This window comes from Narcine bancroftii, chromosome 6 (assembly GCF_036971445.1).
Source record: "Narcine bancroftii isolate sNarBan1 chromosome 6, sNarBan1.hap1, whole genome shotgun sequence".
NCBI classification, from domain to species: Eukaryota; Metazoa; Chordata; class Chondrichthyes; order Torpediniformes; family Narcinidae; genus Narcine; species Narcine bancroftii.
The window spans coordinates 157,294,673-157,438,851 of record NC_091474.1 but is presented as its reverse complement, the minus strand read 5'-3'; the positions used below and the strand labels follow the sequence as shown (position 1 = coordinate 157,438,851).

Genomic DNA, 144,179 nt, shown 5'->3' with positions numbered 1-144,179 from the left:
ACTAAACTCTTGAAAGAATAGCATCTTATCACTGTCGAGCTCAAGTGGGACACTGAGTTATTTAGAATGATCAAATGCTGCTCCAAAAATCATTTCCCGATCCTGGTAACTCAAAAGTCTTATCAGGTCTGGCGCTGTCGCTGCTCCTCAGACCTTCTGGGACCACGGTCCAATAAGCCCTTTCTATTTGTAACCTCATTAAATTTATTTTCTCCAACACTTGTGGGATCCATGATTCAAAGAACCTCACTGGATCATTCCCTTCATCCCTTCCTTCAGTCCAATAATTCAAAGGTTGTTGTGCCTGCTAAGATTTTCCAAGTGGTCGATCTTGTCCAGCAACATTTGCCTGACAAAGTCCCACTTTTATGTGTCACCTTCTAAAGCTTTCAGCTTTTCTTGTGTTGTCACCAGATCAATTTCCACTTGGCCCATTCGATTCATTGAGTCATCAATTGCCTCTAAGAGTTCACCCATCTTTATTGCATTTTCCACCCATCTTCCCCAGGATTTTACTTAAATTTTGCATCACTGCTGGGTTCAGCTGCTCTCAAGGCAGCTTTTGTGTGGCTCCTTTTCAGGATTTCACTTGACAGTCCAGGCACTGGGTGCCTCTTCATATTTTTTTTCTGCAATCTTGGTTTCTTGCTAGTCATTTTGTATATTCATAGCATAAAAATTCTTGAATTTAATCTTTTAAATCATCTTTTTATCACTTTGCGGAGAGCTCAGTCAAGACACGTCCACCTAGATCCTTCACATGGCCACACCCCTCTCTCAGTCACTATTTTAATCCCCACCATCTATTGTGCAATCAGCCATCTTCCGCACCACTCAAACTCATGACACCCACCGGCAAATGGGCAACAGCAGTTTCCCGTCCTGCCACACAGTATGCTGACCTGAAAATACATCAGTGTTCCTTCATGGACATTGTAACTAAACCCTGGGCCTCACTATCCAACAACATTGTGGAAGTACCTTCACCAGAAGGATTGCAGTCTTTCAAGATCATCATCATCATATTTTCAAAGGCTCGAAATTAAATGCTGCCCTTGTCAGCAACTTCCTGATTTCAATTCTTAATTGTGTAAAATGTACATTGACCTTTGTACTTCCAATAATCCTGTCATCATTGAATTGATCCATTATATCTAAACTTTGCTTTGTAACCCTTATTTTTATTTGTGTTCAGACTTAATCCAATTCTTTTTGTATAATTTTAGTACCTTATTAACTGATTTAGCTGTGAATTGCTTTTCTCTTTGTGGGGAAAAATATGTTAATACTTTGCTTGAGGATTGTTCATTTTATATGCATGCCTTGTAGTTCAACATTTTTTTAAAAACAAGTTTTGTCTGTAGTCTTGTAACACTTCCAACATTTGAGAAACCTAAGATGAACCATGAACAATGAAATATTGGTCATGCAACGTTTGCTGAGCAGGGTACCAGGAACAAACCTGCAGCTGAAAACAGTTTTATTTCCCATCTGCACCCAAGTTATCAGATGGAACTTAAAAACTTGCAGTAAACCAAATCAAAATAAAGAGGTGATTTCAGATATTTCTATTTAGTATGTTTTAATTTTTGAATTTCCACTTGCATTTTGATTTTTACATTCGCATATCAACCTTTTCTTAGCTGCCACCAGATTTACTTCAATTAAAGTTGGTTTGTGATGTTTAGCCTAGTGTTGGCGAGTAGGTCACAGAGGAATAGAGAGAGGCCTGGGAACAATTCACAGCAGAGAAAAACAACTACTTGAAGATCTGGGAACAGAGATAAACAGGTCTTGGAGCAAGTCACATTAAGGGACTAAGGAGCAAGAGAAACAAAGTGCTTTTATTTTGTGTCATTTACAATGTCCTTTATAGTAAATTAAACATTATTGATATCCAGTCACTGGTGTAATTCAGTAAATGCAGGTTCCAAATTATACACAGCAATTTTAACTAACATCAGTGTGATCATTTCCAGTTCAGGATATTAACCAGAATAACTCACTGACTGTTCTCTGACATTTTACTATGGGATTTTAGTCCCACCTTAGAAAGCAGAAAAAGTTTTGGTTTGGCAGTTCTGAAAAGCAGCCCCCTTCAACAGTGTAGCTCTTCCTCAGTAATGGAGAATCAACCCAGTTTTTCCCTAAGTTGGAATTCAGTCTATAACCTTTAACTACTTGCAGTGAACTGGAATTCACAGTCTGTGTGTAGATTAGACAGCCGACCACCCCATTTGTCTCCGCCCCCGTTGGTCCCGATATAAACCCTATTTTCCTGGCTTACCTCAGAATTATCTGAAGATCTCTGTAAATACTGGCCGTTAGTTGTAAGCTAATAAAAGTGTGTTAGAGCTCCTCACAAGTCTCCGATTACTATCGATCAAGTTACAATTTCATTAGCTTACTTTTGAAGACGAGATGGAAGCCCTATTGAAGCCAGGCAAACTCCAAGTCGACCCTCTGTCCCCAAAGGCTCCAGAGGAACTTGCCTATTGGTCGGAGTACTTCCAGTCCTACATAGTGGCCACCCAAGACATCTTCCACTCCATTGGCCTCCAGAGATTGGCCCTCCTCTCTCAAGTCAGCCCCAAGGAATATGCGATCATTAGGGGTTGCGCAACATACGGACCACATGAGGTCCTAGAATGTTGTGCTGGCGAGACAGAAACTCTCACAACATCAGCAACAACCGGATGAATCACTGGATGACTACATCATGGAACTATGGATGCTAACGAGAAAGTGTCACTATGAGGCAGGTGAGGAAAGTCCAGGATACTCTCATCATTGAAGTGAGTTCGAGGTACATGAGGCAGCAACTATTGGAATTGGTGAAGAAGGACCTTGCCAGTACCCTTGATCTGGCGAAATCCCTTGAACAGGTTCAACTGGGAGTGGACCACCTCGCTAAAGAATGTGGTGCCTTCTCGGAAAGCCAAGCCTATGGAGCACAGCTGTCCCAGGTACCGACTACTACGGCCACACATGACTGGGAGTGCTACTTCCCCACAAAAGACTGTGTGTTCCTGATGCAGTAAGAGGGAACACTGGGCAAAAGTCTGTCGGACAAAGGGGAACCCAAGGAAGGCTACCACATGCACGGCCCCCAAACAGTCGTACACCCCGTGCCCAAGCCTAGAGGTGTGGACCCCCACCTCCTCATGCTGTTTGCTGCCGCCATCTTGCTGTGCCTCATGGCAGGAACCACTACTGGAAGAGAAGCAATGATGGCCATCACCGCTATTGGAAGAAAAACAACGGCGGGAAGAGTGGCCATTTTTCCACTCCTCATGGTCAATACCACATTTCTGGCCTTTGGATATTGATGACATCGGCAGTGGGAGCGATGCAGCCTCTGCAGCGACCAAGCAAAACCCCACCAGCTGAGTAACTCAACGATGGAGGCGAGGGTAAATGGACATCTGATGAATTGTTTAATAGACATTGGCTCGACGGAGAACTTTATAAACTCTACAACTGCTCGGCGGTACAACTTAAAGGTTTACCCCACAGACTACCATATCTATCTAGCATCACAATCGTATTCGGTGACTATTCAGGGGTATTGTACAGTACACTTAACTGTAAAGTGGGGGAATTTTGCAAGTTTCGACTGTATGTATTGAAAAGGTTGTGTGCTTCTATGTTGTTGGGCCTAGACTTCCTGTGTCACCTTAAAAGCGTGACCATGCTCAGGCCCACTCTCCCAATCATGGTGATTGGTCCCAAAAGCCAGATACTACATGTGGTCTCTCCACGCTGAATATCGAACCCCCCACCCCCCTCGCTTCAGAACCTAACTCTCGACTGTCAGCTGATAGCCACAAAGAGCAGGGAATACAGTGCAGGGGACTGAGAATTTATTAGAGCCAAAACGCAGCAACTGCTTACGGAAATAAATCATTGAACCCAGCCACAGCCTGTGGAGAGCCCAGGTGGTAGTCGTGAGAGGGGAAAAAAAGCCCAGGCTAGTGATTGACTATAGCCAAACTATTAATCGCTTCACACTCCTGGACACATACACCCCTCCACCTGAATCTCAGACATGGTGAATGAAATTGTGCAGTACCGGGTCTATTCGATCATTGACTTGAAAGCTGCATATCACCAGCTACTGATCCATTCTGAGGACTGTCCCTACACGGTATTCAAGGCAGATGGATGGCTTTATCAGTTCCTGAGGGTCCCTTTCGGTATAGCAATCGGGATCTCGGTCTTCCAGAGGCAGATGGGTGAAATGGTAGATAAGTACGAGTTAAGGACTACCTTCCCTTATCTCGACAACGTCACCATTTGCGGACATAACCTGGAGGACCACGACGCCAATCTCCAGAAGTTTATCCATATAGCCAAATCCCTGAACCTCTCATCCAATTCCAGAAAGTGCGCGTTCAGGATTAAACGCCTAGCGATCCCAGGCTATGTAGTGGACAATGATGTCATTGGCCCAGACCCTGAGCATAAGTGCCCCCTCTTAGACCTCCCAATCCCATGGACCATATAGGTGCAAAGGAGGAGCCTGGGCTTCTTCTCATACTACACCCAGTGGGTACCTCATTATGCTGACAAGGTCCCCACCCCTCTTAAAATCCACCTCCTTCCCATTGTCGGCCAAAACCTAGGTGGCTTTTAACTACATCAGGAGCTATGTTGCAAAAGCCACCATGCATGCGGTGGATGAAAATGCACCATTCCAGGTGGAGAGCGATGCCTCCAATGTAGCTCTGGCCGCGACACTTAACCAGGCGGGCAGGCCAGTAGCTTTCTTTTCTCACACCCTGCAAGGCCATGAGCTCCAAAACCCGTCTGTGGAGAAGGAGACTCAAGCCATTGTGGAGGCCATCAGGCACTGGAGGCACTACCTGGCCAGCAGGAAATTTACACTGCTCACTGATCAGTGATCTGCAGCATTCATGTTCAATAATACGATCAAGGGCAAAATAAAGAATGACAAGATCACGAGGTAGAGGATCAAACTCTCCTCCTATAACTATTAGATAGTGCATTGGCCAGGAACGCTCAATGAACCTCCAGATGCTCTATCCCGAGGAAGCTGTGACCAGCCAGATGCAGTAATTTCACGACGAGCTCCGCCACCTTGGCATCACCCGCATGGCCCATTTTGTCAAGTCACGCAACCTGCCCTCCTCTATTGAAGACATCAGGGAGATGACTGGGTCATGCCAGGTCTGCACTGAGTGCAAACCCCACTTCTACTGCCCCGACAAAACACACCTGATAAAAGCTTCCCGCCCTTTAGAATGACTCAGCATCAATTTCAAGGGGCTCCTTCCCTCCACTAACAGAAACGTGCACTTCCTTAACGTTATCAATGAGTACTTGCATTTTCCGTTTGCTATCCCCTGCCCAGACAACTTCACCCCCAGTGTCATCAGAGCTCTGCACCCCATTTTCACCATGTTCAGATATCCCAGCTATATTCATAGTGACTGGGGCTCATCGTTTATGAGTGAAGAGCTACACCAGTACTTGCTCGCAAGAGCATTCCCCGGGGGAATGGACAAGTTGAAAAGGAGAATGCACCGTTTTGGAAGGCTGTAAAACTGGCCTTCCGGTCTAAAGGCCTTTCAGACTCACGCTGGCAAAAGGTTCTGTTCATCACACTCCACTCCATAAGGTTGCTTCTCTTCATCGCCACCAATGCGACTCCTCACAAACTTTCACATCCCCGATTAAATCCCCATCGGGGATCACTCTTCCCGTATGGCTAACAACATCAGGACCGGTCCTGCTGAAAAAAGCACGTGAGGGGAAGCAAAACAGACCCACTGGTCGAGAAAGTGCATCTACTGCACGCAAATCCAATGTATGCCTATGTGGCATACCCGGATGGCAGGGGGGTTACAGTCTTGATCAGAGATCTGGCACCTTCAGGAACTGAGGTTCCGATGCCCTCAATAGGCCTGGAACCTCCAAACACCCCGCACACGGTTCCAGACGATGTGCTTCCAACAGAGCTACCATTGGACCCAGGACCCCAGAGCCACCTCCTGAGCCCCACAACCCAAGGAAGCACAGGAAGTTCTGGAATAGCAAAGCCCACCAGTACTAAAGCACTCAACCTGAATAACCAGGCCCCCTGATGGACTCAACTTGTAAATAATTGTTTTTATTTTGCTGAATGTGGTCTCTGTTTTCCCCCAAAGGTTCTTTTCTGAAGGAACTGGAACTGGAATTCACTGTCTGTGTGTAAATTAGATGGCCAACCCCTCCTCTTGGCCCTGCCCTTGTTGGTCCCAATATAAACCCTGTTTTCCCACCTTACTCCTGTTTCACCTGAAGACCTCTGTAAATAAGCTAATAGAAATGTGTTTGTGACCCTCAAGTCTCTGAGTACGATCGATCATGGTACACTACTAAATTAACCATTACAGAAGAATGATATATCTCAGAAATGAGCACATGAGTGGGTTAGAAAAAGAGGACACTTTGAAGATGTGGCAATAAACTTGGTGACTGAAGCTTGACATAACATTCATCAAATTAAAACAATTGGAATGGCAAGAAATGTACTCTTCTACTGTAAAAATTTTAGGGACACTTACAGATTTCCAATTAGGACATGCAGGTAGAGGGCTGAGAGTGGAATATTTTTACCAGAATCGATTAAATCTTTAGAATGTTGATTAAAGGTGGCTGTGGAGACTCAGTTACTGGGTAATTTTAATTTTTTTTTTTAAATTTAATTTCGTCATACAGCATGGTAACAGGCCATTTTAGCTCACAGGTCTGGCCACCCAATTAACCTATACCACCAGTACGTTTCAGATGGTGGTAGGAAACCAGAATCCCCAGGGAAAACCCACACAGACATGGGGAGAATATACAAACTCCTTACAGAGATCACAGGATTTGAACCCTGGTCCTAATCACTGATGCTGTAAAGGCATTGCGCTAACAGCTACACCAACTATGCTGCCCAGTTAAGGAGATCAAAAATATGTGATTAGAACATTGAGGTAAAAGATCAGCTGTGGTCATATTGAATGGTGGACCAAGTAGGAGGGCTGAATGGTTTTCAGCTCCTTTTAATTCTAATGCTCTATTGTTCCTACTTTAATTGAGCTAACAGTAGAAGAAAGCTGCCCAAACTGGGATACAATAAAATCACTGTTATCTGGAATTCAATCAACTGGCAAAAAAAAATGCATAAAATAAATGGCTAAAATATATGAGAGTTCAAAATTAGCAGCATAATTATTTGCACAGAAACAAAACGAAATGTGTTTAGAAATGTGTTCATTAAGGTGTGGCGACCCGCTTACCAGCAAGCAAACTGGCTCGTAAAATGATGGATGTGCTATGAAAAATGCGGGAAATTGACCTGCATTCAACACAGGTTTTTATCTGGGCTGATGAAATCTTTGATGAGTCTTGCACTAGACTCCACAGTGTCTACTTCAACTTGACAATGTGCACACTGATCTCTATAGTAGCTCAGTATAGAATACTTTGCTACATAGGTGACCCTGATGGTCCAAACTATATTTGGATCCCAACATGGAAAATTTTTCTTCACTGCGTTCTGTGGCTCTGAAACTGCCAATGTTTGGGACTTCACAACCACGTTTATGGTTTGACCAAGCAGAAGCTCAATTCCAGTTGAGGCAGATAACATCTGATTCCATGCGGTATTACTATGTAGTGAGTGCCCTGGATCAAGAGATGACATGCCGAGTTTCTGATTTTCTTCAGCAGCCTCCAGAGGAGGGCAAGTATATGGCGCTCAAGAGTCTGCTCATTCATACCTTTGGCCTCTCTTGACGTAAGCAAGCAGCCTGTATGCTTCTCTTGGATGGTTTGGGACCCCTTCTGCATTCATGAATGAAATGCTGACACCAGCAGAAGGGCACATCTCCTGCCCTATGTTTGAAAAGGATTTCTTGGAGCAGTTCCCAGAAGATATCTGTTGTGTTGGGTTCAGACACACTCATTGTAAAAATTACCTTGAGCCTGGAGTCACGTTCATAGCTGGTTTTATTTTACCATACACTTAGTGAATATCTACATTCACAGGCTTTTCCCTGCTAGTCCCGAGCCTCTCTTTCCAAGATGTGGAAGTCCTGGCCCATGATGTCATCAGCCTGCTCGATATCCCACCAATAGTGTTACACCATATTCCCACTTTCCTTGCGTTTGAAGCCCCCTTTTCGCCCGCTACAGTTACATTTACTCATTATTCCAATACACATACAACATTTACAATCAACAAGTCTTTCTCGGCTCTGGGTGTTTTACAGTCTCAACAAATTCAGTCTCTGAAATCTCTTTACTTCTCATTCTTATTATGCCAGGTGATCTCCATTTCAGTTGGCAGAGTCTCTGGACCTGCCTTTGTAGGAGCATCATTTCTGGCCCATGCTCTTGTTGCTTTTCACCTGGAGACTCTGGTGTGGGAACTAGATGTTGATGATTCCATATCCGTGCCCCTTATGGTCCGCTAACCATGTACGACTGTGGGCTGTGGTGCACAGAAGTTACTGTACCTTACTGTCTTGCATTGGAGTTCCACACCTCATCTCCTGGTGCCAGGTTTTCCAGGTCGCTCGTTCTGTGTCACTTGTTAGACCACTTCGCATTCTTACACCTCTTCTCCTTCTCTTCGTTCTGGAGTTGCAGTAGATCTGGGAATTCTGGCTGCAACTTCTCTGGAAGGGTTGGTAGAGTTGTGTTAAGGCGATGTCCTATTAGCAATTGGACTGGACTGTAGCCATTGCTCAGCGGTGTGGCTCTGTACATCAACAGTGCATGATAAGGGTCTTTTGCCTTCTTGAGCAGGTTCTTCACTGTTTGTACTGCTCACTCTGCCTCTCCATTGCTTTGTGGATACTTTGGGCTACTGGTCACATGCTTGAACCTGTAATCGGCTGTGAAGGCTTTCATGTTTTGTTCAGAGAATTGTGGACCGTTGTCGCTTACTAATGTTTCTGGAATGCCATGCCGTGCAAACATGGATTTTAAATGAACAATTATATCGGTAGTTCGTGTCAGGTTAAGTTGTGCCATTTCTATTGATCTGGAGAAATAGTCCACCACTAATAAGTATGTGTTCTCTCCAAGAGTGAATAAGTCCATACCAAGTTTTTGCCATGGATTGTCAGGGAATTTACTCAGCATCAGCGATTCTCTTATGTTTGTCCTTTCCCGAATGCACTCTCTGTACCTCAGGACAATCTCACTTATTTGATTACTCAGACTTGGCCACCACACTGTTTGATTGGCAAGTTCCCAGCACTTTACAAACCCCTGGTGGCCCTTGTGTATTTTCTCGAGTACTTTATTCCGCATGTTAGCCAGAACAACTAATCTCATACCATGCAGGAGTAATCCATTGTGCACACTCAGTAGGGCCCTCTCTTGCCAGTAGTGTTTGACTGGTCCTTGTTTCTGGTTTCTGTCTGGCCAGCCTCCAATGCAGAATTCCATGACCTGTGCACACACTGTCAGTGCATAGTTGCTCATGGAGCTCTTTGAGGTACCTGTCACTTGTTGGGAGGTTTTCCATCCCTGTCTCTACATAAATATTGGTGTCCTTCATAAGGTCTTTGTCAGCACATGGTTCCATCTTGTAGTGGGGAGCGAGAAAGTGTATCCGTAGTTGTGATGTTCTTCCCAGATGTGTGTGAGATCATGTATGAGTATCTCTTCAGCCTCATTCTGTACCTCTGTATCCATGGTGACAGTAAATCCAGCGCTTGCCCACCTTGCGGACACACAAGTGGTTTGTGGTCCATCTCCAACTCGAACTGAAGTCCCAAAATAAAATTGTTGAATCTCTCGCAAGCCCAAGTCAGAGCCAATGTCCCTTTTCCCAGCTGCTGTACTGTTACTCCGTTTCTGTTAGCGATCTGGAAACATAAGCAACCGGTGACCAATTGTCTCCATCCTTCTGTAGTAACAGTGCTCCCAGTCCATCTGATGAAGTGTCAGCTAATATTCTCAGTTGCCTATTTGGATCATACAACTGAAGTACCGGTGTGGATGATAGCTCTCACTTGAGGTTACTAAATGTCCTCTGTGGTTCATGTCCTCAGCTCCACTGGTTTTTCTTGGGCAACAGATCTCAGTGATTTGTCCTTTTCAGCCAGGTTTGGCATGAACTTCCCTACTTCCAATACCGAGGAAACTTCTGAGCTCACTAATATTTGTTGGCTCCTTCATGTCCTGTGCAGCTCTTGTCTTGACTGGGTCTGGTCTCATGTTGTCTGCTGAGATTATGTACCCCAGAAATTTCACCTGCCTCCTTTCAAACTCACACTTTGCCATGTTGATAGTGACCCCTGCCTTTTCTACTCATTCTAGGACTGCATGGACCCTCGCGTTGTATTGGACTTTTGTGGTCCCCCAAATGAGGATATCGTCCATGTGGCAGACAACTCCTTCCAAGCCTGAGATGACCTCAGTCACCATTCTGTTCAGGGGAAGAGGAGATACCAAAGGGTAGGTGGTTGAAATAGTAATGCTTGAATGGAGTGATAAATGTCATGTAGAGAGCTGATTCTGTGGACAAAGTAATTTTCCAAAATCCCATGTTCGTTTCCAACTTGGTAAAATATTGTGCACCATTGAGAGTGCTGAGGGTTTGATCCACCAAAAGAAGTATAAACTTTTCTCTGCACACTGATACATTCAAGGGTGTCAAGTCCACACGAATACAAACATCTTCTTTATTCTTTTTCAGTGCTACCACCATGCTGCAACACCATTCTGTAGGCTCCTCTATGCGGCTGATAACTCCAAGCTTCTCCATTCTTTCAAGCTCTCTCTTCACTTTGCCCATGAGCAGCAATGGGACCCTTCAAGGTACTTTCAGTGACAATGGTTTCACTTCAGGCTTGAGTTTAATGATGTACGGCTTCTGTGATTACTGCAGGTTGATCCACACTGGATCACTACCCAGTACTGCATTTACAGGACTTTATGTCCAACCTGCAGGGAGCCACATCTTTTCCAAGGTGGACCTGGTCCATGGGGTATCATCAGATCCCAGTCCACCCAGATGACATTCCAAAAATGGTTATTATCACACTCTTTTGCCCTTTTGAATTCAGAAGGATGCCTTTCGGCCGCAAGAATGCCGTGTAGACTTTCCAACGTTTAATAGACAGAGTGTGATGCGATCTGGATTTTACCTTCATTTACCTAGATGACAAACATATCTCTAACCACAGTTGTCAGGAATATCTGTCCCACCTGTGCAAGTTTTTCACTCATTTGAATGAGTTTAGGCTGAGCATCAACCAGGCCAAGTGTCAATCCGGGTTAGTAACCATTGACTTTCTGGACCATAGATTCGACAAACATGGAGCAAAGCCACTACTGACAAAGGTCGAGGTGGTCTGGGCCTTCGCTAAGTCGAGCAGAGTTAAAGGCTTCTACGTGTTTGATGGAATGGTGAACTTTTATTGCCAGTTTCTACCATCAATGGGTCGCATCATGCGGCCCCTCTTTGCCCAGGTGTCAGGCAAGGCAAAGATGTCACTTGGGATGAAGAATCATCAACAGTATTCAAGAATGACAAGGAAGTACTGGCTAATGCTACTTTGCTGGTCCACCCAAGAAAGGATGTTCCAACAGCCTGACGGTGGATGCGTCCAGAACAGCAGTAGGAAGGGTGCATGAACAGTACATCGATGGGCATTGGAAACCACTGGCTTTCTTTAGCAAGCACCTAAGACCACCAGAACTCGAGTACAGTGCTTTTGATCAAGAATTGTTGGCACTGTACCAAGCTATCAGACATTTCAGAAGGCAGGCATTTCATGGCTTTTACAGATCTCAAGCTAATTACGAAGGTATCAGATCCATGGTCAGCTCATCAACAGAGACATTTATCATATATTTGAGTTCATGATGGCCATTGAACACATCACTGGAAAGGGCAACATAGTGGCAGATGCACTGTCTCACCCAGCCACACAATCCGTGCAGATCTTAGCCCAAGGGGTGGACTTTGTTGTGCCCGTGAAAGCGCAGCAGGCAGATGAAGAAATTCCATGTTATGGAACAGCAGACTCAAACCTGCAGCTGGAAGGAATTTCAGTAGGCTCGGGGGAGCTCAAACTCCTGTGTAATGTATCTACAGGTCATCCTCATCCAATCGTTCCGGTGGTCTGGAGGGTTGCAGCTATTTGATGCAGTACACAGGTTGGCACATCAATTGATCAGAGTGACTGTCCGGATGGTAGCCAACAGATTTGTGTGGCATGGCCTTCGAAAACTGGTCAGTAATTGGGTGAAGACGTGCACTCATTGTCAGATGTCCACAGTCCAGCAACATACGAAAGACCCACTGCAATCTTTTGAGCTGATGTATCAGAGGTTTGACCTCGTAAAAGTGGATATTGTAGGCCCCCTGCCAGTGTAACATGGTTCCTGTTTTCTTCTCACTATAGTGGATTGGGCCACCTGGTAGCCAAAGGTGGTTCCACTGGCAGACATAACTACCGACACCTGTACCAGGGCTCTCATTTCTGCTTGGATAGATAGCATGTTTCGGTTTGCCAGCCCACATCATGTCTGACAAGGGTGTCCAATTCACATAAAGCCTGTGGTCAGCAATAACCACCCTGCTTGGAACCAAGTTACACCACCCACAATCCAATGGACTAGTAGAAATGTTCCACAGGCATTTGAAATTGACACTTATGGCATGTCTGCAGAGACCTAACTGGGTTGACAAATTGCCATGGATACTCTTGGGCATACAAACGGCATCCAAGGACAATACAGGTGCCTCATCAGCCGAGCTGGTCTATAGTGAACTCCTGATATTTCTAGGAGAATTTATATCAGACTCACGAGAACAGGAGGTGATGCCCAGAGCAGTCCTAAGCAGGCTCCACAATAAGCTAGGCTCTTTAGTGCCCATACCAACATCTCAACATGATCAGGCCAGGTCCTATATAGTTGAACTTGCATGTCTGCAAGTTCTTTTTCATACAGAGAGGAGCACACCAAGCACCATTCCAACATCTGTATGAGGGTCCCTTTGAGGTACTAAAATGCAATGTTTCGACTTACATTTTGGACATCAGAGGTAAAGAGGAAGCTTTTGCAATTGACCACCTCAAACCTGCCCATCTGGATCTGGACTGACCAGTCATGGTTCTGGCACCTTGGCAGAGAGGAAGGCCACTCAAACCAAAAAAATATACAGACTTTGGGGGTCTGCAGCAGGATTGCTGATTCTGGGTGGGGGGGGGGGGTCATGTGGCAACCCACTTACCAGCAAGTGAACCGGCTCCCAAATGGTGGACATGCTGTGGAAAGTGTGGGAAATTGACCTGCAACCAACACAGGTTTTTATCTGGGCTGATAACATCACTGATGACATCACTTCCTGTCCATGTGACAGAAATAGTGATGTATATAAGCCTAGCAATGCAAGCCTGGAGGTGTCAGTCTTACAGTCGACTCCACAGCATGTACATCAACTTCCTATCATATGCATCAACTCGACAACATATCCCACTATTCCACAATGTGTACACTGTTGTCTATAGTAGCTCAGTATAGAATGCTTCGCTACAAAGGGACATTATCATTCCCATACAATGAGCACCTTGCCCATATTTTTATCATTTAGATCAGAAGAAAGCAATCCTTACTGCTGCCACAACTACGAAAATACTTAGTCACAGGTTAGACCAATGGTTCCCAACCTTTTTCATTCCACTCACATACCACCTTAAGTAATCCCTGATCACAGAACACCTACACCATCCTCTGCCATAGGTGCTATGTGGTTAGTAAGGGATTACTTAAGATGGTATGCGAGTGGGGAAAAAAGCTGAGGACCACTGGGGTAGACCAATAAAAAGGCCATATATCAAAGGAAGTCAGAGATGCTGATTTAAAGAAGACACCACAAAGAATCAGTTAATGACCATTAAACCTACGCTTGTCATTCCCTTCCCAGTCAGAAAATGATGAGACCTAAAACAGAAGTCAATGTGAATCCTTATCCTCTGGTAATGCTTTACCAGAAACCAATCACTCCATGGAGACATGCCTGTGAGGGCTGGTGTTAAGCAGGCCAGGGTGAATAAGGCAGACACTCACCACTGAGCCATTGCTGGGAACTGATAGTACCTGTTTCATGTGTTGTCAACCTGCCTGAATGCTATCATTTCTCTCATCACCTCTGTTGGATAAGAGTTTCCATCTTTTCCCAACCCAGACATGGTAGTAAGCTCAAGGGAGGTTATTGACCATTAGATTTTTTTCCCCCCAAACAGACATTGCCAGGCTGGGGAGAACTGTGCATCAAAGTAAAAAAGAGAGAAGAGTGAGCAGTTTCCATCACATCCAATAGAAAGTGATAAGAGAGTATCTGGGATCCAGGAAGTCTCCAATGATGGCCACACTCGTTGTACTGACCAGAGGGCATCATTGTGCCTGAGGTCTCCTCACTGGGTGATTGCACCATTCACTCCAGCCACCACACAATAGTAGCATCCCCACAGCAAACCATGGCATAATTCATTACTAGATTTAAACTACATTCCTGGCACAGAAGCAGCGGAGGGAGTCTGGGGAAGGAGGTGGGTAGAAGTTTGCGCCTGATTCCCAGTACAAAGCAGTTGTAAAGAATGTGTCGTTCTCTCGATATAATGCTGACTTTTGACACCGACTCTTTTAATGCTTTCCTTCCTGGGAAAGTATTCTGCATGCCAAACCAGGTACCAATCCATATTTCTTCCTGGTCTCACTTGTTGCTATTTGTGATCCAGTCAAATAACAATAAGGAATACTGGGCTGGCAATGCATTAGAGCAGTTAAAGAGGAAGGCTTACTTTTCCTTCTTCGGAGGGGATGTGTAATTTTATTTTCATCTACTTAACCATATGATCAATCATTAATTTTAAATTTTGCCCAATGATTTTAGGCATAATCACTTTAACACCCCATTGATATGAAGAAATGAGTGTTTTCTCTGAAGGGATGTGATATTGCATGGACTTTTTGCTTTTAATTGGACTTGAAGATAAACATAAAAATCCCTGATGATTTTGATGCTCTGGAAGAAAAAAATAAAAGTGAATTGTGTTAAAGAATGCAGCCTACACTTCACACATAAATGCTGGGGGAACCTAGCAGGTTTCATAGGCGGCAAAAGTATATTACCAATGTTTCAGGCCTGAGCCCTTCTTCAATGTAGGAGTCAAAAGGTTGAGGAGAAGGAAAGAAAGGGCAGAGGGAGGAACACAGACCAACAGACAAAGGATAATACTTGGATATGATAGGAGACCAAGAGAGAGGAAAGATAAAAACTGATTGTTGGAGGGGGATGGGAGTGCAGAGTTGGGGGAAAGGAGACAGAGGGGAAAGGGAAAGGGAGAGAGACAGAGCTAGAGAGGAGACATAGGGATGGATTGGTGTGGTGGGGGGGGGGGGAAGCTAACAGAAACTGGAGAAATCGATGTTAATGCCATCCAGTTGGAGGGGGCCCAGATGGAATGTGAGGGGCTGTTCTTCCAATTTGCTGATGTCTCAGTCTGGAAGTGCATGAGACCATGGACAGACATGTTGGCAAGGAAGTGAGGCAGGAAATTGAAATGGGTGGCCACTGGGAGATAACCCATCCCCATCTATCCCCATGTCTCCTTTCATCTAGCTCAGTTTCTCTCTCTTTGCCCCAGCTGTGCACTCATAAAGCCAACCCTTCCTCCAATTCTGCCTTTCCTCTCTCCTGTCTTCCAATCCATATCCAATTAACACCTTTTGTCTGTTGGTCTGTGCTCTTCCCCACACCCTTTCTTTTCTTCTCCCAAGTCTTTTAATTCAGGCCCATGCCTGCTTTATACTCATACCTTAAACAAAGGTTCAGGCCCAAAATGTCGATAATATTTCATTACATCCAATGGATGCTGCGAGACCTGTTGAATTCCTCCAGTATTTCTGTTTTTTTCTTTCACTACAATCACAACATCTGCAGACTTTTACGTTTCACAGCCTACACTTCAGATTCAGGCAAAATGGCAACCTCAAAGCGGGTTGAATGTCTCATGTAAAATAGTTTGACTTAAATATTCAAGAATTCTCGTAAACATGAACGCTGCTGTTTGGGAGTTAGTCTAATGATAGGGAGTGGTCGCAGGAACAAATTAGCATTGTTAAACAGGAATAAAAAATTGCAGCATGTTAAGAAGAAACCACCTTAGAAGACAATGTGGTGACAAAGAAAATGTTTGTGAATAATAATCTGTAAGATCTGCAAGGGGGAACAGAGTTCACATGATTACATCTGTAATATTGCAAGGCAAAAGGTGTTTTCTGTTCTTTGGAACAGTAATTTCTTTCTCAAATATTGGCAGCAGATGATGTTGGCCCAAGTCACCAAGATTAGGTTAACATCTTGCAAAAATAGAAGAGTCACCCAGCTGCGGGATCTCATCTCTTCATGGTGATTAACATCTGCCCAGTAGAATTAACTGTCAGTGGGCCTTTCGATGAATGACTAGAACAACAATGGTCTGTTATTGAGAATATTTACTGTTTAGCACCAGTGTTGCAATCAACTATCTTCTCACCTATTATTTATTGCTGCACTCATCATTAAGGTAGAAACCATTTCCCTGGCATGTTAGAATAGAGGGAGGTAGGGAAGATAAATTACTACTTAATAACAGGGTATCAAAGGTTATGGGTAGAAAGCAGGGAAATGGTGCTGAGTGGAGAATGGATCAGCTCATGGCCGAGTGGACTCAGCAGGCTGAATGATGATCTGCTCTTACATCTTATGGTCTTAATTGTCTTTGTAGCGAAATGCAATCAATATCAGTAAGGCATGCACAATGATATTTCAATTCAATATTTTTATGGAAGCAACTTTAATAATAGCATTTTTATAAATCAAGTATTTTCCACCCATTATTTGAGAACTGCTGGAATCTCAAGACAAAAACAGTACATGTCAAAAACTAAAGTTTTCACATTGAGTTCTAGGATCACGTGCGTCTGTTAAATATTTTTCCCCTTTTATGATAGTGGATTTTTTTTTAAATACACCTCGAAACAACTGAAACATTTTGCTTGAAACATTTAAAAACTTGCATGGAGAACTTGTATTAAAATATTTTAAATATCATGAAAAGCAGTTGGTGCATTGGTGGAGATTTACTTCCATCTCTAATCACTTTACACATCGGACTGTGTAGCTCGGTATGACAATAACACCATCTACTAATTTGCCGACTATACCACGGTAATGGGTTGTATAAAGGAGGGGGATGAGTCAGCATAGAGGATGGAGATTGAAAACTTGGCTGAATGGTGCACGAACAACCTGGCACTCAATGCCACCAAAACAAAGGAGCTGATTGTTGACTTCAGGAAAAGAAAGCCAGAGGTATATGGTCCAGTGATCATTGGGGGATCAGAGGTGAAGAGGATAAGCACATTTAGGTTTGTGGGAGCCTCTAGCCCCTTTCACACTTACAATTTATCCCAGGAATTAATCACCAATCGGCCTTTAAAGTGGCAAGTGTGAAAGCAAAACCAGCTCAATGTCGGCATCAGTTGACGTCATCTCACACCAGTCATTGACGCCCTCGATTCCTAGTACAATCTCCAGAGTCTGCAGATACCAGCGTTGCATTTGGGCAAGTGTGAAATTGTGGGATTGAAATGACCCAAGGTTTTGTGTGAATGCAGGAACGTGAAGGAAGAAAAGATTTAAATGAAGGTATAAACTTTGCTGTGGTAAGTTGCAGTGGAGGGAGAGAGAGAGAGAGAGAGAGAGAGAGGAAATAAATAGCAATGGCAGACAATTTTAAAACAGGGTGGAAAGTTGGTAGTGCTATAGCGCACAATTTATAAAGACCGTGGGAAAAAGCATTGACAGACCTCACTTCCCAGAATGCTGTGCGGCAGAGTACAGCTATTTTTCTGCTGCACGGCATTCTGGGAGGGTAGGTCCACTATCGCTTTTTTCCCATGATATTTATAAATTGTACGCGATAGTGTTACCAACTTTCTCACACTATATAAATTGTGTGCTATACCGCTACAAACTTTCCCATGCTATATAAATTGATCACTAAAGCATTACCAACTTTCCCACACTTTAAAAATTGTCTACTATTGCTATTTATTGCTAGCACTTTTCCACGGTCTCTTATAAAGGTTTACATAGGTTGACACAACAACAGGAGCTGAAGAGATCATATGTAATAATTAGGCACAATTAATCTTGTTCAAATATAAAATCATAATATGTTGATCAGGATTTAGGGCAGGTTCACCATCACTTGGTGTGTCATGACATCACCAGTAGAAGGGAGAACAGTCCTAACCCCGGTGATAGTTCCTTGCAAGTGTAAAAATGTTCAGTCCCAGTTAGGAGTGGTCAAGTGTGAAAAGCCAAACCCCCATTCCTATCCCAGGACATTGAATGGTCAATTTAGTGGGGTGCAATTATGAAAGGGGCTACTATCTCAGAGGATCTTTCCTGGACCCAACACACTAATGGCATCATGAAGAAAGCAAGTCAGCGCCTCTACTTCCTCAGGGGTTTTTTGAGGTTTGATATGACATCAGAAACCCTGGCAAATTTCTACAGAGGTGTGGTATGCTGACTGGCTGGAGCATGGTCTGGTATGGGAACACACATACCCCTGAGCGAAAAGCCCACCAAAAGGTAGTGAACACAGCCCAGGACATTACTGGCAAAACCCTCCCCACTATTGAGTACATCTATAGGGAACACTGCCATCAAAGAGCAGCAGCTATTATCAAAGACCACACCACCTAACACCCACTCTGTTCTCGCTGCTGCTATCAGGAAAGAGGTGTAGGCACCACAAGACTCACACCAACCGGTTCAGAAACAGCTGCTACCCCTCCACCATCAGACTCCTCAACAACAAACTCAATCAGGGACATATTTAAGGAGTCTTACTTGTGCTCTTTATTGATTTTCTTTGCTCTCCTTGTATTGCAGTTTGTTTACATTTGTTATCTGTTTACAGTTCTTTTGATTGTTTACATGTTTATGATGTGTGCAGTTTATTTTTTACACAACCAATTAGTGGTAATTCTGCCGTGCCTACAGGAAAAGGAATTTCAGGGTTGTATGTGATGTCATGTATGTACTCTGACAATAAATCTGTAATCTAAAATTTATTACCAATAGCATCTACTTTATTTTTAATATTGTGCTATACCCCATAATAGAACAGAGAACATGGAACAATACAGCACAGTCGAGGCCCTTCAGCCCTCAATGTTGTGCTGACCCATATATATAATGATTAAGTCAACATTGCATACAGCAGATGAAATACTTGATCAAAATAATTTATCTTAAATGATAGTTTATTTAATTTTTGTAATTTCTGTATTACTTATTCTTGTGAAAACAATTGTACACATTTATGAATACATCATGGGAGAGAAGACTAGGGCAAGGAGGATTGAAAGTGCCAGTTCTTTGGTTCCATTAACCAGCCCCAGTTTCATCACACCCCACACCCCTCTCCCAGGCTGTCAGGCTCTTGAACCTCCATTATGACCCAAATTATAAACTATTCTGGAATCACAAAACACTGGTCTGCGTGATTGAAACACTTGCTTTTTTTTTGCACTAACTGTAACTGTAAACATTTATTTTCTATCTTTTATATTTATTATTTCTTTTCAGACTTGGTACTTTAATTTATACTATAGGAGTTGGTTTATTTCCCACAAAAGTACCTGTTTGGCTGCAGCAAGTACAAATTTCAGTGCCCATGTATATTGTACTTATATGTATGACAATAAACCCATTATCAGGATCAAAATTGCTGACGGTTTGGGAATATTTAAAACTGCTACAGGGTTTCAAGTTATTTGGCAGATGGTTATATTAGATGTTGGCTAATATTAAATCTGTAAGTGATATCTACATCAAACAATAGTCTAGTATCTGAAGTATTTTGAGATATTTTGTCATAGTGAACATATAATTCAGATGCAAATTAAAATAATTACATTATTTTACAATTACACTTGACAGGAACAGAAATGGAGACAGAGGAACTGAATTCTCCTTCAACTTTAATGAACTGAGGCCAGGTTATAAAATGTAAGTTGCACCTTATTCAGATGAGCAGAATGGAAGATCTTGCAACAATGGAACACCACCAATTGAAATGTAAAATTAAAACTCAAGGAAAACCAATTACTATTTATTGGGTAAATATTACAATTCATGATGTATGTTGAAAAGGCGTGTTTGAGAGGGGCAGTGGTTGTCTGTTCATTAACAAATAAATAGTTAATTGGGAAAATAAAAATAGACATAAATTGAGAAAGTAAGAACATATATTAATGTTGCAAAGCATAAAGTGGTGATTATAAAAATGCATAAGAGTAGTGTGGAAAATGTCATTGAGAATATGAGAATTAAGCAATGTTCCAATGTTTTTTTTCTATCTCTGCTTGCAAAAGCCACATGACCCTTTTAGAATAGCAAACTGCACTCAGACAGACTGTGGCACTGAATCTATTCCTTCGAGTTCTTTCATCTGTTGTTTTTCAAAGCAACAATCCATTAGTAAAGTCCCTTGGGCACTCTCCAAAGCTTTTGCAAAGACTCTTGGAGCCGGGCCTGTCTGGCTTGAATAGAGCTCCAATCTTTTAAATGAGATCTGTTTTGAAGAGTTTGTATGTGATCTACACTAAAAACCTATCACAATTTATCTCCTTTAAAACATATGTATATACAGCATAAAATACAACATAATCTGTCACAATAAAAATTAATATCAAATCAAGGGAAGATAGTGATGGCTTCAAAGGGATGGATTCTAGGGAGAGTTTTAAAGGAATAAATCATAGTGGAAATGAAGGAGAGAATTCCAGAGTTTAGAAATTAAATATCTTAAGACAATGGAGTGGCAAGTGGAACAAAGAATAGATTAACTCAAATTTTTTATTCAAAGGCAGGTTGGCAGAATTTATAAAGTTAGACAAGGCAGGCTATGATTATCAAGTTATCAATTATTTAATAACTTTTCAATCTCCTCTCTACCTTTCCCCATGACTAGTAAAACTCATTTGTCAAGGCCAATGGGGAGCATTTTAAAGCAAACACTTAGTAGTACAGGTACATATTTTCATGAAAGTGGCAATACAGGTAGCCATGGTGGAAAAGAAAGCATTTGACATGCTTATCTTCATCAGGCAGGGCACTGAGTGTTAGACCAGGGATATCATGTTACAACTGTACAAGACATTGGTGTAACTGCACTTGGAGTATTGTGAGCAATCTGGTCACCCAGCTAGAGGAAAGATATCATTAAGCTGTAAAGGGTTCAGAGAGAGAGAAAATAAATCACTTGAATGTTAGCAGTGTGACAGAGTATATAGATACGTTTTTGGGAGATAAATTGGGAAAGGTTTGTTAGAGTAAGTGATATACAAATACTTTAAAACAGATCTTATTTAAAATACTGGAGCTCTGCCCCATGCTAGACATATTGGCACCTCAAAGCTTTGAAGAGTGCTCAAGAGACTTCACTAATGGATTGTTGTTTACAGAAAGCAACAGATGAAAGATCTTGCTGGAGTCACAGATTGCCTGGAAGAGAACTTGTTGTTCTAGGAGGATCATATGGTTTTGCAAGCAGAGAGAGTCAAACAGGCTTTTCTCTGTGTGTGTCCTCTCCCACACTGGACTTCCCACAATATTCATCTTTTAGGACAACACAGATTGTGCTGGCTGGGCCACATCTGTCATATGAAGGATGGGATACTGCCAAAGGACATCTTCTATGGTGAACTAACAATAGGCAAAAGTTGGTAGACACAAGCAAGTGCCACATTAAAGCCTTAATAGTCAACACAGAGATACAGCAGATGACCTCAACAAATGGCAAGATACTCTTCATCAACACCTGGACCAAGGTGAGAGAGTGATCTTGAGTCAGTTTGAAGTGCAGAAAGCTAAATAGAGAGCGCAGAAGACAGTGGACAATAATTCAATATTCCTTACACATCCAATAACCATGGCAGAGCCTGCCGTTCCAGGATCAGCCACAAAAGCCACAGTCGAAGCTGCTCAACTACCATAGGTGCAGTACCCATGGACGACCATGATTGACAGAGGCCACAATCACTTTACAGGGTAGTGAAATCTAAAATTAGATGGCAAAGATTTAAGGTAAGAGGGAAAAGATTCAAAAAGATCTTCTTCACAACGTGTGGTGGATCTAAGGAATGAGTTGTTAGAGGGGGTATAGCTGGAACATTTAAAAGACATTTTTTATGCATGGATCAGAAGGTTTAGGAGTGGTTTTCAACCTTTTTCTTTCCACTCACATACCCCTTTAAGTATTCCCTATGCCATAGATGCTCTGTGATTAGTAAGGGATTGCTTAAGATGGTATGTAGGTGGAAAGAAAAAGGTTGAAAAACCACTGTTTTAATCATGCCTAATTGACTCATTATGTGCATGGTTTCATAACTCCAAAGGAAATGGTATTTTCTCAAGCAAAATATTTCAGTAACCATTGGGTCTAGAGCAGAGATTCTCAACTTTCCCTTCTCACTCACGTACCACCCTAAGAAATCCCTTACTAATCACAGAGCACCGATGATATAGGGATTACTTAAAGTGGTATGTGAGCGGAAAGAAAAAGGTTGAGAACCACTGTCTTAGGAGGATTGGGCTAAACACAGTCATATATTTGGGCAGACAACTTTGTCTGTGTGGACATGTTTGGCAGAAGGTTTTATTTCTGAGCTATAAACCTCTAGGACTCCAACCTTTAATTCCTTCTGGCTGCTACACCCCAATGAGCTTATTGAATGCAGTTGGATATCCAGCTGAATGCCTTAGTTTATTTAACAAGTGCAGCCAATTTTGTGAACTATATCACTAACTGCCATAAATGTGAACAAATAAATAGATTAAGTATGTTTCACATTCTTAGCTTTGCAATGCAATGCAACCCATTGGAGAAAATGACAGTTCTTAGTCGATGCATGTACTTGTATATGAGCATTTCTTAATATTAAATGCTAATCCATTAAATTAATTTTATAACCTAGCTACAACCACAGACAACTGGCAAACTCTCAGGAATAGTGTCTTCAGGTATATTTTCTGAAGTACCAGTTGGATTCACCATCTGGCAAATGGAGGGTTGGATGACCTTAATAAAAGTTAATGAACCACAAGTAGGTTATTGAAACAAAGCCAATGAGTAAGTTCCAGAGAACCAGGAAATTTTTGGGAATGTTTTATTAAGCTGAGAAGAACTGTGCAAAGTGGCTACCATTTAACCTATTTAAAAAAAGAGAATTTTGAAGGAATTCAAGACGAATACAGAAAATGTAGTGAAAATAATTATTTGTGCTTTTGCTTCTGAAAAACACAGTGAGACTGTCAGTATTTTGATTTTCTAAACTTTGTAATGTGCTGCACTTCTTTTAATGGCAGGATTTTTCAAATAATACCTGACTTTTGAAGATAGCAGTTCAATAACCAAAGCATAACAGAATGGGCACATTGGAGTAGCTAATATCAATGGGAAATTTTCATGTTGAAGTATTTGTTTCAATTGAATTTTCATTCAAAATATTTTGCAGGTTTTTGTAACATTTCAATAGTTCTGCAAACAAGTATGGGTCAAGGTTATTTCATTTATAAAAGAACAAATTTTAATTTTTTTTGCACTTTAAATTTAGACATACAGCACAGTAACAGGCCATTTCAGCCCACGAGTATGTACGACCCAATTAATCTACAACCTATGTTTTGAACAGTGGGAGGAAACTGAAGCTCCTGGGAAAACCCACGCAGATACGGGGAGAAAGTACAAACTCCTTATAGACAGCACGGGATTTGAATGCCTAACTCAATTGCTGGTGCTGTAAAGCCATTGTGCTAAACTCCATGCCAACCGTTCTGCCCAACTCTTACGCCAGTTCTGTCCCCTAAAATGTATTGTTGCTTCTCAGAAACAATTAATAATTAGAAATAACTCTTAATTGGAAAAAAATAATGCCACCCTTCTGTATTAAAATTTAAGAACATTGTTTAGCAGCAGAATACTCTGTTATGTCACATTAGGTTTGTTGCTATATTTATTACAATAAATTGCTCAATTTTATGGTTTTACACCCTAGTAAGGATAAAGACCTTTACAATCATTTTTTTTTCCCCTAGCATTTCCAGGGACTGCCCACTGAGCAGCAAGTAATGGAAAAACACTTAAACCTAAGTAAAACATGAAAGTCTGCAGACACTGTGGGTAAAGTAAAAACAGCGAATGTTTTAGGCTTAAGCCCTTCATCACTTAAACTCAAGTTCAGGGAGATCTACAAAATATGGTCCATGGGTCTGAAGCAAACACTTTGCAAACTAACATAACCTAGATTTCAAGATTCCTTTTTTGTTAAGTATCAATTACCTAGTGTCCCAACAACCAGAGAAAGAGAAGCAAAGGAGAGTCCCTTCAGAGACAGCAAGTGACCATAGATTCACCTCCAGTGCCCTGCAGCCTCTGCAGCTACACAGCTTCCTGTCCAATCCATTGGTTTATCCAAACATCCAATACAATTAAGCAGCTTTCAGTTTCCAAAGCCTCTTTGGGTGCCCTTCTTGCCCTCGATACCCTCTCGATTCCCAATCCCAATACTCAGTTCCTATGAGCCAGTGTCCAGCAGCCTGTACCTGGTGGGAGTCCATCTACCATCAATCTCCAGTCTTCAACAGCCCACAGCCTGTGTGGGTTATGCAGAGATTCAAAATTGCATGTTTTTGCTTTTAATTTTAAGTCTGTTAAAAAAGTATCAAACCTCTGTGTGCAAACAAAACACATACCTTTCAAAGGTTTCATTTTTCTTTGGTGAACAGTGTTTATCAAACATCTCAATAACCTTGTCGAATTTTCTCTGATCTTCTGGCTCAGTAAAAATAAATGTGTTAAAAACCTCTAGTGCTTGAGGTCCCACCACGGTAAGTAGCAGTGCAATCTTCCATGTATCCGGGTTGCCTATAGATTCCAGTCGCTTGAAGGTACAGCATAAAGGTTTGTTTGAACAGCCTCCATTCATTGTTGACATTTCCAGTCCATTTTACAGCATTATGAGTTTTTAAAATCACCATAATTTCACTGTTGTTATCAACTTTCACTCACTATGCACTTGTGTGTTTCTTTTTTTTAAGTTTCACTCTGGTACACAGCAGAACTTGGCTGTTTCCTCCACTCCTGGTACCATGTGATACTTCTTTTATTACAATAAATAAATTTGGTTATTTTTAAAACAACTAGATTTATTAACTAAGCAACAGCATGAAGAACAGGACATACACATGCCAGACCTCATGTGGAGCAATCAATCTTGAATCTACCCAAGATACAATAGCATTCCCAACATGCTACACACTCATTTGCCAACTCCTCCTGGTGGTAGCACTCTATCACTACACCAGTCTCCAGGAACTGCAGCCTCTGTGGGTCTTTCAATCTGCAATCTTCACAGTCCATCAGGCCCCAGTCTCCAGGAGTTGCATCCTGTTTTTATCCTTCAGTCTGCAGTCTCCAATCTCCAGCATTCTGTGGCCTGGATGAAGTCCTCAGCCATCAGTCTCCAGCAGTCGCCGTGGGTCCTTCACCTGCTGAGCCCCTTGCTGGTCTGCTGCGTTGGTCACTTTTCATGAGGGACTGTCTCCCAGGCTTCTTCTCAGTGGGGGTGGGGAGGAGCTACTCCTACTTTGGTGCCCTCCACTGGTCCAATGATCCTCTGAGTCTGTTACTCTTAGTGGTCAGCCTCCAAGCTTGGGCACCACCATCTTGGGCACAGACCTTTGTGGATTTCAAAATGTTTTAAAAAAACACAGTTGCCCCTTTTAACAAGCTGTAAGACCAGACTCTTTTGCCTGGTGAGGTTAGTTCCCAAGTTACATTGCCAGTTCAACAATACAATGGTAAAAGAACAGCAAAGAGACTCTGAAATTGTTCTCCAAATACAATCAACATTACTTTGATTCTGGAAATTTTTAAATTTCATTTTGTTAATTATTCATAATCAGAAGAAGAGAATTGGTGACAGTTATGATGGAAAACAATATCAGAACAGACGTGAATATCAAGCCAAAATTAAACCATTCATTTTCTCCTTACAGATGCTTCTCTCTAGGTGAGTTCCAGCAACAGCTTGTCTTTTGCAAGCTAAACACAATTATGTTGGAAGCCCATTGAAGTGCTCAGCACTTTACCCTAACAATCTGCAGGTTCCTGTTTCTTTTCAACAAGCAGTAACAAGTCAACTTAATATTTCAGATCCATTGCACCATGTGGGTGGCACCTTGTCTGAACGTTGCTAACTAAATAGCACATAAGGCCAGATTTACCACTCAATGAATCTTCCAACTTATTATGCATTCTATTTAAACCAATCAGAGACAAACCTACAGCCCAGCTAGTTTGGACATTGGCATGAAATAACAGCTGTTGAACTCTACTACATCACCCATTCTTGAATTATTGAATCATAGAACATTACAGCACAGAAACAGGCCCTTCAACCATCTAGTCTGTGCCAAGCTACTGTTCTGTCTAGTCCCACTGATCTGCACTCACACCATATCTCTCCATACACTGCATCCATGTATCTGTCCAGATTTTTCTTAAATGTCAAAATGGAGTCTGTATTCATCAATTCAGCTGGCAGCTTGATTCACACTGCCACTACTCTCTGTGTGAAGAAGTTCCCCTAATCTTCCCTTTAAATTTTTCCCCTTTCACTTGATAATGTGAAAATTGCGTACACTGTTGAAGTCAATGGGTTGTATGTAATGGAAATGTTTTCAGGTGCATCTATTTCAATGCAACAAGTGTTGTAGGAAAGGCAAACAAGTTTAGAGCGTGGATTGGCATGTGGAACGATGACATTGTGGCTATTAGTGATGCAGGAGGGGCAGGACTTGCAGCTCAATGTTCTGGGCTTCTATTGCTTTAGATGTAATAGAACGCGGGGGAGGAGTGGCATTGCTCATCAGGGAAAATATCACAGCTGTGCTCAGGCAGAACAGACCAGAGGGCTCAACTACTGAGGCTATATGGGTGGATCTGAGGAACAGGAAAGGTATCACTACACTCATGGGATTGTATTATAGATTGCCCAATAGTCAATGAGAATTGGAGGAGCAAATCTATAGCGAGATAGCAGACAGCTGCAGGAAGCATTCTTTCTTTGGCTTGGCTTCGCGGACGAAGATTTATGGAGGGGGTAAAAAGTCCACGTCAGCTGCAGGCTCGTTTGTGGCTGACAAGTCCGATGCGGGACAGGCAGACACGATTGCAGTGGTTGCGAGGGAAAATTGGTTGGTTGGGGTTGGGTGTTGGGTTTTTCCTCCTTTGCCTTTTGTCAGTGAGGTGGACTCTGCGGTCTTCTTCAAAGGAGGTTGCTGCCCGCCAAACTGTGAGGCGCCAAGATGCACGGTTTGAGGCGTTATCAGCCCACTGGCGGTGGTCAATGTGGCAGGCACCAAGAGATTTCTTTAGGCAGTCCTTGTACCTTTTCTTTGGTGCACCTCTGTCACGGTGGCCAGTGGAGAGCTCGCCATATAACACGATCTTGGGAAGGCGATGGTCCTCCATTCTGGAGACGTGACCCATCCAGCGCAGCTGGATCTTCAGCAGCGTGGACTCGATGCTGTCGACCTCTGCCATCTCGAGTACTTCGACGTTAGGGGTGTAAGCGCTCCAATGGATGTTGAGGATGGAGCGGAGACAACGCTGGTGGAAGCGTTCTAGGAGCCGTAGGTGGTGCCGGTAGAGGACCCATGATTCGGAGCCGAACAGGAGTGTGGGTATGACAACGGCTCTGTATACGCTTATCTTTGTGAGGTTTTTCAGTTGGTTGTTTTTCCAGACTCTTTTGTGTAGTCTTCCAAAGGCGCTATTTGCCTTGGCGAGTCTGTTGTCTATCTCATTGTCGATCCTTGCATCTGATGAAATGGTGCAGCCGAGATAGGTAAACTGGTTGACCGTTTTGAGTTTTGTGTGCCCGATGGAGATGTGGGGGGGCTGGTAGACATGGTGGGGAGCTGGCTGACGGAGGACCTCAGTTTTCTTCAGGCTGACTTCCAGGCCAAACATTTTGGCAGTTTCCGCAAAGCAGGACGTCAAGCGCTGAAGAGCTGGCTCTGTATGGGCAACTAAAGCGGCATCATCTGCAAAGAGTAGTTCACGGACAAGTTTCTCTTGTGTCTTGGTGTGAGCTTGCAGGCGCCTCAGATTGAAGAGACTGCCATCCGTGCGGTACCGGATGTAAACAGCGTCTTCATTGTTGGGGTCTTTCATGGCTTGGTTCAGCATCATGCTGAAGAAGATTGAAAAGAGGGTTGTGTGCCTCAGAGATTGGTGCTGGGACCATTGTTGTTTGTCAACTCTATCAATGATATGGATGATAATGTAAATTAGATCAGCAAGTTTGCAGATGACTCTTAAAATTGGAGATGTGGTGGACAGTGAAACAAAGGACTCTACATCACCTTTGTTGACCTCACCAAAGCCTTCGACACCGTGAGCAGGAAAGGGCTTTGGCAAATACTAGAGCGCATCGGATGTCCCCCAAAGTTCCTCAACATGATTATCCAACTGCACGAAAACCAACAAGGTCGGGTCAGATACAGCAATGAGCTCTCTGAACCCTTCTCCATTAACAATGGCGTGAAGCAAGGCTGTGTTCTCGCACCAACCCTCTGCAGGAAGCATAAGGTTGTGATAATAGGAGATTATTAAATGTCCACATATTAACTGGAACTCCCATTCTGTAAAAGGGCTGGATGGCTTGGAGTTTGTCAAATGTGTTCAGGAAAGTTTTCTAAATCAATATGCAGAGGTGCTATATATTGATTTAGAAAACTAGAGTGAGTGCAATACTGGATTTCCTATTAGGGAATGAGATAGGACATGTGTAAGAGTATGTGTAGGGGAACAATTTGGGTCTAGTGATCATCATGCCATTAGTTTCAAGTTAATTATGGAGAAGAATAGGTCTAGTCCTTGGGTTGAGATTTGAAATTGGAGCAAGGCCAATTTTGAGGAAATCAGGAAGAATCTAAAATGCATGGATTGTGATAAGTTGTTTTTGGGCAAGGATGTATGAGGTAAGTGAAGGAACTTCAAAGGTGAATATTTGAGATTACAGAGTTTGTATGTTTCTGCAAGGATTAAAGGCAAGATTAGAAGGGATAGGGAACCTTGCTTTTTGAGGGACATTGGGGATCTGTTTTGGAAGAGAAAGGTGTATAGCAGGTGAAGGCAATATGGAGTAAATGAAGTATTTGGAGTATTAAATAATGCAAGATAAACCTCTAGAAGGAAATCAGGAACCCTAAAAGAAGACAATGAGGATGCTTTGGCAGACGATGTGAAGGAAAATCCTAAAGGTTTCAACAGGTATATTAAGAGCAAAAGGATAGTAAGGGACAAAATTGGTCCCCCTGAAGATCAGAGTGGTCAACTTTGTATGCAGCCAAAAGGGATGTGGGACATCTTTAATTTTTTTTCCCCAAATCGTATTCACTCAGGAAATGAGCACAGTGTCATGGGAAGTAAGGAAAAAAAGCAATGGTACTGGAGGATTGGAGGATAGCTCACATTGTTATGCTGTTTAAAAAATGGTCCAGAAGTAATCCTGGAAATTATAGGTTGGTGAGTCTGATGCCAGTAGAAGGTAAATAGTTGGAAGGTATTCTAAGAGTCCGGAGACAACGCTGGTGGAAGCGTTCTAGGAGCCGTAGGTGGTGCCGGTAGAGGACCCATGATTCGGAGCCGAACAGGAGTGTCCATCCTCAACATCCATTGGAGCGCTTACATCCCTAACGTCGAAGTACTCGAGAAGGCAGAGGTCGACAGCATCGAGTCCACGCTGCTGAAGATCCAGCTGCGCTGGATGGGTCACATCTCCAGAATGGAGGACCATCGCCTTCCCAAGATCGTGTTATATGGCGAGCTCTCCACTGGCCACCGTGACAGAGGTGCACCAAAGAAAAGGTACAAGGACTGCCTAAAGAAATCTCTTGGTGCCTGCCACATTGACCACCGCCAGTGGGCTGATAACGCCTCAAACCGTGCATCTTGGCGCCTCACAGTTTGGCGGGCAGCAACCTCCTTTGAAGAAGACCGCAGAGCCCACCTCACTGACAAAAGGCAAAGGAGGAAAAACCCAACACCCAACCCCAACCAACCAATTTTCCCCTGCAACCGCTGCAATCGTGTCTGCCTGTCCCGCATCGGACTTGTCAGCCACAAACGAGCCTGCAGCTGACATGGACTTTTTACCCCCTCCATAAATCTTCGTCCGCGAAGCCAAGCCAAAGATTCTAAGAGACCAGTTATACAATTATTTGGATAGCCAGAAACTGATTAGGGATAGTCAACATGGCTTTGTGCGTGGTAGGCCATCTTTAACCATTCAAAGAGGTTACCAGGGAAAAGGAAAAAGGAAAGGCTGTGATGTTGTCTTCATGGACTTTAGTAAGATCTTTGACAAGGCCTCACATGTGAGGTTAGTCAGGAAGGTTCAGACGATAGGTATTCATGGTGAAGTAGTGAACTGGATTTGACAATGGATGTAAGGGAGGAACCAGAGAATAGTGGTGGATGATTGCTTCTCAGACTGGAGGCCTGTGACTAGTTGTGTGCCTCAGAGATTGGTGCTGGGACCATTGTTGTTTGTCAACTCTATCAATGATATGGATGATAATGTAAATTAGATCAGCAAGTTTGCAGATGACTCTTAAAATTGGAGATGTGGTGGACAGTGAAGAGGTTTTCAAAGTTTGTAGAGGGATCTGGACCAGCTGGAGAAATGGGCTGAAAAACAACAGACTGAACACCTAAACAGTACTCTTTTTTCAGTTTGAAGTGATCATCTTAATTTTTGAATAATGCATTAAAGCAAAGGCAGCAAACAAAATTTGTGGAGAAACTCATCAGGGCACGCAGCACCTATAGGAAGTAAAGGTAACCAATGTTTCAGGCCGAAGCCCTTCGCTGACTCCATCACCAGTTCCCATCCCAACTAATTGCCTCCCAAAAGAAATTAAAGCAATTGGTTGGGATAGTGGAACAGTGATATTATCTTATTGGAGAAATTAGTGGGAAAGGTCTTGACTTTGAGATGGCTAGGTGGAATATTATCAGAGCAAACGTGCTGATGGGAAGTGGAGCCTAATATTTTACTGCAAGGCTTCTATTAAATGTCAATTTTCATACGCACTTGTCAGTTTCTCCAAAAGATCGACAATGTGATTGTAGCGCGTCGAATGACTCAAAGACTTGACTCAAACCAAGGCTTTTATTAACAAAAGACTGGAGCGTAGTACATCGAGGTCGACCAGTCCAGACTGACCTGGGTCTGGTTAGGAGCAGCCCTTTATGACCCTTTATGTGGCTACGGCTCTCAGCCAATCACTATCGCTATATGCAAATATATACAATGGTGATAGGATCCCATACTATCACAAGGATCAAATGTAACCTGATCCTGATCTTCTTCTGACCTTCATAACCCAAGCTTTAATGTCAGCCAGAGCTTTGCTTGTCGCAAGTTCACCAAAATCATAAAGTTGTGGAACTAAATTTAATTCTGTAAACCTGAGCTCAAGCTCTTGGCTGACACCCCAGTGCAGTACAGATGGAGGGCTGTTTTGTCCTTCAGATGAGATTATAAACGGAGACCCTGTCTGCTCTGATTTTTTTTAAATCTCTTTGCATCATATTGAGCAGGTTAATTATTTATTTTTATGTATATTGTCCAATATTTACTCTTCAAACTTCAATAAAACTGTTTATCAGGCTATTATCATGTTGCTGTTTGAGCCAATTGTCAAATTGGCATGTACATTTCCTGTAATGATAACAATATTGCACTTTAAAACCTCTTCTTTGGCTGCACCACTACTCTTAAGAGTTGGAGTGAAGCAGAATGCAAGTGGAAGACCAAAGAGACTGAAGATGCTGGAATTTGGAACAAAAAAAAATAAAATCCTGGGCAAGTTTTTTTCTGTCTATTTCTCCACATCTCTCTTTATTATTGCATCTTTTTCTTTCATTACTTAAAAACTCAAATAATCACCATTGTCAAAAGTCAGATTAGCAAGCATAATACATACACTGCATTCCCTAAATTATGCTAAGTTATACTTTGATTCAAAGCATTTGCCTGGTCGCCTGTTGATACAAGGAGAGGTGTTGGCTAATCTTGTTCTGTGATGCAGCTGGTAATCATTACCTGCTCTGCAGTTAAGACATCAATTAAAAGGTCAGATCTTCTTGTTGTATAACAAATATACTTCACATGTTTGTGAGCAAACTCCGAGAACTATCAAGGCTTATCAAACTATGTTCAACGCCATTAGAGACTGGACTTTCATGAGCCTCTATTCATTCACTTCTATTAATCAGTATATCACCATTTATCTCATGTTTTCCTATTTTTATACCATAACATAGAAATTATAAAATGGGAACCAGCAGTTGACGTAACAGGACTATGTCATTGTTCAAGCCCTATACAAACTTCCTTCCACTCCAATTATCCCAATCAACATATCTTTCTAATCAAGAATTCTTTAGGGAGTTATCCAGCTTTCCTTAACCTGGATCATACATACCTACAGCATGGAAAGAGGCTCTTCAGCCTCTGTGTCCATGCCAACCATCAATCATCCATCTTCACACATCCCGATTTTTCTTTCAAATACCCATCAACTGGCCTCCTCATTTTGACCTACCACCCCCCCCCCCCCATTCTCTTGACATCAATGAATCAGGACCTCCTGAACACATATATGGATGTGGTTTATTTGATATGCAAATTGCCCTTCAGCCTAGTTAAGTAGCAAAATAATTGAAAGGGAGATATAAGAGAAAAATTAAGTTGTGGTGGTACTTGAAAACAATGAGAAAGCAATTCAGCATCAATCTGATGGATGAAGTGACCTCATTTTCTCCATTAATAAGCAGGTAACTAAAACAAATCAAGGCAGAGAACAATGCGATTAAAGAAATATTTTTAAAATGACAGTGTGAGAGGGGAAGGATTTAAAAGTTCAAGGTCACCAACAGCAAGAATGAATTCATTGAAAGATGATTAGATTTACCAGAAAATTCTTTGGCTGTAGGTAAGGAAATGGGGCTCTGATTTTAACAGTAGGACATTAGTAAGAAAATTCCCCAGTGCAATATGTGCCAGTATCTCAGAAACGCTGAGTTTAACCAGTCCAGCCAGGACCATCTTGACATATGGTCCTTGTTACTTCCCAGCAAGTTTGAATACATAGAAGTTTTAGATTTGTTTTCAATCAAGCATCAAAATCCAGGGCATTATTTCCCTTTGCTGGCATCTTGTTCATCTGTACACTAAGAATATCAGAAAAAATAAATATATCTGACAAGTGGAGATAATTTTATAAAACAGTAAATTTACGATAGAAGACTTCAGAAAAAATTGCTTTAAACCTCAGCGGCACAAGATCAATGGCTTTTCTACCAAATACTCTGTTGATTGTTCAGTGCTGAAATGTTTGAAGCTTAGCTTTTTAAGAAAACAGAAAATGGTCAGCCTTTAATAGCTTGGCTATTAAAATTTTTTGAGGATCAGATTAGTAAAAATGATTGAATGGTCTTAATACAGATTATCTGTTAATTGTGTATTTTTTCTATAGATTCTCATGTCTCCCTCCCCCCCCCCAACTCTTTTCATGTCCCACAACTGAAATATTATAATTCTATGAAGCATGAGCCTTCCCACTATTTAGCTATAATATGGCTCGATGATTAGATTGGCAAATGCCCATTCTACATAGAGCATAGAACTGGACCACACAGGAACAAGCTCTTTGACCCACGTGTCTGTATTGAACATAATTGCCAAATCAAATATAAACTTGACATATTCCTTCATACTCATGTGTCTATCTTTTTTTTTAAACATAGAGCACAATAGAAGCCAATTTCAACCATGCTGCCCAGTTACACCCAAATTAACCTACAACTATAGGTTTTGAAGGATGGGAGGGAAAACTCATGCAGAAATGGCGAGAGCATACAAACTGCTTACAGACAGCACTGGTTTTGAACCTGGGTCAATGGTACTGTCATGGCGTCACGCTAACCATGCTGCCCCAAAAGCCTCTCTAAAATACTACTACTATATCCACTTCCACCATTACTCCACCACCATTCAAGGCACCCACTACTCACGAGGCAAAACATTTGCACCACATATCTTCCTTTAACTTTCTGCCTCTCACCCTAAATCCCTAGTGTATGACGTAAAGATTCTGATAATCTACTTGTAGCGTGAATAAAAGCTCTCACGACTGGAGGGAGAACAAATGTTTTTATTAGCTTATAACTAAGGGTAGGGTCTCTCAGTAGTCTACAGAAGGGTTTTGGGTTTAGACAGGAAACCAGGGTTATATGTGAGCAGATGGGGGCACAACACACTACCAGTGAATCCCAGTTCACTGCATTCACACCTTCCTGTAGAATTCAGGGTCTGCGAATGAAGACAGAGAACATGGGTTCAGAAATAAATGGTTAAAAAAATACACATTTATTTACAAATTTACAGATTTAAGTGGTCTAGGTCTGGAGATCCTGGTGAAGCACCTTAGCACCAGGGGGCCTTGGACTCCTTGGGTCTCCTGGTCCCCTTGTGAGGGAGGAGAAGTGGGCTGGGTATCTGGCTCAAAGGTGGAGGGGATGCACTTTCCTCCTGAACTGGATTCCCTAAGACCCTGACTGGGGGTGGCGAGAAAGAACTCCGTGGCTCGCATGGCACCCAAGGCAACGGACCCTCTGTTCCGGCAGATGTCAGGTCCCTGATGGAGATGGTGTCCTCCCTGCCATCCGGGTGCTCCACATAGGCATACATGGGATTGGCATGGAGCAGTTTCACTCTTTCCACCAGGGGGTCAGGTCTTGTTTCTCCTCACATGCTTCTTGAGAAGGACTGGACCAGGAGTGGTGAGCCAGGTTGGGAATGTAGTTCCTGATGCTGACCTTTCAAAAGTGAATAGGAGTTCATGAGGAGTAGCTTTGGCAGCGGTATATAGTAGCACCCAGATAGAATGGAGCACGAAAGGGAGGACTTCCTGCCAGCATGAGTCAGGAAGGCCTTCTGACTCCTGGACCAGTTTCACAGCCTCCCAGACCATGGTGTTCTCCTTTTCAACCTGCCCATTCCACTGGGGTGTAGCTAGTGGTCCTGCTGGACTCGATACCCCTCACCAGCAGGTACTGACATAGCTCATCACTCATAAAGGACGAGCCCCGGTTGCAATGAATATAGCTGGGATACCCAAACAAGGCAAAAATGGAGTCTAGGGCCTTCATGAATGATGAAGTGGATGTGTCTGGGCATGGAATGGTGAATGGGAAGTGGGAGTACTCGTCAATGGAGGAGAGAGGTCCCTTAAAATTGACACTGAGATGTTCAAAGGGCCTAGATGACTTGATCAGGTGCACCTTAGCAGGGCAGTAGAAGTGCGGCTTGCAATCTACACACACCTGGCAAGACCTGATCATTTCCCTGACATCTTTCATGGAGTAGGGCAGACTGCACACCTTGACAAAATGAGCCATGCAGGTGAACCCCGGAAAGCAGAACTCATTATGCAGAGACCACAGTTGGCCGGTGAGTGCAGAGGCACAGCTTCCTCTGGATAAGGCATCTGGAGAGTCATTAAGAGCTCCTGGCCAATAGGCAATGTCATATTGTAGGTGGAGAGTTCGATCTTCCACCTAGCAATCTTGTCATTTTTGATTTTTCCCCTTTTGACATTACTAAACATGAATGCAACCGAGCGCTGGTCAGTGAGGAGCGTAAATTTCCTACCAGCCAGAGAGTGCCTCCAGTGCCTTACAGCTTCTACAATGGCTTGAGCCTCCTTTTCCACTGATGGGTTCCGGAGCTCGTGGCCTTGTAAGGTCCCCAAAAAAACTGAGAGTAGCGTCCAGGGCTACATCCAAAGCGTCGCTTTCCACTGGGAAAGGCACATTCTCATCCACCGCATACATGGCAGCTTTCACAATGTGTTTCTGGAGGTAGTTAAAAGTTGTTTGGGCTTCAGCCGAGAGGGGGAAATTAGTGGCTTTTAAGAGAGGGTGAACCTCATCAGTGTATTGAGGGATCCACTGGGCGTAATATGAGAAAAACCCCAGGCATCTCCTTAAAGCCTTTGTGGTCCTGGGATGGGGAGCTCTAACAGGGGGTACATCCTATCAGGGTTGGGGCCACTGATACCATTCTCTACCACGTAGCCAAGGATAGCCAGATGCTTAGTCCTGAACATGCACTTGTCAAAGTTATAAGTGAGGTTCAGGGCTTTTGCCACGTGGAGAAAACTCAGGAGATTGGCGTTATGGTCTCCAAGGTGTGGCCACAGATAGTGGCATTATCGAGGTAGGGGAAGGTAGCCTTCAACCCATACTCATCCACCATTCTGTCCATTTGCCTTTGGAAGATAGAACCCCCATTAGTAATACCAAAAGGGACCCTCTGGAATTAATAGAGATGACAGTTAGTCTCAAATGCTGTATATGGATGGTCCTCGGAATGGATTGGCAGCTGGTGATAGGCAGCTTTCAGGTCAATGGCTGAATAGACCCAATACTGTGCAATATCATTCACCATGTCCGAATTACAAGAGAGGGGTATGCATCCAGAAGTATGTACCGATTAATAGTTTGGCTATAGTCAATTACTAGCTTGGACTTATTTTCCCCCTTTACCACTACCACTTGTGCTCTCCAAGGGCTGGTGCTGGGTTTGATAATACCTTCATCAAGCAGACATTGTGTCTCAGACTTTATAAAATCTCGGTCTGCTGTACTGTTCCTCCTGCTCTTGGTAGCAATGGGTTTTCAGTCTGAGGACAGATTTAGGAAGAGAGGAGGGGTGGTCATTATTCAGTGTGGAGAGGCTGCATGTGTTTTCTGAATTTAGGGGCCCTCCATTCCCAACCATTACAGGGGGGAAGGGACCAGAATACTCCAAGGTCAAGCTTTTAAGGTGACACAGGAAGTCCAGACCCAACAACACTAGTATAAACAAGAGAAATTTACAGAATTCAACCCCTTCAAATGACAGATGTACTATACAATGTTGTTGAACACGCATAGAATGTGAATGAGATGCGAGAAATATACAGTAATTAGAAGGATGCATCTTCAGGTTGTATTTTTGCACAGTCTGTGAGTCTATGAGATTTTCAGTAGAGCCCATGTCAATTAGGCATTTAGTAGAATGTCCATTTACCTATACAGTCACTATGGAGTTGCTGAGCTGGTGAGGTCTGTCTGGTCTAGGACCATCAAGACTAGGTCCCTGGAGACTCCATGCTCCTCGCTCAAGTGACCCTTACCATCCTGGGTTGCCCTGCATGGGTAAGATCGCTTCGACCTCGTGGTGTGGCAAGATGGCCACCCTTCTTCTTCCTCTGATGATGATGGTACCAAGTTTGAATTTGGGTTGCGGCAAGATGGCCACCGAGCCTTTTCACGCCGTTTCCTCACCGCCATCTTCTGTCGGCATGTTGCACAGCAAGTGGGTTCAGGTGAATTTGGGGCAGACAGCTTGGGGAATCAGATCTGGGAGTGGTGTAGGCCGTAGACTTCCCTGGGCTTTTCCTCAAGTGACAAACCCTAGCCCAATGCCCTTTCTTGCTGCAGCTGGAACACACTGAGTCTTTTGCCGGGTAACAAGATTGTCGATGCTGGGTCTTACCACAGAAAAAGCACTCCCTAGCATGGGAGTGCTCCCTAGCATGGGAAGCATTATCCATTAGGGATACCATTGGAAGGGGTCACCTGGGTGAGCGAGCTTGCTGGCTTCGAGGTCATCGTTCTTGAGCTTGCCCTGTTCCAGTGATTTGGCTAGCTCGACGTGGCTAGCCAGGTCCTTCTTTCCTGACTCGAGCAGTCGCTGCCTCATGTACGTTGAGTGAACCCCCTCGACTAGAGTGACCAGGATCTGTTCTTCCTCATGAATGTGGCCCGTAGCCACTTCATACCTGCACTTCTTAGCAAGCGTCCACAGATCCAGCAGGTAGTCATTGTTCGTCCCTCCTGGCCGCTGGAGACACAGAGCGAGTCAGTGCCTTGCTCGGATCTTGTTTTTTGTGACTTCAGGAACCTAGCTTTCAATGCCTTGATAGCAGTCCCTACCCTCGAAACGAGAGCGGACCTCCTGAGTTCATCGGTGTGGAAGACATCTCTGGTTGCGTACAGGTAGCAGTCTAGCCAGTCTGTGAACTCCTCAGCCACATCGGGATCTATCAGTACCCTACCTGGCTTGAGTAGCGCTTCCATCATTGGGGAATAAGCTAATAAAATTGTGGCTTGACTTAAAGCTCTCATGACTGGAGGGAGAACAAACATTTTTATTAGCTTATAACTATGGGTAGGGTTTTACAGTAGTCTTCAGAAGGGTTCTGGTTTTAGGCAAGAAACCAGGGTTATATGTGAGTAGATGGGAGTGGAGCCGAGAGGTGGTGCCAGCCATCAACACAACACACTACCAGTGAATCCCAGTTCACTGCACTTATCAATAACTCTCATTATTCTATAAACTTCCATCAGTTCACTGCTCAACCTCCTATTCTCCTAAGAAAGCAACATGCTTGTCCAATCTGTCCACATAATCATACCCTCTACACCAGGCCACATTCTGGTAAACCTCTTCTGATCCCTTTCTAAAGCATTGCAATCCTTCCTGTAATAGGATAACAGGAATTGCCAAAAACAAAGTTTTATATAGCTACAAAACAATTTCCATACTTTTGTACTCCAATTTAGGCAAGCTTGCAATATTCCTTCTTTATAGCAATTACTTGCATGGCCGCTTTCAAGCAGTCATGAGCCTGGACCCTCTGCACATCAGTGGCTTTCAAAACCCTACTATTGTGGATTCCTCTACATCAGAGAGACTGGATGCAGACTGGGAGATAGTTTTGTTGAGAAACTTCTCTCTGTCTGCTGTAATAGCCATGATCTCTCATTGGCCAACCACCTTAATTCCACACACCATTCCAAACCAAGGCCACCTACAAATTGGAGGAACCACACCTTATATTCCATCTGGGCACTCTCCAACCAGACTGCATTAACACTGACCTTCAATTTCCATCAACCTCTCTCCCGGCATCTCTCTTTCCCTGTCTCCTTTCCTTCAGCTCCCCGCCCCCTTTCCTCCATTCTCCTATCAGAGAACCATCCTCTTTTCCCCTATCACTCTAAGCTATTTTTTCTTAGAACATTACAGCACAGTACAAGCCCTTTAGCCCACAACATTGTGCAGAACCATTATAAACCTTCTCAACAAATTAAACCTTCCCTAGCTCCAAAACCTTCCCTACCTCCAACCCTTCCCTGCCTTCAAATCTATTTTTATTGAATCATGTGCCTGTCCAAGAGCCGTTTAAATGCCTCTATTGTTCCAGCCTCCACCCACCCCTGGTAATGCATTCCAGGCACCCACTACACTCTAAAAAAAGGAATTACCCCTGAAATCTCCCTTAAACTTTCCTCCCCTCACCCTTATACAGATGTCCTCTGGTATTTGCTACTGTCACCCTGGGAAAAAGGTACTAGCTGTCCCTTCTATCTATACCTCTCCTAAGCTTATAAATTTCTATGAAGTCACCTCTCATCCTTCTTTGTTCCAAATAGAAAAGCCTTAACTCAGGGAAGATACCGTGCAGCTGAATTCAGGAAATGAAAGGTTTATTGTATCAACTGAAAAGAAGACATTTTCTCAAAATGCATCTGGAACCTTGTAACCGCTCTTTATTTATGGTGCTTCTTAAAGAAAAGTAGCAGCGAGATAGAGTGTTACAGGAGAACTACAGAGTTTTGAGTACAAATATTGAGACTGGGCTACAATGGTCAAATGGAAGTGGAGAAATGCTCGAGGCCAGAATCATTTAGTCTCAGAGAATTGTTCACCAGGTGGAAGTTACAGAGCTAAAGAGACATGACAACAAGAATGAGAGTTATTGGACTGGCGGTGAACGATACCAACAAACAGAATGCAGATGGAATACATTCAGAATGGCCCCAGAGACTCCTTTCTCTCTTGTAAAGTTTTAGCACTGCCAAAGGGAGACTGGACAGGTGGGCAGTTCAAATCTCCCAGGCTATGAGGCTGTTGATTGTTGGAATAGCTAACTTGTATGAGTTGAAGCCCCCAACCAGGACCACCATGGAGAAGTGCAGGCAAGACCCAGCAACAGTGGTACAAAGCAAACAAAGGCACAGATGACAGCTTTAATGGAAAACAAATTAAGGAAGGGTAGAGACAAGAGGCAAGACGGGTGAAGATATATAACAAAAACACAGAAATGCTGGAGGAGCTAGAGATGTATAACTGATATTTCAAGTCTGATCCCTTCTTCAATGAATGAGTAAAAAGCAGGCAGGTGCCTGAATTAAAAGGCTGGGAGAATGGGAAGAATGGGCAGTGGGAGGAGTGCAGACCAACAGACAGAAGGTGTTAATTGGATATGGATGGGAAGACAGGAGAAAGGAAATATGAGAATTGATTGGGGGTGGGCGTGTTTTTGGCTCTGTGAAAGCAGAATTGGAGGAAAGGAGACAGGGGGAAAGAGAGACAAAGTTAAAGGAGAGGAGACATAGGGAAAGGTGAGGTGTCTGCAGACTTTCGTGTTTTACTCAAGATCGTCCATGTAATACTGTCACTACAAGGGGAGTATAAGAGGATCCTTCTTATCCAATTGCTGCTAGGACCCTGTTGCAATCATGGTATTAAGTGATTTCCTTTGCTTGCTTTGCACTGATATAGCACCTGAAGGAACAGTTGCAAAGTAAACCAATTCAATAGTGATCTCTCCATCAGCCCACAAGCATTCTCTTGGTTTCTACAAAGATATGTGCAAGGAGCTCTATTTTCCCTGGGTATTGACGACAGCAACCTCCAGTGAAATGCTTTACTTCATTTACCACCTCTCCCTCAGATGCTGCACCATTGCAGAGGTGGCAAAGAAAATTAATTAAGTCCAGGATTGCAACTGGGCCTGAGGGTTGTGGGGTTGAGGCATCCAGGATAACAGGAAGGAGGAGATGGAGTTGGCTGCCAGAACTTTGCTGTGGGATGCGAAGAAGATGGGTGAGGTTGGTGATAGATGGTTGGGATGAGGGGGGCTAGGTAAGAGTCAGCATTGTGCAGGAGTATGCATGGCTGAATGAGAACAGAAAGCAAATGAAAGAGCATTCCCAGAACTGAGCCTGCTCAGGGAGATCCTCCTCAACTTTCACAGAAGCAAGGTTCATAGGCATCAATGCAGCCAGTGGATAGTGCAGGCTATTCCAGTGTGAATGAAAATGCCAAGAAAAGGCATCATCAGTGGTTTTCTTGTTCCAGAGCCCACTATGAAGATCAGATCTTCCTATGTGTAAACTGAAAAATTTATTGGCTGATGTAAATTTCACCTAATGTGCAGGTGAGTGGTGGCATCTGGGGATGCTGGGAATGTGGAGAGAATAAAAAGGGTTAGTGTGGGATTAGTGTAGAAGTGGATACTTGGTGGTTCACATGGAATTTGCATGTTGGAGTGTCTGCTTCTGTGTTGTATGTCTTTGTGAATCCATGACCAAATCCATGCTATGGCAGAAGTCCAACAAAGCCTAACAAGATTCCACATTCATTGTCTAGACTATGCTAAATTGTCCACGTGAACCAGTGTGACACAGAGGCCGTTTTCAAGGTCAGTGTAGTGTAACAGAATTCAGATCTCTCATACTCCTCATAATCTGGGTCTTCTCCCTGAACACAGACAGGTGGATGTTGAGTGGGAAGAGGAGTGGGCTCATTTGCAATGGAAATACGTTTTTTCAGCTCATGGTTGAGGAATGCCCACTTGGCTCACATTAATTCTGTTACTCTCTGATGTGAGTCACTCCCTTCAGGATAGGCAGACAGGAAGACAAATGAAAAGAAAAGACAGCTGCATCTGAACTATGAAAACAACCCATGCCTTTCGGGTGATTGATTTACCAAAACATGCCGTGACCTGGTGCGTGTGAATGATTGACTCACGAGTCATTTCAAGTGGTGCTGAACATTGTCAACTCATTTTCCTTGCTAGAAAGGTGATTATTAGAACATTGGTCCAGAATTAAATGCAATCAAGTTGGATAGAACAGTGGGTTTCGAGTTTAAATTAACCTGATCGTTCCTCCTCCTCATTGAAGTTGTCATATGGTAACTAGAATTAAGAAAAGCCAATTCCATGATTCCTTCCTGATCTGTGAAACATCTCCCTGTCACCAGGTTTAAAATAAAACTAGAAACTTGATGGAATGGAGTGGGTGCATTTATGCATGTGGGACTACATTCAGGGACACAGGAGGTCAGTCAGGAAGAAGAATGTAGTTTGCGTATTGGCCTTTTAAATTGGGGAAATGCGTTTAGAAAAACATGTTTGCTTTGCAAATAAGTAGTGACCTTTATCTTTACTGTTGTGGGGGGGGGTGGGGGTGTGACGAGTGGGTTATAGGGTGTGTGAATACAAAACGGGTTATAATTTACAAGATTAAGGTAAACAAGAGAGACTGCAGATGCTGGAAATTGCTGGAGGTCAGGAAAAGCAAGAAACAAGCAGACACCCAAATAAAAGGGCGAGGAGGTGGAAAGGGAGGAACACAGGTTGATACATCATGGTGGTGGGGTGGGGGGGGGAAATAAATGTAACATTCTAGAAGGTGATAGGAGGAAGGAAGGGAAGAGGGTGAGGAGCTGGAGGAAGGAAGGTGTGGGTGACAGGCAGGAAGAGAAGGTTGGGGAAGGGAAAGAGGAAGGGGCCAGTGAGATAAGAGAAAACTGGGTTAGGGGTGTGGGTTGCGAAAATGGAGAGATATTACCTGAAACTGGAGCTCAATGCTGATGCCGTCTGGTTGGGACTGCCAAGATGGAATACCAGATGCTGCTCCTCCAATTTGCGACTGGCCTCAGCTTGGCAGTACAGTAGGCCATGGGCAGACCTGCCAGTATGGGAATGGGAAGACATGCTGATCAGTCTGTTCATGGCCTCCTGTACTACCTGGTTGACACAGCCCCAAATTATATTGTCTTGGCAGTCTCCAACCGGATGGCATCAACATCAACTTCTCCAAGTTTCAGTAACTTGTTTTCTGAACCCACCCACCCTCCCTGATTTCCCCTCTCTTTCCAGCCCCATTCTTTCTCTGTTCCTTCTCTTTCCCCCATCGTCTATCTACACCTTCCTCATCCAGCTCCCCACCCCACTCCCTTCCTTCTTTTATCAGAGAACACCTTGCTCAGCCCTCTGCCTCTTCCTCCTGTCACCTCCTAGCTTCTTACCATTTTTCCCTGTTTCTTCACACACCGAGCTGTATTCACCTATCACCTGCCAACTCGTGCTCTGCCCCCTCAACCCCTCTCCACCCCCACTTTTTATTCAGGTTTCAGCCTGTTTCTTGCTATTCTTATTAATTCTTTATTTTTCACGCTATGAACCATATTAACCAAAATACACACATAGATTTCCCTCTTGAATATACACAGTGTCATTTTCTCCCCTTTTCCCCCTCCCTTCCCTCCCTCCCTCCTTCCCACCTCCCTCCAAACCCATTAAATGTTCAACATATACAATATAATAAACCCACTAAACAATGTCATCACACAATGAAAATAAACAAGAAAATTTTGTCGTCTACTTTTACACACTGTGTCAGTTCTTCTCATTCTATCATTTTAGAGGGTGAAGGTCCGCAGTAGGCCCTCTCTGTAGTGCTCCATGTACAGTTCCCAAATTTGTTCAAATAATGTGACTTTATTTTTAAAAATTATATGTTTTTTTTCCCAATGGAATACATTTATTCATTTCTATGTACCATTGCTGTACTCTCAGGCTCTCTTCTGACTTCTAAGTTGACATTATACATTTTTTTGCTACAGCTAAGGCAATCATAATAAATCTTTTTTGTGCTTCATCCAGTTTGGGGCCTAATTCTTTACTTTTTACATATAACCCAACAGAGATCAATGAAAACTTTAAGGAATTCTACGAGCAACTATACCTAACTGAAAACGAAGGGAAAAAAGACAAAATAGAGGAGTTTCTAGCGAAAATTTAACTACTGAAATTGCAAGAAGAGGAGCAAAACAAATTGATAAAACCATTTGAAATAGAGGAAATACATTAAAAAAGGTACCGAACAATAAAATGCCCGGGGAGGACGGACTCCCAATAGAATTCTATAAATCATTTAAAGAGTTACTAATTCCTCCTCTCCTGGAAGTAATGAACCAGATAGAAGAAACACAAAACATGCCAGATTCATGTAAAACAGCAATAATTACAGTAATACCAAAGATGGGGAAAGATCCACTAACACCACCATCGTATAAACCAATATCTCTGCTTAACTCAGATTGTAAGAGAATAGCAAAACTATTAGCAAACAGATTGGCCGACTGTTTACCAAAAATAGTAAAACTAGATCAAACTGGATTTATTAAGAAAAGATGAACAACGGACAATGTCTGTAAGTTCATCACCTTAAACGGTCAACCAGTTTACCTATCTCAGCTGCACCATTTCATCTGATGCAAGGATCGACAAAGAGATAGACAACAGACTCGCCAAGGCAAATAGCGCCTTTGGAAGACTACACAAAAGAGTCTGGAAAAACAACCAACTGAAAAACCTCACAAAGATTAGCGTATACAGAGCCGTTGTCATACCCACACTCCTGTTCGGCTCCGAATCATGGGTCCTTTACCGGCATCACCTACGGCTCTTAGAACGCTTCCACCAGCGTTGTCTCCGCTCCATCCTCAACATTCAATGGAGCGACTTCATCATCAACATCGAAGTACTCGAGATGGCAGAGGCCGACAGCATCGAATCCACGCTGCTGAAGATCCAACTGCGCTGGGTTGGTCACGTCTCCAGAATGAAGGACCATTGCCTTCCCAAGATCGTGTTATTTGGTGAGCTCTCCACTGGCCACCGAGACAGAGGTGCACCAAAGAAGAGGTACAATGACTGCCTAAAGAAAGCTCTTGGTGCCTGCCACATTGACCACCGCCATTGGGCTGATATCGCCTCAAACCATGCATCTTGGCACCTCACAGTTCGGCGGGCAGCAACCTCCTTTGAAGAAGACCGCAGAGCCCACCTCACTGACAAAAGACAAAGGAGGAAAAACCCAACAATCAACCCCAACCAACCAATTTTCCCTTGCAACCGTTGCAACCATGTCTGCCTGTCCTGCATTGGACTTGTCAACCATAAAAGAGCCTGCAGCTGACGTGGACTCTACCCCTCCATAAATCTTCATCCGCGAAGCCAAGCCAAAGAAAACAAGGAAATAAGACGCCAACAGTGGCTGTTGCTTTAGACGCAGAGAAAGCCTTTGACAGGGTAGAATGGAATTTTTTATTCAAAGTATTACAGAGGTTCAACCTACCAGAGAAATATATTATTTGGATTAAAGCATTATATAAGGGTCCAATGGCGAAGGTGACAGTAAATGGATAAATATCGAACCAATTTAAATTAAGCAGGTCAACTAGGCAGGGATGTCCACTATCTCCTTCACTGTTCGCTTTAGCTATAGAACCACTGGCAGAACTGATAAGAACAGAAAATAAAATAAAATGGATAAAAATAAAAGAGAAGGAATATAAAATCAATCTATTTGCAGATGAGATCATAGTATACTTAACAGAACCAGATTTATCAATAAAAGAATTACATAAGAAATTGAAGGAATATGGAGAAGTATCGGGGTACAAGTGAAGTGATGCCAATGAATAATGCGGATTTCACAAAGTTTAAGAAAGAATCACCATTTAAATGGCAAACACAAGCAATCCGATACCTAGGTATTAGATTAGATAATAATCTAGGCCATCTATACAAATTAAATTATCAGCCATTAATGAAGAAATTACAAGATGAATTAGAACATTGGAAAGATTTACCACTAACACTGATAGGAAGGGTAAATTGCATTAAAATGAATATCTTCCCAAGGATACAATACCTATTTCAATCGTTACCAATTCCCTTAACAAAGAAATTCTTCAATGAGCTAAAGAAAATAATAACGGAATTCTTATGGAAAGGGGGGAAACCGAGGATAGCGCTAGATAAATTAACAGAATGGTACAAACAAGGTGGTTTGCAGCTACCAAACTTTAAGAATTATTATAGAGCAGCACAATTAAGATATCTATCTGATTTTTATCAAACAAGGGAAAAGCCAAATTAGACCAGGATAGAGCTAAATAAAATAGGGGAGAAGGTACCAGAACATATACTTTATAAGTGGGATGAAAAACTGGTGCAATATAGAAGTTCACCAGTACTGCACCATCTGCTCAACATTTGGAAGAAGATTCACGTTGAAAGGAAAAAAAACAAATTACCAACTACCAAAATTATTATTGACGCATAATCAACTAATCCTTTTCACAATAGATATCCTTTCCTTTAGAGAATGGGAGAGAAAAAGGATTAAAAGAATAGAAAATTGCTTTTTGGGAAATAATTTATTATCATTTGAACAAATGAAGTACACATATGGAATAACTCATGGTACAATGTTTGCATACCAAAAACTGAAAACCTACTTAAAGGACAAACTGGGAAGCAGCTTGAGATTACCAGAAGGAAGCAGCTTTGAATATGTGATTACAGACACAATGATAATTAAAAGATTTATAACAAACATGTACATCAAGCTGCAAGAGAAAGTAAATGATGAAATAAGCTATAAAACCAAACAAAAGTGGGAACAAGATCTAAACATAAAGATAAAAAATGAAATATGGGAAAGCTATGCTCCGGAACTATAAGAAATATAATAAACACGAGGTTACACATGATACAATATAATTGGTTACACAGGCTATATATCACACCCCAAAAGTTAAATAAATGGGATCCAACATTATCAGATAGATGTTTTTGCTTTAAGAAGGAAACGGGAACAACAGTACATGCAATTTGGGCATGTGAAAAAGTGAAGAAGTTTTGGGAAGATCTAAATCAGGTATTAAATAAAATCACAAAAAGCAAAATTTCTTGCTATTCTTGATGAAGGGTTTCAGTCCCAAACAGCATCCATGGATGCTGTTGGACCCATTGTGTTCCTCCACCATTCTCTGTGTATTATACAAGGTTGTGGAGCATGTGCTGGATATTGGGATTAGACCTCCTCTTCAAGGGGACAGAAAGAAACCTACCATGGCAAAACATTTTGTGATCTTATAATAGACACACTTCTCGATATTTATGACAAAAGTCTACAGTTTGGACTTTCCCCTTAATGGATGCTGGGTTAAGCTTATACTTGAACTTCAGTTAAGTATTGACATTCCTACACCACATTCAACACTCTTTTGTTAAACCACATGGATTATTTTTCAGAAAACTGGAAGATGACTAATTATAGGTCACAGATATCACAAAGGGGAAAATAATAGGCACCAGATGAGACAAAAAAGATTTAGCTTCAATGTTTTGCAGGTATCCAATGGTAGCTGGTCTGTCTGTAACATGAGTTAAGATGTTACTGATACGCACTATCAATAATTCTAAAGACTGAGTGAGGAACATTGGGCTTTAATACACATTAGTTTTCAGCTGGCCCAACTCTCGAATGATTAGAAGGGGGGCAGGGATGTCAACCTTTATGGCCAGGTCACTGGGGGAGAGGTTACACGGGGTCAAGTCGTCAGTGGGCGGGCCACCACCTGTGTACAGAGCAGCAGCAGTATATGCATATCTACATATCACTACAGTTGGTTACGGTACAGGTCAAAACATAAAATTGTTCCAATAAAAGTGTAATGAGATAGTTTATCATCAGAAAAATAAATGGCTATGTGGTGTGATTCTAACAAATGTCTGATATCTGAAGGATAAGATAAAATAGCTGAAAAATGAAAACATGACCTTCATAAACCATGTAACATAGTTACCATTCATTGTCTGATCTCTGATTGGGGAAGATAAAACTGTTAATTCTGCAAATATTGTAAGTATCTGAAGGACATCTTTATCTATTATTTAAGTTATTATTGATTTGTCACCATACAAACTAAAGCCTGTAATTCTTTATTCCAGTAGTTAATATTTGTTATTCAAACAGGAATCTCAAATAAGTAAAAGCACGAGTGTGAGTGTCCTGCCTGCAAGTGTGATCCTGACTCCATTTCAGCCCCATTCATGCTTTATCTCTCCCTTTCCTGAAGTCTTACTTTGGATTCTTCATTCCCTCGAATATTAACTTAATCTGACCATTAACAAAAAAAAATGAGCTAAATTCCAAAGTAGCTGTCCTTGATATTAAGGTGACATTTCATCAGGGTGAAAGTTCAAGTTCAACATTATTGTCAGAGTATGTGCATGACATCACATACAACCCTGAGATTCTTTTTCCTGCAGGCCAGGCGGAATCACCACTTATTGCTCATGCAAAAAAAATTGTACTCAAGAGATACACACACATGTAAACAAATATGGCATCAAGTAGTCTTGTCTAAACTGGGGTCACTGGGAATTAGAAGGAAAACCCTCCACTGGTTGGAATCGTTGCTAATATGGTTGTGGTGGTTGGAGGCCAATTGTTTCAGTCACACAATTCTACAGCAGCTTCTCTGGGTCTGATATGCATCAGCTGCTTTATCACTGTCCTCCATTTAATTGTAATGTCAAAAGTAGGAAGATTGATTGAACCATGTTCAACATCATTTATGACTCCTCAGATAATGAGGCAGCCCAGATCCAATCGCAACAAGAGCTGGACAATAATTGGGACATATTCATGCCACATAAACTCTGGTCTTTACGCTACCCTTTTAATATTTTCTATTTTTACAATCCTGTAACGTAAATACAATAATGGTGGTTTTGACTTTAGTTGCAACTTCTGGATGCCAGCTAACACTCTTCGACAACTTGCTTTTAACTCTATCCGCACCAGTTCTGACCTTATTGACATGTTGGTTAACTGTTGCCGATTGACAGTTATAATTCCTCATTTTTACTTTAAAATGTAGATTCTTTTAAAGCTTACTCCATTCCAGATACCTCCAATCATGCTTGGAACTCTCCACCTTTTGGTGCTTGTCATTGAACCTTCGAACTTGGCACTTCCATTAGGGTGGCACAGTTAGAAGGGCAAGGAGCACAAAGCTATTACAGAACTAGCAACTCGCGTTCGAATCCAACACTGGCTGCGAGGAGTTTGTATGTTCTCCCCATGACCTGTGTACGTTTCCTCCAGGTGCTCCCGCCCTTCAAAAACAGACGCAGATTAAAGGAGGTATTTGGGCAGCACGAACTTATGGGCGGGAAGAGCCTGTGTCTAAATTTTAAATTTAAATTCGATTCCTTCACCTCCCCAATGTTAACCTGCTCAAGTTTTTTTTTCCCCTGCTGCTTTTTCCTGTCTTGGTTGATTGTTCCCCAACAGGAGGGTGTTAGCTGCAACACCCTCCCTCTCATCCGTTCACGTCCAGTTTTTCATCTGCTCACCTTCCACCGAAATTGCAAATTATCCTGAGGTAGAATTTAAAAGGGAAAATGGTGCCTGTGTGAGCAGGGGAACAAGGACACTGGGAGGTAATGTGGGCCTTGAGGGTTGTGAGAAAGATATATAAATGAATTACAAAACTCGAGGAAAGGGTAGAATATTGCTGCACATAAAAATAGAGCTCATCGGGTCAATATCCAATACCAAACATGTAGTAGTCCACCTTTGGGGACCAATTTTTCAGGCCAAATTTAGGAAGGTTGACTTTTACTTTTGACCACAGTAAGTACCTGCATTGTTCAAGTCATTGGGAGCACGGATGGTTGGGACCAGGTGGTAAGTCCACATTCGGGGCTTTGGGAGCTCGGATTGGCAGGCACTGGGGCCAAGGAGAGAGTCTGTCGCCGGGGTGGTCAGGAGCTCTGGAGGGCAGGTGGCTGGGACAACATTCTGCAATCAGGGTGTCAGGCCCTCTGGTGGGCAGGCGGCCAGTGCGAGGGCTCAAGATCAGGGTTTTCAGGAGCTCTTGTGGCCGATAGTTGAGGCAAGGGTCTGAGGTTAGGGCATCAGAAGCTCAGGCAGGCACCCGGTGTGAGGATCCATGGCCAGGGCGTCGGGAGCTCAAGTAGGCGGCCAGAGCATCAGGAGCTTGGATGAGTGGGCAGCTGGGTGAAATTGGGAGCCCAGATGATTGGGTGATCTGGGCCAAATTATGAGGGACAGCCTTTACATGGGTCATGCAGAAAACATCTGATTTCTGGACCACAAAATGGGGGGTTGTCTATTACTCAGGGTTGACTATTATATGAGTACAACACAGTAACTCAGTTAGAAATAATTTTTTCAATTGCATTTTCTAAGTTATTGTTTTCCTTTTAGTATAATTTTAAAATTATCACCTATGAACAGTCTGATTCAAATTGTTCCTCTTACTATTTTAAATGGCCATTTTAGAACCGAGAACAGTACAGGCTCTTCATCCCTTGACGTTGTGCTGACCTATATACTCTTATAGAAAATACTAAACCCTTCCTAACTCGTAATCCTCTATTTCTCTTTCATCCATGTCTTCAAGAGTCTCTTAAATGCCCCTAAGGTTTCTGCCTCCACCACCATCCATCTCAAGGCATTCATCGCTTCGTCACCATTGGAGAAATCCCTACCCGACTGGCCTCTCAAGGGTAATAATTGATGAGCAATAAACACAGAAAGGGTTTACAAAGCATATTTCTAAAGAACTAATTAAAAATGCAGTACAATTACTATAAATCCAGCTGGTAAACAGGCAAGAATCAAGGGAGAACGTTAAACAAGGTGATTTTCACAGCAGAGTCCATTTAAATAATTTCTGCAAACTGTAGCAAGCATAATTCATGACCAAAACTACAGCAAATTTAAGAAAATCCAGTGTGGAGGTTGGTTGCATGACAAATTATATGTACATTCTCAATCTCTGACAATTAGATGGTGCCCTAATGTAATGGCAGAAAGATTACCCAATCATATTTTTCTGCCAAAGAGTATTTTTATATTTGTATTTGTATCACTCAACCACCCTATTAAATTTTAAAAAATGTTTATCAATATACAATATAAAGATATTACCATGATAATATATTTTTAAATTTATAAGATAATGTTGATAACCAGTAAGTTTAAATCGACTGCCATTGAGAGTATTACTTCTTTGTAACTTGAAGCCGAAAACATTATTAGAACTCCTTTGCATTTTTCTTTTTGTAAGTAATTACTGTAAAATTTAGATGTACAGCAATGGTAACATGCCCTTTGGGCTCACGATCCCATTCTCTCCAAATACACCGATTAACTTTATTTTTGAAGGGTGGGTTGAAATTGGAGTACCCAGAGGAAACCCACACAGACATGGAGAGAGCAGACAAACTCTTTACGGACAGAGCAAGATTTGAACCCAGGTTGTTAGCGCTACAACAGCATACTGCTAATGGATATGCAAACAAAATCAAGTTATTTTGCAGTATTTTTTGATCATTTTCTGATATATTCCTAAAAAAAATCTATCAAACTTCTGATAAACAAAAGAACAAGTTTTTATTTGTATTGATAAGAAGTTTTACTTTATCTATAAATGTGCGATGCTATCGAAATCCAATAAGCTTTGATCTGACACATTTAACAGATGGAGCTCCCCCACCTCCTTTTCAAATGCTGAATCTGAAAGATGGAATGGAGATTCTTCAAAACAGCTGAATTATGAGACTGATTTAGGTGAGCGTTTACTCTCATAGAAATGAATGGGATGAGTTATTGAGTAAAATTTGTCAGGAGAACAATTTAGGCAATTTTGCCACAATTGAGCATACAATTTGTTGAGGGTTATTGCAAAAGGGCTATATGAATTTGATGAAGCAAATCTTTGATGTCTCCCTTCTCATCTATTTGTGAAAAAGATAGTAGACACTCTGGTCACAATCTCTTGTACCTGCTACTTTCAGGGAGAAGGAACAGAAGCCTGAAATCCGGCACCTCGAGGCTCAAGGGCAGTTCCCTCCACCCCCCCCCCAACAAATCTTGATACTCCTTGCACCACCATAAACCCCAACTAGGTCCACCAAAAAAAATCTGTCCACACGATTGAAATATCACTTTTTTGTACTAACTGCAACTGTAAATATTTGCCTATTTTTATATTTATCTCTTTTTTGTTTCATGGCATTTTGTGTTGCTATCTGCAACCGTGTCTGCCTGTCCCACATCGGACTTGTCAGCCACAAACGAGCCTGCAGCTGACGTGGACATTACCCCTCCATAAATCTTCGTCTGCGAAGCCAAGCCAAAGAAAAGAAGAATCTCAGCAAGTGCATTGAGAATGAACAAGAACTTATTGTTATGTGCAATCTCATCTTTAGATATGTTTTCACAGATCTGCTGAACCTGTTAGTACTAATTTTCAGTGCAATGTTTGTAAATATGAATAAATACTTTGTTGAAAGTATTATGCAATGTTCAAGATTCCAACATTGCACAGAAATTATTACACAAAACTGCTTTCTCCACCCGATCCCTTTATAATTCGAGAGAAAGAGAAGCAAATGTGAGTGTAGAGCTCGTCGAAAGAATCAAAGACTTGTTGATCCAAACCAAGGCTTTTATTAGCAAAAGACAGGAGCTCTTCACAGGTGGCCGACCAGTCCGGAATGATCCGACCTGGCTAGGGATACAACCCTTTAAGGCCCAGACAATAGGCGTGGCTTAGCTCTCAGCCAATCGCTGTAAGCACAGTCTAGATACAGTAACTATATACACTATGTACATTGGTGATAGATCTGTACTATCACATCGAGTCCCTTCAAAGTCATTGTGTCCGTGGATTCACCTTCAGTGTACCCACAGCCTCTGCAGCTGCTAAAACAGGTGTTCAATCCATCGGCAACCTGAACTCCAAATCCAAATGTCCTCCACGATCAAGAAGACCTCTGTGCCTGAAGCTCCTTGGGAGTCCTTCGTATCCTCAGCATCCTCTTGAATCCCATGATACCTCTTTAATACCTGTTTCCCTTGAGCCAGGTTCCAGCAGCCCACAGCCCGCAAGTTGCCCACAGCCTCTGAGTCCCTCGCTGGTACACTGCCGTGGTCATCATCCTTTAGGCTTGTCTTCTCTGCTTCTCAACGGAGGGTGTACTCCCTGTTTCTGATGCCCTGTGCCAGTCTGCTCTTCCCCAGAGTCCACAACCCATTATGGCCACTGCTGATCCAAGGCGTCGCCATTTCGGGCATAGGCCCGTGTTTGCAGGATTTTAGTTTCAAATCATCATCACCCGTACAGAGTTACTGGCATTAGGACCAGGTAGTTGAAACCTTTAGAACAGCACTGTGCCTGAGTTCTCAGCTGTCTTAGGTCCATACCAGCGACAGTGCTGGAGTTGCAGCAGTTCCAGTAGCACCACCAAGTAGTTCAATTTTGTTTTACATTCTGTCATTTAAAGCACCTAATGTGAGTATAACCGCAACAAGAGCCCAAAAGCTACGTTAATTCTATCTGGTTTTGACCATTCTTAGTAGCTTTATCAGCCACATTATGGAACATAGAATTAATAATAATTCATATATTTGGACAAAGTAAATAATGAATTTTCTCCAGAATATTTTTAATTTTTTTTGTAGTTTCCCACTTTTTAATTTCTCTGCCTCAATTTTTTTAGTTTCATTTTTTTGTCATTTACAGAGGGCTTTCCATTCACTTTAATCTGTGGCAGAGTGACTAAACCTTCGAATTAGTCAAAATGAGACAGGATGGAATGCCATCTGACTAATCTAGATGAGATCAGAAATATGATTAATAGAGGTGCGTCTGTGGACCAAATCCATAGGGATCTTCCTGAACCATTTGGAAAGTTTTCCACAAATGTCTGACAGGTCAAGTACCCCTTATTCAAAATACAAAACTTTTTTCGTCCGTGGTCCCATAAGTTAATGCGTAATAGAGTTCAGAAATCCTGATCAGAGAATGGGAAGTAGCAGACGTAAGTAGTTCATTAATGAGTGTAGATTTTTCAATATAGGTCTACCTCAGTTAAATTGTGCATATGTAAATATTTGTATTGTAATGTGCGTGTGGTGATATGACCACCAGCCTACTGCAAGCGGCGATCTCTGTACCTGCAGAGAGGCCACCTAAGGGGCTGACTCCACCTGGCTGGCTGTCAAACAGCCGACCTGAATATAAACTTGTACCGGCCACTTCTGAGCCAGTCACACAGGAGCCACCAAGTCTTGAACTGGTGTTCAGACTTTTACTGGAATAAAGTCTGTTGTACAGTCTTTTCTGATGTTGTACAGTCTTTTCTGAGTTTGCGCTTGCTTGCTGCTACCACAGCTCAGCACAATGTGAATACATGCATCTTTAAGTCTGAGTGCATGAGTGCATTTTTTAAATGGTGTTCCAAAATCCGAAAAAAATCCAAAATCCTAAACAGTTGTGGTCCTATGCATTTCAGATAAAGGGAACTCGACCTGTATTAGCAATGTAATTATGCACAGATTTCAGGTATCCCTGTACCCTGTTGGTTGTGTAGGAGAGGAAGAGCAGAAATTAAGGGAAAGTCCTGCCAATGAGAATATTTCTAAAAGATCTGCACAAGGGCATTCATATTTCACCATGTATAATAATCTAAGTTAAGGAGCATGGAATTGGACAACTAATTGCAAAATTTAGGTGAGGAAGGTATTAATTAGAGACAAAGATGTTAGAATCTGAAACAAAAAGCAGAATGTTGGAGGAAATCAGAGGTCAAGGAGCATTTGTGGAGGTAGAAGATGTATGTTAATGCTTTGTCTGCTCACTTATCAAGGAAATACATGGATATGGAATAATTAGACAGTTTGAAGGACCAGCATAATCCTTTTTGCTGATTTTTTTTGCTGTATCATTCCTCTTGATTTCACAAAACCTTGGTGCTTTGGAATTCAATACGAGGAAGTTTGCGGTTATCCATCATTTTGGATCTAGAGAAGATAAATCAGATTTTTCCAAAGACAAAGAATGATTTGGGCTTTGAAAATTCCAAGATTTGACTGAAAGGCAGTACACAAGTACAAAATACAGGCAAGACACAAATGGAATGATCATTTTCTCAAAATACTGGAATATCAGGAGAAGGACTAATGCAAATGGCATTGGTTCAGCATAGCAGAACTTAATGTGCTAAATTATGAGCACTAGCTGCTAAATTTCTATTGCAGGAGATTAATTCACACTTTTTTTAGGAATGATGTTAGTTCCTAATTTTATTGAAAACTGGAACATATCCACAAAAGTTGATATCAAGAGCATTTCCTCAAAAGTAAAAGCCCATTGCTGGAGAAACTCAGCTGGTCGAACAGTGCCCGATATATAGGAAAAATACTTTATCTAGCCAAGATGGCTATGTATCTTTATCTCTGCTTTATAAAGGACACTGTTCAACCAGCTGAGTTTCTCCACATTCTGTTTTTATTTTAACCATGGTGTCTGCAGACTTTCGTGTTTTAGTTTTTTTCCTGTTCTTTGGCTTGGCTTCGCGAATGAAGATTTATGGAGGGGTAATGTCCACGTCAGCTGCAGGCTCGTTTGTGGCTGACAAGTCCGATGCAGGACAGGCAGACATGGTTGCAGCGGTTGCAAGGGAAAATTGGTTGGTTGGGGTTGGGTGTTGGGTTTTTCCTCCTTTGTCTTTTGTCAGTGAGGTGGGCTCTGCGGTCTTCTTCAAAGGAGGTTGCTGCCCGCCGAACTGTGAGGTGCCAAGATGCACGGTTTGAGGCGATATCAACCCAATGGCGGTGGTCAATGTGGCAGGCACCAAGAGATTTCTTTAGGCAGTCCTTGTACCTCTTCTTTGGTGCACCTCTGTCTCGGTGGCCAGTGGAGAGCTCGCCATATAACACAATCTTGGGAAGGCGATGGTCCTCCATTCTGGTGACATGACCTACCCAGCACAGTTGGATCTTCAGCAGCGTGGATTCGATGCTATCGGCCTCTGCCATCTCGAGTACTTCGATGTTGGAGATGAAGTCGCTCCAATGAATGTTGAGGATGGAGCGGAGACAATGCTGGTGGAAGCGTTCTAGGAGCCGTAGGTGATGCCGGTAGAGGACCCATGATTTGGAGCCGAACAGGAGTGTGGGAATGACAACAGCTCTGCATACGCTAATCTTTGTGAGGTTTTTCAGTTGGTTGTTTTTCAAGACTCTGTGTAGTCTTCCAAAGGCGCTATTTGCCTTGGCGAGTCCATTGTCTATCTCTTTGTCGATCCTTGCATCAGATGAAATGGTGCAGCTGAGATAGGTAAATTGGTTGACCGTTTTGAGTTTTGTGTGCCCGATGAAGATGTGGGGGGCTGGTAGTCATGGTGGGGAGCTGGCTGACGGAGGACCTCAGTTTTCTTCAGGCTGACTTCCAGGCCAAACATTTTGGCAGTTTCTGCAAAACAGGACGTCAAGCGCTGAAGAGCTGGCTCTGAATGGGCAACTAAAGCGGTTTTTTTCCTTTACTCTTCCTCAAAAGGTTAATGTCCAGGGTTGGGGTTGATATATTTTTGTAGGGTAAAGCTGTAAAAGTGTGAATCTCAAAATCTTAAGTGTTCTTATTTTTAAATAGACCCCCTCAATTTCTAATGGGTCAAGCTACAGAAAGTACAACAAACATAAATAGCAACTTCTGATTGAGGTCAGGTAAAGTCTTCTTACCAATGACTGGCACAAACTTAAACTGAGCTAGTTGTTAGTTATGACAATTCTAGCAAGGTGATAGTGCCAGGAACCCAGAGCCTGAAGAGGTCAAGGCCATGTTCTTCAGATACACACATATCATTGTCATCTGCAAAGGTGAATGGATTTAATGCCAAATTAAAATCTACTAACACTGAATAAAATGGGAATACTAATGAAGGCATCAGGAAAATAAAATTTGGTTGCACAATTATTGTATTACACAACACAGGCTAAAAGACAAAAGAATGAAAAAGCAAAACAATGTATCTTATTTTGCACCAAATCCAAAACAGGTTATTCCTCCTCCTCCTCCATTGTTAAAAATAGAATAGTTAATTCCAAAATATGTCATCATTTTGTTAGAAGTTGGGAGCTGAATAAGTTAGCCAAGATATGGTGTTTTTCCATGACCATACATAATGGATTTTTGTCAAGAACCAGTATGGCATTATCTAAGGAGTTGTCTGCCTAGGTCATGTGGAGTGGGGATTATTTGTGAATACAACCACGTATGATAAATTCTTTCAACAATATGATGGAAATTTTGCACTCTATTATTGAACGACGATATTCGATTCATTTTCTCATCCATTTATGTAGCTAGAAGATTTCAGTGGTGGAATAGAGACAAATACTGAATGTTGACATCACTAATTAAAAGCTGGATGATTTGTTTTAGCAATAGTGTGATCATTTTTTGAAATTGCATGTAACTGAAAAGTTATCTCCTCAGCCTGAACATCATTCATTCTGCAGATTATTTTTTTAAAAGATACTTCAATATAATGCCCTTCCAATCCACAAGCCCACTCAAATACATTCATATTTCCTACTAATCCCACATATTTGGAATGCGGTGGAAACTGAGCACCTGGAGGAAACCCTCGCAAATATGGGGAGTATGTACAAACTCTTTACCAATAGCAGTGGATTCAAACCCAGGTCACTGCTCTGTAATAGTATTGTGCTATGCCAACTGTGTTACTGGGTTTAAACTATTAAGACAGCCACACCACCCATTTATTTTAGCTTCATTGCTTAAAAAAAAATGTTATTGCCATAAATGATGTGCCTGTATATTGATTGTCAGAATAAATCCAAAAACAGGTCATTCCATGTGTAATAGGTAGATCACAAAGATGTGGCAAGCATGTTTCATAAACCAGAATTCTGTTATCTGCTGCCTTTATTATCCACCAGAGATTTTACATAACAAAGGCTACTGAGAATCATTTCATTGATAAGATCAGTATTTCTCAAACTGTGGTCCACAGACCGCAAGTGGTCCATGGGTTCGTTATAGGTGGTCCGCAGTAACATGGCGAAGACAAATATTACTGATAAAATAATTAAGTAATAAATAAAAGAAGGTTGTATCTTTAACAACAAATAAAAGCAAAAATGATCAAAAATAAAATTTTCTGACCAAAACCAAATACCCTGTCAGTGGTCACGGAAGGGTGTCATAAACCACACCCCCACTCCCAAGTGATGGGATGCAGTAAGTAAAGGAATACTTTACACACAAAGACCTCCTTAAAAGGTTAAGAACCACTGAATTGGACTATGTATTTTTAAATGATAAGATATTAAGAATAGAGATAGAAAAGGGATATGTGTATCAAGCCACGAACAAAGAAACTCAGAATCAAATAGCACAGATACTGGAGCTTAAGCCCATTATGCCCAGCTTGTCCATTAAGTACTGATGAAGGACTCAGGCCAGAAATGCCGACTGCCTTTTACTTTCTCTGGATGCTGAGTGACCTGCTGAGTTTCTCCAGCACCTCTGTGTACTGCAATCGATCCCAGCATCTATAGATTTTCTTGATTACCCCCATCTCTACCCGTCTATTTACTAGCGCTTGGCCTATAGCCTTTGATGCCTTGGTCATTCAAGTGCTTGCTCAATATTTTTTTAATGTTGTGGGAGTACCAACCTCCTCAACCTATTCCAATCCAGATTCCAATCACCATCAGTGAAAAAAATGTTTCCTCAGATCCCTCGTAATGTCTTTAACTCCTAAACTGTGCACTCTGGTAATGGAGATGTCTGCAATGGGGAATGTTGCCAATAATCTACCCTATCCATAGTCTTCATATTTTGAACATTTCTTTCAGGTCCTTCCTCAACCTCCTGCACATCAAAGAAAATAAATCCAGCCTTTCAGATCTCTCCTCTAATGCAAAAACATTCCAACTAGGCAACATCTTGGTGTAGAGCGCGTCAAAAGAACTAAAGACTTGTTGATCCAAACCAAGGCTTTTATTAACTAAAAGACTGGAGCATATCACAAGTAGGTCGTCCAGTCCAGAATGACCTGGTCTGGCTAGGAGCAATCCTTTAAGACCTGCCAGTAGATGTGGCTACACTCTCAGCCAATCACAGTCATCCTACACTACAATCTGTACATAGACACATTGGGGATAGAATCTGTACTATCACCCTTGGTAACTGTCCTCTGCACTCTTTCTCTGGCACTCATGTCATTTCTATCATGTGGCAACTTGAACAGCACACAATACTTGATCTGTGGGCAATGCAAAGTTTTAGGAAAGGAAGCATTCAGGAGACTGCAGACGCCAGAATCTGAAGCTAATCACAATGTGGTGGAGGAGTTCAACAGGTCAGGCAGCATGGGTGGGAGGAAAAGCATAGTCACCATTTTGAGCTGAAGCCCCTTATTGAGACTAGGAGAATGGAAAGTGTGAGACAGTGACCCAATGTGGGATTGGTGAACCAGGCAGAGATGAAACATGAATGGACGTAGAAGAGTGGCAGATGTGTGACAAAGAAAGACAGAGGTAAGGGTGAGGTGGAAGACGATGAGCATTACAGGGTAGTGATTAGAAGTCAAAGGTTGTCAGTGCTGAAACCTGATAACAATGGTGGTATAAAATAGAGACCAGAAGGAACCAAAGGTGGGGTGGGTGATGAGGGCAGATGAATCCAGTGGAGAGGTGGAGGTGGAGGGAATGGAGTCAAAGAAGGGGAAGAATGAGCATGGGTGGGGAGGATGAGTGGGTGTGGTGGGAAAAGAGACAAAACAAAAAGGGAGGAGGGGAAAAATACAACGCAGAATAGAGAGAGTATTCATGACCAAAAATTAGACAAATGCTATGTTGGACTGCAGACTGCCCAGAATGAATATGAAGTGATGTTTGTCCAGTTTACGTTGGCCCTCAGTCAAGCAGTGAAGAAGGTCCGAGGACAGACAAGTCAGTGTGAGAATGCGAAGGAGGGTTAAAAAGGCAAGCAACCAAGAACTCAATGACTGTTGTTTTTCAGTACTCTCTAGTCCCCAGGCATTCTAGGTATGTATTCTACCTTAATTAATCAATGCACTTATTGGAATTAAATTCCATCTGTCATTGTACTGTTCAACTCATCAAATACATCTCTCTCTAACATAGGTACCATCAAATTTTGTTTCATCTGTAGATTTGACATTCACAACCAAGACATTTACAGGCAGTCCCTAACTTATGACCATAATTGGGACTGAAGGATCTGTAATATCTCAAAATGGACTTAAGTCGGAATTTTGCCTGTGCATGTGGAGTACCAAAGTTTTAAATCAAACATTTTAAATCAAATAATTTTTCATCATAGATTTTTGTTGTATTTGACAAACTATAACAGGGATACAGTGCACTTAAGATTCCTATGTGCATGCATTAGTCTTCAGTTGGCGCATGTGTAGTGGGTTCGTGTATTGAGTTTGGTTGGCACATGCTTGAGAGTTAAATGCCCTTTTATTGAATTTGTACCCTTAACTCTCACACATGCGCCAACCAACATCTAATACATGAACCTACCACACATGTGCCAACTGAAGACTCACGCACGTGCACTGAAATCAAGATGGCCACTCCCAGCCTATGGACCTGGAATGTCAAATAAAAAGGTAATTACACACATTTTGGATCTTATGTGCCCTTATCCTGGTTATATTTTGAAAAATACAACATAAGCTGTGTACATTTTATACATTTTCTTAAATTTTTTTTAATTCAGTCATATGTGCGGCGAGACGTAAGTTAAGTAGGTTGTAAGTCAGGGAGTACCTATATATATTAAAGAGTGATGGTCCCAGAATAAACACTGTCCTCCATAATGTTTGGGGCTAAGACACTTTTTATATTTGCCCCTGTGTGCTACAGGTTTAAATTTGTAATCAAACAATTCACATATAATTAAAGTGCACATTCCAGATTTTATTCAAGGTTATTTGTATATATTTTATTTGACCATGTAGAAATCACAACACATTTTAAACATAGTCCTCTCATTTCAGAGCACCATAATATTTGGGACATTTGGCTTCACAGGTGTTTGTGATTACTCAGCTATGTTTAATTGCTTCATTGGTGCAAGTATAAGAGACCGAGCCTTGCTTCTAAGCTTTTGATCACCTTTGGCATCTGTAGTTGGCACTTTTCAACATGAGAACTAGAGTTTTAAATTTTAAATTGAATTTAAATTTAAATTTTAAATTAATTTTTTTAAATTTTTAACTTTAATTATAAAGCAAGGAAACAGGTTATTTCGGTCGATGAATCCGTGCCACCCAATTTACACCCAATTAACCTACACCCCTGGCACATTTTGAAGGGTGGGAGGAAATTGGGAGCCTCGGGGAAACCCAAGCAGCCACAGGAAGATTGTACAAACTCCTTACAGACAGTGTGGGATTCAAACCCTGGTCCCAATCATTGCCACTCTAAAGGTGTTGAACTAGCCACTATGCTAATCGTACCAATGAAAATCAAAGAAGCCATTATGAGGATGAAAAACAAGAACACTAAGAAAAGATTGCCCAAACTTTAGGATTTCCAAATGATGACAGAAGAATTCTCATCATAATGAAGAAAAAAATCCCTAAACGCATGCCCAACAGATCAGAAACACTCTTCACGAGGCAGGTGTGAATCTGCCAATAACTACTGTCTTCAAAAGATTTCATGAACAGAAATACAGAGGCTACACTGTAGGATGCAAACCACTAGTTAGCTAAAGAAAGGATAGCTGAATTAAATTTTGCCAAGAAGTATTTAAAATAGCCTGCAAAATTTTGGAAGAAGGTCTTGTGGACAGATGAGACATAGATTAACCTGTATTAAAGTGATACAAGAGCAAAGTGTGGAAGCGTAAGGGAACTGTGCAAGATCCCAAGCAACTGCCCAAGATCCCCTGCAAGGTTCAAACCATGGCAAAGGTGGTACTCTTTCACTAGTTATCCTCCTACTAATAAAATACATTGGAACATTCCTCATTGATGTGCATCCGTGATATTTCACTCCCTTTTTGTCCTCATTAAGTAGTCATCTACACAAGCTTTTCTCCTAAAGAGATCACTTGTTTTCAATACACATGTTTACTTTTATCAAACACTTGACATTCCTTGGATTTCCCTTCCTTACTTTTCACCTCTATGGGGACACATTAGGCCAGAACTCTATTGCATTTTTAAAAGTCATCAACTTGTTGGATGTAGATTTCCCCCGTGCCCACTTTTGACTGGTCCTCCTATCTCATGATATTGGCATCATTCATTCCACCAAACTAAAAATGGCCTTAAGCATGGCTGCTCTGCCGGAGCTGCAGGAGCGGCAGCATTGCCGCTGGTTTGGACTCGCGGGGAGCAAGGGACTGGAGATGCAGCACTCCCATAGGGTCCAGCCACCCAGTTGACTGCCATCAGCTCCACACGGGCCTTGAACAGCCCATTGAAATCCCGCAACTGTGCATCTGCACCCAAGATGGCTACACCTATTAATTGGCAGCAGCCATGAGGGGCTGCAGACTCCAGGGAAGCAGAGGACTGGAGCAGGGAACCAGAGGAGGGGGAAGATCATGCACCATCTGAGAGGGAGAAACAGAGAAGACGACCTGCGGCACCAGTGAGGGGGCTTGTGGCTGAGGGACCAGTGAGGGGGCTCGGTGGCTGCGGGACCAGTGCATGCTGCAGGCTACTGACCACTCGAGGTGAGGAACCCACAGAACCTGTGGGCTGCTGGAGGTCTGCTATTAGGAGACGTGCTGGTCTGTGGACTGCTGGAGACTGGCTTGAACTGGCTGGAGGAGTACCAGGTATCGGAACCGGGATGCGAGGAGATACCGAGGGTGCTTAAGGGTTCCTGACCTTGTCGGAGGTTCAGATCTGGAGCTCAGGTTGCCAGTGGTTTGGACTGGTATCTGGGTGATTAATGGGACTGTGGAAGCACTGGAGATGAATCTACGGACAGAGTGACTCTGGAGGTCTCCTTTTTGCTTCTCTCTCTCTGACTGCATTGACTGTAAGAGGTGCTTAGATAATTCCTGCCAGTGGCAACAGGCAAAAAGAAATGTCATGTTATATGACATTGTTTTATTACTATGCTAATAAATTGAATCTTGAATTTTTAACTAGTATTTTAATTTCTGGATTTCCCAGATTTCTTTTCTTTTCATGACTACTTTGTTCCCCTAATAAATTGCCCTACTTGTCCATTTTCATTCCTCAAGATTAGGTCCAAAACTACCCTTTCTCTTGCAACACTATCTATGTTCTGGCTCATAAGCATCTCGAGGAATCTACTCCCACAAAACCTTTCACATTCTGTCAATCCCAGTTAAGATTGTAAATTTTAATTTCTCAGTTACTGTAACTCAGCCACTGTTATACAACTTTAATGTGCCTAAATATCTGCTCTTCCATCTCCCTCTGAATGTTTGAAAGAATCTAGTATAACCTAAACAAAATAATTTTTAAATCTCCCATATGGCTTCACGTAAAGAGCCTTCAAGGCCTCCTCTTCAATGTTGCAGCGTTGATCTCCTAAACGAATAAATCACAATGCCTGTCCCGCATCGGACTTGTCAGCCACAAACGAGCCTGCAGCTGGCGTGGACTTTTTACCCCCTCCATAAATCTTCGTCCGCGAAGCCAAGCCAAAGAAGAAAAATCACAATGCAAGGTTTACTTCTTCCCTCTTCAATCCTGAAGCTGTTATACCATGGAACACTGGGTTTCCAGTTCCACCTTCCCTTCAATCATCTCTCTGTAATTGCAGCAATATCATATTCCAAAGTAATTAGAAAGACAAAAAGACTGCATTTGCTTGGGGAAGCATTGTGGAGAAAATTGTGCTGCAATTCTAGTTGGACTGGCTTTAGGACTGCATTCAGTTTGGTTCTTCCGAAAAGATAGTTTGGCCTTGGACAGGATGTAATGCAGAATCATCCAAATTACACTGTACTGAAGGAAATAAATTATTAGCCCCAGCTATATATGCAAAGCTAGTGTCCCCTTGAATTTAGAAGATTAAAAGATTATCTAACTGAGACATTTAAGACGGTTAAAGATTTTGAATAGAACACATGATTGCAAATTGTTTTTGCTAATGGGCTTCTTCAGGCATTGCAACACACAATACTTCCAGTAATATCAGAAACGACTTCCTTCATAAACAATTGTGGAAATCTAATGTGTTTTCTTGACAAAAGGCCGAGGCTAAGTTAATAGCAAATTTCAAAACCAAGATCGATCGATTTTTACTAGGCAAGGATTGACGATAGTGGAACCACACTCAGTGGATTATGCCAGCTCAGCAGGATCTAATTGAAATTCAGAACATGTCTAAGGAGCTCAATTACATGACCCTTTTACCATATTTACATTTTTAATTTTGTTTTTATTTTTAAAATGTTTTTAATCAGCTTGCAAATGCACATTGCTGCTCTCTCCCCAGAGCTTAGTCATCAGCTTGGTTGCTAAGCCATTCATCTGAGCAGTACCACTCCCTTTGGATCACTCATATAATGTACCACCTACACCCAAGCAGGACTTGTTCTAACAGCAGTTCAATGTAAGGTGAGGTACAGCACAATTCCATGGAAAATGTGAACACATGTCTGGCAGTATAATGCTTTAATCTTACCATCTGACTAACTGATGCAGAAAACATCATGATTCAATCAACCTAGAACAAATGTCAAGTGGTTGTAAGTGCAGTGGCCGAGTTGGTAACACCCTAAAATCCAGCACCACGAGAGATTTAGTAAATCTCACTGATTTTCAATGTAGTTTCAAATCATTGAATCAAATTAATGTCAGCTTAAAGATAAATAATTACCAGTAAGTTAACCTGGTTTAAAATCTAGAAGGCAGCATAAATTTGACACCACTGAAATATTCAGAGGTGCTCAGAGGTATTCTAATCCTTAGGATTTACCAAAGAGATGAACCTTTTCAATTCATTGCATTTTCATATCATCTTTTGTTTTCAACTCCAACATACGATTAGTTTTTAGTTTGTTTCTTGAATGAGTCTAGATTTTAAAAAATTTTTTTAAATATTTTACGAAACTCAAGGGTGAATCAAATTCTGAAGTCAATAACCACAGCAGAAAATAAGTTATTCCTCAATTTTTTTTTCTAAATGACTTTGATAAAGAAGTGGAAGGATGGGTAGGTAAGTTTGCAGATTATACGAATGTTGGAGGAGTTGTGGATGAGTTGAAGGTTGACATAGGTTACAAAAAGATATAGACAGGAGGCAGAGTTGGACAGAAAAGTGGCAGATGGAGTTCAATCTGGATAAATGTGAGGCTATGCATTTTAGAAGGACAAACCAGAAGACTGAGTACAGGGTTAATGGTTGGTTAGTTTAGAGTGTGGATGAACAGAGGGACCTTGAGGTTCAAACCCATACATCTCTCAAAGTTACTGCACAGGTTGATAGGTGAGTTAAGAAGGCCCATTGGATGTTGGGCTTCTTTAATAGGGAGATTGAGCTCAAGAGTCAAGAGGTCATGTTGCAACTCTCCAAATCTCTGGTCACCTCATTATAGGAAGGATGTGGAAGCAATGGAGAGGGTGCAGAGGAGATTTACCAGGATGTTGCCTGGATTGGAAAATACGTCTTATGAGGCAAGGTTAGCAGAGTTATGATGTCACTTTGAGGTGTAGAAGGATGAAAGGAGACTTGATAGAGGTTATGAGAGGCATGGATAGGGTGGACAAAATTATGAGAGGCAAAGATAGGATGGACAGCTAGCACCTTTGTCCCAGGGCAGGAATAGCAAACACCAGAGGACATGTGTACAAAGTGAAGGGAGGGAAGTTTAGGGGAGACATCAGGGTTTTGCGTAGTGGCCTTTCTTGCCACATCGCAAACAGAATTGGTTTCTCGCCAGGCAGTTTTGGCGCGATCATCAATCTGACCCACACTGGACCCACAGTCCCTCCCCACCTACATCCATGACATCTCACATGCCCTCCATCTCTTTAATGACTTCAGATTCCCCAAACTGGTCATTCCCATACAGAAAGACTTAAAGCACTTGACTTCTTTCTGGACCACAGACCTGACCAGTCATCCTCTACCACCACCCTCCTCTGCCTGGCAGAACTTGTCCTCACTCTAAATAACTTCTCATTTAACTTGTCTCACTTCCTCCAAATTAAAGAATAACCATGGGTACCTGTATGGGTCTCAGCTGCCTCTTTCTGCGTTTTATGAAGCCTCCACAGGCAAGACCCCTCAATACTTCCTCTATTATATTGATGACTATATTCAGCCTGCCTCATGCACCCCCGATGATCTTATCAACTTCATCCACTTTTGGCCAACTTCCACCCCAATCTTAAACTCACCTGATCCATCTCTGACTACACTCTCCCTTCCTGGATCTCTCTGTTGCCATCTCGGGAGACAAGCTTTCCACTGAAATAAATTACAAACCCACCAATTCCCACAACTACCTGGACTACACTTTCTCACACCCTGTCCCCTGCAAGGATTCTATCCCCTTCTCTCAATTTCTCAGTCATGGCTTCTCCTCCACCACCATTAACTCAGCCTCACCCACATCTCCTCCACTTCATGCTCATCTGCCCTGGCTTCATCTGCTCCCAGATGCAATAAACATAGAACCACCCTCTCATCCTCAACTAACACCTCACCAGCCTCCGCATCCAACACATTATCCTTTGATATTTACAGCACTTACTTACCACAGGATCCCACTACCAGACACATCTTCCCCTCTTCTCCCCTCTCTGCCTTCCATAGGGACTGCCCCTCTCTGCCTTCCATAGGGACCGCTCCCTCCATGACTCCCTTGTGCACTTGTCCCTCCCCCCCCCCCCCAGCATCTTCCCCTGTAGTTAAAGAAGGTACTACATTGTGCCCACACCTCCTCCCTTACCATAGACCGGGACTCCAAACAGGCCTTTCAAGTGAAGCAACATTTCACCTGTGTATTCCCAAGACTGATTTACACCACCTCGTGCTCCCTTTGTGGCCTCTCTACATTGGAGAGACTGGGCGCAGATTGAGAGATCACTTCACTGAGCACCTTCATTCAGCCTGCACCAGTGACAGAGACCTCCCAGTGGCCAACCATTTCAGTTCTGCATCAAACTCCCAGATTCACATGTCTGTCCATGGCCTTATGTACTATACCACCAAGACCACCAGCAAATTTGAGAAACAACACCTTATTTTCCATCCGGGCACTCTCCAGCCAGATAACATCAACATTGACTTTTCTGGTTTCTGCTAACCGGCTCTCCTCTTCCCCCTCCCCCCTTCCCTTCCCCTTTCCAATTCTCCTCCACCAAGCCATTCCTCCTCCCCTTGATCACTGTTGTCCCCTCCCTCCCTTCTCCACATATCACCTCCTGCCTTGGCAACCACACCTCCCCCCCATTCTTTTGTTTGGATATTTTTCCATACCTTGTTGAAGGCCTCAAGCCCAAAAAAATTGATTATGTAGTTTTACCTTTGCTATATAAAGGACACGGCTTGACCTGCTGAATTTCTCCAGCTTTGTGTTTTTACTTCAACCACAGGGTCTACAGATTTTATGTTTTACTCCCCATTACCCTTTTATTTGGATGCCTGCCAGCATTTTTCCAAACCTTGATGAAGGGCTTGAGCCCAAAAAGTTGTTATATATTTTTATCTTTGCTATATAAAGGACACTTTTTGGCCAGCTGAGTTTCTCTCAGCATTACCACAGGATCCCACTACCAGACACATCTTCCCCTTTCCTCCCCTTTCTGCCTTCCTTAAGGACTGCTCCTTCCAAGACTCCGTCATGCACTCGTCCCTCCCCACCAATCTGTCCCCCCTCCCCCGTCACCTTTCCCTGTGGCCACAGGAAGTACCACACTTGCACCCACACTTCCTCCTCATCACAGCCCCAAAATGGGACTTTCAAGTAAAGCAACACTTCACTTGTGTATGCACAGGACTGATTTATGCATCTGATGCTCACGTTGTGGCCTTCTGTACATCAGAGACACAACCACTGAGTCTGTAGACTTGTGTATTTTACTATCAAGTTCTGATTTTCCAACACAATTGCCCTTTCTGTAACTTTGTGCTTTTGTGGAAAGGAAGCACACAAAGGACATCTTAATACAATTAGTACATTCACGGTCTTGAATAATGAGCAGTTGCAGCACACTGTTTAAAACTTGAAAGCTTATTTTATTGGGTTTTGACAAGACCCTTTAAAATTCTCTTAGCCAATTACTTGTGATCCAATTGCTTTCTGAATCTGGCATAGAGATGAATTTCAAATGTTCTTTCATTGCTTAGTATGGCAGCTATCGCTTTATCAATGCTTGCTCTAAGACTCACAGTTCTACTTCTCATCCCATTGTAGCATGCAGTGTGGTATCTCCATAAAATATGTGTGTCCATTTCCCCCACACAGAATGCACAAGATCCAAGAAGAAAGTATGAACATTCCTCAAAATAATTTTCTGTCAGATTGATGGCAGAAATGCTTTGAAGTGAAGAATATAACAAGATCAAGAGAAAAGAAGCAAAAAATCCTTGGAGCCACTTCAGTTTACAAGCTAAGCAGGGCTGGCAGAGCCACTGACATTTCTTGCTGATAATGGACAGGTTCCTGCGAGGCTGGGCAAGAATCACCACCTTGTTTGTGTTCTAGTAAAGTGAGAAATGAAAAATTTCAAGGGGTAAGTTTTTCCACACAGAGGATGGTGAATATCTGGATCAAGTTGCCAGAGGATGTGGTAGAGGCAGGTAAAATGACAACACCTAAAAGGTGTTTGGACAGGTATGTGGATAGGTCAGGCATGAGAGGGATATGGGCCTAATAGAGGAAAATAGGTTTAGCATAGACTGATATCATGGTCAACATGGATGAGATGGGCCAAACAAACCCATTATTGAGCTGTACAATTTGATAGTTACACATCATGTCTGATTTGAATGCATTACACCTGGGTTGATGCATATTTTTCCAATTGAAGTTGCTGTAAGGGTAGATGTGAACAGGAAATCAATAACTGTATGAATGACACCTATACAGTTCCTAAGCCCTTTGGAACCCTATCCCATCAGGCACTTAAACATTATAGCACAGGTCCTTTGCCCCTCGATATTGTGTTGGCCAATATAAACTTACTGCACAATAAACTAATCTTTCCCTACATCCTACTCATTACCTTCTATTTTCTTACATCCACATGCCTGAATCTTTTAACTGTCCCTATTGTAACATTGTCTAGCATGACCCCCAATAATACATTACATACATGCAACACTCTATTGTGTATAAGAAAAAACAAACCCCTGACACGTCCCCTAAATTTTTCTCCTTTAAGTGTGATGGGGCAGTTAAGTGACAAAAATGATGAACTGCCCATTGTAATATATCCCCACTCCATTAACTGAATCATCAAACCCAAAGGATTGGTATTGACTGTACAAACTGAAAATTAATGTTAGAGCAACAATAGAACTATGTAAAGAGGGAAAAAGTAAATAGTTTTAATGCCACAAAAGTTTTGTATATTTTGTCATGCAATATAAAATAATAGTAAGTGTTTTGTGAATACACTCTCCTTCAGTTAAAATGGGTTTTCTATGCCCTGTGGTATCAACGTGTCCTGTCAAGTTCCCTTTTGAAGGCCCCATTAAGTTTTTGGACCATTAGCTTAATACAAGACAAGCTTTCATTTTCTTTTGAATGCTGCCAAGGCATATCTTAATCACTGGTAGTGCCTTGCTCAAATATCACTGAAGTCGAACAGTCACCGACAAAACAAATTAAAAATAGTTTTCTGCAGGAGAATGAATTTACAAGATGGTTAGAGTTTAAACTAGAGGCTATTTGGCCCATTGAGTCTCTGACAGCTCTATGCAAGACCAGAACAATTTGTCCTACTCCCTGAAATCTGCTACAGTTCTACATATTCTTTCTTTTCAAATACTTATCCAGCTCCATTTTGAACACTACATCAGCCTGTCTGGTAATTCAGTACCATTATCTCAGTAAAACAGTTTTTCTTCATCTCACCTTTAACCCTATTGCTGAACCTCATCAGGGAGGCACGGTTAATGTAGCAGATAACACAATGCTATTACAGGGCCAGCAAACCAGGTTGGAACCCGGCACTATCTATAAGGAATTTGTACATTCTCCTTGTGTCTGCTTGGGTTTTGTTTGAGTGCTCCAGTTTCCTCCCATCCTTCAAAATGTACAGGGGTTGTAGGTTAATTGGGGAAATTTTGGTGGCATGAATTCAAAGGCCAGAAGACCCTGTTGTCGTACTATACTTCAAAATTAAAAAATCAAATTCTCTCACTTATTTATCTAATCTGTCTTTATCCTTAATAGTTTTAAATTATTCTATCAGATTACCATGTATCATCTATTCCAAGAAAAACAATTGTTACGGAGTCCAGTGGACCCCAAAATCCAGCAGCAATAGATATGCACCACAACACAGGGTTACTTAAACAAAAGTAATTTTTTTATTAGATTTGAACAAGAAAACAGAATTAAACTTTAACTTATTACTTAACCTACCTAACTACTTAACCTACCTAACTACTTAATCCCCCCTCTAATACTAAGCACAGGTGTGTGTCATGTATATTTAAGATTAGAAAAGTTCTTTGGATCACAATCCATTCTCACTGGTTACAGGCAATTCTTGTACTGTGCACAGAGGTTAGCATTAACAAAGTTCACCAATCTTCAGTGCTTAACAGGCAAATGATTACCACTCAGGAGGGTTCTTGCTGGTTTTCAGAGAGAGATTCCTTTTCCAGGACATCCGCAACTGATTATTTCTCAATCAGTCTTGCTGACGAAACTTTCACCCTTCAGGGTTCTCCAGATGATCCTCTTTCTTTCAGATCACCTTTCACACTGCCAGTCTTCTCCTTTGACCAGACAGCCTTCCAAAGTTTGCCAGCTTCGTCCTTCTGGAAATAATTTCTGTGACTCCTCCCTCTGTTTCACACCCTCCCTCTCTGAGAGCAAAACTCTTCTCCTCTGCCTGCAAAGATCACATGCTCTCTCAGGCAAGCTACTGTCGATACTTTGTTGCCTCCTGCAAAAAGCATTCTGCAAAAGTCCTGCAAATATTCTGTTTTAAAATGTGTGTATGCAAGCTGCTCTAACAATTCCTCCCAAACCACCTATAAATATTCTATCACACAATGCTGAGATCAGCATCCCCATACTAACGAGATAACTGAAGTCACTCAGGCATTGGATCACTGCAGTAAATCTTCTCTGCATTCTCTCTAAACCCATATATATCTAAAAGTTCATTTCCTGGAGCGAGGCACAATCCTCGACTTTTATCCAAACCAATGATATAAATTGTCAAAAGCTAACTGCTGGATCAATTCAAGCAGCATCTGTGGTGGCAGAAGGATGTTCAAGGGACCCTGCATTTGTCCATTCAGACTTCCTTGATTTTGCCCCCATGCCTCCATTTATAAAGCCTAAGATCCAAGTTTTATCTGCAACACATCTACTCACTCGATCAACCTGTCTTATTCCCTGGAAGTATGTTATATTCTCCTCACAGTTCACCACACCTCCAAGTGCGTTGATCTCATTTGAAAATACAGCACAATTTCAATTATCCAAAATCAGATTCTACAAAATCCTAATTTATCTGAATTTTAAAAAAAATTTTTTTAGATAAATGAGGATATCTGAAACAAATCAGAAATCCTCATTTATCAAAAAAAGTTTTCGGAGCCAAACTGACCTGACAGGTTGAAAAAAATTCACTTGATTTTAAATTAAAATGACGATTGTCCTCGCTTCAGGAAACTCCCTCCACTCTCTCTTTCCATTTCTTCTTTACCTTCCATTATCGATGTTTCCCTCCAACTTTCCCTCTCAAACTGCGTGCCAATGTCTCCCAGCTGCAATGGTCAGAAGAATCATATAACCATATAACCATTTACAGCACAGAACAGGCCAGTCCGGCCCAACTTATCCATGCCATAACAAATCCCCACCCTCCTAGTCCCACTGACCAGCACCCGGTCCATACCCCTCTAGTCCCCTCCTATCCATGTAACGATCCAGTCTATCCTTAAATGTAACCAATGATCCCGCCTCGACCACGTCTGCCGGAACCTCATTCCCCATCCCCACCACCCTTTGCGTAAAGAAATTTCCCCTCATGTTCCCCTTATAATTTTCCCCCTTCAATCTTAAACCATGCCCTCTAGTTTGAATCTTCCCCACTCTTAATTGAAAAAGCCTATCCACATTTACTCTGTCTGTCCCTTTCAAAATCTTAAACATCTCCATCAAGTCCCCCCCTCAATCTTCTACGCTCCAGAGAAAAAAACCCCAGTCTGCACAACTTTTCCCTATAACTCAAACGAAATCCTGTCAACATTCTCGTGAACCTTCTCTGCACTCTCTCTATTTTGTTTATATCTTTCCTATAATTTGGTGACCAAAACTGTACACAGTACTCCAAATTTGGCCTCACCAATGCCTTGTACAATTTCATCATAACCTCCCTACTCTTGAATTCAATACTCCGATTTATGAAGACCAACATTCCAAATGCCTTCTTCACCACACCATCTACCTGAGTATCAGCCTTCAGGGTACTATTTACCATGACTCCTAAATCCCTTTGTTGCTCTGCACATCTCAATCTTTGATCTTTGGCTTGGCTTCACGGACGAAGATTTATGGACGGGGTAAAATGTCCACGTCAGCTGCAGGCATGTTTGTGGCTGACAAGTCCGATGCAGGACAGGCAGACACGGTTGCAGCGGTTGCAGGGGAAAATTGGTTGGTTGGGGTTGGGTGTTGGGTTTTTCCTCCTTTGCCTTTTGTCAGTGAGGTGGGCTCTGCGGTCTTCTTCAAAGGAGGTTGCTGCCCGCCAAACTGTGAGGCGCCAAGATGCACGGTTTGAGGCGATATCAGCCCACTGGCGGTGGTCACTGTGGCAGGCACCAAGAGATTTCTTTAGGCAGTCCTTGTACCTTTTCTTTGGTGCACCTCTGTCACGGTGGCCAGTGGAGAACTCGCCATATAACACGATCTTGGGAAGGCGATGGTCCTCCATTCTGGTGACGTGACCCACCCAGTGCAGTCTCAATAGCCTACCATTTAATGCATATGACCTATTTAGATTTACCTTTCCAAAATGTAACACCTCACACTTATCTGTATTAAATTCCATCAGCCATTTCTCAACCCACACTTCCAGCCTTCCTAAATCACCTTTTAATCTACGGTAATCTTCCTCAATGTCCACAATGCCACCAATCTTTGTATCATCCACAAACTTGCTTATCCAATTCTCCACCCCTACTTCCAGATCGTTAATATATATAACAAACAATAGTGGACCCAGGAACTGAGGAACTCCACTAGTCACCGACCTCCAATTGGACAAACAATTTTCTACCACTACTCTCTGACACCTCCCATCCAACCATTGCTGAATCCATTTCACTGCCTCTTTATTTATACCTAATGCCTCCACCTTTTTTCTTAACCGCCTGTGGGGAACTTTGTCAAAAGCTTTACAAAAGTCTAAATAGACAACATCCACAGCTTTCCCTTCATCAACCTTTTTGTAACCCCCTCAAAAAACTTAATCAGGTTTGTCAAGCATGATCTACCCCTGACAAAGCCATGCTGATTACTCCCTATCAATCCCTGTACCTCCAACTATTTGTAAATACCATCCCTCAGAACACTTTCCATCAACTTGCCCACCACAGACATCAGACTCACGGGCCTATAATTCCCAGGTTTACATATGGACCCTTTCTTAAACAGCGGAACCACATGCACAACCCTCCAATCCTTTGGCACTACCCCCGTCACTACCTCCTCAGTTATCCTTATATGCTTCATGACCTCCCCACTATTTTTCTTTACTTCAACTGGTTCAATATTTTTTTCCCTAGTGAATACCGAGGCAAAGAAATCATTCAAAATTTCCCCCATTTCCTCTGACTTCTCACTCAGCCGACCCTCGCTATCTACAAGGGGTCCAATTTTATCCCTCACTAATCTTTTACTTTTAATGAACCTATAGAAACCCTTTGGATTTATTTTTACTCTGTCTGCCAAAGCCTCTTTGTGCCTTTTTTTGGCCTTTCTAATTTCTTTCTTAAGATTCCTTCTACATTCCTTGTAGACCTCCTTCAAATTCTCAGCTTCCTGCTCTTTATACCTCTTGTACACCTCCCTTTTTCTCCTAACCAAATTTCCAATATTCCTCAAAAACCAAGCCTCCCTATGACTTCCAGCCTTTCCTTTGATCCTCACTGGGACATATCTACTCTGTACCCTCAAAATTTCTTTATTGAATATCCTCCATTTTTCATTTACATCCTTACCTGAAAATATTCTGTCCCACTCAATACTCCCCAAATCCCTTCTTATTCCTTTGAAATTTGCTCTTCTCCAATCCAGAACCTCAACTTTAGGCCCCTCCTTGTTCTTCCCTAAAACTAACCACCCTAGAACTAACAGAGTTATGATCACTAGATCCAATTTGTTCTCCAGCATTAATGTCTGATACCTGACCTAGCTCATTCCCTAACAGGAGATCTAGTATTACATTGTCCCGAGTCGGTTCTTCTACTAATTGATTTAGAAAACAATCTTGAACACATTTAACGAACTCTAGCCCATCCAGCCCTCTAACTGTATGGGTATCCCAATCAATGTGAGGAAAGTTAAAATCTCCCATGATCACTACCTTATGATTCTCACACAAATACGTTATCTCCCTACAAATTTGTTCCTCTAATTTTCTTGGCCCATATGGTGGTCTTTAATACACCCCTATTAGCACCCTCATGCCTCCTTCACCCCTCAATTCCACCCAAACAGCCTCACTGGATGATCCCTCCAGGCCATCCTGCCACTTCACGACAGTAATGTCTTCCTTAACAAGCAGAGCAACTCCTCCCCCTTTTTTACCCCCTGATCTATCACATCTAAAACAAATGTATCCTGGAATATTAAGTTGCCAGTGTTGCCCCTCCTGTAGCCAGGTCTCACTAATTGCCACAATATCATGACCCCAAATATCTGTCCATGCTCTAAGCTCATCTACCTTGTTCACTATGCTTCTTGCATTAAACTATATGCATTTCAGAGAATGACCCTCACCTATATTCTCTTTTCTACCTTTTACCCTAATCTCCATCCTACCTTTGTTATTGTTATTATTCCTATCTAGGTGGCCATGCTCCCTTGACACTGCTCTCACACTCTGTTCCCCACCCCCCTGCCAAACTAGTTTAAACCTTCCCCCACAGCTCTAGCAAATCTGCTTGCCAGCACATTGGTGCCCCTCCAGTTCAAGTGGAGTCCGTCCCTTTTGAACAGGTCCAACCTTCCCCAGAAGAGATCCCAATGATCCAGAAATCTTATCCCTTGCCCCCTGCACCATCTCTTTAGCCACGCATTCATCCTCCACATCCTCCTATTTCTACCCTCCCTAGCACGTGGCACCGGCAGCAATCCAGAGATTACTACCTTGGAGGTCCTGTTTTTTAACTTCCTACCTAATTCCACATAATCCTGTTTCAGGACCTCATCCCCACTTCTAACTAAGTCATTGGTCCCCACATGGACCACAACTTCTGTTCTCCTTTGTCCCTGCTTCATCAAGGAGAGCAGCCTCCCAGCTAGAGTGGAGACGTCAGGCTCCCGGCAGCAACGGGGCCTCAGTGAGGAGGTGCTGGTGATTGGTGATAGCCAGCATTTTTTTGGTGAGGATTAAACATTATTTTAATGCTTAAAACACTTTCCCTAATTTTTTTGTTTTTTAAACACTGATACAAGTGATTTGTTGTTGCTACTGAGCTGTTGTTAATAAATTATCAATTATCCAAAAAGAAAGTTTATTTGGTATAGGCCCAGTCCTGACCATTTTGGATAATTGAAGTTGTTACAGCCATGTTAGAGTCATTGGCCTCGGTTCCTTGAATTGGCCTCCTTGAAACACAACTATATATTTCTTTCAAACAAAACAAAAATCACTAAAGTGCCTTGATAAATAATTTATTTTAGAAACAGAAATAATCTTCACATTTTACTTTGAATACCATTTACTTTGAATCACAGATACAAGACCGAATGAAGCAATGGAAGTCTTCCATTTCTGCAGAATTGTTGGCAGTGTTACTAGAATTTCATTGAGTAAATAATATTCCTCTAAAGATTTGTCCAAATGGGAGACAAATAAATTAAGATAATTAATTTAGAGAATACAACACAAAAATAAATCATTTGTTCTAATTGGTCAATGTTTTATGCTCCATAGGACCCTCCTGCTGTCCTACATTATCTCAGCCTATCATCATGACCATCTAAGTCCCTGATGGTCTCCCCAGCATTATATACTCCGCCAGGAACTGGGGTGGAGATTAAATGTAATTAGAGGTTTATCTAGATAGTTATTGGATTTTCTTTTGTAATATCTCTTTACCTTTGAACATCATTTTATTGATGGTGAAAGGTGAATTGCAATTTTAGAGAGAAATAAATACCTTCCAGTTAAAATACTTCAGAACCAATTTTATTGTTCTTGATTTAATAATTTAACAATATGGAAGGCTAAAATATTATGATCTGTAAAGTGGTTGTTACTTTCAAAGTAACTGTGTCAAGAATATCTAAAGCATATTTTTAGAAAAATGAAAAGTTTAGCTAGTTAAGATGGTGCACATTCTTCTTTCAGAAGCCATTTATAAAACAGATATCAATTTGTTTAAATTTTATATCAAAGTATTAAATATTTTCTGCTACCTGCAATGGCAATGTTGCAATTCAAGTAAGTACAATCAGTTCACATTACAGAAAGCACCAGCAAACTCAAAATTGCACGTAAAATCTGCTCAGTTTATTTCCAACAGTTTTGCACAATTATTTTAATTGCAGATGACTGGAGGTCATTAATATTTAGATACAAAATACAAATTTTAATGCTACAAACATTTTCATTGGGTGTTCCATTATTGTGAGAGACCACAATACGAAGAATCCATTTACAATAGAATGCACACAAGATGATTAAAATATGTTAATTTGCTTCCTTTGTGCTCATCAGAGTATTTCTCAGTTTCTCACCTAGTAACATCATAAAAGATTCACAAATACATATCTGGAGGATTTTACATCTTGGTTTCACTGCTTTTGTTATTAACTTTTGTTATTAATTCCAAAAACTAGAGATGAATAGCATAATGACAACATTTGACTAATAGAACAGGTCATGTACAGTACTCTTGTAGGATTTTGCGTAAATTTAAATCACTGTTCTCTGACATTAGTTAAATATCCATTTTCACTGTTCACAATGAATGGAAGCATTGTTCATACTTTTAAGAGTCAAGCAGAAAGCCTTTCAAGGACAGTGTACACCTTAGCTACTTTGAACTTTGCTCAACATTAAGTCATTTAACAGTAAAATTATGCACAACGTTATTGGGAATAGAATTTGTTATGAAAAGCCAGCATAGATGCTCAAAGTGTACTTATTGTCTGTATTCTAATGCCAAAGCAGGACATATCCAAAAGTTTTCTTCAGGCAGAATTGAATAAAGGCCTTTTTTGCACTGTTACAGCTTCAAGCAGGTCATGTTGTCTGACAAAATTATAAGGTTTGATTTATGCATCTACACATCACACAAAAGAATGTGGTTGCTGGAGTTTATTTGTTCAGTGATTTTCATTATCAAACTTTAATGCCTCAAACCATTCTTCACTTGACTTATTTTGCAACAAAAAAAAGGAACTTCATTAAAGATACTGGTTCAAATGCTATCTGCTGATGAATGAGACTAACATGGTCAACAAACCATTTCATCATTTTGAGATCCATTCTCAGATCTGACAAGATTTTAAACCTCATCTGGAAAGAGCCAGTCATATTTTCCCCCTTTCATACAACTAGAAACAACAATTTGAGGGAGAGGAAAGCAGTCGGCCATTTCCAAGAAGAGAAGCAGCAGCCCTTGGCATGCAACAATGTCTATGGATGGCTCCTGCTTGCTACACATGGAAAGTCAAATAAAGCTGAAGCAAGACAAGACTCTGTGCCTCTCCTCCTCTTCCTGCTCAGTTCCACTGGTGGAAGAGCAACAACTCCCTGCCCTCAGATTTCTAAACAGCAGCATCAATGTTTACTCTGCATGTTCAGAGGGTGGGGGCCTCTCCTAATTGCTTGCTTGGAATTGGAGAGAAAGACAAATCACCCCGTGAGAAATTTAATTGGCTGCCAGCCTGCTTCGCACCAGGAGGGCAGAGTTAACATTCTACCCATGACAACGTGGTGAGACTATTTAAGATTGTGAATGCACTCATTTATGGCAGATCGATTGTAAATAAATCGTCATTTTGATCAGTTGGATCGTTATCAACTTCAAATCCACCTCTTAAATGTCCTATGAAATGGCTGAGCATCAGTGCTGTTATGTTTAAACAAAGAAAGAATGAAACTGAGTTGTGGCTCACCAGCATTGACCAAAATTCAGACATAGCAATGTTTATTCACCTTGCAATGTGCTCCTCACATATATTTTATAATTGGGAGAGCTGCCTCATGGCCCTCCGAAACGGCAGCCTAACATAGTTGTAGTTGGTGTAGGCAACAGAGTAACAAAGGTAAGAGAACTGATTTTACCAGCAACCTGGGTTCAATCTGGATGCCGACACTGCTTGTGTGGAATTATCAATGTCCTTCCTGAGATCAAGAGGGTTTCTTCAGGGTGCTCCAGTTCCTTGCTACATTGTGGACCCACTGGTTGCCACATTACTCTGCAAATGGAAAATGCTCCTCATGTAGGTAGGTGGCAGAATTAATGGGAACAAGGAGAATAGGTTAGTAGAGGTAGAGGGTTGGTGGGATTGCTTGGTAAATTGGCATTGACACAAATGGGCTGAATGCCATCTTTTATGTTTAAGAATATTCAAAAATGGAAATATTCACAGAATTGTACCATGCAGAAAATGTGTCAAACTCTTCCATGACAATCCCTGCATGCATACATCTTGTATGCAAACTCTATAGATTTGACAACAAAAGTGGCCAAGAACATAGAACACAACAGTACAGTACAGGCCCTTCTGCTCAGGATGTTGTGCCAACCAATGCAAATCTATTCCACAACAATCTCATTTATCCCTACCTCACACCCATGACCCTCTATTTTTCTTGCACCCATGTGTCTATCTGAGAGTCTTTTGAATGTTCCTATTGTACCACCTCCACAACCACCCCTGGAAAAGCATTCCGGGCACCCTATAAAGTTCTGACTAAAAACTTACCTTTGACATCTCCCTTGAGCTTTTCTCCACTCGCCTTAAATAGATATCCTCTGGTATTGTTATTCTCACCCCCAAGATAAAGGTCCTGGCTGCCCACCCTATCCAAATATAATTCTATTAAGTCACCTCTCATCCTGCATTAGTTCAAAGAAAAATGCCCTGGCTTGGTCAAACTTGCTTCATGTGACTAAGCTGACAAATCAGTTCTCCATCATTTAAAATTGCACTCGGAAGAAGTAATGAATAGTAGCAAGGGACACTATCTATCCTGGATGAGGGATTTCAATGGCCATCACTAAGTGCCTTGCTAGCTCTAACACAGACTCCCCACTATTGAGTACATCGACAGGGAACACTGCTGTTTTAGAGCAGCAGCAATCATCGAAGACCCACACAATCCAGCACGTGCTCTGATCTCCCTGCTGCCATCAGGAAAGAGGTGTAGGTGCCACAAGATTCACACCACCAGGTTCACGAACAGCTGCTACCCCTCCACCATCAGACTCCTCAACAAAAATGTCAATCAGAGATTCATTTAAGAACTTTTACTTGTGCACTTTATTGATTTGTTTGCAGCTCTTTTATTTGTTTACATGTTTATGCTGTGTGCAGTTTATTTTTTGCACTACCAATTAGTGGTAATTCTGCAGCGCCCGTAGGAAAAAGGAATCACGGAGTTGAATGCGATGTCATGTATGTACTCCGACAGTAAATCTGAACTCTGACTGAGCTTGGATCATTTACAAGGATCAAAGATCATTGCCTCTTCTGGGCTTTCAACCCTGTCCAATTTTCAAACAAGAGCACACTAAAGCTAGTTGTTGGCTCAGATAACAATGCAATATCATGTTCTTTTCAGACCCCAAGAAATCCCCCTTCCCAACAGGAGTAGTCATTTTAGAAAGTAAGGTGCGTACATGTTTGTTTCTTCTGAAGGACAACAATCACCTCATTTTCTACTTCATAGTCCAGTGCAGAAGTAACTGATAAAGACTGAAATTTGTAAATGGCAAATATTTAATCAAGCTCTTCATTGCAGCCATGTCACTTAAATAAATTTTATTTCCCAGTTCCCATCATATTGGAAGGTAGTCTTATATGTGAACAGTTCTTGGAGACCTGTTGTAAGGTTCATTTAATAGAATGGTGTGACAATATATAGTGAACCACGATGACTCAAAAAAAATTGTGGAATATGACCTTGGATACCTCAGACAATAATAATTCAATATAAAGTGGACAGGTTCTGCTGCAAACAGCTGTTGAAGGAGCAGTGAGATCTTGAAGTAAGAACTCACTTCCATACACTTTCATGTCTTGTACAAAAATCCAAACATGATAACAAAAACAAATTAGTCTGGCCTTCAGAATGATGCCCTGATCTCTGCAGAGAAACAGTTGGTCTAATCCAAAACTGTTAAAGGAAGGTTCTAGGACAAAAGGAATGAATCAGATCTATCCCATTCCTGCTTTTCATGATAAAGTTGAAAGGATTGATGAGCATTGTAAATGGACAATATAAATTCACCATGCACCCATGCTCAACTGAGGACAATTTTTCTTGTGCACTGCAAAGTAAAATACATAACAAAAAGGAAATCAGAAATTTTTCACATTTATATTTGATAATATCGTGCATAATTAATTCCATTTTATAAGACAGATTTATGTATAATTTTGCCTGTAATTTCCCTTGTCAAGAGCTTAATTAAAAATCAACCACACACTGGGAAATTGGCAAACTATGAATCATCCGTAGACATCAGTGTTACCAGTTCAGGCAGTTTAACAAGATACTACAAAGATTTAAAATCATTCCATAAAATCTTTAATATTAAAGTTCAAGTATTATATGGTATGTTTTTGAATTGTGAATAAGGATAGCCAACAGTAAGATAAATGTCACGTATTTAACGTGCATTTTATGTACAAATCTTTGAAGATGATGAGACAAGCTGATGAAGCAATTTACAAGAATAAAATTGGAAACTCGACAGAGAAAATAAAAGGAAGGAAATTATACAACACTTTGATAAATCAGTGCTTGGTTCTCAGTTGGTATTACACTTAGCTTTGAGCCCTATGCTGAAGTTAGGAGGTCCAGGCTTTGCAGAAATAGCAGAGAAGATTCATTAGCATCGTGCAAATCTTGGAGGAAACAGTTGCAGGGCAACAGGAAAGAAGCAGAGGAATGGGACTAATTTGATAATTCTTTAAACAGCCAGCACAGGCAAAACAAGCAGAATAGTCCCCTCATGTTGCACAAGGTCAGGCCTCACATCAATTCTAGTCTACCAGCCAGTCTTGACCCACTTCAATTTGCCCGTCATTCAAACAGTCCGAGGGCAGATGCCATCTTGCCTGGCTTTCCAATCAGCCCAAGAACACCTGGTCCCCAATGGCATCCATGTCATACTACTGTTCATAGATTACAGTTCTACTTTCAATATCATAATCTCAAGAAAACTCACCCCCCAAACTTTGGGATCTTAGCCTCAGTGCCCCTCTCTGCAACTGTATCCTTGATTTCTGGTCTAACAAACCTTAAACAATAAAGATGGGTAGCAACATCTCCTCCATGATCGTTCTCAACACCAGTGCTTAGTCTTCTACTATACTCCCTCTGCATCGACAACTGTACAGCCAAATACCATTCCAACTCAAACGTCAGATCTACCAGCAAGGAGATGAAAATACTAATTTCAAGGTACCAAGATAACATCTATGTCAATAAGACAAAAGAGATGATCATCAACTTCAGAGAGAGGGTAGGGATCACATTCCTGTCTACATCAATAGTGTTGAAATGGAAAGAGCAGATAGCTTCAAGTTCATAGAAGTAAGGATTTCAAATGACCTGAACCAACTACGTCAACACAGCAATCAAGAAAGCTCACCAACATCCCTAATTTCTTAGAAGACTAAGAAAGTTTACCATTAGCCCCAACAACATCTTGCAGGTGCACCATATTTGCTGGATCCACCACAGCATGCAATGAGAGCAGCACTGCTCAAGATTGAAAGCCGCAAAGGATGGTGAATGTAGATTAGAACATAACACAAACTTCCCTCCTCTCTATGGACATCTTGCACATCTCCCATTGCCTTGGAAACACAGTCAAATGCAGATCCATCACAGCTCAGGCACACTCTCTTCTCCTCCCAAGTGGGAAAAAGGTCTAGTGTCCAGACTTAACCACACACCAATCTGCTTAAAAAGAGTTACATCTCTGCTGTGTCAGATTATGTTATATTTTACATTGTATATAGATATATTTTGAAGGAGATAAATTGTGGCAGGTTTTTTAGTGTAGGTCACATACAAACACCAAACAGATCTCATTTAAAATGCCAGAGCTCTGCTCAAACCAGACAGTCCAGACTCAGAGTGCCTTTGCAAAAACTTTGAAGGATGCCTATAAGGACTTCACAAGAAAGTGTTAATTGGATATGCTGTGGAGTAATGGATTATTGATTTGGAAAGATTGAACAAACTCTGAAGATTAGGTCTGCAGCCACAGTCTATCTGAGTGCAGATGGCTGTTCTAAAAGGGTCATGTGGTTCTTTCTGAGGGAGAGAGAGAGAGAGAGAGAGAGAGAGAGAAAATTCAGTTCTACAGTTCACTGGGACTGGAACATGACATGCTGGCAAGCTTGTGGAAAAATCCCATTTTGAAGATGGCTTGTGAGTTCTTAGTTCATCCTGTTCAAAGTCCTTGTGGACAATACAAGAGGAGAGGACTGGCTGTATAATGTTTCACTTGAAATAAGGGAAACAATAGGCACTCTGTGGTGTCCTGAAAGGAAGAGGTTATCATCTGGAAAACCCTGATGGGGTAAGTTTCTTCGGCAAGACACTGAAGTGGCTGATCTGAAGGAATCAGTTGTGGATGTCCAACAAGCAACAAATCTCTCTCTGAAAATTGACCAGAATTTTCCTGCCTGGTAACCACTTACCTTTCAAGCACCAAAGCCTGATGAAATTCATAAATGTTAAATTCTGTGCACAGTTTAAGAATTGCCTGCAACCAGTGAACTTGGAGGAGTGAGAATTGAGATTGGACTGTGAATTAAAGAACTTTTTTGACATATACACATTACATACATGTGCGCTTAGAATTAGAAGGGGGTTAAATTAATAGTAATAAGAAAGTTTGATCCTGTTTGTATCTTTTGTTTAAGTAACCATTTGTCTTGGTGAATTTCTATTGTTGCTGGGTTTTGGGGTCCTCAGGGCTCATAGCATTGCAACATCAAGTCAATATGGCCATCATTCTGCCTTTGCTTTGTTCTAATTAATCTTTTTTCTATTTTAATTACACTCTGGAATTATTCTTCTATTTTATAGGGCTGTATGTACAGTACATAAGAGGACACCCGTTGGACTGCTTGCAAAAGAAGCATTCTTACTGTGACAAAATTTAAACTTAAAAACTTATTTTTGCCAAAAAAATTAAAAGCTAGGAATGATGGAAATAAAAAAATAAAGAGAATCAAAGTTTTCAACCTTTTCTCTGCCCCTTTTACTGGGATCTTTAGCTTTTGTACCAATTTCCTGTATTTTTTCCCCCTCTTGAAATATTTGTTTGATAATTCGCCAAGACTAGGTCATCCACTACTTGGGGTTACATGTTTTAGAATTACAATTTAAAAAATTTTGCTCACCAAAGTGTTCCCCTGTAGCTTTGAGGAAAGTTGAGTGTACCAAACATTTTCCTGTTGGTTTGGTGTATCAAAGCAGCAGTCTTCCTCATAGTGTTTGCCTCTCACACCCTCACTTTAGAAAGCACAGGTTATTATGGAGACCAGGAGGTTATGGCAACCAACTAACCAACACACTGACAAAAGGTGCAGTGTTATCATCAACATGGTGAAATACTCAAGCATCACAAGAGAAAAATATGGATCATCTGGAAGGCAGCTATATTCTAATTATTTTTATTACACATTTGTTTTTCATGAAGAAGGCCAGTTTTCATTGTCTTGCCCCAACTGCCCTTCATATAATGGAGGTGAATTACTTTCTTAAATGACCATTGACCTTCTGGTGAAGGTCCATTCTGCTGTTGGATAGGAAATTCCAAGATATAGTCCCACAATGCTGAAGGACCGATTATACATATATATATCTATATAAATATATAGATATATATATACACACACACACACACACACACACACACACACACACACACACACACACACACACACACACACACAGAGAGAGAGAGAGAGAGAGAGAGAGAGAGAGAGAGAGAGAGAGAGGACTGGTCTGGTTGAATATCTAGTAAATAGTTACCCCTCAGTATTTGATGGTGAGTGTGTTGGTGATGGTAACACCATTGACCATCAAGGATAGGTGGTTAGATTCAATCTTGTTGGAGCTATTCGTTGCTTGATACTTTCATGGTTTGAATATTGAGGGAGAGACAGATAAAAAAGAAAGTAATCTTGCTTGAGGAACTTCAAGACAAACAAAAGCAGAACTTTATGCAGATATCACAATAAACACAACTCATTAAACCTCAATGACCATTTAATATTTTAGGTTTGTGACAACAATTTTACAGAATTAAAACAGTTGGATCATATCAGAGCATCACAGTTTGAATTAAAACAGGTTCAATGATGGCCATGCAGATGTAAATTACAGAAAAAATAATCAGGAATGGGCAAAATCAAGGACACTTCATGGAAAGTAAGTTTAACAAATTTTATAGGGAATTGCCGAGTAGAGTAGCAATAGGAGTATTATACATTTTGATTTCCAAATGACATTCAACAAGATGCTGCATGTAAGATTTTTAAACAAGAAAGGACTCATTGGGTTGTGTGTTGTATTTCAACCTACCTTCCATAGATGCTAAATGACAGTTAACAAGGAGGGATAAATGGGTAATTTTCAAGAAGAGTCATACTCTGTCTGTGACACAAGGCAATTAACAATATCTTACCACATGGAACACCATTAAAGGCCTTCATAAAGTCTATTAAAACCACGTCTACTGTCCTGCCCTCATTGTTCATCTTCATTACCTCTAGAAAACATTCAATCAAATTTGTGGTACAGTTTTCTATACACAGAGTCATGTTGACTATCAGTTCTTGTACTTCCAAATACACATAGATTCTGTCTCTCAGAATCCCATCCATTAACTTACCCACTGCTGATGTGGGGCTCACTGGTCAATAGCTCCCACTATAGCATTCTTAAATAAAGGCACAACATTTGCCACCCTCCAGTCTATCGGCACCTCTTCCGTGAATAGTGATGATACAAATATCTTTGCCAGGGCTTCCACAATTTTTTTCCCTAGTTTCCCCACAATGTACTCAGATACACTTGGTCAGGCCCTGTGGATTTATCTACTTCTATGTATCTTATGACCTCCAGCACCTCCTCTTCCATAATGTGGAGTTAATTCAAGACATCACTGCGAGCTTTCCAATGTTCCATGCATACCTGTCTTTTCTCCACAAAAAATATGAATGAGAAACACTCATTTAGGATCTTGCCAATCTACTGAGACTCTACATGTTGATTTTTAAGGGGCACTATTTGTTCCCTACTTTTTGTCTTAATGTACTGATGAATGTTTGAATTCTCCTCATTTTATCCGCCATTGCTCTCTCATGCCTCCCTCTTTGATCTTCCAACTTCACTCTTCAGTGAACTCTTACAACAAGCCTGTACTTAAGGGATTCAGCTCATCCTAGCTGTCTATATCTGACATATGCCTCTTTCCATTTCTTGACCACATCCTTTATACATCTAAGTTTCTCTTGTGATGTAACATCTGTAGATATATTTTGGAGAAAAATTGGTAAAATTAGAGAAGGTTACATACATACACACATTTAAAACAGATCTTATTTGAAATACTGAAGAATTCATATTCAGTGACTTTACAGAAACTATGGAGAATGCTATGCACATTTCACAAGTGGGTATTAATTGAAATGATGTCATGAAATGAATGGACTGGAGACAGGTCATCTGTGTTGAACATTTTTACAAGACTTCTGACCTTTCTGCAAAGTGCTCACTCAAAGGTCACTCCTGGGTTCTTGTTAACCTAAAAACAACAGATTGGAGCAGAAGACTAACTCCTATTGTTTGCTGGAGAAGGAGGACATTCTTGCAAGTGAGAGATGGAGAGAGAGTCACAGCTGAAACCAGCAGGAGAAGCTTGTTGGAACTGAAACAGAAACTCCAGAGTGGCAGATGGCTGGAAGTGCTATCTGTCTGATGTTTCTCTTGGAATAAGGGGAGCAGAAAGAAACTCTGTGGTAGCCTAAAAGAAAAAGGTTATCATCTGGAGAACCCTGATTGGGCAAGTTTCATCAGCAAGACATTGAGGTGACTAATGTTGGTACCTCAGTTGTGGAAATCCTGGAACAATACATATCTCCCTCTGTAAACCTACAAAGAACCTTCCTGAGCAGTAAACATTTACCTTTCGAGCACAAAAGCCTGGTGAACTTTATACATGTTAAACTCTGTACACAGTATAAGAATTGCTTGGAAGAATGGGAAGTGAGATTGAACTGTGAAGCAGAGAACTTTTCTTAAATTTACACACATATTATATACACGTGCGCTTAGAATTAGAAGGGGGTTAAGTTGGGTTAGTTAAGTTAATAGAAATAATTTAAAGTTTGATTCTGTTTTCATGGTTAAAGATAATTAAAAACAACTTTTGTTTAAGTAACTACTTGTGTTGGTGAATGTCTCTTACTGCTGGGTTTTGAGGTCCTTTGGGCTCGTAACACTCTACTCCTGCCACCTCACCCTTTACTCTAACAGAACACATGATCTTACCCTATCTGCCACTAAGCAAATCTCCCTTTTCTCATAAAGAGTCATTCCCATTCAAGGTCCTAATACTGTTAAGATTAGGCTTGGCCCAGTTTGAGACCATTAACTTGTGGATCAGTCCTGTCTTTTTACCCTCAGTATTTAAAAATTAATGAGTCGAGTCAGTGCTTCCCAGCTGACAACTCAGTCACTTTTCCAGCCTCATTTCCTCAGATGAAGTCCTCTCTTGTAAGGCCATCCACGTATTGTTTCAGAAAACTTTCTTGGACATTAACAAATTCTACTCTGCCCAAGGTTTTGCAATGTATGAGTTTGAATCAATAGAAGGGAAGCCTACTGTTACAACCCAATTAATTCCAGTTATCTGCATTTTCCCTCCATATTTGCTCCTCTAATACCCAAACTTTGTCGGGAAGGGGGGGGGGGGGCGTGCTGTAATTCAACCTGATCAAATTGATCATCCCTTCTTTACATCCAAGTTATTCCCACATAGTTTCCCACATACAGGGGAATCACGCTGCTCTCCATTGCATTCTCCATTGCAGGCAAAATCTTCGCTAGGATTCTACTAAATAGAATAATACCTAGTGTCGCCGAGAATATTCTCCCAGAATCACAGTGCGGCTTTCGCGCAAACAGAGGAACTACTGACATGGTCTTTGCCCTCAGACAGCTCCAAGAAAAGTGCAGAGAACAAAACAAAGGACTCTACATCACCTTTGTTGACCTCACCAAAGCCTTCGACACCGTGAGCAGGAAAGGGCTTTGGCAAATACTAGAGCGCATCGGATGTCCCCAAAGTTCCTCAACATGATTATCCAACTGCAAGAAAACCAACAAGGTCGGGTCAGATACAGCAATGAGCTCTCTGAACCCTTCTCCATTAACAATGGCATGAAGCAAGGCTGTGTTCTCGCACCAACCCTCTTTTCAATCTTCTTCAGCATGATGCTGAACCAAGCCATGAAAGACCCCAACAATGAAGACGCTGTTTACATCCGGTACCGCACGGATGGCAGTCTCTTCAATCTGAGGCGCCTGCAAGCTCACACCAAGACACAAGAGAAACTTGTCCGTGAACTACTCTTTGCAGACGATGCCGCTTTAGTTGCCCATTCAGAGCCAGCTCTTCAGCGCTTGACGTCCTGCTTTGCGGAAACTGCCAAAGTGTTTGGCCTGGAAGTCAGCCTGAAGAAAACTGAGGTCCTCCATCAGCCAGCTCCCCACCATGACTACCAGCCCCCCCACATCTCCATCAGGCACACAAAACTCAAAACGGTCAACCAGTTTACCTATCTCGGCTGCACCATTTCATCAGATGCAAGGATCGACAATGAGATAGACAAAAGACTCGCCAAGGCAAATAGCGCCTTTGGAAGACTACACAAAAGAGTCTGGAAAAACAACCAACTGAAAAACCTCACAAAGATAAGCGTATACAGAGCCATTGTCATACCCACACTCATGTTCGGCTCCGAATCATGGGTCCTCTACCGGCATCTCCTACGGCTCCTAGAACGCTTCCACCAGCGTTGTCTCTGCTCCATCCTCAACATCCATTGGAGCACTTTCATCCCTAACGTCGAAGTACTCGAGATGGCAGAGGTCGACAGCATCGAGTCCACGCTGCTGAAGATCCAGCTGCGCTGGGTGGGTCACGTCTCCAGAATGGAGGACCATCGCCTTCCCAAGATCGTGTTATATGGCGAGCTCTCCACTGGCCACCGTGACAGAGGTGCACCAAAGAAAAGGTACAAGGACTGCCTAAAGAAATCTCTTGGTGCCTGCCACATTGACCACCGCCTGTGGGCTGATATCGCCTCAAACCGTGCATCTTGGCGCCTCACAGTTTGGCGGGCAGCAACCTCCTTTGAAGAAGACTGCAGAGCCCACCTCACTGACAAAAGGCAAAGGAGGAAAAACCCAACACCCAACCCCAACCAACCAATTTTCCCCTGCAACCGCTGCAACCGTGTCTGCCTGTCCCGCATCGGACTTGTCAGCCACAAACGAGCCTGCAGCTGACGTGGACTTTTACCCCCTCCATAAATCTTCGTCCGCGAAGCCAAGCCAAAGAAGAAGAATTCCCACATAGCCACACCAACAAATTCCAAAGAATATAGTCTCCAAGTACTCCCACCATGTTCTCCCTGATCAAAAAGTGCTCCCTTCCTTTAATCCTACCACCTCTATTATGCCAGTTGCAACTGTACCCTGGAATATTAAGCTTCCACTCCTCCCTCTCTCAGCTGTGTTCTCTGCCAAAATACTTCAGTCCCATTAACCTATCCAAGCCCAGGTGTCATTTGACTTGCATTAAAATAAATACAAATCTGTCAAACGTACAGCATAGTTCAAGCCCTTCAACCCACAGTGTGCCACGGTGTGCATAATATTTATGACAAAGATACTTTTTTCCTTTATTTGCCCTGTACTGCACATTTTAAAATTTATAGTCTAATTATTCACATGTGATTAAAGTGCACATTCCAGATTTTATTCCGAGTTGTTTGCATACATTTTGGTTTCACCACGTAAAAATTGCAGCACTCCCTGAACCCGGGTTTATCCTCTGGCTTCATTGTAATAATGGTGTGTGGTGTGATGTGCTATGAAGTAGCAGATTACAATGAAACACATTTCTGCTGATTTTCCTCAGTACCCTACTAGGAACAGAAGTGGCTCTAAACTGATTTTGTCCTTTAACACAATGTTTACCCCCTCCATAAATCTTCGTCCGCGAAGCCAAGCCAAAGAAATATACACAATATAATGGAGCATCTGGTGCATAAAGATGCAACTTTGTCTTCACAAGGTTATGTAATGGTCATTCCTGCCAACACTAACATGGAGAGATGCATCTGCTACCAGTGAATTTATGAAGATGAATATGTTATTTATCCTTCATGTTGATTGGGTCATGGCCAGCCCTCAATTATGAAGTAACCAAACTGTATCTGATGATGGACACTAAAGTATCCCATCCAGAGTGCTTTCAATTATCCTCTTAATTCCACTGCATTTTCCGCAGGAAACAATTTCCTTGTCTATGTTTGACCTAATGTCATGCCTCTTCACATGGTGAAGAGACAATTTTGTACACTGCCAGAACTACTCTTTCGTACATTATTTCTACTGGTCTGTCCTATCACTGGGACAGGACACAACAAGGGATTATGAGGAAAGCATTTGATTCTCTTTTTTTTTTAAAAGTGTAACAGTTTTTGATACAACTAAATGGACATTTAGAAGTTATTTAAGAATCTATCATATTGCTATGGGTCTGGACTCATAAAATGACTTGACTGAGCAAGGTGGTATGTTTCCTCTCATGAGGTTTTATTACAATATTGGAATTTTGCCAGCAGGAATAGTTTGCCATTTGTCTATTGGTCCGCTTTCTGGCTTTGGGAGAAGGGTAGAGGGAGGGTTCTCATTTCCTTGGAAGTTGTTTTGACTCTGAAAGGACCCAACTGGTTTTGATCATCTTGTTTCCAATGCCTGTTCATTATTGTTGGAATCGCCACTTAATTGCCAGTTTATTACTTTTTTAAAAAATAGTTAAAATTGATCAAATTATTAACTTACTTAGGTTTAATGGTGAAGGATTGAACAATCCTGTAAAATGAAATGAGATTTTTGCTTTTGTTAAAATATTTAAGGACCCAATTAAGAAACACATGTACACAATAGTGACAACACACATCATTTTAGAAGATGGAATAGGTTTAATTTTCATTCTACATTACAGGCTCAATCCAGAAGGGTATCATTTGTTAATCAATCATATAATTTCCTTTGATCAACCTAATTTTGTGTCAGATACAAATAGTCGATTTGTTATCATGACAGGGACATTATATAATAAAATTGATTGTGTTTGCTAATGTTTATGCTCCTAATATGGATGACCCTGGATTTTTTTTTAAAGCCCTGTCTGATCCGAGCCTGATGGGAGGATACTTTAATTGCTCGTTAGATTCGGTTTTGGATGATTCATCTTCTAAACCAGCCACTTTGAATTAATCAGCTTTATTTATTCAATCTTTTTCACTAAAATGTGTATTATTGGTGTCTGACATTTTTTCATCCAGAAGACAGGGGATATTCTTTTTTTTTTCTCATGTTCATCACACAAATTCACAAATTGAATTTTTTTTAAATCTCTCTTCTTGTATCCTCATTTCCCTTTTTTTTTAAGGATCTTGATACAATTTAGAAAAAAAAATTTGGTTTACTGAACTTTTCTCTTTCTAGTCCCATTTTTTCTAATTATTTCCTTAAACCTTCCATGATTGATGTAGCATTTAAAGAATGGTATTAATTAGACATTAAATGTTTTAAAGATCTATTTATTGAACAAATGTCAGTTTAATATAGTTTACCAAATACTCATTTTTAAAAATTTATTTACAGATCAGAGATATTTTGCAATCTCAATTACATACATTTTCTAAGAGTTTTGATGAGAATGTAATAGATGTATTATTTAATTTGCAACCTTTTTTATAATGGTTCAATAGCTAACATTTATGATCTTTTTTATTTTATAAATTTTATTTATAAATTCAAAACCACAAAAATTGAGGCATTTTACAGTCATACTAATCCATTTCAAATACATGTGATATATATATAAGAAAAAAGAGAATGAAAAAGAAAGACCCCCCATATAAACCTCCCAACCTCCCCCCCTTTACAAAGCAAAAAAGAATGGGACAAGAGATCTTCAGCAGAAGCAGTCCTTGCCCACGATTTGTAAATATGAGCTCCATATTTTCTAAAATATATGATAATTATCTCTTATATTATAAGTAATTTTCTCAAGTGATATACAACTCCAAACTTCCACATATCATCTCTCCATTCCCACATCAATATCAGACTTCCATGTCATAGCAATACATTTTCTAGCTATTGCTCAAGCAATTGAACAAACTTCATTGATAGATATTCAATAGAATATCACCCAATAAAAATCACCCATTTTTAATTTAGGTTTAACCCCTCTGATATCACCCAATAAAAATAACATTGGATCCTATGGGAATTTAACCCCAATTATTCGTTCTAATAAATTACCTATTTCCAACCAAAAAGGTTTAATGTTAGGGCACTGCCAAGTAGAATACAAAAATGTACCAACTTCCTGTTCACATTTGAAACATAAATCTGAGTAAGTCTGATTCAATTTATTTAGCTTCTGTGGTGTCAAATATAACTGATGAATAAAATTCTATTGTACCAATCTATATCTTACATTTATTGTGGTTTTCATACTTTTGCCATACAACTCAATCCAATTGCTATTTGTTTATTCAAATCTACTTCCCATCTTTGTCTTGAATTATGAATCCCTATTTTGAGTTTTTTGCAACAAACTATACATTACTGAAATAAATTTCTTTATATCACCATTACGAACAATAACTCCACTTCTGTCCCTGCAAGCAATAACAGATCTTGACCAAAAGTTTCACTAAGAATCTCATATCCTGGTACGCTCAGGTACCTTAAACTTCTCCTTCATTTTACTATAAGTAATAAATTTCCCCACTTCAAAACAATCCTCAATCTTCTTAATACCATGACATTGTCAGATCTTTAGAAATTGATCTCCCATAGAAAATGGAACAAGCCTATTTTGAAATAAGGGCATTCTTCTTGACATCAAACCTCCTCCTCCAATAGCTTTATCAACTTTATTCAAAAGCTCAATTAAATGTTTCTCTATTCACTGTTAATAATCTTGAATTCCATTTATAAATAAAATCTTGTGGGTTTGTTTCCCCTATTTGACTAAATTCTATATTTACCAAAGTTGGCATTTTATCTAAGTCATACATTACATTAATAAAATGTAACTGAGCTGCTTTATAATAGATCATAAAATTGGGGAGCTGCAAACCTCCTAAAGGTCACACGTTAATTTTTCCAAAGAAACACTTGCCATTTTCCATTTCCATAAAAAATGTCCTAACATAAACATTTAATTCCTTAAAAATATTTGAGGAATTGCGGAATTGATTGAAAAGGATATTGTATTCTATGAAAAACGTACATTTTAACACAATTTACTCTCCCTATCAAAGTAATGGGTAACATATTCCATCATTCCAAATCTTCTTTTGTTTTCTTCAAAAATGATTAATAATTTAATTTAAATAATTTTTAAAATTCTGGTTACACATGAATACCTAAATATTTTATTCCAGCCTCTGGCCATCTAAAATCAATTGCTCTCTTTTATTGTGAAAAATCCCCATTTACTAAATGCATAATTTCACTTCCCCCCCACCAACTGATTTTATAACCAGATACCTCCCCATATTCTTTTAATCTAGCATTAAGATGGTGCATGGAATTTAAAGGATCTGTTAAATAGATCAAAACATCATCTGCAAATATCTTTATTTTATATTCTTCCTGATTCACCTTAATACCAATTATCTTTGAATCCTGTCTTATTAATTCAGCTAAAGGTTCAATTGCTAAAATAAATAAAGTTGGTGACAATGGACAACCTTGTCTATTCCATCTAGTTAAATGAAAGGTTGCTGAGACTAGACCATTAGTCATTACTTTCATACCAGAATTCTTATATAACATCTAACCCAAACTATAAATATTGACCAAACATTTTCCAAAGCTTTAAAGAGGAAATCCTATTCTAATCTATCAAATGCTTTTTCTGCATCTAAAGCCACTGCAACATTCAAATCTCCCCTCTTTTGAGCTAAATGTATTAAACTAATCAACCTTGCCACGTTATCTGGAGATTTCCAATCTTTAACAAATCCAGTTTGATCCTCATGCATTAACCAGTAAATACTTTGCCAATCTATTTGCTAACACTTTAGCTACTATCTTATAAACAACATTTAATAATGAAATTGGTTTATATGATTTCAATGGATCTCTATTATTCTTTGGTATCAGAATAATAATTGTAATTGAAAAAGAATCTGGCAGAGAATGTATCTTCCACACTGATTTAAGTCTTCTATAAATGGGGCTATCAAAAGATCTTTAAATTTCTTTTTAAAAACTCAACAGGAAACCATCCTCCCTTGGTGACCTATTACTTTGTAATGAACTCATTACTTTACTAACTTCCCTTACCAAACATTTATGATATGTTTTTGGGAACAAGAGGGACTCCCTTAGATAAAATTTTAAAAGTCTGGGATCAGGACTACAGTTCTCAATCTCTATAGAAACTTGGAATATAATTTTTTAATTGGTTAATGCTTCAACTTTATGTGCTCACCACTCCCATAGGGCCCACATGTCCAAAGTTAAACTATTTTGCTTTTATGGAGATATATCTCTTCATTGTGATAGATGCAATAATGGAGATACATCATTAATTCATATATTTTGGACATGGTCAAGTCTTTGGATATATTGGAAGGAAGCATTTCAAACTTTTTCTATACTTCTTAAAGTAAATTTAAAGTCTAATCCTTTAACTGCTTTGTTTGGTATTGTTGAAAAGAGAGGAATAACATTAACTGCATCTGATTTGCATGAGGCTTCATGGTTAGAGCACTAGGCCTGTAAATAAAGGGTCTCAAGTTTGTTCCTCGCTGGGGTCTCATTTCTGTGAGAAGGGGATGGACAAAGAGGTGACTTTCTGTCTTCCTTATGGTAGACCAAGTTAAAGAATTTCATGTTACATTCTAAATGTAGTTTTACATAACAACAATGGAACCTTTATTTCTCTTATGGCTTGGTGGGCAGTGTTGCTTAGATAGAAGGACATTGCTCCGCTTACTCATGCTCAATGGATACGTGATGTTATGTTTAAATTTAGAGAAGATTCAATGCTTAATATCAAATTTGAATTTAAATTTTTCAAACATTTGGGGACCCTTTTTGAATTACTTTCATTTTTTTGATTTGGTATTAATGCAGAGGTCTTTTAAGGTAATGTATTATTGCAACAGGGATATTTTTTCTCTTTTCTTTGCAAACATCTTTGGTTTTGGTATTGGGATTAGATTTTCTTTTTTTATAATAAAATATTACTTAATATAAACTGATCGAGAATCTAGGGTATTATGGATGACATTTTGAGTGTAGTGAATTCTGTACTTTTCTATTTTTTGACTTTTTATATGTACTCTGTATTTTTTTTAAAGTGAATTTCAATAAAAATATTGAAAGAGAAAGACTGTATGTGTGTTATGCCAGGTTGTGTGTTTGCACGTTTTTCTACCAAGGACCAGAGGACACTTTTGTCGTGTTGTACTTGTACAATGGGATGATCAATAAAATAACATGAAGTAATTTCCTCCTGCAAATGCTTTAAGAAACAAAAACATCTGCATCAAAGGCCAAGAAACAATTGAGAGTGAACATTAATCACAAGGTCTAACACTACATTTAAGGCGATAGGCAGGCATAAGCTTCCTTCCAGAGCTTCCAAATCATTTAATTTCAGAGTTCCTGGTGAGTTCGTGAGTTCCACGTTCACAAATCACAGCAACTAGGGTGGCTGAGTGTTTTTATTGTTTGATACAAATAGAAGTAGCACAAGTAATAAATAGAAAGCATTAAAGTAAACTTTAACACTTGTTGAACTAATCACTGTCACAAACCCTGCTTTTAACCAAATCTTTTAATAACTAGCCTTTTTTTGTATTTGCAAATGATTCAATTCACAAATTGGCTATTATTTCTGTTGTACAAAAATAATTATATGTTTTAACCTTCGTTACCTTAGAAATATGGTGCAGATCTCTCCCTGCAGAGGCATCAAGTGAATATAGCTCAATTTCACAGACTAATTTAAATTAAGTGTCATTAATTGGAAGACACCAAAAGGCACACCTCTTTTTTTAAAAAGTCATACAGCATGGAAACATAACAGTTGCAAAATGCAGGAACATATTAAAAATACAACATGCTTATGACACTGTAGGAACAGTAGAGGCAGCTAAAAAATAACTCAGCTTTTGTTGAAGAGATTCACTCCAAGGTTTAGTTCAAGATCTATCTGTACAGAAATATGAATGACTTTTGTTTGACTAAGCCACATTCAGTAAATGATCCCACTTGAGGAGCTTTCAGAATTTTAGCATAAACAGGCCATGTTGCAATATAATTTCTCACAACATAGATTGAAAGAAATTACAATATATTTGTGGTAAACAACTGAAAAAAAAATTTGTTTTATGTAGTTAAGTTAAATTAGTGAAGATTAAGAAAAACAAAAAACACCTTTCTGTGCAAAATGCTGGTAGAGTTGGGAGGGATCATCTAAGCCTGGTCTTACACAAATTCCAAGGCCTAAAAAAAAATATAATGGCAGGAATGAGGCTGAAAAGCATCAGGATTAAAAATATTACTCAAGAAAAATTCAGCAATACCTGCCCTTCTACTTTGATTCCCTAAACTTTATGGGAAGGATGTAATTTTTCAATTACTCCTTCAATTGTCATTAAAAACTGGAGCAATTGTTAAAATTGGTATAATGGTTCTATAAAAGGGAAATGTATTTTCACAATTAACACCAGAATGCGACACAAAATATAAACAAATGTGTAGGCAAGCACAAAGGGCATCTCTATATTATATACCTATATTATTTGATACACTTGTTATGTTAAGCTTTCATACAATTTGAAATCACATCAGCACAAGAATCTCTTTGTCACTTTCCATCCCTCCCAATCAGAAAATATTTTTACATTATAAAAATGTATATATGCAGTTATTTCTCAGTTTTACAATATATTATCGATTCCCAACTCTCTGCTTTGGTTCAAAATGAAATCCTAACTTTGTTTACCCCAATGTTTTGCAAGGCAGTTATCCACAAGAATATAAAAATTGAAGTAAAAGTTTAATCTTCTCGCCTATAAAGCCATTAAACAAGCAGATTATCTCTGTCTGCTTCAGAATTGTCAGTCAGAAAGGACAATTATCATGGGGATAGAGAGAAGACTGGCAATTTTCTTATTCACTTTCTAATGCAGGCAGGGGAAAAAATAACTTGTTCTTTTGGCATAAAAAAATGTAGAACTTTAAAACATGTTTAGGCATAGAATTCCTCTTGCTTTTGTGGCTTCTGATAGCCTCCATTTGGCTGCTTTGATTCATCCAGTATGTAGCTTCCTTCATCCTTTTTCTTCATTCGATAGACTAACACAGTAACTAGCAGAACAGCAATCAAAAGACCAACAAATCCTCCAGCGACAGAAGCTTAAAACACACAAAAAAACATGTGGTTATTAATCACCTCAGTGGATTTTATAAGAATATGTTGCAATTTCTAATATCCACAGAAAATGTCACAATTGCTAAACACTCCCACCTCCCCCCCCCATACATGCATAACAGGGTCATTGCCAAGGGGAGGGGCACATAAAGGCATTGCCCCCCCCCAAACGAGGTGCTGTGGGGCAAAAACGGTTATTGCTGGCCATCAGACCCACAACCACTGCCCTCCCATGTCACTAGCATCTAGCTTGATGAACTCTAGCAACTCTCCACCTGCCCCTGGCCGGGTCACTAGCGTGCATCAAGCATCAGTACTATCTAGTGACGCAATAAAAGGAGTGCCCTTATATCCTACATTGGATGGTCTTAACGACAGGCAATTCCCCCCCGCCACCCCAACGCCACTTAATATTCATCAGATCTATCATAACAAAATAATTGCACCAATGTTTCCTGCTCCAGCAGTCCTCAAATTTGATAATAGATAAATAGTAACCACAGGACCTAAAGTGGATATTAGAATTGGAATTAAAAACTTTGGAAGGGTTTACAGGCAAGGATGACTGGAGTTTAAGGATAATCCATGTGGAATACAAAACAAAAGTAAAAAGGTCATACTAAAATTAATGTTCCTCCTCTATATCTTGACATTTATTTGAAGCACCAGATTACAACTTTGACCATCAAAAGGTTTACGTTTTTTTTTAAAAAGAGAAAGCCTTATAACGTTGCCAAAATTAATAGTGCACTAAAGAAACTGGATTGATTTTAGAATTTATCAAAAATGGTTGATTAAGAAGTTGATAGAGAAAGGTTATTTTGACATTAAAATGATAAGAGATTGAAATTATTTTAAGTGTGTGTTCAGAAAAGACCAGCCAAAGTAAATGGAGACCAGCATTTGTTAAAGGAAATTGATGTTTAACCAATTTGATAGAGATTTTTGATGTAACAGATAGAGTTTATGAAGGTAAGTATCAATGTGGTGAACATTAAATTCCAAAAGGCTTTTGATAAGTTGACACTGTAATGCGCGTCGAAAGAGCCAAAGACTTTGATCCAAACCAAGGCTTTTATTAACTAAAAGACTGGAGCATATCACAAGTAGGTTGACCCGTCCAGAATGACCTGGTCTGGCAAAGAGAAATCCTTTAAGACCTGCCAGTAGGTGTGGCTACACTCTCAGCCAATCACAGTCATCCTACACTCTTTTCTTCTTTGGCTTGGCTTCACGGACGAAGATTTATGGAGGGGTAATGTCCACGTCAGCTGCAGGCTCATTTGTGGCTGACAAGTTCGATGCGGGACAGGCAGGCATGGTTGCAGCGGTTGCAAGGGAAAATTGGTTGGTTGGGGTTGGGTTTTGGGTTTTTCCTCCTTTGTCTTTTGTCAGTGAGGTGGGCTCTGCGGTCTTCTTTAAAGGAGGTTGCTGCCCGCCAAACTGTGAGGCGCCAAGATGCACGGTTTGAGGCGATATCAGCCCACTGGCGGTGGTCAATGTGGCAGGCACCAAGAGATTTCTTTAGGCAGTCCTTGTACCTCTTCTTTGGTGCACCTCTGTCACGGTGGCCAGTGGAGAGCTCGCCATATAACACGATCTTGGGAAGGCGATGGTCCTCCATTCTGGAGACGTGACCTTCCCAGCGCAGTTGGATCTTCAGCAGCGTGGATTCAATGCTGTCGGCCTCTGCCATCTCGAGAACTTCGATGTTAGGGATGAAGTCGCTCCAATGAATGTTGAGGATAGAGCGGAGACAACGCTGGTGGAAGCGTTCTAGGAGCCGTAGGTGATGCCGATAGAGGACCCATGATTTGGAGACGAACAGGAGTGTGGGTATGACAACGGCTCTGTATACGCTAATCTTTGTGAGGTTTTTCAGTTGGTTGTTTTTCCAGACTCTTTTGTGTAGTCTTCCAAAGGCGCTATTTGCCTTGGCGTGTCTTTTGTCTATCTCGTTGTCGATCCTTGCATCCGATGAAATGGTGCAGCCGAGATAGGTAAACTGGTTGACCGTTTTGAGTTTTGTGTGCCCGATGGAGATGTGGGGTGTGCCCGATGGAGATCTGTACCATCTGTACATATGTACATATACACATTGGTGATATAATCTGTACTATCACAGACATATAACAGAATTATTTGCAAAGTTGAAGCATATAGGATAAATGATTCCGTGAGCCCATGGAAATGAAGCTGATTAGGTAACAAATAACAAAGGATTGTGCTGAAAGTTCTCTTCGGAGAATGAAGTGTGCAGTGTATTCCTCAGGGATTCGCTGTTACAGCCAATGTTTTCTTTTCTATACATTAATGATCAATATGTCCGGGTGCATCACAATTTCTAAATTTGCAGATCACACAAAATGTTGGCACTGATATGAACTGCAAACAAGATTGTGAAGGATTGCTGCAGGACAACAATTAGGCTGGTGGAATGGGTAAATGTATCCCAGATGATGTTCATTGCGGAGAAATGTGAGGTCTTTCATTCAGGTTGGAAGAACATGAAGGCAAGTTAAAATGAATGATGCCATTCTAAAAAAGGACTTGAAGGGATTTATGCTCGAATGATTGAAAATGGTAGGGAAGATGGAGAAAATAGTGAATAAGGCATTCACCATTCTGGTTTTATCAATAGAATCTGAAGAATAGAACCCAAGAAGTTATGACAAACCTTTGTGTGAAATTTAGCAGAAAACTCATGCTATTTTTAAATTGACAAGAGACTTGGAAATGTTGGTATTCAGTGGAATAAGGCTATCCATGTACTTCAGGCACAAAACGTTAATACACAGTTACATGAACTACTGTAATTTTATAGCAGCTTGGCAAAGCTGCTATTAGAATGCTGTAATCCATTTTGATCTCTCTGCTAAAGGAAGGATTTGGTTGTTCTAGGGTACAACAAATGCTTATTTTTTCTCATTACTAGAATGTTGTCCAACAAGAAAAGGTTGAATAAAATACAGAGATACATATTTCCAGAGTTTCAAAGTATGGGAGGTTCTCTCGGAAGCATAATAACGATTAAGGGATTTGATAGGGGAGATACTGGGTGGATGTGCCCCCTGGCTATGAAGTTGAACACCAGGTAGCATATCCTGGGGCTAAATGGCTTACTAGTTAGATCTGTGAATCCATGCTATTTTTCCAACTTGGAGGCTCAAACATTGAATATATTGGAGAAATAGATCAAAATATTATTGGATATTACAGAAATTGAGGAAGTGGGAGGTTTTACAGGAAGATACTATTGATCTGCTCTTGTGTATGTCCATATAGTTTGTCAGTTTTCTCACATATAATTGGCACTTAACCTATCAAACTGCACACATAACAATGAAATTTAAAGGATTATACAAAACATTAGTACATGAAACTGTAATATCGAGTGCATGGATTGAACCTTCATACAGATATTTGCAGACCCATTACTTCCAAAGACTAATGATCCTGTTGGAAATATGACAAACAACTCTTCCAAGTTATGGATAGTTAGGTGGAAATAAAATGGTTACATTTTTCAAGAATAAAACGAGCTGCCACATTTCACCAATTCACTTTATTAATGATCTGTCAATCACAGTGCATTAGAATTAGGTTCATTAATCTCACAGAACACATTGTTCAAGAACCAAACAGCAAAAACTTAATTGTTCTAATGGAAAACCATGTTGCAAGTTAAATGCAATGAACGATCCAAATCAGTTTAAGGAACTTCTTCTTGAACTATAAAATTTAGATACACGGGTCTTCCAAAGGTTCATATCCATCAAAATCTAAATTCCAGTGAAAATGAAGCTTTTTACTTGAACTTTTCTTTGCCAAAATGCTGCTTCAATACAATTCAGTAAAATTATGACAGCATATTTTTATGCCAGCTATTCAAGCCTAAATCATCACTCCACCAGTACAACTTTTTTCATTGTAAACACGTGGTTTTACTATTTAGCTCATAAAAAAAAACACTTCCAGTGAAAATCATTTGGTTTATGGAAATGTACAGAAAAATCCCTGGTGTCCATTAAGTGTATTTTCCAGTTGCTTGAGACTTTTTTTAAAATTTAGACATAGAGCACAGTAACAGGCCCTTTCGACCCACAAGCCCGTGCCACTCATTACACCCAATTGACCTACAACCCCCCCGGTACATTTTGAACTGTGGGAGCAAACCTGAGAACATACAAACTCCTTGCAGACACCACAGGATTTGAATCCCGATCCTGATCGATGGCACTGTAATGGCATTACGCTAATTGCTTTCCCTTACAGTCGAAAAGGTTAAAGAATTTCATGTATGTTACATTCTAAATGTAGTATTGCATGACAATAATGGAACCTTTACCTTTATCACTACCTCTCACAATGACTAACTAATACACCTACTTTAAGAATAAACAGTTTAAAAGACTAAGGTACCATATTATACTTGCACTGAACAAACCTCACTTGCATGATAAACATATTATTTTATTTTCAGTCACACTCTTTGAAAGCATTTAACCGTCATTGTATCTTCTGGTTCATTCCCCTCCATGGAGCTCCCAAAAAATGAACAATAACATTATAGATAATTAAACCTCCTCCAAGTTTACATAAAAAGCATCTGACCAGAGCGACTCTTACTAAAGATTCATAAGGAGATACTTTAAAAGAGTCACCCCAATGGCGAAAGGCATCAACCAGCTCTTCATCCTGGGCGACGCCATTTTATTCAAACACAACTTCATTCATACTTTAATCAAACAGCTGCTATGAGCAAAGCATGACCAAGACTCTCTGCTGTCTGAATATTTACTCCCATATTTACCAAAGCTTTATGTATTACTTGAGAGAACATATACTTTTACAATTTTAAAACATGTATTTTTTTTCCTATTATTTTGTTCTTATTTATTTAATTTTTTTTTCTCGATTTTTTTGCCAGTTGCTTCAGATTGCTGGTTGCTTGAATTCCAGATACCAGTGGTTTTACTGTATTTGAAAATAGAGAAACATGCCTACAAATCCCAGGAAACTACAGTGGAGCTTCAACAACAATAAGAAGAACTTTTTAACATTTGTCTTCATCAGAAAACTAAAAATGCATCTATCCCCCTTTCTTTTTAAGATTTTAAAGGAAAGTTTGATTAAGATGAAGGTGTTTATTTCTCCAGACACAGAATTGAGTGAATCAAAAAAGATTTGGGGAACAAAGACAGGTACAGCTTGAAAAATATATAGGAACTTAGGCAGGATATATTCATCTTAATAACATCCAATTAGGGAGATTGAAAGAGGAGGCCACTGAACTAAGAATTTCTTAACATTGTTCATTAAAGTAAGAAAGTTCTTCTTAAAGAAATTGTTGAACTTCTTAATAATAGTAACACTTAAATAATTAAATTGATTCTTAACAATTTTGAAAGGAACGGCAAAATCCAGAGAGCTAGAGGAGCTTAAGACAAACAACTTACTTTTTTTGAGATTTAATTTATATCCAGAAAATTGACCAAATTAATGAAGGAGTGATAAAAATAACTCAAATTGAATGATCAGGGTCAGATATAGACGATTAAAAAGTCATCTGCAAAAAGCAAGACCTTATGAATTGTCCCACCTTTGTAATATCAGGAATGTCATCAAAATGCCAAAGGCCACTGCTAATGGTTCTAATGCGAAATTAAACAATAATGGGCTTAAAAGGGAAACCTTGTCTAGTTCCACAGTGTATCTTAAATGGTTTGGATTTTATTGAGTTGGTAAAAATTAAAGCAGTAAGAGATCAATAAGAAATAATACATTCAAAAGGTGAAACAGTGAGAGATAGAATAAAGGATATTCAATAAATGACAAATATTAAATTGTGTTATAATGAATCCAAAAATTAATACAAGGACAGATAGAATGTTGCTCGTTGGATTAATGTGGAAATTGAGTCTACAAAGGAGTATTCCCTTATTTCGATAGTTGGAACTCCAATACCCTTTTCTGATTCTAAATTAACTGATATTTTTTTTGTTAAACATATATTGAGGATTTGGTTTCAATTTAGAAAACATTTTGGAAGCCATAGATTTTTATTTATCAATCATCTTTTAGCTAATTTCTTTTTTTAAAAAAAACCTTTGATAAAGATTGTAGTTATTGTCAATGGTCAGAGTTTGGAATCCAATCTTTCCAAGATCTCTTTATTGACCAAAATTTGGCCTCTTTTGAATAATTATCTTCTAAATTTAAAATAACAAAACATCATTTCTTTTTAGATATTTACAAACCAGGAGCTTTTTAAATTCCTTGGTATTAAAACTCCCTCAAGATTTGGAATTAAAAATGATAGAGAAGATTTAAAATCTTAAACCGAATACTAAAAAGCTGTTGTCAGTTCTCTATGAGTTATTATTGATGTCTAGTGGCAATTCCCTGGACATAACTAAGAAATGATGGGAGCAAGATATTCAACAAGAATCTTCTGATGCTACATGAGATTCTATCTTGAAATTGGTTAACTCATCTTTTCTATGTGCCCATTATTGCAATTTAAAGTAGTTAATAGAGCTTACTTCCCCAACATTTTATAATAATTTTTTTGTCAAAATGTGATAGATGCAAGACTGAAAAAGGTACATATTTCCATATATTTTGATTGTGTTCCTTGCTTTCCATTTATTGAGAATCTTTTATGCCTTATCTTTAGTTCATATTAATTTGGTTCCTAATCTTTTTCTTTCCCCATTTAGAGTAAATAAGTCAGCTGATTTAAATTTGTCTGGGCTACAACCCCTGTAGTTGTCTTTGCTCTTCTTATTGCCAGAAGAGCTATACTTATGAGATGGAAGGATGCTGTCCCTCCTACTCAATGGTTATCTGATGTGATGGCATGCTTGACTCTGGAAAAAATGAGATGCTCTACTAATGTAAAAAGTCTCATTTTTATTCAGATATAAATTCTCAATTTGACAAATGTAAAATTGTTGATGCTTCTTTGGTTTAGCTGTTCTGGACTTACCCCAGTTTACAAAAATTTTGGAAAGATATGTTTCAAATATCAAAAATTTGGATTTGATTCTTAAATTAGTTAACACTTCTTCACTATGTGCTTGACATTCTCTTATTCGATTCAAGGTTGTTCATTGGACTTGCATGTCTAAAGACAAATATCTTGTATATTTTCTGATCTAAATCTCTGATATGACAGATGTAATGACAGGGAAGCAACCTTGATACACAAGTTCTGGTCTTGATGAGTTCCTGAATCTTATTTGTGGGAGATTTTTCATGTTGTATCAATAATATTACGAGTTAATCTTGAATCTAATTCTTTAACAGGTTTGTTTGGAGTGTTAGATAATATTAACAAGCTGTTTACTTTATCTGATCATTAAGTGGTACTATTTACAACTCTTATGGCATGAAGAGCTATTCTTCTGAGATGGAAAGATCCTGTTCCACCCACTAGTACTCGGTGGTTAGGTCATGTCTTGCCATAATTTAGAAAAGATTAGGTGTTCCAAGTTGTACACTGACACTAATTTTTATAAAATTTGGAGTCCTTTTATGGACTATTTTCATGCTCATTAAATCTGGTTGTCTTGATCATTGAATGTACTTACTTATATACATGTTTTTTTTCCTTCAGTATGTAATGTTTTATGGATTCAGCAGAACTACACGACCTTCAATTTTATGTCAAAACATCCCAAGTTTTCTCTGTAGGGGATTAGAGGCTTTTGGAAGTGGATTTGTAGTCTTCATATTTGGTAACCTTGTATTCTCTATACAGTGTTCTATAAAACTCAATAAAAAGTTTGAAAGAGATATCGTTCAAACATTGATAAACTAATTCTCAAGTTCAAATTAGAACCTTGCCCTGTAATTGCTCTATTCGGATCATTTCTAAGATGATGATGATGTTTTACTGACTCCAGCTCAAAACCAAACTTTATCTTTTACTTCATTGAGAGCAATTTTGATTAAATGCCCCATCTACACATACACAATGGTTAAGTGATATTATGTCTTGTTTAAGTTTAGAAAAAGTTAGATATGCTATTAAAGAGTCAAATATTAACTTCCAAAAGGGGCCCATTTATGGACTATTATCATAACCTAAAGAATAAGGGTTGTTCGGAAGCTTTGCTGCTGTGCTGTACATCACTTGATTCCTACATGTCAACTTTTAATCTTGCTTAGTGGTAGGGGTTTTGAATTATAATTTTTTTTGTTTTTTTCTTCTTTTTAATTTTACAATACAGTATATAAGAGCACTGTTCAATTGTGCATAATGTAAACATCAATAAAAATATTTTTAAAAAGAATAATTACTGTAAGAAATAAAAAGCACCTACCTGCCAATAATTCTTTTCTTTCCCAAAACCTCCCAGATGTACTGTATTCATGTGAGTAACTTTCATTTGGGGGTTCAACTGAACTTTGGTGATCACCAATGGTATTTTCATTCTGATTAAATGTGCCATCCACTTCGTTACTGATAAAAATATCTTCCTGTTCATTTATGCTGTTCAAATCATCCATCTTCACATTTTTGATCTCATCCTATATAAAATAATTATATTCATGGTTTTGGTGAATATTTTATTACATGGCTTTTAGAATACTAAAACAACAGATTTTTTTGTATTTGATACAAATATTGATATTTACACAAAAATTTCAACTTGCAAAGGTGACTTCTTGACCATAATTATTGATGGAGATTAGACTGAGGAAGGTTTCACTGTGTAAACTCAAAGCTTTACAACCATGTATATTCAATAAAAGGGTGCTAAATAAAGGCAAAGATCTGTTGTTTTCACCATACAGTTGAAATCATTATTTTCAGCCTACAACACAAATGATATTCAGTTCAACTTGAATATCTGTGGACTTCTGCATTAGTTTTTAAATTCCCATACTTGAAACAGCATCCATCCATATGATCTATCTGCTGTCCCAAAGGTGAAATTATCACCTTTCCTGATTGGACTTGTTTTCAGATTTCTGGAGTAACTCCAAAATTTTAAACAAACCTCTTGGACCCACAGCAACGACATAGTCTCTGATGATATGTTAAGGTCAGCAATGAACCAATTTCTAACATGCCTAAGGAAGGTTTGAGACTGTTTTTTTTTGATTAGATGGTCAAATGACATTGTTGAAAGTTGGTTGGATTTTATTATTAATCAAAGTTTATGTCCTGAAATATAAAGAAATCTGCTTTACAGAAAACTGCCTGATTCTGCTAGTTCCTTTTATTTTTAACAATAGGAAAATGTTTAAAATGGGCACATTTTGCAACAGAATCACCCACAGCACCCAGTGCAGAAACATTATCCCAACATTATTTTTCTGATAAAAATTGGATTTCACTTTACACCTCCTAATACAAAAAAAGCTGACCACATGGTTGAATTTGCCACTGACTCACCCTGCTCTGTGCAGTCTAAGATGATGGCTGAGGTGCTCGAAGCACTCTTTATGGATGGGGAAGGGAAAAGGTGGGAAAAAAATGCCAGATACCGTGTCCTTGCAGCCAAGATCAAACCTGGTCGCACCCACCCTGGATGGAGGATTACTTTGTGCTGCCAGGCTGATGGTCTGTTCGTACTCAATGGGCAGTTTGAGTAGAGGTAGAATTGTAAAGTAAGTTTGATTCAAAATGCTGAATATAGAATAAGAATGGTCATTCTTTTGATGTGAATATTTTGATGCACCAATAACCAAAAAAGTACAATATAAAAACCTTATCAGATTAACAGTTAATGATATATTAAAAAATAAATTATTTTCTTATACTTCAGAATAATTTACAATATCTTGATTAAAACTAAAGTTGCCAAGGATTTTTATTAGGTGGAGCTACTATTTCGCTTCGGGATCAATATGTATATTATAAGCACCATCTCTTCAGAAGAAAAAAAATCAATTTTGTTTTTAAAACTCACCTCTTCAACTAGATTATTTTTTATATCTACCATTGTTGTTATTTCATTTCCTGCAATCACACTAGGCACAGTGAATGATTCACCATTGATAGCAGGAGCTGTATGATCTGGTAATGAGGTTGGAAGCTTAGGACTGGCAGTATTCACTTGAGTGGCCACAGTTGCGTCATGCTTTGTATTACCATCATGTGGCAGGAAATTATTAGCTCTGTTTTCAGGAACAATGGGTTTGAACTCTTTTGAAATAGTAGTGGAAGACAGAGGGCTGGTCATTATGGCATCAGTAGTGGCATTAAAAACCAAATTAGGATGTACTGGCACTGTGTTCAAATCTTTAATGACATCTTGACTCCAGACCTCAGTCACAGTTATTTGGGTTGAAGAATGTGGGCTGTTTGAATTTGTTGAAGGAACTAGGTGATAAGATTTTGCATGATCTGCAGTGAAATAGCTTTCTTCCAGCACAAACCCATCTGCAAACAAAACCAGAAAAAGAAATGGTTAGTCTAATATCAACTTCTGGTGCAAAATACTGAAACTGGTGAAATGTTGGACTGCCGTCTTCTTCATTATCAGAAGGAACTTCAAGTATACTGGTGTTGGAAGGGCAGGGGTGTGAATTTAGCTCCCGGGTCATTAGAAAATCCTTTGCCAGCCATGTTACAATAAACTATTTTTCCACTAATGACACAAAGCCCAAGAATCAGCATGTGAGTTGCCTTTTCATAAGGTGGCTGCAGAGTTCATCATTGCTGAGTAATACAATCTCTACTTCTCTGGGATTCTCTCCTTCAAAACAAAAGCCCAGACCAATCTGGATTTGGGTTCCTGCACAAAAATAGTTCACCCCACTTCGCTTTTCTGACTCTTAAAAGAAATGTCTCTTCTCGTCCTACAAATTATGCTGTGATTTGCATGCACGTCATTATCAGCAGTAGCTCAGTATGTTTGTCAGAAGCCAGTCAGAGAGAACAAAATTCTCCTTCTTGCCCTGCAATAACAGTTAACGGCTGTGGGGTGGTTTCTCTTTAGTGTTGTTGAAGAAACAAGAGAGTAGGATATCTGAGACAAACTGATTTTCTACCCACCACAACATGGCCTGTACAACATGGTCCACATTTTGACTTGGTGAAAATTTTAAAACAAGTTGGCTCTGGCTGAATTTTATCCCTATCCAAATTCTAAAAAAAATCAGAAGAAACATGACGCTAAAAGAAAACACTCACCGCCAGATCCAGATCCAGATCCAGATCCAGAGTAAAAGTCATTATCATCTTCAGAATAGATGCCAGATGCTTCCACTTCATTGGAAAATAGTCTTTGAGGCAGCTCTTCTTGTCCGACAGCCTAATGTGAACAAGTTGAAATTTACCATTACGGATGCAAGGAGGAAAATAAATATTTCTTTTATGCATTTAATATTTCACAGTCTTATTTTAATTTTTAGTCTTGCTTTTATTTTATTTATTTTCAGTCTCCAAAGCATTATAAAAGAATGGAAAGGTATTACGATTTTTGAAATACAGAAATTGGCTTACTTTAAAAAAAACACTTTTGTCCTCTCCATTCAAGTGAATGGACTTGAAATGACTAAATGTTTTTAACGTTTCAGAATAACTCAAATGAAGTACAATGGCCCAATCTCGTTCACAGTTCAACTGCAGTCATTAAATAAAGCGGTTGAAACCAAGTATTGGTAATTAAAGCCATACAGCTGACGCTTGTAACATATGTGGTTTCAATTCAAAACTAACATCCTTCTGTTGACTGAATTATTTCCCCTCTGTCTCCAAAAACACATCAGTAACGATGTCACTTGATTCCTTTTTGGAGAGTTTGCACAGAAGGAATGGTCTGATGTGGATTAGCTCTCATTTTGATGTACGAGTCTTCAGAGCAAAATTCATAATAGCTTTTTTTTTTTAGGGACAATATTTGAAGCTGGATAACTGGAAAAAGGAGGATAGTTGATGAATCCAAACTATCTCTTTCGGAAATCAAACAAACCAAAGTTCTACTTTTGGCACCAGATGGCAGGAAATTAAAGATCTGGGATGACAGGCAGTACAGCTTCACTGTTCACATTGAGGTTCAGTTGCTTGTACCTTCAGTTTAACTCTCCACTATGGACTTTTTGGCATGCAGAGGAGAATTTGTGGAAATACCAAGATGGTTTACTCCACATTCTACTCTGTAAAGCTTTAAATCTAACAAAAAAAAGGGAAAAAAAAGAGAAATTTGTTTCTTCACCAATGCTCAATGTACTTTTTTTCTCCCAAAGTATTTATCTTTTAGGATCCAGTTGTTGCAAGCAAAGCCAGTATTTATTGGCCATCCTTAATAACATTTGAATGTGATGAGTGGCTTTGTGGAACACAGAATTGATTGGAGGAAAGTTTGGGGAGATGTTAGAGATACATCATTTTTTATATAGAGATTGATGGGTGCCTGGAATACATTGCCAGGGATAGTGGTGGAGCCTGGTACAATAGGGACAGATAGAATCAGATTTATGGTCATAAGTATGTGTCACAAAATGTGTTATTTTCCACCAGCAGCATTGCATAAAATTGCTATAAATTACAGTTTAATAGATGTAAGACATAAAATAAATAACTAGTATAAAAAATAAATGTGGGGTAATGTCTATTGGTTAATTGTCTGTTCAGAAATCTGATGGCGGAGGGAAGGAAGCTGTTTTTAAAATATTGGGTGTATGTCTTTAAGCACGTGTACCTCCTTCCTGATTGTAGCAGTGAGTAAAGGGCATGATAAAGGGTGAGGATCCTTAATGATAGAAACTGCTTTCTTGAGACACTGCCTCATAATGATGTCTTTAATGTAGTGAAGACTAATGCCCATGATGCCACTATCAGAGTTTATAACCCTTTGTTGCCTTTCCTGTGCTGTGCATTGGCACCTCCATACTAGTCAGAATTCTCTCCATGATCCACCTGTAGAAATTTACAAGTGTCTTTGGTGACATATCAATCTCCTCAGACTCATTATGACATATAGCTGCTGGCATGCCTTCCTCATGATTGCATTGACGTGCTAGTCCTAGGACAGATCTTCAGGGATGTTGACACCAAACATTTGAAGTTTCCTACAATCTCTCCATTGCTAACCCCTCAATGAGGACTGGTTTGTGTTCCCCTGGGGTTCCCTTCCTGAAGTCCACAATTAATTCCTTAGTTTTGCTAATGTTGAGTGCAAGATTGTTGCGACATCAGTTAATTGGCTGATCTACGTCACTCCTGTTTGTTTTCTCATTGCCGTCTGTGATTCTGCCAATAGCCATGGCGTCATCGGCAAATTTGTAGGAGGCATCTGACTTATGCTTAACCACACAATCATGGATGCAAAGTAAGTAGAGCAATGGGCTAAGGATCCATCCTTGAGGTGCACCTGTGTTGATTGTCAATAAGGAGGAGATGTTGTTACCTATAAGCACTGACTGTTGTCTTCTGCTGAGGAAGTTAAGAACCCAGTTGCAGAGGCCCAGGTCTTGAAGCTTGCTGACCAGTTGTTGAAAACTAAGCTAAAATGGATTGAAAAGCAGCCTGATGTAGGTATTGCTGTTGACTAAGTGATCCAGGACTGAATGGCCTGTGAGATTGTACATACTGTTCAACAGCAGTAGGCAAATTGCTGTGGATCCAGGTCTTTTCTTAGGTACATTAATTCTAGCCATGACCAACATTTCATTACAGTAGATGTGAGTGCTGCAGGATGATAGTCATTGAGGCAGTTCATTTTGTTCTTCTTTGGCACCGTTATGGTTGATGCCCTTTTGAACCTCCGACTGCACAAGGATCTAAGGAAAATAGAGGGTTATTGATGTGAGGATGGGAAAGATTAGATTGTTGTGGAGTAGGTTTACATAGGTCGCCATAACATCATGGCTGAAGGGCTTCTACTATCCTGTAATGTTCTATTTTCACACTGTTCCTTTCAGTGAAGGTTCAGCAGGAAATTGCAGGATCTAGATCCAGCGGCAATGAAGGATTGGCTATTTAATTCCAAATTAGGGTGTTGGACAACTTGGAGTGCAAACTGGTGATGGTGGTATTCCCAAGGATGTGTTATCCTCACTTGTACTTGGGTGGTGAAGGGAGAACTGTTGGAGTGGTCGGGAGATGGAACTCAAAAGTAAAGAAGTCTTGTTGCAATTATACAAAGCCTGAAAAGACACCATTTTTGACTGCAGGAAGATGTACCGATCTTAGAATCAGATTCATTGAATTGGTTCCTGGCAGGGAGAATTTGAGGAGGTGAGATAATCTCACAGAGCTATAAAAATCCTGAGAGGAATTGACAAAGTAGAGAATGAGTGTCAAGATCCTGAAACCCAAACTCTCTAATTCAGGTTCCAGCCATTGCAGTCACAAATGTGAAGGGTCTTCTCTCAGAGGGTATGACTTTTTTTGGAATAGTCTATCTCAAAAGGACTGTGCTCATCAATTGTTGAAAATCTTTGAAGCTTAGATCAAAGAAGAAGTGATCAATCGAAGTGGGTAGGGCAGGAAATTGAATCAGAGCAGAATTAGCCAAGATCTACAACAATGAGTCTGGCCACTGTAATGTCCCAGAAAGGAGCAAGATATTGGCCAATGAGTGCGAATGTTTAGAGGTGTTGTTTCTTCAGAAGTCCAATGTAGAAGCACAAATTTCAAAAGTGACATAAACATTAATGTTGAGTTATCCTAGTAAAAGAACACAACTTGTGACAAAGGTAAAACAGGTGAAATAAACCTGTATTTTATTGACATAATGATATAAATGTTTACTCCATATTTTATATATTTCTGCACAACCTGTCAATGTAATTTAACATACCTAATTGGTGAACTATTTTTCCCAGCAAGGAGTGCCAATGTACTTTGTACTACAAGTCTCTTTTGGTAAAAATGGAATTGGGTTGGTAGGGAAAAAGTACAATCAAAAACAAATAAAAGTATCCTTCAAAGCTGTAAATAAGGCTTGAGTTTTAACTATTTCACATTCAGATGTAGGACATAGAACATTACAGCCCAGAAACAGACCCTCCGGCCCTTCTAGGCTGTGCCGAGCTATTTTTCTGCCTAGTCCCACTGACCTGGTACAAAGTATGCCTAGTCCCTACCCCTCCATATCCAAGTACCTGTCCAAATTCCTGGCAGCTGGTTCCACACTCCCACCCCTCTCTGGGCAAAGAAGCTCCCCTTTAACCTTTCCTCTTTCACGATTATCTAATGTCCTCTGGTTTATATCTCAGCTACCTTCAATATTTATTCTGTCTATTCTCCCTAATAATTTTAAATACCTCTATCAAATCTCCCCTCATTCTTCTATACTCCAGGAAATAAAGTCCTAGCCTGTTTAATCCTTCCCTGTAACTCACTTCCTGAAGTCCAGACAACATCCTAGTAAATCTTCTCTGCACTCTTTCTATCTTATTGATACATTTCCTGTAGTTACCTGGCTCCTAATTTGGCCTCACTGATTATTTATACAATGTTACCATAACATCCCAACACCTTTACTCAATACTTTGATTTATGAAAGCCAATATGCCAAAAGGACTCTTTACAACTCTATCTACATGTGATGCCACTTTCGAGAAATGATATATCTGTATTCCCAGATCTCTCTGTTTGACTGCACTCTTCGATGTCTTACCATTTACCATGAATGTCCTTTCTTGGTTTGTCCTTCCAAAAATGCATCACCTCACACTTGCCTGCATTAATTCCATCTGCCATTTTTCAGGCAATTTTTCCAGCTGGTCCAGATCTCTCTGCCAGTTTTGAAATCCTCACTGCCCACAATGCCTCTAATCTTAGTTGCTGATCCAATTTACCGAATTATCAATTAGATCAAAGATATAGATGACAAATAGCAATGGTCCCAGCACCAATCCCTGAGGCACATCACTAGTCACTGGCCTCCAGTCCATCACCACTCTCTGGCTTCTCCCGTTCAGCAAATTTCAAATCCAGTTTACAACCTCTCCATGGATCCCTAGTGTCTGAACCTTCTGAACTAACCTCCCATGTGGGACCTTGGCAAAGGCCTTCCTAAAGTCCATGTGGACAACATCCACAGCCTTTTCTTCATCTACTTTCTTGGTAACCTCCTTGAAAACTTTAAAGATTCGTTATACATTACCTTTTCTTTGGCTTGGCTTCGCGGACGAAGATTTATGGAGGGGGTAAAAAGTCCACGTCAGCTGCAGGCTCGTTTGTGGCTGACAAGTCCGATGCGGGACAGGCAGACACGATTGCAGCGGTTGCAAGGGAAAATTGGTTGGTTGGGGTTGGGTGTTGGGTTTTTCCTCCTTTGCCTTTTGTTCGTGAGGTGGGCTCTGCGGTCTTCTTCAAAGGAGGTTGCTGCCCGCCAAACTGTAAGGCGCCAAGATGCACGGTTTGAGGCGTTATCAGCCCACATACATTACCTACCACGCACAAAACCATACTGACTACCCTTAATCAGTCCTTGGCTATTCAAATACTTGTATTTCTCAGAAAACCTTTCAATAATTTACCTACTACTGATGTCAGGCTCACTGGCCTATCATTTCCAGGATTACTTTTGGAGTCTTTTATAAACAACAGAACCACATGAGCCAACACCACACTCGTGGCTAAGGACATTTTATTTATTTCTGCCAGAGCCCCTGAAATTTCTACACTAGTCTCCCTCAAGGTCCGAGGGAGTATCTTTTCAGGTCCTGGGGATTTATTGACCTTTATGTGCTTTAATACAGCAAGCACTTCCTCCTCTTTAATCTGTATCAGTTCCATGACCTCACTGCTTGTTTTCCTTACTTCCCACATATCTGTTCCAGTCTCCTAAGTAAATACTGATGCAAAAACCCATTTAAGATCTCCCCCATCTCTTTTGGCTCCATATATAGCTGACCACTCTAATGTTGAAGGGGACCAATGTTGATCTTAATATACTTGTAGAAACCCTTCAGATTTTCCTTCACATTGTCTGCCAAATCAACCTTATATCTTCTTTTAGGCTTCCTGATTTCTTTTTTTAATTTTTTTCTTGCATTTTTGTTATACTCCTCAAGTACCTAATTTGCTCTGTGTTGCCTATACCTACAATACACCTCTTTCTTCATCTGAACCATGCCTGTTAACCTTGCCTTTAATCAAGATAGGAATGTACAAACTCTGTACTCTCAAAAATTCACCTTTGAAGGTCCTCCACTTACCTCGCACATCCTTGACAGAAAACAACTTATCCCAGTCCATGCATTCTAGATCCTTCCTCATTTCCTCAAAATTGGCCTTCCTCCCATTGAGAGCCCCAAACCAATGCCCATACCTATTTTTCTCCATAATTAACTTGAAACTAATGGCATTATGATCCCTTGACCCAAAATGTTCCCCTACACATACATCTGTCACCTGTCCTGTCCCCGAAAAGGAGATCCAGCATTGAAATCTCTCTAGGTGGTACCTCTATTGATTTAGAAAAATGCCCTGAACACATTTGACAAACTCCAAGCCATCCAGCCTTTTATAGTATGGGAGTTCCAGTCAATATGTTGAAAATTAAAATCTCTTACTATCACAGCCTTATATTTCCTGCAGCTGTCTGCTATCTCACTATAGATTTATTACTCCAATTCCTGCTGACTATTGGATAATAAAAACCCATGAGTGCGGTCATACCTTTCCCATTCCTCATTTCCACCCATATAGCCTCAGTAGACAAACCCTCTGGTTTGTCCTGTCTGATCAGAACTGAAATATTTTCCCTGAGGAGGAATGCCTCTCCTTTTCATTCCCCCTGCCTTTCCCTGTTCAGAGAAAGTGCATCACACCTGAAAATGTGGAAAAACAAGAAAATCTGAAGACACTGTGATTGTACTTAATACACAAAAGTGCTAGAGAAATTCAGCAGGTCCTGCAGTGTCCATAGAGAGACAAGATATATAACTAACATTTCAGATCTGAGCCCTTTATTAAGGTGCGAGCAAAATGCAGGTAGGTGCTGGAATAAAAGGGTGTTGGTGGGGGGGGGGGGTTGTGGAGAGAGGAAAATAGGGGCAGGAGGAGGTGCACAGGTCAACACGCAGGCTCCTCCTCTCCTCTCGCTCCCCCCTCCCCCCCCCCAACTCTTTATTTAGACGGCTGCATGGTTTATACTCATACTTTGGCAAAGGCTTAGGCACAAAATGCTGGTTATATTCAATAGCTTTGCCTCCTGTGGAACACTGCAGGGCCTGCGCTGAATTTCTCCAACACTTTTGTGCATCAACTTTAGAAAATGGGAGGACTTTGACAGAAAAATCACATTCCCCAGAATTATTTTGACCCTTTCAATTGAGTAATACCTTCAAGTTGAAGAATACATTCTACTAATGTTCTACCTTCAAGGATAAATTCAACGATGGCATTTCATAAGAGCTGAAAAGAACATGTGTTTAAATTTTAAAATATATGCAAAGACAATCATATTTACAAATTTAATAGTGAGTATTGAATTTGGAAACAAAAGTACAGGTGCTACACATGTTATCAGTTTTTGTGTTTCTGGAAAACAGCCCATACTGCAATTTTCTGTGATAGGATCATCTACACATGCCTGTATTGGCTTTTATCAGGATGAATGGTTTTAACATTTTAAAACCATCTTATTGATACCGCACTGAAGTAATTTCAAATTACAAGCTGAGTACCCCTTATCCAAAATACGTGGGACCAGAAGAAATGTTTCAGATTTTGAATGTTTTCATATTTTGGAATACTGTGTTTAGGGTAACTAAACAGTGCAGTAGCATCAGCACAATCTCTGCATCAGCTGTTGAACAACAACAAACAATGGCAGGCTCTCAGTCACCACCTACAATGTTTTAATCAAAAGTTGTACTGTATTTTTTTTCGCCCCCCAAACACAATAATATTGCTGGTCACGTTATACTCAAACATAATAATTTAGGTGGAGATGAATTTCAGGTATGTGCAGCAGAAATTTGGAGGAACCCAAGTTTGTGGAGAAGTCAAACTGTTCAGCCACTTGAGCACTGGAATATTTCTGAGATAACCAGTTTTAGCAGAGGATTTGTTGTAGCAAGGGCAAATATGGCCAGTTTACAGAGATGGAAATATGCAGATGATACAATAAAGTTTTATCCCATATGCTGAGCTAATGTGAGCGCATTGGATATTAATCAATCAGAACTATGTCCTAATTTATTATACAAATTAATGAGCTCTTGTGAACGAATGAATTTGGCTGAAGCCATTGTGTTTTTCTCTGCTTCATGTTCTTCTCCCTGGTTATTCTCTCTCCCTTTCAATTGCTGAAATACTTACCTTTGTACCACAGAGCAGAGTAAGCAAAAAAGCAGAGAGAGTAAATCACGAAGATCTGGTGGTGACGATGGTTGGTAACAAACCAGCACCAACGGAGCGTCAGAGCCCTGCAAGGGCAAGTAAGGTCAGGTGTAGAAATTTTCACTTGTGGCGTCATGTCAGTGCACAAAAAGTTTCAGATTTCCAGGTAAGTGGCACTCAACCATTATTACATTCAATACAATAATTTATTTAAAATAATTCTGAACACTGTACTTGATGTTCCCTTTGACGTATTGAAATGTCAGCAATTTAGAGACATTTGACAAAGTTTCTTTTAAAACTCACCAATTTTCTCATTTTATCTTACTGTTATTTCACTGCCTCTGAATTTGTCCCAAACCGTTTTTGAATTTTAATAGATAGGCAGCAGATCTTGGACCTTAAATGTCATCTCGATTCTTGATCCATCAATACTTCCTGAATTAATATTTCCAACTTTTTTTTTGCTTTCATTTCAGATTTCTAGCAAACATAGCATTTTCTTCAAAGTTAACAAAGAGTAATATGTTTCGCTTCTGCAAAACTATTATAAACTTTAATCTAATTGCCACAATTGCAGTTTTCCCTTGTGGTAGAGAATCACTTCCAATGTCATCAAAAAGGTTAAAAAAAAAGGTATTTTACATGGATCATGGTTGGATTTTTAAAAATTCAAACCAAAATTGAATCAAAAGAAATTGAACTTTAAGATAGATAAATAAAATGTACTTTAGTAATATCATAACAAAATATTCATTCATCATTTTTTTTTAATTACAGCCTTCATAAAAACAATAAACTTTGTAATTTCCTGAATGCATGAGAAAGGTAAAGGAATGTATAGGTGAAAATGTGGCTGGAGTTACATAACAGCAGGTAAATAACAAACTTGCCAAGGAGAGCACACCACATATCTGAACACAGATACAAAAAGAATTACTCATCCAATCTACACTCGCTTCCAAATTATTTCAGACCTTCATGCACTCAATTAAAATCTTGAAATCATCTCCAAAACCTTCATATTCTCACTTTTTCTATCCTTATAGTCTCTCCTAATTCTGCATATAGCTCAGAATAAAAGAAAAGAAATTTACACTGTAAAAAATAAAAAGTGCCTCAAATATAAACTCCAACTTTGAAGAAAATGCCTAAGAAGTCAAAGAGATCATTTTAAGAAGATAAATGAAAAGATGTACCAAAACAATAACACAATGGTGACCCCTCTCAGACATTGACAGTGGGGGTTTTGGAATTGACACTAGTATTGTGTGTCTCTTTCTAAACACAGCATGATCATAGAATTTGAAGAGTAATTTAGTTAGCAAACTGATTTACATCATTGAAACACAAAACAGGGCAAAAAACAAACCAAGATATCTTCATTTTTGAAGGTGGGGACTGGTTACAAGTAGCTGTCAGCTTTCCATTATTACAAGAGTTAATGTATGACAATTTATTTTGATCTAACTTTATGGACAACGAACCTGCTGAATTATTGAAATCCTGGATCTGATCAAACACTTTTAAACCTCCTGTAGTTAAAAGTTGGCAGAAAATTTATCTGATCAAATCCAAAATAAGCAAAAATCTAGTTCCTAATTTTTACAACCTATTATTCTATTCAGAATCTAATTTTAGAAGATTATTGAACTGAGCATATGACAAATGTAAATTCTCTTTGTTTATGAAAAGAAATAGACTGGAAAGAGGAAGGTGACCTTGTAAGAATATTTGCTTTATAATATGCTTGGTTGCTCAAAAGTGCAAAGAATTTGAATACCATCAGAAATAAGGAACTGGTCTTTGATGCCTGATGGAATTTCAGTAAGACCACGAATACTAGTAATGCTCAACTTTCACTTCCTGTTGTGTGACGAAGCACAATTTGCCATTAATTTGGAAATAAAGTACCCTACAATGTGAGTTAGGGAAGGTTGCATGTCTTAGAACCAGAGAACCATAGAACAATACAGCACAGAAACAGGCCATTCGACCCTTCTAGTCTGTCAAAGTATTATTTTACCCAGTCCCACCAACCTGCACCCTGACCATAGCCCTCCAAACCTGCCTAAATTCTTAAAAATTAAAAGTGAGCTCATATCCACCACATCCATTGGTAGCTTGTTCCACACTCCCACCACTCTCTGTGGTGCCGTTGGCTAATTAACTGGCCACTATACATTAAACCTTCATGTAGGTGAATGGCAAAAAGGATCAAAGGAGAAGGGGGTTTGCTCTACTGGAGCCATCATGGTCTTATTGGCATAAATGGCCTCATTACTATTTGTCACATGCAGTGCTCTCCAAAAGCAGAGTTGAACAGTTATTAGGATCATCATTTTTGCAGTTTCAGAATTGAAAGGTTAATCAAAACTTTGCTGATTTTACTGATGTCTGTTCACAGTTGCAAAATTCATAAAGGCAGAAGTGAAATGTGAGAAAACAACACAGAAAATGGATTGTGTGGAACACACTAACTGCATGCCATATATTCGGTAGTTTCAAGTCATCAGTCTGCAAGCAGCATGCTTTAGACAGAGCAGACTAGAAATTTGTTTTCACAACACTGGAGGCAAAAAGCTTTAATTGGTAGGTTGAGGCTTTTATCCCTGTAGCTAGGAGGCTAAGGAGGATACCTTATACAGGTATACAAAATCATCTTTCTTTGGCTTGGCTTCGCGGACGAAGATTTATGGAGGGGTAATGTCCACATCAGCTGCAGGCTCGTTTGTGGCTGACAAGTCCAATGCAAGACAGGCAGACACGGTTGCAGCGGTTACAGGGGAAAATTGGTGGGTTGGGGTTGGGTGTTGGGTTTTTCCTCCTTTGTCTTTTGTCAGTGAGGTGGGGTCTGCGGTCTTCTTCAAAGGAGGTTGCTGCCCGCCGAACTGTGAGGCGCCAAGATGCACGGTTTGAGACGATATCAGCCCACTGGCAGTGATCAATGTGGTAGCACCAAGAGATTTCTTTAGGCAGTCCTTGTACCTCTTCTTTGGTGCACCTCTGTCACGGTGGCCAATGGAGAGCTCGCCATAGAACACGATCTTGGGAAGGCGATGGTCCTCCATTCTGGAGACGTGACCTACCCAGCGCAGTTGGATCTTCAGCAGTGTGGATTCGATGCTGTCGGCCTCTGCCATCTCGAGTACTTCGATGTTAGGGATGAAGTCGCTCCAATGAATTTTGAGGATGGAGCGGAGACAACGCTGGTGGAAGTGTTCTAGGAGCCATAGGTGATGCTGGTAGAGGACCCATGATTCGGAGCCGAACAGGAGTGTGGGTATGACAATGGCTCTGTATACGCTAATCTTTGTGAGTTTTTTCAGTTGGTTGTTTTTCCAGATTCTTTTGTGTAGTCTTCCAAAGGCGCTATTTGCCTTGGCGAGTCTGTTGTCTATCTCGTTGTCGATCCATGCATCCGATGAAATGGTGCAGCCGAGATAGGTAAACTGGTTGACCGTTTTGAGTTTTGTCTGCCCGATGGAGATGTGGGGGTCTGGTAGTCATGGTGGGGAGCTGGCTGATGGAGGACCTCAGTTTTCTTCAGGCTGACTTCCAGGCCAAACATTTTGGCAGTTTCCGCAAAACAGGACGTCAAGTGCTGAAGAGCTGGCTCTGAATGGGCAACTAAAGCGGCATCGTCTGCAAAGAGTAGTTCACGGACAAGTTGCTCTTGTGTCTTAGTGTGAGCTTGCAGGCGCCTCAGATTGAAGAGACTGCCATCCATGCGGTACCGGATGTAAACAGCGTCTTCATTGTTGAGGTCTTTCATGGCTTGTTTCAGCATCATGCTGAAGAAGATTGAAAAGAGGGTTGGTGCGAGAACGCAGCCTTGCTTCACGCCATTGTTAATGCTAACCCTAACCCTAACCCTCAACATGGTTATCCAACTGCACGAAAACCAACAAGGTCGGGGCAGATACAGCAATGAGCTCTCTGAACCCTTCTCCACAAAATCATAAGGGGCAAAGATAAGGCAAATAGTCATAGCCTTACTCCACAGCAGGGGAATCTAAAAGCAGAAGGCACAGATTTAAGTTGAGTAGGGAATGATTGAAAAGGGACATGAGGGGCAACATTCTCCGCACAGCCTCTGTATATGGAATGAGCTGCCAGAGGAAGTGGTAGATGTGGGGACAATTGTAATATTCAAAAGGCATTTAGGCAGGTACAAGGATAGGAAAGATTGAGAGAGATATGGGGAAAATACAGGAAAATGAAATTAGCTTGGTTACCATGGACAAGCTGTAGAAATCAGAAAACAGGCCGTAGCACTCACCCTCAGCAATGTCAACAGTACTTTATGCTTTTAGGTGTAAATATCATCAATAACTTATCCTGGTCCAATATCCTCACAGGAAGTTTGGTAGTCTTTTTTGGGAAGGGTTAAAACTAGCTTTGAGATTGCAGAAGAGGCTTGGAACCCGAGAGGATTGTCAAGCAAGTGAAAACAATCCTGGAAGTGGATGTGAAGATGAAAAGACTAGTGAGGTCAAATGCAGGTCCCTTACAGACACACAAAAAAATTTATTCTGGGGTGAAAGGATACGGCAGAGAACGTGCACAAAACCTGTGCCTGTCTTCACAAGAGGACACAAAATAGTGAAGGACCAAATGCAGTGGAGAAAGTTAATGGAATACTAAATGGCAAATAATAAAACTGCTAGTGAATGAACGAAACTAAAAAGTGATAACCTTGGTCTTGGTTAAGGGTTTTGACCCGAATTGTTGACAAATCCTTTGCACCCACTGCTACTGTTCGACCCACAATGTTCCTTCTGTAAAATTTTTTTGCAATAAAATGTAATTGCTTTTCCTCTCCTATCCATCAATTCCTATTGGTGTTATCTGTTCCATTCTATATACACAGCTGAAAATGGATCACCTAATATAAGCATTTTAAAAAGAACATCCAGTCTTCAAGACACTAACCAGTTTCACTGGTGTTCATACTATTGTATCCTTATTAAATTCAGATTATGTACTTTGGCTTGGATAGGCATTGAAGATGTGTGTACAATATACAGGCAACAGTCACTTATAGCAGTGTGAAAATGACAGATGCGACTGTGGTAAGCAGCACAAGCAACTTCAGGTGTAACTCACTTGTGTTAAGAATTTTCTTTTTTGAAAACACGTCTCTCCAGATTTTACTAGTTGTACAAGTCAGACAGTAAACCCATTTGCCCATATCTGGCCAATTCAAAATAATTCAGTTTCAACGTGGGTAAAGGTAGGCCAATCCAGTACTGGCCCATTGTTTTCAAGTCAGGATCACTTGAAGGAGTGTACAACATCAAAACAAAATTTCTGTCTTCACAACAGTTGCAGTAAAGAGCACACGTGATAAGTATGGTATTTATAGTGTCAACTAATATCCCATTTATACATACTGAAAATACAGCTCTGGACCAAATAGGTTAGTGAAGGTTTTAGACTGCTGGAGAGAGGGTCTGTAGAGGATTGGACTTAGTCTGGACCAAAAAGAAATATTTTGGTCTTCTTGGACTGAGAAAGTCAATCTCAATAATTTTTCTTCCACTCCTTGAGAAGCAATTGTGATCAGGGTGGCCGGGGTGCTGCTTTTTGCGGCAGTGTCTCCCTTAGTTGTCTTCAATGCATGGAAGATTGGAGCTTGTAAAAGACTTGACTAGGTTTGCCACTTCCTGCAGCCTTCTGTGTTCTCGGGAACTGTTCAATTAAATCTAGAGGCTGGAGAACCCAGAATTGGTTCTAAAAATCGAAGGACTAAAAAGTGAAGCGATTAGGTTGTCCGCAATTCTGAGGCTTATTTCTGAGGTTAAGTGAGAAATGTTATTTATGACGATGAAGATGAGGGTTTGTCATACACACGAGGCCAAAGTGCAGACGCAATGAAATTCTTGCTTTCCGCAACTAAACAGGTACATCGGACTCAATAATGAAAAATAAGCATATATTAACACATTGCACTATAATAAATAAATAAGAAAGAATAAGACATAATACCGGTAAATATAAAAAAGATAACTGGATAAATATTCACAGTATCAGTAGTGGAAAAAAAAAACGTCGTCATTTTGAGGCTGAAACTAAGGCAACTGATCTAAAAGGTGCATTCCCATCCTAGCTCACCATCCCAAGTCCAGTCATGGCATGCAGATATACTGAGCTGAAGAGCCAGATGTGCTTCTTACTCTTCCCCTCAGGAATGACTGACATAACCAACACAAACCCATTCAATCAAATGGCATTGTGGGCCTTTATTATTTTAATCTAACCTTTGTTTTCAAATAACCATAGGAATTTTAAGCCATTTAATAAACTTTTTTAAATTAAAATTAATAAATCTATTTTTATTTCAGCAGATTTTGAAATCTCTGTCTTTAAAGGCCTTTCTGACCAGCATACTGCCGGAAGGACTCCCTAGTCCAGAACTTGAGCACAGGACATCTCAAGGGAGGGCTGCAATATCTAGGTCTCCAAGTCCATTAATAACAAGCCGCCATTAAAGACGAGTTGGACTGTGGAACAAGCAAGGGCAGAGGACAAGATCTCGTGCAATCCCCAAGTTGTTTGCTACAATATTCAATACACTTTACAGTCCAATAGTCTTCCATCTTGGCTTTGTGTTTACCCAATGATTCTATTTCCGCCACTTTCAGGGGGAGAGATTCCTAAGAATTCCATCACATTTACCTTCCTGATTCTTTTGCCACCAGTTTCACAATGAGTATGTCTTTAGAATGCAAGAGGAAATCAGAGCACCTGGAAGAAACCAATATGATCATTGGGAGAATATGCAAACTCCAAACAAATAACACTGGAGTCAGGATCAAATCAAAACTGTTAGAGCTGTGAAGTAAAATCACTATCTGCCTCACCATTCACCAGGACCCATTTTTCACCTTATAATTCTAGATTTCCCCATAAAGAGAAGCATCCCGTCAGCTTGCTAAACCCCCAACAACATGTTAATAATATCTTCTCTATTTTGTATAAACTTCAATGAGCTACATAAGGAATCTTTTGGAATTTGCAGGTATAGATATTAAACTCTTCATATAACAATTATTCAACTCCAAGAAACAACTTGGTAAACCTTTTCTGAAATGCCTTCAATCTTCTTTAAATAGAGGCCAAATATGTACTTCGTACTTACTCTTGGTGTATAATCACCAATTCTCTGTACAGTTATAAACAAGATTTCCATATTTTATGCTTCATCTCATTTTCAGAGAAGCTAACATTCCATTCATTTTCCTAATTATTAGCTGTAACTGCATGGTCTTTTTTATTTTATTAGAAGGACACCCTTATCCCTTTGTAAATGTGTATCCTTTACCGTATTAAACCTGAACATATCTATACATACATCTAAAGTTTGAGCCTGCCTACAACATTCTTCAAGCATTTCCAATAAAATAGCAATGTCTTCTGTAAAGACGCTCTCCCAGAAACTTTCAATTTTCTAGATTCCCAAATTTTACTTGAATGGGGCTTTTCTTGTCTATTCAATTACTAACTTATAAATAGAGGTTAAATGTGGAGAACATTAACTACAGAAAACTTTAAATATGGATATGGGGCCAGTAACAAACAATTTGATACTGGCCCCATTCCATATGCAATTCTTTGTGCTAAAATGGAAAATCAAATTAGATATCCTTGAGTAAAGCCAATTATCTTCCATACCTGCAGATTCCGAAAGATTCATTTACATAGTTCATCTGGAGCTTAAATTTAGTCAAGGTACATTGCAAAGTCATGGTGTGTACTAATTTAGTGGGTCCGTTCCCAGTAATAGTGCGGTGTGAAACATCCCAACCTGGCAGGGTGAGTTAAATTCTTGTTAAATTCAACCTGGCTCTGACACTTGCCGCCACCAAGTGTCAGAGCCCGACTGAGTTCACTCATGAATCACCTTCTGGCAATGTGAAAGCACAACCTGCTTTCTCGCATGGTCACCACTGGAGGTGAGACCACCCTTAAAAGGCCAGGTTGCTGATGAACCAGGTAAATCATGGTGCAGTGGGAAAGGCTCCTGAGGTGCAGCAGGCCCGGTAAGTTTTCCTGTTCCCTAGGAGGGTTGGTAGTGTGAAAGGGGCTAGAACAAAAAAGGACCTGGAAAACTGTCAGATCTGGTTAAATTGTCCCAAGATGATTTGTAATCATTCCAGTCCTGAAAAACCATTCTTTATATTACAGAAATCTAAATTTGTTCATATAAATATAAAACTTGATTTCATTACAGAATTTTGGGACAAGACTTTGCAAGTAAATCATCCTACCAATGGTACATTAACTGAAGCAACTCAATTGCACACTAAATGTGCCTGCCCTTGGGATATATATTCACATCTACATTCACAAGTCAGAGCCTGTTACAATATCCCCAGTAATCAGGTTCCTTGGTTACATTAAGATCATAGAAATAATGGTACTGACTAAAAATTCCGATACTCAAACCATTTACTGGGTGGATTGTTGTTACAACACTAAATTTAATTTCTGTTTCACAATCATAATTTTTCTGCCACCACCCAGTTGTTATTAAATTCATGTTTTGGCTTGCAAGAGCTTAAATACTCATTCCTGTCATTCTCATTTTGGTAGAAAATTAACTGTTAAAAGGAAGAGATTCTTTAAAACCACTGTGCATCCCTCCTTTCCTGCACATGACCTCAATGACTCCACTAAAAGATAGGAGAGAGGACAAATAATTTATTGCATAGAGGATGTATGGAATAGTTTTTCAGAACTATGCTATTATTAGTCTTTAGGTTATAAAATGTATATTTTAGTAAAATTACTATGGGGTTCTGGAAACAGGGAAAGACACTTGCACATAAAACTTTGTATTGGCAGACACAGAGGCTCCATCAAGTAAAAACTATGAGCAGATTATTATTATTCAGTTGAAAGCCATAAAAACCAGTGATTGTTCCATTGAAAGTTTGAAACAATGAATGCTTACTCAAAAAAGACACCTGGTCAAACAGGAGGCTATCTGCTTGTTTGCACATGTTTTTGGAATTGAAACTAAAAAGAACCAGCAGTGTTCAAAACAAGTCATGTGATTATGACACTTCAAGAAAGCATCTTTATTATTATGAATCAGTTTCATCTTAAAGTCAGAATTGCAGTAACATTTGCATGTTGTGTTCTCTTTGTCAGGGGAGTGGCTTCAGAAAGGATGGCCACTTCAATTGCTTTTCTTTGTTAAGAGAGAGGAGTGCTGCTGTGACTATCATAATAGTCACTTTTGAACAACCCATATCTGGGTAAAAGAAAAAGATCATTCTTGCAGTTGGATCATAACCATTCTAATAGTTACTTCATCTAAATCCCTTGCCTAGGTTTGTGAAAGCATTGCAGAAATCACAAGTTCCGTAACATCTACACAAGAGAGGGGAATTGTGAAATCATTCATATGAAGAAACATTTCTCTGAAAGCGACTCAACAAGGATTTGTGAGTTTTAAGAAGTGTCTAGGTGTCTCGTAATACTTCATAATTACTTCTGAACATCAATTTAAAGGTTCTAAGTTTCAACACAAAATGATAAAACTGAACTTTAATAATCTATTCAGAATCATGCCTGAGCTGTAATGATTTGGGATCTGCCGCACGCACGCACGCACGCACGCACGCACGCACGCACGCACGCACGCACGCACGCACGCACGCACGCACGCACGCACGCACGCACGCACGCACGCACGCACGCACGCACGCACGCACGCACGCACGCACGCACGCACGGGTTAAGTTTGGAGTTAAATAAGATTTTATTAGTTATATAATTATTTTGAAGATTCCGTTGTCTTGGTGAATTTCTATTACTGCTGGTCTATGTCATAACAATAGTTTATGGCAAATAACCATAAATTTTGGAACCATTATTTTAAATGAGTGGCTTCCACTGTACTTTGTTATTAAAAAAAACTAGCACCATGTGAAAAAAACCTAATAACATAGAAGTGGTGGTTAACACGGCCTATTTACATACAGTGATGTATCATGATTGTTTTCAAAGCAATCTTTCCATTATAAAATTGCATAAACATTTCTAGACTGTGTTGCCATTTCAAATGTTAATATCCTTAGATTAAAGTTAATTTCTTCTCTTTGTACTGCATTCTAATATAAAAATGTAATATACAAATCCTTCCAAATGTCTTTGTCCTTTAAAGGTGAGGGAAAAAGCAACTAAAATATTGTCCAAAATATTATTTCTGAAAGAACAAAATTTAAAGTAAATGTGCTATTAAAATGTTCACATCCCCTTGAGCAACCAGAAGTGCTTTCAATCAATGAAGCACTTTCAAAGGGAGTTCAATTTGGAACGTAAGAGTTGCAACAGCCAGCTTGCAGCAGCAAGTTCCCACAAAAACAAATGTGATAATGGGGAAAAATGAGCATACTTACCCCTGTTGTGTCCCAATGTGGTCATTTACACAGGGCACTTTTAGGGTACTTTTACACAGTGTTGTGAAGTTTGTCAGCGGGGGAGCATCATGTTCATTAGGCCTTATAGAATGGCTGTGGTCCATTTACACTGCAGCCGCTACATAAAAATGTGTAAGGGTACGAATGCAAAAATTACAGGATGGAATTACATAAAATATTCCATCCCAACATTTGTACACTGCCACTGGAGAAGAAATGTTCTGCTGTTCAGCGGCTGTGTAAAAGTGCCTAATGACTGTTCTTTAGAGACAGTTATGGTTCTTTAGAGAGAGTTATGGTTTTTAGGCTGCAGGCACGTAACAGCACGATGAACGAAACTTGCTGTTACATGGGCAGTCTAAAAAGGAAAGTGCAGGAATTTTTAGTCCATTCCTGTGCCATGATTTATCCTGCAGGACGCCAAATACTTTTCAGGGGAAACCTGCAGTCTAAATCACATCGCAAAACTCACCTCATGAATTTGGCATCCAGCTGATGATGCAGCCCACGTTGCTCCATGCAAAAGCACCAGGGCTAACGTGCACAGGAATGACCACAAGGTGAGTAATTATGCTAATTTATGTTAAATTTTTCCATCATTGCTGTCTAAAAAGCACTATTAAGGGGATTAAGATATCAAAGAGAACTGCACTACTTCTTTTCAAAATAATGTCATGAGATCCATTGCACATATCTGAGATAGGAGATGGAATCTTGCTAATTTCTCAGCTTTCACCAGCGAAGGTGCAGCACCTTTGCAACATATGTCCACACTTTGCGCAGTTCATTGCTGAGGATAACATGAATATTTCCCATGCACTAACATTCACATGAGCCACAGCCAGGACAAATTGGTCGAAAGTATGTTACAGAACTTGCAATATAATGAATGCTTGTCAAAAACAATTTCATTGTTGTCAGCTTTAAGGTCAGCTGGGTGACATTTGTGGAAGCACTTAAACCATATTCAAAGAGTCTCCACTACAAGCTTATGAGGAAACCGTAATTTTCATAATACAGCACACTTCCTATTACCTGAAAACCAACCAACCCGAATTCCAAAAATCCGAAAGTTTTCTCGGGTGTGACAGGATATCACAATTTGAAAAAAAAAAGTTAATTTTTTTTTAGGATACTCTGACCCATTCCCTTTCAAATCATTCTCAGCTAAGGTGAAAACTATCCACTCAATATTATACTGTAGTCCCTTCTTTAGCTTCTGCATACCCCCAGCATGAGCTTCTGGAAAAACTGGTTCTAAGAGAGCTAATATTACACTTGTGGATACTATTTACATGCAAAATATTCTCAGAATAAATGGACCATAAATAGCCACACTGTCGCTCTCTCCCCACCCCATCCAAGCTGAGCTGCCACTCTCAGCCCGCTTACCCGCCCAAACCGCACTGCCGCTCTCACCCCACCGCATGCCCAAATCACGCTGTCTCCCCGCTTGCCCGCCCAAACCGCACTGCCGCTCTCACCCCACCGCATGCCCAAATCACGCTGTCTCCCCGCTTGCCCGCCCAAACCGCACTGCCGCTCTCACCCCACCGCATACCCAAATCACGCTGTCTCCCCGCCCAAAACACATTCTCTCCCCCTCTGTCAAATACCTTTTCAGCAGGGATCACTGAAATTCAGCATTTTCCTTCAGCAGAATCATCAGTGACCCGACTGAAAGGGTATTTGACAAAGTGTGGCTCAGGCAGACAAGCAAGAGATCTCACAGCTGAGGTGAGACCTCGGGCTCCCGGGGCAGGATTGGCAATGGCGATGAGGAAGTGTCAGGAATCGGCGACTGCATGGGGAGGTGTCAGGGATCGGCGGCAGCCGATGTAAGTATTTTCCTAATACTACTGGTCTGCTCAGATAAAATTCCCGAATTTCTGAAAAATCTGCTTAACCGAAATAGGTCTATTTCCATGCATTTTGGATAACAAGAAACGTACTGCAAAACAATTATGCATTCAAAACAAAGCAAAAGTGTATCTTTGTTGCAATTTTAAAATAAATGAAGAGTACCTAACTGTCTGTGCACCATACTCTTTCCCATGCTCCTTCAGTTCCCTTATTCTGAAAATGAGTCTGAAATAACTATTTATGCACATCAGGTAAGGCATTTTGTTCCAACAAAGAAATTGATAAAGAGCTAGAAGATGCATCTTAGTTCTCAGGAAGGATTTTTTTTTTAAATAAATAAACATTTCAGAACTAGGACTAAAAATACTGCTGTTCAGAACTAGAAAAATTCAAGAAATATATGTGATCTGCCCTTTTTGCATCTGATGAAGGAGGCTGGTGAAACTTTGTCAACAGACTTGCTAAGAGTCTTAGGCTAAAATGTTCAAAACTAGCATTAAAGTTGAACTAAGCATAAATATGGCATTGTGACATAACTTACAGCCAAAGGAAATTAATGCCCAAAGATTTTGATACAGCAGTACACGAAATCCAAGGCCTTTTGGACCACATGGAGTTTCTTGATGACCATATCACTAACTGATTAATTCCTTAAATGTTAGGTTCACAAGTTCAGGGAGCTCAAACACTGATTAATACAGTTGACGATATCCCAAGGGAGCCAAGGTTCTATGGTAAATGTCCAGTCAAAGCCAAAGAACTTATAAGAGTTAGTGCAGATCATTGTGAAACTTTCCACAAAAAAAAAATTATCTATTTCAGCATTGGCAAGAGGAAACATGTTGATCACAGTGATAGCTCCAACTCTCTTGGTTCCAGTGGACTGAAAGTTCCCAGCTTAATGTTGTAAAGCTCCATTCTCGGCCTCAAATTTCCATCATCAAACAGGTCATTTGTCTTTTCAATCCAGAGAAGTTCTGGGTGAGTACCTGGGAGAGAAAGTACTCAGGTTTTGCTGCCTGTTTGAACCACAATGCATGTATCAGAGCTCATGAACCCCACAACTTGCTGCAAAAAGGAAGTGAACTGTCGTGCCTACTTTCCATGCATTTTAATGCATTAAAACTCCTGCCAAGAAGAAATTTAAGAATCAGTTGCTGAAGTCTCTTAGATTAAATCTTGTGCATAATGTCGAAGTCTGACACAGGATCCATTCACAGTTCCAGTGAAAAATGAGGTCATTCTGCCTTATCGTGTCAGCATTGAGAGAGCAGACCCAACCAGCAGAAAAACCCATTTTCCAGCTCCTTTGAATTTCAATCAAAAACCAAACTATTTTTTAAACATGCAGAGGCCAATTTGCTTCTTTTTTAAAATATAAATTTTATTTATAAATTCAAAACCACAAAAGATTCATGCATTTTACAGTAATACAAATCTATTTCAAATACATGTGATATATATAAGAAAAAGAATGAAAAATAAAGACCCCCCTCCTCCCATAAACATTCCAACCCTCCACAAAGCAAAAAAGAATGGGAGAAGAAATCTTAAACAGGAGCACTCCTTACTATAAGTCTTCTAATATACAGAGACCTTTAGGAGAAAGGGAATCCCTGAGATTCATTCAAATATTTAGGCCTACAATTTGTAAATATGGGCTCCATATTTTCCAAAGTACATGATAATTTTCTCAAGTGATATACAATTTCCACATTCTATCTCTTCATTCCCAAATCTATAATCAGATTTCCATGTCATAGCAATACATTTTCTAGCTATTGCAAAAGCAATTGAACAAACTTCATGGATATATATTCAATTTTAATTTAGGTTTAACCCCTCTAAAATCACACAATTTTTAAAAAAAATCATTTAATTTTAATTTAGGTTTAACCCCTCTAATATCACCCAATAAAAATAACATTGGATCCTGTGGGAATTTAACCCCAATTATTGGTTCTAATAAATTACCTATTTCCAATCAAAAAGGTTTCACCTTAGGACACTGCAAGTAGAATACAAAAATGTACCAACTTCCTGTTCACATTTGAAACATAATGCACTGGAAAGATACTATTGATACTGCCAACAACATATTGGAGGATGGATGAAACAGCATCATTATCTTCGCCCAGGCCAACATCCCCAGCAGAGAGACTCTATTGACACTAGATCAGCTACATTGGGCAGGCCACTTAGTTTACATTGCTGACACCAGACCCTTGAAGCAAAAACTCAATCAAACTTCTGTCACAGTAGAAGATTACCAGGAAGACCAAAGGAAAAGAGTTAAAGATGTGTTAAACAGCTACTTGAAAAGTATGCAACATCTCTACTAATTCCTGGAATTCTCTAGCCCATAACTGCCCACAGTAGAGAGAAACAAATGGGGTGGGGTGGGGGGGTGATATTGAGTATCTCAGGTTTATGAATTAGGGCTATATAGAAACCTTTTGTAAAGAGCAGAGAGAGCTCAGCACTTCACAAGTTACTCACCCACCTACCACCCCAAGCACCTTCAAATCAAAGTCTATCTTAACCACATCAGATACCTTGGAACCCACCACATACAAGTGGAAGTAAATCATTCTCAATCCCCTGAGACTCTCTTAGAAGAAAAGTTCTATTGTAATCATAAGATTCTGAAACTATCAGGAAAAGGGAGTATGTACAATATTCCAGTCTTGAACTGCTCTAAAAACACAATGCTGGAGAAACTTAGCAGGCCAAACCATGTTCTTCATGTCTTCGACTTTGCTCTATAAAGGACCTGGTTCGACCTGCTGAGTTTCTCCAGCATTGTGTTTTTACTTCAACCATGGTGTCTGCAGACTTTCGTGTTTTACTTTGGACGACCGTAATTTCTGTTTCACCTTGTTCCCTGTTCTTGAGGGATTAGGTATCCCAAAGATATGTCTTCATCACCTTTTCCATCTCTCCTCTTCACATCATGCATCAATAGATATATACTGAATCTTCATTATCCACTGATTTACTATATTGAAAATCCACACACTTTTGACACACAATGTTAAATTGGCTGAATGTGCAGGGCTCAGAGGTGGCCTGGGTATGTGCCCAGAGCTGGCATTGGGGTTAGGAACAAAGAGTAAGCTTTTGAAAATATGAGGGAAATAGTGGCGACATTGTGAAACTTGACAATATTTCATCTTAAATCTTCAGGTCAGTCTGGGGATTTGATTTCTGAAATGATACGTTTGATTTAATTACTAGTAAAACAGTGGATATGAAAATAAAAGCTTAAGAAAGGTACTTTTGAAGTACTGTTTTAGCTCAGAAGGAATATACATATAATATTACTCTACAGGTTTTACAAAGGTCAGTTAAACATTTAGTTTGGTATATTTCAAATGTGCATCATTGCACATATGTTTTGGATAAACAAAAATAATATACACTACAACAACTTCATTGCTGTTTAGAATTGTTACAGTTAAGACAATGGGAATAATGACATAAATAGTGAGCTCCAGCCAAGATTTATTATTGCACCGTTCTGGAGCCTGCGCCCAATCTGGGAAATGATATGCAAGGTAATGTTTTCATTTTAATGCTTTGCAGCATATGAAGACTGATCCCACCATGAGTGTGAGATTTTATTTCAGGCTTCCTGTAGTGACAATGCATCTGATCTGTGAATCTGCTGTACAGATCACAATACACAGAACACATACACCAATCAAACTTGATAGAAACAAGATATTTTCTTGCAATTACTTGACTATAAGTTTTTTAATTAACTGAAAGAATGCTTTTGAAATTCTGCTCTCTTTGTATATCCATTTATGGGATGATCTTGCATTTTGAAAACCCACGCAAATCCATACATATAATTTTCTATCCATTTTAAATTGAGAGATGAAGCCTTGTAGTAAAAATTGGCAATTCATCAGAAATCAAAACTTACTTTTTAAAAAACTTTTCATGTTGTTTTGATTTTATCTTTCCAGATGCTACTTTTCTTTTTAAAAAAAGGATGGATATTTGCACTAATGATTGGATTATCTCAAGAATTCCAAGATGATTGTTTAGCAGAAATTATAAAATAGAAGAGACTGAAAAAATAATAAATTTGACCTCCTAATAACTACACAGACAACAAACAGCTGGCATTAGTTGCTTTTAACAGTCTATGTAATCTCCAAACATACATTACCATTGGAGTTATTAAGTAAATATTTGTCAGTAACCAGACATTTTACCAGAAATAGTGAGCACCCTTGAAATGCATTTATCCAGCACCATTTAGATTCATTGAACTATTACTTATAAAAATTATAAACTAGTTTTAGTCAGAAAATTATATAATTTTCTACAACTGCATAATACATTCTACCCATTAGTGGATCAACAATTTGGAAACCATTCCTCCTCCTCTCCTTACAATCACACATTCAGATGCTCCTTTCTATGTTGGACACAGGCAAGGCCCCAGCCGCTAGGGTATAGACAGTTATCTGCCTGCCCAAAGACACCAGCTTCTCTTAAGGAAAGAAAAGTTGCCCCATAATTTTGTGCTTGATGTTTTGAAGCAAGAGAAGGGAAAGCAAATTATTATTTTCTAAAAGCAATTCTGTCATAAGTACATTAAGCCTTTGGGAATATGGTTAGCTGGAGTGGGGTAACACTCTGTGTACAGAATAACATTCTTGCTATTGTGCTGCTATGTACTGACTATTTTAATTATTACATTTGATATAAACACCTTTTAGCAACAAAAAATTATCAAGATAAAGTTTGCTTCTATTAACTTGATTTGGATATCAGGATAGATAATATTTAAATTAGAATGTAGTTTGAGAATTCATATTGTTGATCCATGCACCTTGACAGAAATCGATGAATTTAAAGCAAGTGGCTAATAAATTAATTATAAACTCCACTTTGCTGAATTTTAAATGGGAAATCAATCTCTACAGAAGTGAAACAACATGGTAAAAAAAAGTATGTTCATAAGGTCACAAGTTAAAGGCACAGAAGCAGGCCACTAGGCCCATCGAGTCTGTGCCGTGATTCTACACTAAGATGAATTACACTCACACCTAGTTCCAATTTCCAGCCTTTTCCCATACCTTTGATATCCTTACAAATGAGATATCGATCCATTTCCTGTTTAAATACTCCCAGTGATCTGGTCTCCACTGCTTTGTGTGGCAGTGAGTTCCACAGATCCATGACCCTCTGACTGAAGATGTTCTTCTTCCTCTCTGTTCTAATTGGACAACTTCTAATATTAAGACTATGACCTCTTGTCCTCAATTCACCCATCAAGGGGAACATCTTATCCGCATTCACTCTGTCAAAACCTTTCAATATTCGAAATGTCTCTATGAGATCCCACCTCACTCTCCTATACGCCAACGAGTACAATCCTACAGCTGCCAAACGTTCCCCATACTCCAGCCCCTGCATTCCAGGAATCATCCAGGTAAATCTCTTCTGCACCTTTCCCAACAACATCACATTTTTTTCTAAGATAGGGGGCCCAAAACTGAACACAGTACTCCAAATGGGGTCTCACCGGTGCCCCAAAGAGTCTCATTAACACCCTTCTACTCTTGTACACTATACATCTTGAAATTAATGTGAGCATAGCATTCATCTTGTTCACTACCAATCCCACCTGGGCAGTAACGTTATAACAAACTCAAAAGTGGATTCTAGAACATGGTTCTTTCTCCTGCAGAGTCATGGAGAAGTTGGTTGGTGATGTGGTTAATAGAAGAAACATGGATTGATGCAATCAGTTCAGATCACACAGATCTAGGATGGTGCCATCCTAAAGCAAGCCTTATTCTCTTTGTGCATTCAGCTGTTAACATATCTGCTTCAGAAACATGGCTACATTATGTGACTAAAGAAATTCAATAAATTAAACAATAATCTTAAAACATTAAGTCAACTGGTATCTAATTAGAGATTATATTATCGATAAAAGAAATATCTGCTTTCAATGTCTCATCTACTTTTGTTTCAAAACACCTCAAAATGTTGTATCCTTTGAATCAAAACTTTGAGGTAAATAACCAATACTATTGTTGAAAGTAGCAATCCCTCTTCCTGGCACAAGGACATAGGGAAAGGAGACCTTTACATCACATACACTCTCATAATATGTCTTTGTGACTTAAGCTGCACATCTGAGTAATAATTTACAATAAATAAATAATATAATTAGAAAGTTTATGACTACAGGACTATACATGCCTTTCACAGTTCAAAATACTGTTCCTGATTTTCTAAGCAAATATCAACAATTGTACAGAGAACAGTCAATATTTCCCTGCACGTGCAAGTTTGGGAATCCCACAAATCTGTACCTGAACAAAAAATACTAATCAACAGCACTTAACTAACTCACAGGAGAGCAGCTTCATTTGTAGGGATGGAAGAGCAGTGAGGAAATTATGGTAACTTTTATTAAACTGAAATTTTAGCATGCATTGGAAAGGCTAAGACTTGCTAGAAGGTAAGACATTTTTATTTGATATGTTCCTGAAGCCTGGAAACATATATTGCTTTGATAAATTTGAGAGCTAGCTAAGGTTGGGAGAGGCATTGCTTCACCAGCTGTCAACAGTGGTTTTGAAGGAGGGATTGTTCTTGCTCCCACTCCCCAAAGCACCACCTCCAGCATTACAGTGTTTATGTGCAAAGGCATTATCATTTTTAAGAGCCCTATCCTTGAGCCAGTGGCCAAATTTGTCCACTAAGTTGCCTCCAGTGATCTGGGGGAGCAAAATGCATTGTGGGGAGGGGTTGAGATGGGAGGGTGGGTGGAGGAGAGCCAGAAGTGAGCATGCAACTAACATGCTGCTAACTGCAAACACCGACCAAGATTTTTGTGCTGCAGCGTAAGGAAGATCTTAATGCAAAGATCATCAATTATGAGCTAGGACAACACTTTGGGTCACAACCGACCTTAAGCAAGGGAATGAGAAAAATGACCGAATACTCTGAGCCATGACCAGAGGGAATCATTTCCAGCTAAAAGTTGCTAGTGTGCATACTTGTAAAGAACTACTTCGTACAGTTATGATGCCTACAAACCGTCTGAATAGCTTGCAATGCTCACCAAGCAAAACAATGTGACACAGTGCAAAAGAGAAGATGGTTCTTTAGAAGAATACATCTCCAACTGCTGTCAAATGTGGATTGGTTCAGAAAAAAAACATAGAACAATTGATTTTTTTTAAAAAAACAAGGAAATCATCAAGGACTGCATGGAATATCTGTCTACAGGTATAAAATGTATCCTTTACAAGACATTAGTGGGACTACACTTGGAGTATTGTGTGCAGTTCTGGTTGCCTATCTATAAGAAAGGATGTCATTATGCTGGAAAGAGTACAGAAACGATGCACAAGGATATTACTGTACTAGGAGAGCATGGGTCACAAGGAGAGACTAGATAACTGAGGGGTTTTTCCCCTAGAACATAAGAGGCTAAAGGATGCCTTTATATAGGAAATCATATTGGACATAAATCAGGTGAATGATCACTGTCCTTCTTCAAGGTAGGTGCCTACACTAGCAAGGGCAAGTTGGGTTGAAAGACACGGTTTATGTGCTGTAAAACCTTATGACTCTCTGACTTTAACAAGAATGAAACTGGTGATTCAGACCTAATCTACATTATAAAAATGCAAAAACATTAGAAATAGAGACAGGAGGAGAACTTCGAGTAACTCGTGCCTGTGATGTAATGTGTAAAAGAACTGTGTCACTTTTGTCCACTGACCACATCAATATCTAAACATCCATACACAGTAAATAACAGTGAAGGAAACCATATTTGATCAAGTGAAAATCTATGGGGAAAGTATGGCCTTATATTTTGTTTAAAAATTAGGTGTCTATTTTGAGGAGATTACTTTTGGATGCAATCTTAAAAGAATTCACCAAGGAAAGAAATAAAAACTAACATAACAGAATGGTCAGTTTGAAATTTCTGACTGAAGGAATAGTTGATGCAATTAAACTGGAATTGGATCAGGATTCAGGAGACAATGCTCATATCTATGGGAAAAGAACAGAGGATTGAGAAATCAAGGAGCCAGGATAGGAACCCACAGAATACATAACAATAATGGCTAGATTTTCATTATTAATTATGCTTGAGGTATAAAAAGGGTAATCTCCCACTTCTTAATAGTATCCTGGGAACTTTTACATCAATCAACAACTCCTCTAAAAGGTGCTAACTTCAACAATGCAACAGTGCAACATAAGCAAAAATTTGACAAGTACTGAACTTTAATCTTGCTCAGTTGGAGTCAACAGTTCCAATTTGATCTGCTGGCTTGCAGCCCCAGAAACTTCAGCAAGTCTTAGCCTTTCCAATGCATGCTGCCAAACATGAATCTCCACAATTACCAAGTGATGGGGCACCTGTCAGCACATTCCACCCTGGACTCTCTATCAAGTCCAGCCTTGTTGGCATTACATAAGTGGAATTGCCTCTCTGATCTGATACCAATTCAGGCCCATTGACATCAATGAGAATTAAAGCCATGCAGTTTAGGTAAGGAAAACTTAAGTGTTTTAATTACTTTTTTTAAGATTTATTTCAATTTTTTTTAATTTCTGAATTTTAGATGCATTTTGAGAACAAAACCTATACAGTTTTTCCTGGAGGTAAACCTCTGCCTCCAGCTTTGCCTTCTGTCAACACCTGTCAAGAACATTTGGGATTCCTGCCTCAACACTTGGCTCTCATTGATAACTTAACTGGAGGATGCAGTTTGCATCAGGGCCAAGTAAGGGGGGGTTGACATGAACCACAGATGGATAATCTGAGAGATTAGTGTGGTCCTTTAGGAATGGTGCCTGGCACAAAACCACTTTGCCAGATTTTCTCACTAAGGCTAATTAGAATAAAATAATGATTAAAAGTATTTTTGTAACTTTAATAAAAATGCAGCAAGCACCCAACATTAGAGTCAAGTATGAGAAAATAGTGAAGATTGAAGAATCAAAGACACTACCACATGTTATATTGTCAGAATTTCCATAATACCCACTCCTCCCAATTAGTATGTACAAGATAGAATAATATGTTAGGAATATATGAATAGTAAATGATAAATAAATGTAGATGTTTTCTCTTTCTCCTCTCTTGTCTTTTTCTTTGGGGAGAGGAAGGGAGGGGGATAAAAAGAAAATATCATTTTGTATTATTTGTATCACTGTTATATAATGAAGAATTAATTGATGTATTGATGCAAATGAAAAATAAAATTTTCAAAAATAGTTATATTGTCAAAATTGTCTTCCATTGAAGCCAGGCTCCATATCAAGAGTGTGTTTTGAAAATAAAGCTCCTATAATATCCTTTAATACTAATAGTCACAGTAAATTCAGATAATAACATCCATTGATGCAAAATATGGAAGTCAGATGGAAAAAAATGAAAAGATTCAGTATTGCATGATGAACCATGGTAAATATCTCTTAATCTTCTTGTACGTTATTGCTATTGTATCCCAATTCTAAAATATACATTTAAGAAAGCAGGGACGTCCATATAAAATTAACACATTCAAATGGAGTTTGTTAGTGAGTACTGCCAACTTCTTGGGCAAGCGTAGATCAGGCTCATTTTGGTGTCTCTTTGATGTACTTTCTTTTCACTCAACTGATCAGGACTTGTATGTTGTTAGTAGCAATTAAATAAATATGCATTACCTTGGAAGAGTTTTAATGCTAAATTAGCCACCACACCCTTCAGAAAATTGAAATGGCAGAACTTGCCTTCAGCAATTAACAAAATAAAAACAGTAAAACATATGCAATTATTAACATATAGAGTTACAATTAAAAGTTGTAGTTGCTTCTCTTCCACTGAGAGACTGTAGAGAAAAAAAAATTGTTCAAAAGCTTACTGTAATAATTAATACTACACAGGGAATGACATATCCAATACTATCTGGGAAAGTAAACAATGAGGATGCAAAGATAAATAAATTAATTTGGCAATTAAGTGATAAATGGAGGAAATTCAACATTATGAGCTTAGTCATTTTGCTAAGTGGAATAGAATGTGAAAGACTGAGAAATGTGGATGTCCAGAGGTATTACAATATAATTGCTGACAAAATATATCCATATACAAGTGAAAGGGAATCAGAAGTGTACAAAGGGAATTAAGACTTCTATACAAATATGTGCAAGCACATCCCAAATCTATTTATTTTATGGGTCTGCAGATGGCCTGGGTCTTGCTCATTCCACATTATGCACAGCCTCTCTGGTCAACATTGAAAGAGAAAGAAAGACTAGCTTCAACTGAGATGCCCATATCTTTAGAACTACGCATCACAAAAGATGTGCACATAAGTCAATTTCTCTGCCATGCTAACAAAACTGAGTCTGTAGAAATGCTTTTAATTATGTGGTTGACCAATAATCAGGAAATAAAACAATAGCCCATTACAAGCAACTGTATGTAAAGCTAACTCACAATATCAAAATACTGCAAGGGTGAAAATGGCATTCTAAAATCAAATCTACAAACAATGACTCAGACGCCAACTGGACATTGCCCAATTCCTAAATACCCAATAAGTGGTAGGACCAGACAACAAGGTCAAAATTAGTAAGATTTTAACTAGATCAAAAATCAGCACGTTTTTTTTTTAATCTTAAGACTTAACACTTTCAGGTGGATTTGGGGTATTCATGCTTTAGTTCTTTTCAAATCAGAGAAAAGAAGAAAGTAAAATCATTGTGTTGGGTTAAAGATAGGACATTGTTTGAAACCATTGAGCCTTGAAAATATTTAACACAATTGTATTTATATTCTCTGAATAATTACTTTGCAATCACATTCAACAATATCAATTTGATAGGGGATGGTTCCTTGTGTAAAGTAGCTAAAAAATCTGACAGGTCATTAAGATCAATCAATATGTTCTGCAGATTAGGTCACGATTAAACTATTGGATACTTTCTGAAGGGTTGGTACATTTCTCTTTTAAATGACGTTGTTGCACCCAAAAAAAAATGGCTTCTTCCAGGATGTAGGATGTTGCTGTGCATGTACAGGAAGTGATGGGCAATGCATGATTTTGATGCACAGCTGTGCCCTGTGACAAATGCAATGAAATTTGTAGCATCCCCAAGCATTTAGAGATCAATGGAGGATGATCATTTTGCTCAAGGCAGCCCTTCCAGGTTCAGTCAGCCTGCTGACAATCTTGAAACCAGGTTGGCATTTTTCAGGTGGTCCTTCCCATCATTTGGCAAATGTCGAGTTTGATCTCCTGAACTACCAAATTCCACTCTGTGACTCCCCATAGATGCTTCAACATTGACATCCCAACACACCTCACCCCCAAGACACAAGCCTAAGGACCAATCTCGAAAGATTTAAGTAAGGTTTGTTTGCTTGCCTGCTATCCAATCTTAATTACTGGATTGAATTTACCATCACATCCTGTATTGATCTTGGGGAATCACATTTTTTTTTCAAACCAAGTTTTAACCAATTCAACACAGCTCAGTGTTGCGGGGGGGGGGGGGGGGGGTGTGCAGAATAATCATTAATGAGACCACCCCCCTCCCTTCATTAATAAAGATCCTGGGAAGCAAATTGTTCAAACCATTGAGGCCAGATTATGCTATTTTATGACCCCCATATCCTTGAATGAAATAAATACTCTTTGATGTTCATTTCACGTCCTTAAAAACAAGTGGGATAGAGGTTTCCAGAAATATATTTCTATCCCATTTGTTTTTAAGGACGTGAAATGAACATCAATAACTATTTCATTCAAGGATATGGGGTCATAAAATCAAACCTTCTCTAATTTAATATTGTTATCATAAAAGTGTTCCGATTTATCCAAATCGCGATAGATTTTCATTAGAAAAACATTTCGTAGCAATAGATAATACCGTGTGTCCCATTCAGAAAAAGAGACCTCCAAGTCATTGACACGCTGATCGACGGCGTCACCCACACCCACTGAGTGAGACGGGCTCTTGGCAACAGCAATCAAAGCAAGTTGCTTCTTCAGTGAAACAAAGGGGATAAGTTACACGGTCAATGCTCCGGCCAAAGTTCGGAATGTGTGTGCGAAAAGGAGGGCGATCCCGAGATTTGTGTCCCGTCAGTCGAGTGAACGTTCCCGGCCGTGGGGAGGGGGTTCAGCCCGATGGAGGGGGTGCCTCAGTCACCCCTTTCCACGGAACAGCCACCCCCAGCATTCGCTTCGACCCTATGACTGGCGGCAAGGACATTTCGTTCTTAAGGCTCGGATCATCAAGCATCTTTACTCCTGTTCTGCCTGAGCTGGAGGTCAGACCACATGCTCTACAATCACTTACCAACAGGACAGCGGGAAATACCACGCTCAGTAGAAATGCAAGGCCGACGACATTTGCCATCTTCATTTTATAATAATTTAAAAAATCCGGCCAGGAAATCCCCTTTAATCAGTAATGTGGAGCTGCCTTGAACTGAGTTAATGCGTCTGAGCTCCGAACTAATATAGTCTCTGCTTCCCAGCGTCATTGGCCCACAAACACCCACCCACACAGAGATAAGGACTGGCCTGCGGCAACTCTGCCTGAGTCACCTGAGGAGGAGATGGGAGCTTGGTCTTTCGGATTTTAGAGTCAGAATGGTCGATCTCTGGTTTGAAACAAGATATTTCATGGCCAGGGCTGGTGTGGCCGCCCGACAGGAGTTTCCAGGTTCTGCTTTAGTTTTTGGTGGAGCCCCCTTTTTCACGAAAGCCAAAGAGACCGGGGTGGGTTTTTTTTTTGACGGAAACCATGCGGTGCCCCGATTGAATATTCTCCCGTTGTGAGCGGGGCGAAGTGCTGCCTTGCACCCGGCTTTGTCCAGAGCCGGCTTTAGTTGGTGCGGTCAAACCTGTTGCTCTGAGCTGGACGGTACAGGTACCTCCTTCCCCGGGTGTCCCCCCACCCGTTATCCGAAATAGCTTAAAGCCAAGAAGCAATTACCATTCAATTTTCCCTGGGTGTCCACCCCCCCCAAAAAAAAACTTTCCAAATAACACACAAAACTTAAAATAACACGAACATATATAGTGAAAGCAGGAATGATAGATGTACAGTAGAAACAGTGTCGATTCACTTGGCGGCGCCACTCTCCTCGGTAGCCGGTCGCTGCAAAACAATACGCTGTTTTCGCTTCTCGCCCTTTTTTTGATCATAAAAGCGAAAAATCTTCCGGATTTCTTTCGGACAGGTCTTCCGTGAAAGCGTAAAGCGAACTTCGGAAAAGCGCTCTTGCTGTGAAGTCGGCTGCCGACGGGTACAAACAGAGGAGGTGTCGTGCCTGCCAGTCGCTCCCGCCTGCGCGGAGGTGGCACCGGGATGATCGTCAGGGGCCAATGGCTTCACCTTGGGCTAAGTGCTGTGCTGTGGTCGTGTTGACAATGTCAGCGTTAGTCTTCTATTATTCCATTTGGGAGTGGGAGATGTTCTAGTTGGCACTTGATTTTCTCTGTGTTTTTCCTCAAGCCAGCTTTCTGAAAGATCAATTTGTTTTCACTCCTAATTCCCATTGTTTTGAGCACAAATATTAAGGATTGAAACAAACCATAAAGCTCCAGTAATAATAAATTGTCATTTAATCTACTGTCAAGTTAAAACAGTCTAATTTTACAATGAAAACTTATTTCTGCCCTAATTCCCTTTCAATTTTACATTTTATCATGAGATCCAGTGGGGTAACAGTCACTTCTGGGCCACAGGCCCACACTGCACAACTGCACCCAGGTAACCAATTAACCTTCTAACCCTGTTGGAAGGATGGAAGGAAAGCAGAGCACCAGGAGGAAACCTAAATGCAGTCACAATGAGAACATCACTTCAAAGAGTGCCAGATTCAAACCCAGGTGGCTGGAACTGTAATACCATTATGCTAACCACTAACTGTGCTGGCCAACCATTCCATTGTGCTTACCCAGTGGAGTCATAGATCAGACAGCATAGCAACAGGCTGTTCAACACACAGAGCCTGCACAAGCTTCCAGGGTTCATTTTTCCACCAATCCCATTTTATTTGCCCCCACCCATTCATCTTCATACTAAGGTCAATTTACACTGTCCATCCCACACATCTTTTGGATATTAGACAAAACTGGAACAGCCAGATGGGCCCAGGGAGATTGCACCTGGATTGCTGGAGCTTGGCCTGCAAGATACTAACTTTGCTATCTGCTGCACTTCATTGTTGTCCTGCTTCAATATTTTAGTTTCACATTATAGTTTCTACCAAGTTAACTATGAATATCTTCACACAATAAATATAATTAGAAAATGTTCTGCTTATCTTCTGCCTGCTTCCTCTTCAAACAGACCACTCTATTGGAGGTAAATCTGACTACATTGACCTTGAGAAGCCAGGCATTGAATTCTATACCAATGGTCTGAGGCTGTCCTGAATAGAAACTACAATGACAAATTGTAGTTGGGGTGTGGGCACCAGGAGTTACTTTACTCATTCTTGCTCATACTTTTCATGACTTGTGGAGGCCTGTAGATGAATCACTTCACATACTGATATCAGTTTCATCATGCCCAGCTGCAGCCAAGCAGCAGAAAGGAAATGTGATAACACTATCAACAATACCAAAAGACTGGAGTTGAAGGATGATAGGTTTTAGTACCATAAGACTTGGACCATGCTCCTGTTCTGGCATCCTGATCCCAGGCATCATACTGAGGGAGGTACTTGGCTTAACTGCCTTTATTAGGGGATTTAAGGGGGTGGAATCACTGAGGGAAGGCGGGCCAACAATACATATGAACCAAATATATACATTGTGCCAGTAAACCAAGTAACAGTATACAGTGGTGTATTACCATAAAATGTTGTGTGAAAGATTGGCTAGTTCAGTTTTGACATTTTTTTTTAGAGATACAGCATGGTAACAGGCCCTTCCAGCCCAGGAGACTGCTCCACACAATTACACTCATGTGACCAATTAACCTACTTGTTTGTATATCTGTAGAACATTTTTAGTCTGTAGTGTGCAAAGAAACAGAAAATGAATGAGAAAAAGCAAAGCCTCTGAACTACAAAGCCAATGCCAGCCCCATTGCTCTATCAGCTACATCTTCCCCCTTCCGCTTTTCACAGGGATGAGTCTCGGAGAGACTCATCCAGGGCCA

The 144,179-nt window shown here is 40.2% G+C and overlaps 1 protein-coding gene and 1 long non-coding RNA gene across 2 annotated transcripts; one reads left to right on the top strand and one right to left on the bottom strand.

Moving 5' to 3' along the window:
• Nucleotides 1–95,712: 95,712 nt before the first annotated feature.
• On the bottom strand, nucleotides 95,713–141,511 carry LOC138736635 (syndecan-1-like). The gene is made up of 5 exons (XM_069886455.1): nucleotides 141,360–141,511; nucleotides 108,598–108,718; nucleotides 107,372–107,844; nucleotides 105,776–105,983; nucleotides 95,713–97,429 (listed from the first exon to the last, which is right to left on the bottom strand). Exons 1-5 carry the CDS (start codon nucleotides 141,423–141,425, stop codon nucleotides 97,263–97,265), a joined length of 1,035 nt encoding a protein of 344 aa, XP_069742556.1. The 5' UTR covers nucleotides 141,426–141,511; the 3' UTR covers nucleotides 95,713–97,262.
• On the top strand, nucleotides 141,117–142,641 carry LOC138736636 (uncharacterized). The gene is made up of 2 exons (XR_011340463.1): nucleotides 141,117–141,728; nucleotides 142,249–142,641. It is a non-coding gene; the product is annotated as an uncharacterized lncRNA (long non-coding RNA).
• The last annotated feature ends 1,538 nt before the right edge of the window (nucleotides 142,642–144,179 follow it).

Coding starts and splice junctions, on each gene's coding strand:
- LOC138736635 (XM_069886455.1), bottom strand. CDS start 141,425: ATGAAGATGGCAAATGTCGTCGGCCTTGCATTTCTACTGAGCGTGGTA. Junction 107,845..108,597: donor ATCTGGATCTGGATCTGGCG/GTGAGTGTTTTC, acceptor TTTTGTTTGCAG/ATGGGTTTGTGCTGGAAGAA. Junction 97,430..105,775: donor AAGAAAAGAATTATTGGCAG/GTAGGTGCTTTT, acceptor GTGTGTTTTAAG/CTTCTGTCGCTGGAGGATTT.